At 41.1% G+C, this 144,179-nt stretch overlaps 2 protein-coding genes across 3 annotated transcripts in view; one reads left to right on the top strand and one right to left on the bottom strand.

Annotated features, from left to right (window-relative positions):
• LOC310935194 (single-minded homolog 1-like) overlaps positions 1 to 8,191 on the bottom strand; it is a gene marked incomplete at both ends in the record, with an annotated part of 8,897 nt that extends 706 nt beyond the window's left edge. Inside the window, 11 exons of the mRNA XM_083899046.1 lie at positions 1 to 37; positions 444 to 831; positions 925 to 1,093; positions 4,612 to 4,759; positions 4,933 to 5,039; positions 5,158 to 5,357; positions 5,640 to 5,725; positions 5,946 to 6,050; positions 6,174 to 6,267; positions 6,402 to 6,484; positions 8,017 to 8,191. The exon at positions 1 to 37 is cut by the window's left edge and continues 706 nt beyond it. Of these exons, the coding sequence (XP_083755172.1) occupies positions 1 to 37; positions 444 to 831; positions 925 to 1,093; positions 4,612 to 4,759; positions 4,933 to 5,039; positions 5,158 to 5,357; positions 5,640 to 5,725; positions 5,946 to 6,050; positions 6,174 to 6,267; positions 6,402 to 6,484; positions 8,017 to 8,191 (1,592 nt within the window). The remainder of the gene's footprint in view (positions 38 to 443; positions 832 to 924; positions 1,094 to 4,611; positions 4,760 to 4,932; positions 5,040 to 5,157; positions 5,358 to 5,639; positions 5,726 to 5,945; positions 6,051 to 6,173; positions 6,268 to 6,401; positions 6,485 to 8,016) is intronic.
• A 51,671-nt stretch (positions 8,192 to 59,862) lies between these two features.
• On the top strand, positions 59,863 to 131,223 carry LOC310934931 (glutamate receptor ionotropic, kainate 2-like; the record flags this gene model as incomplete). 2 transcript variants are annotated; one of them, XM_083898736.1, is made up of 16 exons in its annotated part: positions 59,863 to 59,986; positions 83,655 to 83,822; positions 84,975 to 85,232; positions 88,062 to 88,243; positions 89,678 to 89,731; positions 91,899 to 92,072; positions 109,422 to 109,565; positions 110,234 to 110,341; positions 111,456 to 111,569; positions 111,662 to 111,868; positions 112,857 to 113,080; positions 117,157 to 117,275; positions 119,191 to 119,408; positions 121,406 to 121,631; positions 125,853 to 126,103; positions 131,059 to 131,223. In XM_083898736.1, 16 exons carry the CDS (start codon positions 59,863 to 59,865, stop codon positions 131,221 to 131,223), a joined length of 2,736 nt encoding a protein of 911 aa, XP_083754862.1. The 2 variants fall into 2 exon arrangements, with proteins under 2 accessions (XP_083754862.1, XP_083754861.1); XM_083898735.1 differs by having other exon boundaries at positions 84,975 to 85,238.
• Positions 131,224 to 144,179: the final 12,956 nt, after the last annotated feature.

The raw sequence follows: 144,179 nt of genomic DNA, 5'->3' as shown, positions 1-144,179 counted from the left end.
GAACTCACTACACTGTCTTCATCCCAGTGGCTCCGACCTGTTGGAAGAGTTGAATTAGTCACACGTGTTAATCCCTTATGTCTGTATTTATAATGTGTACAAAAAATGTGCTGAGCAAGTTTGGTGAAAGCATGAATGTGTATAGCTGTGCACAGTCCAGCATTAAATGCATATAGTGTAGAATCATGGTCTATTACTCTGACTGTCTTGGCAGAAGCAGAGTGGGGGTTGGTTTCCCTGTTAGAGGATGTGAGATGTGAAATAACTTGGCTTTCAATTGCAGGCAATTTTTCAACAGATGGTAGCAATCGGCACCCTGGCAAGAGACGCCGTAAACAACTTAGCGTGTCCCATAATAACATTTGAAAAACAGCTACCAGGAGAAGCTAGGCCAGAGTTATTTTCAGAGACAGATGGTTGTGGTCTCAACCCTAACACCTCACCATGAATGGCTCCATGGTAGGATGTGATTTCGTAGCCTTCGCTGTTGTCCGCTGAGGGTTTCGGCAGCGAGAGAACGGAGCGCGTGGCGTCCCACCACACCTCTCTTCCCGACTGAGGGGTTCCTAGGAAATAGCGGCTGCTCTGGCACCGAACGCGGTCACAGGTGGTGGTGTGGGGATGTGCTTGGGCATGAGCGAGATCCTCTTCGGATAAACCGAGGCTGTAGCACAGGGGGCCTGAGTCTGGATACAGTCTGTAGGCACAAGATGCCTCTGTAGCCTCAACGGGATCCAACAGCTGAGGAGATGCGGAGTCTGTCACGGGGCTTCCTCCCCATTGGCTGTCTTGGTCTGACTCCGAACGCTCTGGATTGAAAGCAGAAAACTGCTGGAAGGAAACAAAGACAATCACAGTTGAAAGGGTTTGTGATCTGAGACACACGCTTAGACAATTAGCTCGGCAAAACAAGCTGTTTATTACCTGTGGGTAGGGCGACACTCTGGCTTTGCCCTTTGACCCAGGCCCTGCCTGGGTCAAACGTGACTTGGTGCTCTTTCTGTCCTCGGTGTGATTGTTCGCGTATGGGAAGGCAGGCTTGGTGGGGCTCATTTGGTCCAAGGACAGCTGCATTCCCTTATACTCCGTGTCCCTATTTACACAAACAAAATATATGTTGAAGACGGGAATATGACTTATGTTCATCCAAGTTGTTACTTTTTAAGTCAAGCCAGTGCCTAAAAACAGTTCATCAAAGAATGCAGAGTTTGTTTGTCCACCATGAAAGTGGGATGAACTATGGGATGAATTTCTATGAAACTCAGGACAGACTTTCATGGTCCCCAGAGCATGACGATTACCGACTTTGATGATCTTTTGGCATTCATGGTGTTTGAATAAAATATGTCATTGCCATGAAATTAGTCACAACCCGTATCGCGGTACATTGTTTTAATACCTCAGCTGAGCAAAATGTACACAGTGCAGCAAAAGTCTTTACTTTGCGTTTGTTTGTGCGCTTACATGGTCAACCAAGAGTAGTGGCGTCTATTACAGGCTACCTGCTAAAACACTGGTGCGATAATACTGCCGTCGGAATAAGTTCAAGAAAAAATGTGTCAAATCTGTGAGGAGTCTGAGTCCAAATCTCTCTGTATGAGCATGTGAATCTGACGTAGCATGAACCTGAATGTTGTAGTGATATAATGTCGCGAATGATGGATTAAAAAACAATCTAATACAAATTAAGAAAAACAGTCTTTGGCAATTAAAATTACAGGCCAAGTCCTTGTCTCCAATTTCCAAATGCAATCAGCACTAGAGTCCAAGTCCACTAGTCCAGTTCCTGGATTTGAGAACTACAACAGTGGGAAACAAATATAAGCGTTATATTCAACCTCAAAAGAGAACTGGCATTACTTGAGATCTTTGCATTTTCAAAACTTGGCTTTTGATCATCATCCTTGCTGAAGGACATTGAGGAGATGAGGCTCATGGGAATTGTTGGCTCCTTTTAAATCACTTCTTAAAACCCATTTTTCATAGATTGGCATTCTTGTGACTTTGTCTTGTTTGTTTAATGTGTATTTATTTACCTGAACCTGACAGTTTTTTTTAAACATATATATTTTATACCCTAAAACCTTTATTTGCTCTATTTATTTAAAAAAAATGTAATTGCATTAATATTGTACTTTTGTTAATAATCTGTCGTCTTGTTTTGGCTGATATTAACCTGGTCTGTGAAAGCACTTTGTAAACTCACTTTTTAAAAAGGTGCCATGTAAATAAAGTTCCTATTACTGTGAATATTGTTGAAAGAGGTCAAGGTGTTACTGATTCACCAGATCTTAAACTATGGTGAAGCTAACATTGTTCCCCCTTATACTACTGAGCACCTTCTTTCTGCCTTTAACAGTCCCTGGTGGATGTAGTAGTAGAGCAACAAGTGACCTCATCAGTAATCAGTCTGCAGCAGACGTCTTTACAAATGTTGAATAAAGATAACTGCACAAATCTTTTCTAAAGACTATGATGTCAGGGCAATGACAAGCAAGAGTATTGTTAAAGATATTCCAGAGATTAAGTCCTCACACCTCTGAGACAAGTGACGCATAACCTGGGGAAAGTTAATCATTCTTTTCTGATGCACAAACACAAAGTCAACGTGATCACTGACACCAATCCCCTCTGCAAGTGTCTTTTGATAAAAAAAAAATCCCATTTATTTTAAATACAGACACTCTTTTTACCCGAGTATGTGTGCGCCATCTTTTCCAACATTTTAACCCACTGTCCTGTGGCTGAACTCAATCCAAAGTGACACTGTCTGGGGAGTGAAAAGGCTCCCGTGTCAAGTGTTCAGCAAACATGAGCCTATTCTGAACTTATCACATCAACGGTATGTAATAGCAGCTGCCTGGCATTTTAAACCCTGTGGCCCATCGCTGACCCCACACAGCCATGCCTCTTTAATATGACTCTAAATATGACCCATTCTTTATGTACAACACCTCGGCAAAGGCTGTGTTTGGACAGCCAGTGCGCGGTGGTGTAAGTGTTATTTGCTCTTGCAGGTATAGTTGCGCGCTGGCTGGTTCTTGCGTTTCCTATCTGTGCCCCTGGCTGACTTCTGTCTGAGCCAATAATGTTGGGCCTTTGTGCAAACTCAGCTGTGTTGGCTGAATTCCACCTCGGGGTCAACGTCGGAGCACGCCATGCCTGAAACACGCCACCGAACATGATTTATTAATGGATTCTTGTTTGGCTAAAATGCTGTCAGGGCAAGGTGATTGAATTGCTGTACTTTTTGTTTATTTGCAGTTTTTTGGGGGGGGGGATTCACTGTCATTTTTAATGTAGTCAAGCTGTTTTCTTACTGCATTGAAGAAATCAATATTTGGAGTGTTGCCATATGCATGCAACACAAAATCACACCTCGCCTTACACACACACACACATTTGCACTGCTGTCCTTTTAAGGACTGACTTCCAATCATTTGGACCAAAGCTTAAACCATAACCAATAACCAAAAATTCAAATACCAGCCACAAACTTAACCATATCCTCAGAAATAAGGGTTCTAATCAGGTTTGGACCAGTGTTTATGCCAGAAAGGGTCCTAAAGAGGCGACAAATACAAGTACATATGCGCACACACACACATATTTGTGCTGCTATCCTCTTAAGGACTCGCATTGACTTACAATCATTTGGACCAAAGCCTAAACCATAACCAATAACCACACTTTCAAATATCAGCCCTAAACTTAACCATATCCTCATAAATAAGGGTTCTGACCTGGTTTGGACCAGTGTTTATGCCAGAAAAGGTCCTAAATAGGCGAGAAATACAAGTACACACACACATATTTGTGCTGCTATCCTCTTAAGGACTCGCATTGACTTCCAATCATTTGGACCAAAGCCTAAACCATAACCAATAACTCACAATTTCAAATATCAGCCCTAAACGTCACCATATCCTCAGAAATAAGGGTTCTAATCAGGTTTGGACCAGTGTTTGTGCCAGAAAAGGTCCTGAAGAGGCGACAAATACAAGCACACACACACACGCGCACACACAAATAGTGACATTCGGATCAACCAAACCTAACAAGGAAATTACAGCATGTGCTACATCTATGAGATAGCTATTGATTCCCAGTTCGCCATGTGATCGATTCAGCTTTCCTTGGCCTGCAGATCAATCGTGACAGTAGAGAATGTTTTTTTTTTTTTGATGGGGTTGAACCTTGGTGTTTGTCTTGCACTGTCTCAAAGGGGGCCTCTCAGTGTGCTTTGTGCTCTCATAACACACAACCGCCTGAGCCCTGCAGCCGCAGTATTTGGGCGGATTTGTACAGAGAGGGCTGCAGAGGGATAAAGGGAAAGGATTTCTCCTCCAATCCAAGAGACAAAGACCCAATCGTGTCGTGGAGTGAGCTTCGAGCGTGGATCACGAGAGTGTATATGATGTGATTCTGCCTAATCTAGTTAAATATTCAAGGGTGTTCCCCTCAGCAAACACATTAAAAATTCAGCTGCAGTCAGGCCACACAACATAAAGCCCCGTAAACCTCGCGTTATGCTTATTACGTGGTCGTAATTGTCGGGATTTCAGTGGATACAAACGCGTGGTATTATAGGAAACGTATAGTGAGACTCACGTGAGGACGTAGTTGACGCTGACGATGCAGTGAGGTCTCGAGGAGCGGCTGTTGTGGACGATGGTGGCGTAGCTCTGCACCCAGACCCAGCCGCCGTGCTTGGCCAGGAAACGATAATACTTAGTGGTGACTTGGCCTTTTACTAGCACTGGAGGAGATAAAAGGGAAACGGAGAGGGAAAACAGAGATTAGTGTCGTTAACGACGGCCATGTTTGAGTGATTGTCTGCACGTGGTGGCTGCAGCAGCAGCAGCAGCAGGGGGAGGTAAAAAAAGGGGATCTGTTGTAAAAGCATGATGGTGGAGAATGCTTGTTTCTCACAGAGGTGGTGAGCACAGCGGAGGTGGAAGATGTCACAGCCGTGGACGTGATGGTACAGAGTTTTCTCTATCAGGTCCTGGGGCTCGTAACCTGTCAGCTCTGCGACCCTGGAGAGAAATTAAATCGTGATGGGGGAGTGATTCAGGGATATTTTTGGTGTTTTGGAATCCAGAGAGAGATAATCTGATCATGTTTTGCATCCTTTCCTGGAGCTAAAGAGCATACCTGGAGTCCAAGAAGATGAGCTTCATGTCCAGACTGGCTCTGAACATGAACATGTTGCTGTGCAGCTTGATCTCGGTGACGGCGCTGGGGGGCAGAGAGTGGCCCACGGCGACCAGACCCACGTTCTGGAAGCAGCCCTCAAAGGGCGACATGTCCAAACTGTACTGACGGATCTTCAGGTAGCCACTGCAGTGGATCACCTGGGATTAATAGATTTTTAAAATATAAAAATACAGATGCAAAGTGTACAATATGTAAGCAACAGATGTGCATTTTTTTTTTTTAAAGAAAAATAAAATAAACACTATTGTGCTGCCTTTAATCCTCAGTGACATCACATTTTAAAAAAAATATAAAATACTTTTTTAAAAATCAATTATCAACAATTAATTGCATTAAATGACTTTTGTAATCAACAAAATAGTGAATTAATAACTAATATATGCAATGGCACAAAAAAGAGAGGCTAAACTCGCCCATACCTTGTATCCACCACTGGTGAGGCCTGCGTTTCTTTTCGCCAGCACACATTTCATCCGCAGAAAGAAAGAGCGCTCCACTTCATATTCTGCAGGAGGAGGAGGAGGAACGTTGAGTAGATATTATTAAGAAAATAAGAGACCAATCAGAAACATTCACGTGAAGAAAAGAAGGAATACATTCGCTGCGTAAAAAGGAAAATGATGGGTCAATTCCAGAATTAATTCATTATGAATTCCCCTTTATATCTTTTATTTTTTAGTCATTTTATATGTAGTTATTTTTATTTATTTATTATGTTCAATTACCTTGGACGAAGTGGGAGTGATAGGGCTGGTGTGGCGTGAGCACAGCCGTCATCTCGTCGTGGTCGGCGGGATGGACGTACTCGTAAATACTGTTCCCAGTCAACTCTACCTGTGGAGATGAACTCGGGTAATGAACGGACTGAGAAAGGGACTCTAAGACATCATCATCATCATCATCATCATCAAAAACAGAGAGATTTCACCACATGTGACTGTATCCACACACACGGACCTGAGATAGTCCTAAATGGACCGACGCCGTCTCGGAAATGTACATGATCTTCCCGTCCGGAGCCACGACGAAGATGAATCCGTCCAGCGTCTGTAAATAAATAAATAAATGAATGAACGACATGGTTGTTTTGGCTCAGTTATCTCCGGGAGAATAATTAATCCTCCTTCCCCACTGCCTGTGTAGATTATGACTAACGTGTTCATATATTACTGTATATGTACCTGCAGTAAATGAGATCCCAGCTCTCGTCCGATGTTCTCCAAAGATCTCGTTCGACTCGTGTGACCCCACGCTTCACCCAGACCTGCACACAGACGCAAACCATGACTCCTGCGCGTCCCATGTAATTACATGCGTTAATGCATCTATTATTATTATTATCATGCATGCAAAAAATGCGTATTTTTAAGCGCGTAAAATGGTCCAATCTTTGGATTTGTGGCCTCCGTTTTTGAGCAAAAGTGGAACAAAGCTCATTGAAATTCATGTTTCATTAGGAGTCTGTTGGAGTCTTGTTACCCCGTCATAGTTGTTCGTCTCCCCCCGGCTGTGAGTGGAAATAAAAATGGGCCTTTTGCTAAAGGGACACATTATCAACATGAACTATTTTTTTTTTATTTTAAAATATATGTATTTTTATATAAATAGAATACGTGTATTTTATTCAGTCTACTCTCCTCCTGTCTGTTTATTGTGATTTTTTATTCCTTATACACATCATTCTTTGTCAGATTGTGTGTGTCTGTGTGTGTCTGTGTGTGTGTGTTTGCCTCCTGCTTACATGGCCGTAGCTGATTAGAAGCCTTGCTGGGCCTTTTTTTTCGTTCTAATTGGTGCATCTTGTTCTCAGTCACGCAGCCACAGAAGCCTGCAGAGCCTTGTACATAAAAGATGGAGGCAGATCGTCTCCTTTTGGACACACGGAATTAAAATAATAATAATCTTAATAAGACTTCCTGTCGTTCAGTAGCATTCGTTGTATTTTTTTCCCATAGATTATTTGTATGTGGATTAACGTAAGTTTTAATATATTTGAGGCATGATTTTTTTTACTATACGGCAAAATTTGTACAAATTGGTAAAATTAATTGTTATTTTTTGAGCCTTTATTATAATAATTTTATTAGTGAATTGAACTATTATTTATTATTCGAGCATATAAGTGTGTTAAGTTGCTTACGCCCCAGATACACTGTTATTATTATTTATTCATATATTTTTTTTATTTAATAATAGTTTTTTTGTGTGTAGTTTGAATAATTATTAAACTTCGTTTCCATTTTGTTGACCAGTTAAGTTTGTATAGATAAACTATCACGTGACACGTGTTGTTCGTTACTGCAAGGAAACAAAATAATACTACTACTACTACTAATAATAATAATAATAATAATAATAAATAAACGTAATAATAAAAATAAATTATTGTGGATGAGGATGTGGAAGACTATTAGGGCCACAAATAAATGAGAGAAAGAAAATAAATCCCAGCAAGAATTCAGAGATTAAGTCATAATTCTGACCATAATCTCTGAGTTTAATCTCAGAATTCTGATATTTTTTCTCAGAATTATGAGATGGGAGGAAAATCAGAATTCAGATTCAGAGAAAATAAAACAGCATGGATTCTGAGAAATTCTGAGATTAAGGTCATAATCCTGACGTTAATCTCAGAATTCGTGCTGTTTTATTTATTTTTTCTTTCTTTCAATCATTTTTTTCCTTTACATGTGGCCCTAATACTCTTCCGTATGAGGATGATGATGATGAGGATGATGATGATGATGGTGCTTGTGATGATGCAGTGATGTGTTGACACGAGCTGCACGCGCTCACCCTGAGGGAAAACTATCCTCATCTTCAGGTAACTCGTCGTCAGTCTGATGATCGAAGCCTTGTCCAGTTGGGAGGTGATCGCCGACGGCAGAGGCAACATTTTAGCCAGTTCGTAAAATTCACTGTTCTCCTTTTCCCGTCTAGTCCTTGCGGCCGTCTTTGATTTCTCCTTCATTTCGCCTCCTTTCCTTCTCTCACTCTGTATATATATATATGTGTGTGTGTGTGTGTGTGTCCTCGTTCACTTCAGACGTCGCTGCTCGTTCACATCAGCTCGATTCCTCTGCGCTTTGCCTCGTTTTCATTGCGTTTTGTCGAGTGAATTTAAAGCCCTTCTCTCTTGTGCGTTATGTTGAAAAAACCAAAACAATGTGGACAGATGGATATTCCTGGTATAGGTAAACTCCTCCTGATGGACATGTGTGGTCAGTGATACTTCACGCTGCTTGACGTTAAACCTCCTCGGTGCAGCGGCTGTCGTTCATCCATGACCTGGAAACCACAGGTGGAAGAAAAAAAGGGGGAAATTATTGTTTGTAGAAAAAAAACATTGATGCATTTTGATCTAAACTGAGGCTGCAGCTTCACACCAAGCCCATGACCCTTGTGTTATTTATTTATGTATTTATTTATTTATTTATTAATCTATGCCTGGTGCAGGCCGCTGTGTCAAAACCTGACTTTAGAAAATGATTTATTCAATCAAAACGCAACAAAAACAACGATTAAAAACGACAAAAGCAGAAAAACAAAATGTGCAAATAGGAGACGATGCACATGTGATGCTATAGCACGTGTAATGTAATCGAACGAAAATATAATAATAATAATAATAATTATAATAATAATAATGCATTTAAACAGATTTTAGATCATAATACACCCTTAGATTTTTATTTATAACTGAAAAAAAGTCTCCGGTACTGGTATTATTTTTGGGGAAACTACAAACATGTACATTTTCTGTAATTTTAAACGTTTATATATAAATATTATTATTATTTTCTTTAAAGTCAGATTAAAAAATAGATGAAAAATTAAATTAATTAAAGTTCCCTGCAGCAAAGTGCTATACACCATATAATAACAATAATTATTATTAATAAATAATATTTAACATGTGTAGATATATACAAAGTGAACGCAAAATATATATATATATATAAAATAACTATTAATTATTATAAAGTGCAGGATTTAAATAAAATAAAATAAAATAAAACTATACACAGAAACCGACTGAGGCGTCGTATTTGTGATCAGTGCAGCAGCCGTTGGAGAAAAATGACATTTGATCCAACACAACACAGTCATTATACCCTTCTTTTCTTTGAAATAAATACACTAATAATAATAAAACTAAATAAAGATCCAGCACCAGTTGCCACGGCCTCGGTCACTTGTCCTACCCCGCGCTGCACAAACGAAACCGTAGCCTATTTCCCCGACATGTGGATCAATGGCGTGGCCTCGCGGGCAGCCTGCTGGGAATTTCACCTGTCCTGACGCGGGTTCACAATCACCAGTCCTCCCAGTTAAGTTCGGTCTCGGCTCCTCCTGGATTTCCACCTGGAAAGGCGAACGGGCCGTGCGCTGCATTCACCTCCCCAAATTATAAGGACGCGCGCAACGAGTGGCATTCGTGCCCAACAAGCCTCCTTCTCCTCCAACTATCTCAATGTCCCCTCTCAGGAGCAGCCGTGGGCCCGCCCACCCCGTGTGCCAGCCTCGCTCTGATTGGCCGGCGCCGGTGAAAGTCGCGCCGTGGTTGGACGCTCGCCGTGGGCGTCAATCAGGGGGGGGGTGTACGGCGAGGTATGCGCGGCACTTGGGGGCCGTGCGCGTATCGTGAGCGTGGATGTGATCTTATCGTGTTTTTGTCATTAACGTGGAGATCACAGATCAAACTGTGGAGACAAAAAAAACCAAAACATAGGAGAATTTATGTTTTGTAACCCAGAGTTATTTCAAGAAAATATCCAATAATAATACAAAAAACTATTATATTTAATTTTATGATAATAACACATCAGACTTTTCTTAATTTGTTAATGTAAATAAATAAAAAATGTGTTTTTTGAAGTAAAATAGTTTTTATTCCATTACATTATTATGGTTAAAGGTTGTATAACTGTCACTCTGACAGTGAAATATGATTGGCTGATGGTTAGCAACAATAAATAAATATTATGTCATTTACTATAGTGTTTTAGGCCTCGTCATGCTGCTGTGGTCATGGAAATGTTGTTTTTAAACAGGTTTCTGGTGAACTGCACCTTTTTATTTATTCGTTTTATTTTATTTTTTAAAAGGTTAGGGTTTCTGAATGTATTTGCATTTAATTGGTTTGTTTTTAAAGCACATATATAGCCTATAGAAGGCTTCGTTTACGTTTGAAATTGATCTTGAGGTCGAACATTTGTTGCTGCACGTGGGCTGATTACAAATTACCCTCGCGCTAAATTAATTGATCCCGTTTCCTTCCGTATTATATCAAAAGTGTTTATTTATTCCGTTCTATATTCCTTTTGATTCGTTTATCCATGCTTTCTTTCTGTCTTTAAAGCCAGATGCAGCTACATCTGCGCGCGCTCAGTCCGGGGCGCTCATGGCAGTAGTTTGGTGTCCATCAAACACGTTTATGCGAGGATTAATTTCCATGGTGTGAATCAAATGAGAGCGCCGCGGTGCATGTAGTTTTTTAATTAGATACCAGGCGCTCAGGTGGAGGAGGAGGAGAGGAGGGGTTTGGGAGGAGAGGAGAGGAGATGGGGAGGCGGGTGGTGGAGCAGCGGGCGCGGTGACGGGGGCGCGGACGCAGGATGGTGAGCTCATTGCGCACATAATTAGTGCTTAAATTGATGCTGCATCCTGCCATAATTGGAGATTCTCCTGCTGCCTGGGAACAGGTTTCGCTCTGTTTTCTCCCTTTGTGTGTGTGTGTGTGTGTGTGTGGGTATATATGTGTGTGTGTAAGAGAGAGAGAGGCACAGATATACCCCTCTCCCATTGGTTGAAAACCAGGTTTAATCCCGGGTATATACTGGGTTTTCACCACTTTGGAATATGTTTAATTGGTATTCACTGGGGTCAAATGCACCTCCAGTCGACATGCATGTAAGACCCAGGTGAAGATTTTTTGCTGGGTTTTTTTTTTTTTGCCAGAAAATCATACTAGCTGTTAGCATTCATGCTATTGTAGCACTCCTGTCTCAATTCAAACTGTTCTATCAAAAATAAACAATCAAGTTGAACAAAGACTGATGTAGAAGATGCAGATAACACCACCATCTCCCTCAACTGCACATAATAATGTCACAAAAATGTTTTTAATTCCTTTGTAAGTAGGTTTTTGACCATGTGGGAATGGGTTCAATGTATCACAACAACACAAGACCAATTTCTTCTTCATCTGCTTCATTTTAGGTGCAGTGATTAAAATCCCAGTGTCATTTCTGGCCATCAGCAGTCGCAAGTCATTAATGTTTTTTACTGAAACCTCTTTACAACTTGGAACAGCATGTTTTTTTGTGATTTGTGAGTTAGTAAAGTCACATTTTACACCTGCCAATTCCCGTGCTCTACAAAGGGCTTCTACTAGATAAAATTAAAATTAAGATATAAGGCTAAAACTTTAATTTCTTTCACTTTCTGAGAGCGATAACATCTGCAAAATGACAGTATGACCCCAGATGCTGACTGCGAAAAAAAAAAAAAAGGAGACACCATCCTTCACAGCTGATGTCTCTAGTAGACGCTTTTGAAGTGGAACACAGTCTTTCAGATCTAGCCCGACATCAGCTCCTGTGATGAATTTGACATCGCTTTGCTCTCACTTCCTTCCTGTTTTGTGCACGGGTCAAAGATCACCATGGTTTGTTTGGTCCCCTTTTCCACGAGGACAAACCGTGCTTTTATTTAAAGCATGCAGTTACACCTTTTTCTTGTCTCTTCTCACTGGGAAACAAAAATATTCCGTGAAATGAAATAATAATAATCTATAATGGATATTCATTAGCGACGGATCAGGCCTCCTCGCAGCGGGGGCCTCCTGTGCGGCGCCTGAGATTGGGAAATTCTCTGACAGCACGGATTCTGAGAAGCAGGTAGAAGATTTACCCTGCCAGACCTCCTGTTAACCACAGGCTACACAACAGGGGAGCTCGCTGTGGGGTCCTTTCCAACCTCTCCCTCCCTCTTTGTCTGAATCTCACCCGTCTTTCCATTTTTATGATGTTTATCCAAATCGCCCTTTCCCTGTTGGAGGCCTGCATGAAAAAAGGAGGCAAGGTTTCGTGAAGAGGAAGGGTGGTTACAGGACGACGGTTGACGCTGTCGGTGAGGGACGCGGTGCATCGAGACAATGACACGAGGCTCAGTCGCTTAAAGCTCTTGAATATTTTCTCACGCGGTATAGTTTTATAGTTTATAGTTTTTTAGAGACTCATATTGTCATCATAGCCGTTTCCTTACTATTATGTGGACTATGCAAATGCATAGGGCCTCCGAGCCACCAGGGGGCCCCAAATGCTGCATGTTCAGCCTCATCTGAGGAGAAATAAAATAACCTATTTTTATCTGTAGCCGTCTTAAATCCCTTTATAATATAATAAGCTGCGACGATGAGCTGTGGCTGGTGTTTTTGTGGCATTGTCGTCAAGAAAGACAAAACGATTTCTGACATTTTATCGACCAAACGGTTAATGGAGGAAATAATCGACAGATGAATCGATTATAAAAAGCCCTACTGTCCATGGGAATGATTGACGGCTACCCATCGTCACCCTTAGTGATGATATCAATGGGAAACAGCGTTATAGCATCAAAGACAAATTATCCTATAGGGCCCCCCCCCAAACAGCAGCTTGCATAGGGCCCCAACAAAGCTAGAAACGGCCCTGAAAAACAGCACAATAGAAGAGCTAATAACTAAACATAAGACAAAACAGCAGGCAATAAAATACACACTATGTCCATATGTCACTGCACTTAAATGCTACCTGATGATGAGTTCAGGGCTCTGTAGGCGTAGGAAAATAAGATAATCCTAACCTTGTTGTGTATATTATATAACCTAATAAATGAGCTCATTGATTTAGCATAAAATGTGCCAGTTGTAAACAGATTTGTAAACAGAGTACTCCATTACTCTGTCCTTTGCTTATAACTGTAGATATACAAACCCTGTATAATGCATTACATTCTCAAACCTGGACAATAAATGTATAGTAATTTAAAAAAAATCACACATCTGCAGCGACAAAAAGTAAACACACAATCATAGGTGTGCAAAAACCGTCCAATACTCTCCATAACTTCCACTTCCTCTTACACCCTCACCCCCCTCCTCTTCTATACTGTGACACATGACTTCATCACAGACTAATGCACAACCAGAGTCAACTTCGGGCTCTAACGGGGGAACGAGGATGAACGGTAACAAGATGTTAAAGAGAGGAGGAGAAGAGGAAGACGGCGGCGCCGCGATGGAAGAGAACCTGACACTCAATTTTAAACGTGTTAGCGGAAGATTTCACAACACAAGCGAAAGGCAATGAGAGTGAGGCACCATGTCGGGCCGCCACTCTGAGCTCTGAGATTGAAACGGTTGGGCATATGTAAACAGGCCGCATGTTTGACTAAGATTTGCCCGCTTGTGTTTCCTGTAAGCTATTACCGACTCTTTGTTTTCCCTAAAAGACTGAAATGATTTTTTTAGTACTCCCCGCCTTCTGTACCTGTTGTTTCTGAGCCAGCCTTTTTTTTATTTGAAGAGTAATTTTTTTGAGTTCCATGTACCCCCCCCCCCCCCTTAACAGCAACTCTTTCCCTTCAATGCTCAGTCCCTCTGTGTCTCTTCCTGCCAGACCCTTCACCGAGCCCATCTGCTGCTGTGTGCGAGCGTTAATTAACCGCACTGCCATTTCCTCTGCGCGCGCTGCATTTAAAGGTGCTCGGAGTCCACGGAGTCGGCCCCGCAAGTTCATCAAAATGCTAATTTAGCCCAAATTAAAGTTGTGATTAACATTACACAGTTTCCTGTGCAGACAAATTGATCCTTGCATGAGGCTTTCTGGGAAGATCGGGGAGACTTTCTCCTCCTGGGTCTCCTTGTCACGTAAAACAAAAACCGCCTAAAGACGAGGAGCTAACAAAATAATGTCGAAATGCTTAAAAATAAACATTATTATGTTGTTGTTTTTTTCCCCCCTCCCCTATATGAAATTCAAATGATTTTTCCCCCGTCCCTGTTTGTTCCTGTACGATGTTCACACTGTGCCTCCGCCTCGTCTCACAGTGTGTACATATGTGAGGGGACCAATAAGCTGTCGCGCTGATGCTGTGACACATTTCCAACTATATTTGCCCCTGCTCTCCAGCTGTCTCTGCACCTCCCGTCACTGGAAAGAAACCGGGGCCCTGAGGTTAAAGGAAGTCCTGCCAAAATAATCGTTTTTTTTTTTCTCCTTTACCCGAATCAAACTGCGTTTATTTTTCTATCTGCTTCTATTTGTTTTTTTCATATTTGACCTCAACCGCAGTGACTTTGTACCCATTTACGAAATATCTCGCTACATCGCTAAGCTGTAAAATGTTCAGCACGGAATAGATTTGTGATGCTCAAAGACAGATTATACAGGTTAGTTGCCCTAATTCATGAGAGCAAAAACCATGTGGGTGCATGTATGTTTTTGGGGCGTAGCATTCTCACTGGGTAAATAATAGAAGGGAATGGTACACACTGTACTCACACACACACACACACACACGGATAAACTTCCGGTGGTAATGAATGCCCTCGGCGTTCATCACTCCGTCTTAAGCAGTGGTTAGTGAGGCATTAAATATGTCTACACAGGGCTCAGTGAAAGGCTGCCAGATCAGTGTTCCTCCTCTGAGGGGGGTGCTCTGTTTGCATACAGACAGGTTGGGGGGGATTGGAGACGTGCGCCGAATGGAGGCTGGGAGTCGTAACTGGGTGCCCACCACTCTGATGTTAGTGCCATTATGGGATGTCACTGTGGGAGAACTGCGGCTCTTCAGCGGGATTACCGAGATTCTTGCTGAAATTGAACGGAATTGGAAATGTGGCTGACGGATTTTCTCCGGAGTAATGCGTGCACAATACTCTCTCTCACACACACACACACAGAGAGAGAGGGAGACACACACACTTGTTCTCATGCTAAAACACATGCAAATGCATATTTAGGGAAACATTTAGTCACAACAGGAACTCTAATGAGGTCGATGCTGTCAATTTGATCAACTCTAAAGTGTCACTTCTTCTTTCTTTTTTTGTTGTTGTTGTTTGTTTTGTTGGATTTCATCTCCCGGCATCGACAACAAAATGCAAAGCAGCTCTGGTGCAGCAGCCTCTACTGACTTTGAGGCATGTTTGCATCAACGTAGTGTTTTGTTGTGTTTTTAACAGAAATTTTGAATTAAAATAGTATGACCTTGTAGAACAAGTATGCTTACATAAGGTTGGGGGAAAAGCAAATGATTGTGTTAGTCCGACTAAAACCGTAAAATCCATATGTGTAAACGTGTTAGTCTGACTATTGCATTTATATTTAGAGTCGCACTCGAGTTGCCCTTAATGCTCTGCACATGCTCCGCAGTTCCCACCCCAGAAATTATAGTTTTTGGACTGACAAGGACACCAATTCCGTGTTCCCACCAAGTGGAATGGTTCGGTTCTGTGTGGTATGCATCAGCTTATTGGGACGACAGGAAATCACCACTCCCTTGTGACCCTGTCACATCGCGTTTGATGTCGTCGTTCAATGTCACGTGACGTATCTTACATCTGACGCGACCATCGGGCATAGCGCACACACCACGCCTACCGAGTGCTACTGTTCTCAGTCGACCACAGGTTTTTTACCCATCTAAAACATACCGTGTGGTACCAAACCCAACTGTGACATGATACAAACACAACTCAAATATACTGTATTCTTTATAATTATTGCAATGATATCGTATCATGATAATATCGTGATAAATATCGTGATTATGTCGTATTTTGGTGACTTTAATTATCGCAATACTATTATATTGTGGTGACTTAAATATCGTGATAATATCGAATCGGGGGGACTTAAATATTGTGATAATATGGTATTGTGATTTACGTATTGTGATATTGTATCATGGTGACTCAAATATCAGGATAATATTGTGTCGTGGTGACTTAAATATCATGATAAAATCGTTTTATGGTGACTTAAATATCGTGATAATATTGTACCAAGGTGACTGAAGTATCGTATCGTGGTGTCTTAAATATCGTGATAATATCGTATCATGGTGACTTAAATATCGCAATAATTTTTGTATAGTGGTGGCTTAAATATTGTGATAATATTGTATCATAGTGACTTAAATATCATGATAATATTGTATTGTGGTGACTTAAATATCGTGATAATATCATATCGTAGTGACTTAATATCAAAATAATATCGTATTGGGGTGACTTAAGAGTTTTCCTGTCTTTAAGAAAGCTTGTGACAATTGTCTTTAAGGGATTTCTTAAGCGATGAGTGTTCTTCAGTTTCTTCATTTACAAAGTAGGGTTTGTACAGTGTTAGCCTTGTATCTGACTTAGTTTTGTTTATCGAGGCATTATTCCATGGCGTTGAACAGTAGCCTGTAACAATTGAAAGTGACGGCATCAGGACAAACATGTCTCAGACATGTTAAAAGAGCCTTTACACCTCGGTAGCCTCCTTTCTAATGGGTTTTTGGGGGTCAGGGTGCGGAGGCCACACTCCCTTCTGAGGTCCCTTCTCTTGTGTCATAAAGTAAACACGCTGGGTGCGACCCCGGTGAGGGTGAACATTAACACCCCAGCCGCTGGCCCCGCGGGTCAGCCGGAGGTCAGCTGCCTGTGGTGGAGGGAAAGGACTGAGATTACTCTTCCACACTGACAGCAGCATCACCGCGGCATCGGGGGCAATTTACATACTCACAGAGTCTGTCAGTACACGTGGGGTCAAAGCGGTGTTTTTTGGCATCACGATAACCCTGAGCACATGCTGGCACTGAACATTTACATCGTTTGCAGACATTGGCTTGTTCATCCATCAGATCTGAATTAATTTGGAGACATTAATAATGCCAGTTGTTGACGGGACACACTCACACCGGCCAATTTATTAGGTACACAGGACACCTAATAAAGTGGCATGTGGTGTGGGTCTTCTCCTGCTGTAGCCCATCTGTTTCTCGGCTTGACCATGTCTACATGACTAAATGCTTTGAGTTGCCGCCATGCGATTGGCTAATTGGTTATTTGCATTCAAATAAGTTGGACCTAATAAAGTGGCTTTTCACGATGTTTTGGTCAAATCCTGGCAGAAAGATTAGATTCTCAGTAGCAACATCAATACAAAAGATGCTTTGGCTGTAAAACCAAAGCAATGAGCTGAAAGTAGGAATGGGACGATACTACATTTTTGATATCCGATACCGATAACACAAACTCGAGTATCTACTGATACCGATATTCATCCAATACATACATCTCAGACCATTTATGGTCATTTCAAAGACATAATTCTCCAACTATGTAACAAATATTGTTCTCCCAAATAAGAAGAAATATACAGCCATAACATGACTCGGCTAAAATTTTGACCAGTATCGGACCGATACCGATTCCAATCCTTAGCTGAAAGGAACTAAAATGATACATTGACCTGAGGAGAACTATCAAATAACTAATAAATTATTACTTGAATTTTTTATTTCATGCTTTGAAATGTGGAGAAAAAAATGTTGACGGATGTTTTCCAAGCCTCAAAGTGACAAAATCTCATACAAAAACACTCAAATAGATAAATATGATCTATATGGCGATATGTTCTGTAGCTAATAGTTAAACGCTGAAGTAGAGGCTGTCATTTCATTCAATGACGCTACACAAACAGTCATTTTAGCCGCTTTCAGCAACTGGAGCACGTAGTGCACATATTTCCTCCCGGAATAGCTTTTTGAGGTTTTTTTTTTTGGTTTTTTTTTCATGAATTGTTTGCAAGAACATCGCTGCTCCAGAAAACCAGAAGAGGCAGAGCAGACTGACATGTGCCTCCTCCAACAGTGCTGCCCTGGTGCATTATTCAGCCTGGCATTCACCCCAACTGTGGGGAGCCACAGATGTCAGATATGACTAACCAGCCAGTGTCGAAAGCGAGCACGGACTCCAGACCTGCCAAGACTGGTCAGACTTGATAGTGAACTACGTCCTCTATGCTGGCATTAAAAGAAAGAACGGCGCAGTGCAAAGCCAAGAAATGATTGACAGCGATCCAGTCAGAGGTCAGATACAAACTGAAAATAATTTGTTTGTATTTTTCTTTTTCTTTTTTGGGTCACATCATGTTCACATGTACGAAAGTAGCAATTTTCACATCTCGTGCGGCACTTTGATGACATAACAATTACAAAACAAAACACAAAGTAAGGATTTATAAGCAAAACTGCGAGCCGTATAGGATTTATACGACCTTTTAGCCTAGCCGCGGTGTGCTTATAAAACATCCCCCTGCAACAATTAGGTGGGGCATAGATCACATTCTTGCCTTTGCCGAGGCCAGATAACACCACGAGGCTTCGGGACATCTCATTCGCATTGGGAACGGTCTGGAAGACGCTTTACAAGATGGATTTATATGTGGCCTGCGCCGCTTCCCAGTGATTGAATGTCTGCGCGCATGTGTTGAGCCGACTCCGCGCGGCTCCGTCTGGGGACTCATAAGGCCCGGTTTGAATTAGGCATGAGATAGGAGGAAGGTGTGCGCGCGATTGTCTGTGTGCGCACATGTGAATTTGCAGTGCTTTATGGTGAGAAAGCGTGTAAGTAGTGACAGAGACAGATGTGGGGCTCATGCCTGGAAAAAAAAAAAAAGGGGGCCGTGGATAAAAAATTATTGGGACGAGACCCTGGGATCAGGGCACAGAGGGGGCATTTCCCCAAGTTCACACATTTTCAACATGTTGCATATGTAAAAGAGCTAAAATAGTATGTGAAGTGGACAAAAAAAACTCAAACACACACAGACACAGTTTCTTCGTCTTTGTGTCGGATGGAATTACCGGAATGAATCTGTGAAAAGTTAGCATTTAACGCTTTCATGTGTGTGTGTGTGTGTGGCTCTAAACGCCACAGAGTCCATAAAACATGAGCTGTCACGAAAGCAAGTTCTTTTAATACGATATCGTTTTACCCACCGCGTATTAAAACTTTCAGCCCCGACTGGAGCAGGAACTTTGGTGGCACAGGACAGTTTGTGTGTCCTAGTCTCCACGGTAGCACATAGCACAAAATATTTTTGAGGACGTGTTATTACAGCGCCTCGGTTCTGCGCCGATGTGCAATTATAACCATGCAGTCATGCACTTTTTTTGTTTGTTTATTTGTTTGTTTTTAGATCTGATGACAGGCAGGGATGGGGGAAGAGGGGAAAAAAGATTCCCTCTCAAACGTTTTTTTCGGTAATGCAATTAGAAACCGTTTAGCGAGAATCGCTGTCTGTTTTTTTGACCTCGCAACTGTGTTTTGACAGCAGGGATGAAATCAGGGAGAAATTGTACTAATTGACTGAATTGTCACTTGTGTGTTTTGCTTAAAAATGTTGAAATAAACAGCAGTGAATCGGCTGTTGGTTAAAATTAGCAAAAAATCCAACATTTTCCCACACTTATTAACATATTTTACCACTAACTATTAACTATTAGGCAATAAAGTGATATTTAATATGTATGTTATGTAATGTCAACAATTGTAATTTATAATGTCATAATGTATACAATTACAGCTATTTATATAAATTGCTACTCATAATTTGTTTATACACCAGCCTTTGCAAATGTTTGCCCATAGTAGGGAGTTAAGTAATTTACAAATGAATTAATAAACACTGTATGTTCTTAACTGAACACTTCACTTTTATTATAATGGAAACGACAACGTTTGCTTTCTCATGGACATTTTATAATATTTTATCATCAAATATGTTGTTCTGGCAAATTTGTAAAAGTGTTTTTTTGAAAGTTGCGAAGTGAAAATAATTTCTTTCTTAAGTTGTTTGGGCTAAAAATGTCCCATGGCGTTAAGACAGTAATTTAAATAATAATAAAAAAAAAATAGGTGCATTTATTTGGATGGTTCTTGTCATTCCAAACCTTATTTAACCACTTTAAAGAGAGTAAAGGTGAAGTAAGTCAGTAATTAGTAGAATACAGAAAATACGTGTGCCCCGAGAGTTTCTCAACTTGAATTTAATTAATTGGAGCACTTTGAAGCACTTGCTGGGAAATAACATGCGCAGGAAAGTGGAATATTTAAGTAAGGGGGTAAATTTAGGGGGAAGGGATATATCACTAAGAATGACCCAACTATTCCCAAAAATCTTGTAAGCAATTGTACGATTTGCCGTAAATTAAGTCTTATTTGCCAAATGCATGACAGCATATATTACGAATCATTTGAAAAGCAAATACCGTGAAAAGCAATTTTTTTTTTTTTTTTTACTGTGTTTTCAACAGTCTTTACTTAAACATGCAGGAAGTACTCTGCGATTCAAGAGCAAATATGGCTCCCATTTACATTTTAATTCCACCTACTGGTAAACGCTTCCATGTGAGAGCCCCGAATCTCTCAGAAAATCGGCGTTGTGCTCTTCATTGCAAACAAGCTACGCTTATTTGTTTACCAGCTTACACATACACACACGTATAGTTGTACAGTTTATTTATAGGCATCATCCAGGAAAAACAGCCTTTTCTATGTCTCATGCAAATGTTTGGAGAAACTCCCCTCTGTCATGCTTTGTTTTTCCTGTGGTAACATTTACATTTCATGAGCTCACTATCCTTTTGTGTGTGTGTGTGTGTGTGTGTGTGTGTGTCTGCATTGACTTGTCACTGCTCTGATTTACTGGAGCCGTCATTTCCATGAAGGCCGGCGACTGAAACGCTCTCTCTCGCTGCCGCCGATGAATATTTACATGGCAGTTAACAGGTGGCGAGTAGTTTAATGGCGGTAATTGCTCCGCGGCACGTGTGTGTGTGTAGCAGGAAAGAGGTGTAAAAGACTTTGTGTTGCAGCAGCAGCAGTAGGCGTCCTCGCTCCTGTCATGGTGCGTCCCTGGGGGGTGTGTGTGAGCATGTGGGAGCGTGTTGTTGCACCACATTTTCCGTATTCAAAGGTGACGCGGAGCCTATTTTTTGGGGCCGAATCATGAAAAGTAGCACTGTGCTGATGCAGTCGCATGTTTCCACAACATTAACATAAAAGTGTCTTTCCACTGAACATTTGTTTTTTTTGTGTGTGAAAACAGGGCCTGAAGACACTTTCAGTTCAAGATGATGGAGATATACTTCACATTTTGTTATTTCACGCCAGCTTCCATTTTTTATTTTTACCTCCACTTGCAGAGATTAGGTTTTATTGTCCGTCTGACAGCCATGCAAATGTTTAAAGTGCTGGAATGTTCCACAAACCGGAGCAGATGGACACGACGAGCCCCCCCTCACAACCATCCCTCTTACTCTCAAGGAACATGACATCACCACATATGGTCGTGGGGATTGATCTGTCGTTAGGCTAAAAGAGTGATGGCTGGCTGGGTTAGGGTGGAGGGAGGGAACGGGGATACGTGCACACAGGGGCAGAGCCAGAGTGTTGGCGTTATGTTTTCCATGGGGAAAGTCAGTACAGTGAAAAGCATGAACGTGTCAGTGGCCAGACTGTTTTTTTTTTTAATTGATAGCCTGTGGGGGTTTTGTCGTGTGCCTTGGCGAAAAAAAAAAAAAAAGACTTGCGTATGGAGGTCTGTTTTTCTATATTAAACCCCAATCGTGACTCAATTTTATTTTCAATTGTAACAATGTGCTCTCTGTGTTTTCGGTTAGAGAAATATTACATCACATCAAACGTGAAGGCAAGGCGAGTTTAATTGTATCCACAGTGCTTTAACCCTTAAGGTATGGACCAAGAAAAAAGCAAAGGGAAAAATATTTCTTTGCATTTTTTATTATTTTATTTTATTTACTTATGATAACAATAATGACAATAAATTTTTATTTTTTTATTTATTATTTTTAATTACACCATACAGTATTTTAGATACAGGCCTCTACCAAACGGTTGAGATGTCTGTTCATAATAAACCTGGTTTGCATAATTCATAAAGTGCACCATTCAGAACAAGTCACATTAATTAAGTGTTAGTGAGTTATCTTAAAGGGTTAAATAGGCATAGAAACACATAGCAAGACATTAAAATGACATTTAAATTAAAATCACAACAGATAAAAGTGTGATTTGCCAATGCAAAGTGCATTTAAAAGACAATAATTAATTTATAACTAACATGAAGTTAAGAAAAAACTGCAGTAAATAATCATAAAAGTTATAAGTATACATTAGAATACGTTTTTGGGGAAACGACCCCTACGATAAGTCATTGATTTATAATTAACCATGAACGGATTTCACCGCTAAATCATCGTTTTATAGCGCTGAAAGTAAATTAGCTGTTTAAATTGATCATATAGTTACAGTGATATATAGCCGGCACATTAGGGCCGCAAAACCAACGTGTTAATCATTATTTAGAAGTTTGGCGGCATGAAAAACGGGGGATTTATCACCGTTCAAAAAAGTCAGCGGTTGCTTCTCTGTGACCATATGAAGAAAAATAAAATAATAATAACAAAAAGAAAAAGGAAAAATGCAAAGGCTGAATCACTGAGTTAGCGAGAGATGCTGATCTTGGAGGAGCGAGAGAGAGAGAGGAAATGGGATGGATATGCAGCTCCAGACACCGAGCAGAAGCTGGGAGCTTGTCTTGTCCTGCTGTGTGTCTGGCAGATTGCTATGGAGCCTGTCATTGCAGCCAGCGGGGTGTCCAGCCACTACATGGCATACAGCAGGGTGCTGAATAAATCACTGGAACACACACACACACACAGTCCAGCTTAATATTTAGCCGACAAAGGCAAAGACTGCCCTCTAGTCTCACACCTATACATTGTGTATGGCTGTGGTATCAGCAAGTGCGGAAGTAGCTCTGATTATTCCAGTGATTTTAAGCAAAAGTGAGCGACAAATAATGGAGAAAAAATTAATAAATCTTCTGCAAACTTTAAACATTTTCGTGTAAATGTAAGAAATGGAAATGGTAGGTAACCCTAGGTTCTATGGTAGGTAACCCTAACCCATACGGACATATTATGTCCGTATGGATCGGATTAATGTAGACGTTGCAACTCTGATCTTTTTCAAAGGTTCTGGGTAAACTTAAGCAGAATACAATAACAAAAATACTAATATATTTTATTTGTATAGCACTTTTCTTACAAGGATTGCAGCTCACAGTGCTTCACAATAAAAGGAAAATAAAACTTAAAAAGCACAACAACACAGTGGAATAAACAGGGAAAAGTCAAAGAGTAAAAACCCTTCTTTTAAAAAATATCTAGTGAGCTGACTTCCCTGATATCTAAGGGTAGTGTGTTCCAAAGTTAAGGCTGCATCCACAATTTTCTTTAAATGGGATAATATGTAGATTTATGAGTAAAAATGTCATTATAAACGCTGGATGTTTCCACATCCACTATATAGCAGGATTAGCTTTGTGCACACTTCCAAAAAGAAGTCAAAATGTCTAATCATGATTGTGCGATGGTCACAAACACTGTGTGCGCGCGATTTACGAGAGCAACAAAGTCATTACCTGTGAAACGACTTTGTTCCAGCTCATAAAGAAAGAAACTGTCGTGCGGATCGAGTGTCGCTGACATCAACACTGCTGCTATACAGACTTATCTCCATGATATGGCTGTAAAAACCTATGACGCCAGTTGCTTAACAGTAGCCCAAAAAAAAACTATATTCAGTTTGAATTTTGTTCAAGTCTTTTTAGATGGTGTGGAGTTGCTCTTTATATGGAGATGGTTGTCAAAACAAGACAATTTAAACATTTTATTAAAGTCGTAATATCTTCAACAATTTCAGACAAACATAATTTAGTGATTATATTTGGACAAAGGATGACGAAGATGGAGCTGCTGCTGCTTTGCAGGAGGAAACGAGAGAGAATGAAAGGACAGCCCATGACCAAACGGAAAGGGAAGTCGGCTTGTGACCGGAGGGTTGCCAGTTGGACTCTCCACCAGGTCAAACCACCCATTGCTACCTGGTCGCTGCTCAATGAGGAAGAAGGTTCATGGATGTTGTGAGAATAGGACATGAGGACAGAACAGAAGAGGGCACAAGGAATAGGACAAGATGGAGGCAGATGATCCACTGTGGTGGTGACCCCTTAAGGGAGGTTTCTGGAGGTTCAGCCTGTTCAGAGACTTATAATCAAGGGCAAAATCCACATTTACATAGAGTCACATGCACAAAAAGAACATTCTTGTTGGAAGCTGGAAGTTGTGTGGTCCCCACGTTCACATGCTCCTTTTTCACAGACGGATTTAGAGGACACAGAGATGTCACCGTCACCTCGTTTTTTTTTTTCTACCAGAAACGCGACGAGCAAAAGACACACGAAAACCCTGCAATTGGAAACGAGAAAATAATAGACTGCTGCTCCTGGAAAGTCCAGCCTCATCGGTTTTGGATTGAGGAACGAAGATCGTGATGAGGATGAAGACAAGCATGTATTTACATGAGACACCCACACTGGCCTCCATAATCAATCTTCCAATCTCTCAGGGTGCAGACTCGGGGCCAAGAATCAGTGTGTGGGATGGAAGTCATGGTAAACAGCAGGAGTTCTCGCCAACAGCCCCATTTAAAACCTTTATTTATCCACCAAACTGCAAATCTTTTCCTGCAGTGTCACAGCAAACATGATGCTTATGCACATGTTGGCTGTTGTTGTACATGTGTGTGATCTGACTGAATGGATAACAAGATGTTCATATTCAGAGATGATGCGCTCGGCTTTGGCTTGTTTTTCCCTGCTATTGGATCACAAGGAAACACCCCCAAAAAAACAACAACTGTCAACTACAAAACTGCTTTATTATTCTCTTATTTAGACACATTCTTTACACGTTAACAGCACGGTAACTGTTCAAACCCTTCATCTGTCATTTTTAGAAAATATTACAATCAATTATACTGATCCTGGGTGAAATGTTGAACGATCAATATACGTTTAAAATATCAATCTCCCGTACACGGCGTCCAAGAAGGTATAATACAGGGTTTTTTGGGTCTATTCTGGAGCTGAAACAATTAATCGATTATTAACCGATTGCTAAATGAGTTGTCAACTATATTGCTTATTGATTTATCGATTAGAAGCTTTTTTTATGATTAAAACAAGATTTCTGATCGTTCTAGCTTCTTAAATTTGATTATTTTCTGGTTTCTTTGCTCCATTTAAACCTAGAATGAATTAAAAGTGAATAATTTTGGTTTGTGGACAAAAACAAGACATTTGAAAACTCTACACTTTCTTACATTTTATGGACCAAACGACTTGATCAAAGACTTGATAAATCGAGAAAATACTCTACAGATTCATCGATTATGAACCTATTCGTTAGCTGCAGCTCTAACATTTATGAATGGATGTCGTTATTTTATATTATATTCATATAAAAATGGAACAAAGTCAGATCATTTACCACAATTATACCAATAAGGCTGAATCATATCACGCTTTTTTATATTCTTAACACAAGGAAAAACCAGGAAAATCAGAAATGTAGAGATTACAATCCACAAATCATACAAATCAGTTGTGTTTGCTCCATAACTTTACCCCCAAAACTGACACACATCTATATTTTTTCTCACTTTGATAGCTTCAATCATAAATAATCCTCCTTAAATCACTCTCTTTCACTTAAAGACGCCATATGTAAGAATGTGGCCAAAAACGGTTACTACATTCAAATACAAAATACCGAGGTCTTTTAGGTTTCATTTTTTGACGTAACTGGCAACCCATGGTTGCTCGGCAGCTTAGACTATACTGACTGCAATGATTGGTAGATGGCGGTAGGTAGCGCCACATGCCAAAAATGCAAATATTTTGTCTGTACTGTTGTTGTTGGTGAGTTCAGTTTGTTATATGAATATTATTCCTGAGTCTCTGTGACATATTAGGAGGATTTTATGGCCAGTTGCTTTAGATTTTTTACATATTGCACCTTTAATTGAAAGTTTTCATTCACCACACAGAAAAAAAAAGATCTCTGGGGTTTTAGAATAACACAATGTCTAAAACGCTTCTGTGTCTTGTTTGTTACGTTGCAGACGAGAGCCAGATGTTATCGTGGCTGTTTGGGAATTTTCACACCGGTGCAAACGGGGGGCTTAAGCTACCGAACCGACGCCAGATTGCAATTTTCCATATACGTATACATTTTCACCCGGGAGATGAAGTTGAGAGCAGAGAACAACATTACTCCTCAGAGAAGGCAAGGATTAAAGGATGGAGGGGGGAGAAGGGGGGGGGGGATGTGTGTGTGTGTGTGAATCAGTGGTCATTTAAAATGACCAGTCATGAACACTTAAGGGTGAATGAGTTCTCTGTTACAATTACTGAGTCGATCCGAGTGTGACTCACCAGGGCTGCAATCATAGACAACATGAAGGAAGCATGAGAGTGTTCATGTGTGAAAAGTGAGTGTTGTTTTCCCCATTTATATAAGGGCAGAACGTGGAATAAGGACAGTTGTGACATCCACTAATCGCTTATTGCTTTGTTGTCTTTCTTTATTTCCAATTGCCCCCCCCCCCCCCCACCCCCACACACTAAACTTCAGCCAGCGGTGGCTCAGTCGACCAGAGTGAGTGCCGGTTTTTACATAATCTCAAAGCCTAAGCAACAGATCTACTGGTTGATTCAAGGAGGAGCCGCATACTGAATGGGGTTTCGAGCCAGATTTACGTCTTGGCACAATCAGCGTCGCTGGCAATCTTTTTTAACGCGTCGTCCAACCCGTCTTTTGCCTCTTACAGTCAGTTGGCCACATGGAATTGGCAAATAAACATATGCATGGTTTATTTTAGTCTGTAGGTGGCAGACAGTTTCCAGTGTTGTGTTGCCTCACTGAATTGAAATAACCCTGCACTTAAGTATGTAAAAAAGTATGACCGATATTGACATCATTCTTATTTGGTCATTCACAAACATCCAGTACATGTGGCGGCATAATACGCCGAGACAAATTGGGAACGACAATCCGAACGGTCCCAGCCAATTTTATTTTTGCGTTTTCACTTGGGTTTTGGGCTCTTACGAAACTCGAGGTACTAGAATAGCGCTGGACGTCGAAATGCGGGGTTCAAACCTTAGCGATGCTCATTTTAAAACACTTTGGGAGCAGCTTTCACAACACTCGAGGATAAATTCAGCCGTAAGAATTCAAGCAAGCAACAAAACAAAACACAATTGGGAAAGAGTATAGATGTCACATGGTCATATTCAATGATTAAATATGAATAACAAATAGCTTGACAGTCATTTTTGATGATTTTATTCTTAGTTTACTACTCATTTTGAGAAGAAAATGTCCTAAAAACTCCCAAATTGTCATTAAATTCTTAATTTACTGTCTTATTTCTGACATTTTGAAGGTTATTTAAACATATCCTGGTTCTTCTTCTTCGATCAGCCCTCCTGTCGTAGCTCCAGGTGGACGACCGCCAGCCGAGGAAAGGCGCTTTCGCTACAAAACCCAGCTGTGTAAATTGTTAATTTTACATCGGTAAACAAAAAACCCCCGAGTCGTCCGCTGAGGCAAATATGATAATTGTTTGCGGATTATGGAGATCTGGCTGGCAACTCGGGCGGAGGCTGTGAGTAAACGAGAAGAAAGCTCAGCTCAAACAAATGCAGTTACTCAGACAATGGAGCGGTAAGGCCGATGCACACACCGCTGCGATCCGTGGGGGAATATCTGGCCTGAAGCTCTGCCGGGGAAGGTCGCCTCCGTCATTAAGATACACATGAACGTTTTAGGAATAACTGGATTCGGTATTGACCCTTAAAGCTAAAAAACAATAGAAATCATTGGGAGAAAATGCACCCACATAACATAAAAGCCAGGTTATTGTTGCAGTGTACAGACTTTTGTTTAGGGTGCTTGCCCTGAAGTGCTGCACTTGACAGTTTTATCACACACTGTATAAGGACTGTTGACATTTGAATATTAATGATTTTAAAGACGTGTTGCAGCGATACGATAAACATGACATAAATCAGTACATGGTCTCCAAAATGTCAATTTTCACATGCTGGATTATTATAGTTTGACATAGCAGGTAAAATAAATAAGTTTGTTTGTCTATTTTAGCGACAGAATGTTAAAATTAATGAATTAACCCTTTAACACCTAAGCCTCAAAATGTGTGCTGGGACTTTTTTGCTTATTTTAACCATAAAAGGGCCAGAAAATGTGCTTTTGGCCATTTTCCAGAATAACTTTCAATATCTAGGAAATAATTTACAAGTAATTGCATGTTAAAATAGCATTTTAACAATTTAAAGTGAAGAAAAACTAAGGTTTTGTTGAGAAAAACACTGTAGTTGTTCACCAACACCATTGCAACAACATTTTTTTTGCGTGTGAAATTTTAACAGTATAGCACAAACTTATAACGACATGTTTTTGAGTTTTTGTCTCAGTGTCCAAAAACAGGCCAAGAAATGGAAAACTATGGCGTCTTATTACCGAAATAACCCCACATTGGTTTGACTTCTCAGCTTTCAGAAACTGTTGGAATTTTTCCGATAGCACAACTTGTTTCCTAAATATAATTTGTTGCTCATCGTTATTCAACAATTCCCAGTGACATCACTCTCCATAAAAAAGACAAAATATGCAAAATACCACATGGGAAACTGCACCAAACTATGACTAACATTTTCCAATACAGCATAAATAGCAAAATACAGAATAGCAATAATTCTGTTCTGTGAGTGAGACGGGTCTTAATCTCTCCGCCACAGAAAAACCTTCACATCAAAGACTCCTCAACACGGTGTCGCCTTTTCTAGCACAAAAAAACAAAATGCCCTTAAAGAGTGTGTGAACTGCCCCATTCTCAGAGAGACTTTAATGCCTTGAACAACGCCAGAGTAGAGTTCCTTGACACTCTTGGTCATTGATACGCAGTTGCCTTTGCCGTCTCCCCGCTCTCTCTGTGTGAGGCAATGGTCTTCAAGGATGGGTGGTCCGTCTGGGGCTGGAGTCGGACGTGTGTGTGTGTGTGTGTGAGGGTGTGTGAGGGTGTGTGAGCTCCCTTTGTGTCAGGGGAGAGGGGCCTTTGTTCTCTTAACCAGGGAGGTGGGACCAACAGATTAATCCTTTAGAAGTGCAACCGACCACCATGAGGGCACGCCACAAGGGAGAATGTGTTTGTGTGATGCCGTGTATATATATATATGTGTATATATATGTGGTGGTTATATGGGTCTGTACGTATGCAGTGGATTTTTTTGGGGGAAAAAAAACAAGTGAAAAGAGAGAAGTGGAGGGGAAAGAACACACAGAATGAGAGGGAAAAAGTCAAAGCAGGCATTTGTACCCATTTGCATGCGAATTAGCATGAGTTAGTGAGAATCTGATACAGGTCAGCAGGTCAATAGTTCTTATCCATCTGTCCTTCTGATGGCATGCCTCCCAGGTCAGCTTGATTCCTCTGTGAGGGAGCTAATCTCACCCCGGTGCTCAGTGAGCCTCTACAGTGTCCTCTGATCTGCTCCTTCAAACTCCCCTGCTCCCTACGCACACAACAAAATGGGCCTGAGCCGAGGGGAAGGAGAAGGGGGGGGGGGACTCACACTTACACACACACACACACACACACACACACACACACACACACACACACACACACACACACACACACACACACACACACACACACCTACAAACAGATGGATAGCTGCCTTAAAGCTGCACTGTGTAACTGTTGTTGTTGTTGATGTTGTTCTTCTGCCTGTGTTTGAGCTTTGTGAATAGAGACAATATTATAATATCAGTTGTATGCTGCGCACTTCATCCAATCCAATCTAACTTTATTTATAAAGCACAAATTAAACATACAAACGTGTGACCTAATATACCTAAGAACAAACAGTAAAACAATAAAATACCATAAAAATATAAAGACAACACAAATAAACAGGTGCTACTACCTGTTTGCAGCCGTCTCACTTTACTGCCACAGTGTTGCTGTTGCTCGTCTTGACCGTAAAATCTATCGCTTCCTTTGTGTGCGGCGTCCAGATGTCGCCCGGTGACACGGCATTTAAAACGCCAATATACTGTGAAATGCGGAGACAGTAGTTTGGGATGTTAAGATGCTAGTTTCTTCATTTGAAATGGATGAAACCTGTAACCTAATTATTAAAACCTAGTTATTGCATCCAAAAAAGGACTGTACAAACACTGCTGTCAGAGACGGAGGAGCATCCTTAACTTCTCAAACTTGTTGATCTTCACATTGATATTCTTTGTGGTGCATTTCTTCCTCTTCTTCTTTATTTTTTATTTTTTACAGTCTCATCGACTCGTTCTTGCATATGCTGAGAATTATTTTTAAATTCAGTTTGACCCATGTCTGCACAGAGCAAAGCTTTTGGGGATAAGAGAAGCGCTCACCATCTGTGATGTAGCCCTCCATCAGTCCCCTATCTCCTGAAACACCCCCCCCCCCCCCGACCTCCTCCTCTTCCCGTATTCTTATTCCCTGTCTCTCCATCTCGCTCTCCCTCACCAGTTGTCTTGTGTCCCAGTGTTCCTCCGTCTGTCATGGCGGACGTCTGAACAAACAAACACACACACAAGGGTCCGCGGCGAGCCAGACGGGCGTGATGTGGGACTTGTTTGCTTTGGTTGCTCTCGTGCGGGGAGAAAGTTTTCTTAAGGAGGCGCACACAGGGGTCTGGAGCTGAACACAGAGGCCACAATACAAATATTTACCCTCCAGCGCTTGAGCGCTCTCTCTCCCCTCCTCCTCTGATGATGAAGAATAAGAGGATGGACCCACTTTCGGTTCTGAAGTGCAGCCCCACAAACACAAAGAGGCAAAGGCTTGACTCCAAACTTATGGGGTCTGTAATAATTATTAACTTAGCTTTGACGTGATTCCATGGATCTGAAAAGTAAACAGATCTGTATTGCTTTTGATATTCCTCACCTACACTGTCCTACTGTCTTATTCTCTTCCACTCTCCCCTCTCTCTCTCTATCCATCTTCCTGGTTGCGATGAAACACAAATCAGCAGATATCACTGTCCCTCCAATGCGGCCATTAAGCTCAGCCTCTATCTGAATTTAAAGTGTCTCCCCTGCCAGTAAATATGCACATGTTTGACTCGCGAGGTCAGGGGAGGAAAGACAGGAACCCGGGGAAGAAATGCCTGCTTCCTGGAGGAGACGGTGAAGGCGGGAGGGGGGGAGCTCTAGCAATCATGCGTCAGCACAGGGACATTCTCGGATGCACGCCGTCACACATCTGAGATGAACAATAAAGCCGGGGGGGAGGTGGGTGAGAGGGCACTCGCAGGAAGTGCATGATTCCACTCGCTGAGGTGTGAGGCCTGTGATGGACGGACGGACGGACGTGCAGGGTTTAATATCCTGCAGAGAGGAAGTAGTTGAACGCTTCGCTGACCTCGAGGGTCGTCCTCGGTTTGCCTGCGGAAATCTTAATTCTTAACCGCAAAAGTATAAAACTGTACACCAAAAAATACTGCAGCAGTGTGAACTACTGTACGTTTAAATGCAGCGTACATTTACCGCATGTCCATTAAAAACACCTCTCTCTTTTTATGGCCTTCAAAATTGGACCACATGAGTCAGGGAACATGGCAAGATCATCAGTGGAACTGTAGCACCCTCTGGTGGTGCATATGACTCATCTTCATTTCTCTGAGAGCCAGATGGAAATAATCCATATTATACTAAATTGCAGACCTTTATTTTTTGTTAAATATACTCCTCGACCATTTTTTTAAAGATATGATTATTTTATGGTGCCTTTAATACTTAGTCTATTTATCTAGTATTTATTTGAACTGTGGAAGTACTTTGAATTAGTCAATTCAAACACATAAGACTTGACCTGTGTGCTCACATTTATTTGGCAGCTTGGTTTGTCACCTTTTTTCTTAACCTTGAACAACAACTTTTCTTTGTTGTGGAGATTTGAGATTTGAGACGCTAAGAAATCAAAGTACGAGACTGTACCTACAAAGGTACAGATGCTTTGTCGCTCCAGTTGTACCCTATCAGGACTGTACCTTTCAAATTTGTACCTCTAAAGAAACATTTCTGCACCCAGAGTGACAAAAATGTACCTGTACACACTGAGAAAGATACGGTGCTTGTACCCTGATGGGGTACAACTAGAGGGACAGCTCTTTCAGTCCATACTGAGTTGTTAGGGATGTAAGTTGCTAATTTAAAATTGTCTCGATTGGAACATTCTGCATTACATACCAACATTATACACAATATATACACTACATATATACATATATATATACTACTCACAAAAAGCTAGGGATATTCTACAAGAACATCCGTATGAAAAGTTCATGCTACAGTGATATTCTACCACTGAACTATTGGACATGTGCATTCAAAAGTTTAGAGAAGGTTAACTTAAGTTCACCTGTAAAGGTTAAAGTGCATTCTGAAATTGAATCCAAAAGCCAAACATCCCTAACTTTTTGTGAGTAGTGTACTTTGATAACACAAGAACAAGAATAAGGCTAGAAAAGAACTCGGAGAGCGCAGACCTCCGCCAAGGCAGCTCGGTGCCTACAAAATAGATATTAAATAGTGATAGTATCTATGGATCACACCCAAAATTGAATCACTTGTTCCTGGTCCCATTTCCTGGTAATTTCATCCAAATCCGTCTGTGACCTTTCGAGCTATGTTGCTAACAACCAGACAGACAAACAAACTCCAGTGAAAACATATACCTCCTTCAGAGGTCAATGATGTGTTGCGTAATATTATACAACATAGGAAAAGCCCTGCAGCATGAAGCCAGAGGTGTCAGGTTCTAAGTATTGTAAATCGTACAACAATGATGTGTTTACTCATCTTTTTTGTGTTGAGTTGAAAGTTAATTTCCATTCATTAAGTGGAAATAACCTGAGCTGAGGTCTGTCAGTGCTGGGTGGTTTTACTGGGGGGGGGGGGTTTGTTTCAGGTCACTTTATCCTCAAGCCCCGCGCTGATTTGTCCTTCGACAAGCTGCTGAATCTCTGCAGCTGCAGGTGGGCCTCTTCTGTAATTAATCCTGACCTATGCACAACCAGGAGACTGGGAAAACAACGGGAGAACATCCAGACGGGGATCGATAAAGAACCTCAAGGCTAAATAAAAAAAAAAAAAGGGGGGGGGCAGTATCTTGTAGCAGTAGTTGGTCAATATTCCCACCACTAGGTGTCAGCTCTGTTGTATTGTAAAGCTGCAGGAAAGAGTGGAGACAACTGCTGCTTTTATTAAACAGGCAGAGTGAAGACGCAAGATTTCCAATGCAATAAAACTGACATGAGTCAGACATTTTTATTATTCAGCTATTGCCTTTTTTTTTTCTTTTTTTTTTACCCACACCCCCGTCTGTCAGTCTTTGCATTTTCATCATCTACAATCGATACGTCTCATTAAAACCTAAACAAGATGAGCATCATCGAACGTAAACAATCTTTGTTTTAGGGAATAGAAATGTTCATTTTATCTGACGCGTGATGCCTACAGCAGTCGGGGCGAGATGAGACACAAAAGACGGAAAAGAAAAGAAATCCCTTCGTGTTTTGTTTTTTTGGATCGAGCTGCTTTGCCTGCGCTGTGAAATCTTCACTCAGCAGCCTGTGGTGTGAAGTCTGTGATAAGGGACATGTTATTCCTCGAGTAAAGCTTAAGTCAAAGGATAAAAGGGGCCTTTAGTTTTAGGCCCCCAATACTTACACATTCAAAAAAAAAAAAAGCTCACTATCTGTTATTAAATCACCTCTCGGCGGACGCTTTTACAGGAAAGCTCTTTTCATTTTTATCACTGTTTTGCCTTTTTCCCAGTGTTGGCTGTGATATGAAATGCATAAAAGTTACGTGCAGTATACTTTTTTTTTTCTCTGTAACTCATGTCTTTAACCCTTTAAGGTACTTCTCAACCATTTGGTAGACCACACTTTAAGTCAGAGATATAGTCACTAACACTAAATGAATGTGACTTGTTCTGAATGTTGCACTTTATGAATTATGTAAACCAAGTTTTATTACGAACAGACGTCTCAACCGTTTGGTAGAGGTAAATCATTTTTCCTTTGCTTTTTTTCTTGGTCCGTATCTTAAAGGGATATTTATATTACACACCCAGTCAATAACTTGATTTACAGTATGTTTAGAAGACGAGCAGTTTGAATTTCAATCGCTTCTCGTCACCGATCGCTTTCATTCCGTGGACGCGTAACGAGCACAGACGGCGCTTAATAAGTGTTGATTTACAACGCTGTCCATCAAACGGAGGTTCCCTCCCTCTTGTATTAATAATGAAGAAGAAAGTGGCAACGTAAACACTTTGCACATCTTATGAGTCGTAATAAGCATATGTCGTGTTCGAGACTTGAAGATAATGTAATGAACAATGACGTACGTTAAATCCACCTCTGATGGTGTTTTTTTAATCCTAGTTGTGTCACTTCTACGGTTTACAACTTGCACAATTCAACATAGCAGGTGTTAAAACACCCCCCCCCACCCCCCCGAGTCGTTTTCTCATTCAGTATTAAAGCAAAACAAAGCCCCGAATTCGCTGCATGTTCCCCAAGAAAACCCGGGTGTTCTGTCATCAGACGTCCCCCGTCCCCCACCTCGTCTTCCGGGGAGTCGGTGCTCGTCAGAGCGTTTTTTGGGGAAAGAGGCCACTAAGGAATGGCTGTCAGAGGAAATGGATGCTACCAGAGCTCATTAAAGACATGTCTGCGGCGCGCACGCGAGGCTCTGGGAGACGGGGGAGTCGGGGATAGAAACGCGACATCAAAAAGGAAAATTTCCATCCATCATGTTCCTCCGCGACATTAATATCTGTCGGAGAACTCTGACGATGCAATACTGCGTCCCCGGAGTGAGACGTCCTTCCATCATTGAGTTGCAATGAATCTCACCTGGGGTTGCTGTGTCCCCGTGTTTGCACGTACGTTTGTTTGCAGGAAAGAGGAGGAGGATTTATTGATGTCTTACTTCATCCGTCTTGTTCACATTATTAAACACCGACTGTGATATTGCAGTAAGTGTATGCACTTTCTTTTCTCTTCTCCCACCCCCAGTGGAATCGTTTCAACGCACAAACCACTTCAGGCTGTTGAACCAAGTCCTGAATTTGGATGATTACTGCGGGGGTTGTTTACAATGAAGTGATTCATAACATGCAATACTGAGGTTTTTAACTCCAGTAGCTTGTCTCTTCTTCACTGAGCTTCATGTGATGAAGCAGAAATTGTAGTGTAAATTCTTTCTCTCTCGCTCTCTCTCGCTGGCTGGTCTAAGATTCCCAGAGGAGCGATTACCTTCTGCATGACTTTCCAACGCTGCCTCTTCCCTGGCAGGGATTCTGTCTTGTTCAATGGTTCTCAAACTGAGGGACATTCTACCCTCAAGTAGAATCAGATATAAGGAGATTGTTGGTGTGGTGGTTTGCGCTCTTGCCTTTGTAGCAAGAAGCCCCGGGTTCCAGCTCTGGTTGGAACAAGGGCCTTTCTATGTGCGTGGGGTTTCTCCGGGGTTCTCCGGTTTCCTCCCACAGTCCAAAAACATGCAGATTTGGGGATTGGGTAAATTTGACTCTCTCAATTAACCATGTGAATGTGACTAGTTGTTTGTCTCTATGTGGCCCTGTGATGGACTGGCAACCTGTCCAGGGTGTTCTCTGCCTATCGTCCTATGTCAGCTGAGCTTTATCTTTTGCACAAGCACATGGATGGCAGTTGGATGAGCATGAATGTGGGAAGCATGAATTGGATGTTAGCATGTTTGCAAGGCATGTAAGGTAGAACAGAATGAATGTTGGATAGCTTTTTTGCACAAGCACGTGGATGGTAATTTGCACAGAAACCCAAATGTTTGGTGTATGTTTGTACTTTTTTGTGCTCTTTAATAACGCTTGTATGGTGTACATTTTTAACTGTTGTCATTGATGCAGTCACTTCCTGATACCCAAGACAGATTTCTCCCTGGGGAGACAAAATAAAGTGACTTTGACTTTGATTGGCACAGCGCCCCCCTGACGACCCTCATTTGGAGGATAAAGCGGTAGAAAATGGATGGATGGATTAAATTGATTGAACATTCTTCCTGTAAGCCAAGCTGTAACTTTATAGTTTCAATCCAGTTGGAAAAAAAAATGCATTCGTCCCTGGGAGGCAATTTCAATGAATCATACACCAGTTATAAAAACATTAAAATCCAGAAAGGAATAAACAAAACTACATCTAAATATAAGTTTGTGTGTGTGAAAACTTGTAAGAGTTATAGAAAATGTCTTCCTGCAGACACGGTAGCACAAAAACAACAACTACAACAACACATTTCAGAAATTTCCTCACCTTTTGGATATGAATTTCACATAAAAACACAACAAAAATATGCTTTTATATCACTGTTCAAGTATGCCCACCCTCCCTCTCTCCCTCCCTTCGTTTCTCCGTTTGGTCTCTTTTGTTTTGGCTCACGCGAACGATTATCAGCCAATAAAAGTGTGAACCAAAGCTGCAGTGGATTGTGGGTTTTCAATTGCACGCCGGTTTATGCCAAAACAAGAAGCTTTTCCGCGAGTTTTTTGTGTCCTCGTGTTGTTGATGCAAGTTTCATTTTTATGGGAATTATTTTCACGCTGGAGGGATTTTTTTTGTTTTTTGACATAAAGCGAACGAATGGCGACTTAGAAACTCAGCCTGTATAAGTTTGTTTCTTTCAAAGAACTTTTTAAGGATCAGCATTTCCTTCTCCTTCTGTTTCGCACTCTTCCACCCCCCCATAGCTGCGAAGATTGCTGCAGCATCACAGGGCTGAATGCCTCTGACAGGACTCTCCTTGGACCTCTCCTCCAAGCCATTTGTCAGCAGGCAAAGCCCCGCGCAGCAGCAGCAGAGTACAGATTGGCAGTTGGCTGTGACACGGATCAACGTCAACGAGCGGAGAAGCGCTGTCGGGGCTTTGAATGAGAAATAATACAGAGGCGAGCAGAATAAACATGATCCTCCAGCGTAATGACTCAGTTCATAGCATTTCCTTGACAACAGAAGCCTGTCGGGTGAAAAAAAAAACAACAAGAACACATGCATAAATATTCTCCCTGGTTAATATTTTATCAGTTACACATGACACATTGGAATGTGATGAGGCAGCATCCGTGTGACCACGTTGTTCCACATTTACTCTCTGAGAGAGACAGTGCAGCTTGTTTGCTATACTATCTCCTCTCTTCCATGGCGATTAATCATAATTTCAGACATAACACCAAAAGAAGCCACCTTAATTCTCCTGAGTGTTGTTTTGTTTACTGTTTCACACCCTTGAAACTCCTGCAGCAAAAAAAAAGAAAAAGGGATTTCATTAAACACCCATTTTCCAGTGCTGAGGAAAAAAGAAAATCAAACCTCACACAGCTGGTGTGAAAGCAGAGGTGAGGAGTGTTTTTAAAGTAGAATGGAGATATGTGCTTCTAATTAGACCACTGGCTATCTCTGCAGACCTCCTGTCACTGTCTGTGCCCAAACCCTCTCTTTAATTACTCACAGAGGAAAGAGGATGTCAAGTGAAAATAGCAAGTGGGCTCCATGTAAGACATGCTGCATGGTTTCTGCTGCACAGTAGTCCGGGTTTTATTAGCAGAGACTGTAGCACTGGGACAGATTATTAGACACACTATATATCACAGAGAGCACGGTTCAACTGGAAATTATAATTAGTCAAAAATACAGTTTAGTTTGTTCACTTATATTGTTGTAAATGATGTTGGTTGTTTGGTTAATTGGTCGGTTGGTCAGTTGGATGTTCTGTTTTATTGATTGATTGATTAGTTGGTTGCTTGATAGGTCAGTTCGTTGGTTGATCAGTTAAGTTGTTCGGTTGGTCAGTCAGTTAGTTGGATGTTCTGTTGGATGTTCTGTTTGGTTGGTTGGTCGGTTAATTGGATGTTATGTTAGGTTGGTCAGTTGGATGTTCTGTTTGGTTGGTTGGTTAGTCAGTTAGTCAGTTGGACGTTCTGTTTGATTGGTTGGTCGGTTAGTTGGATGTTCTGTTGGTCAGTTCAATGTTCTGTTTGGTTGGTTGGTTGACAGTTATTTGGATGTTCTGTTTGTTTGTTTGATTGGTTGGTTGGTCGGTCAGTCAGTTGGATGTTTTCTTTGGTCGGTTGTTCAGTTGGATGATCTCTTTGGTTGGTTGGTCAGTTAGTTGTTCTGTTTTGTTGGTTGGTCAGTTAGTTGGATGTTCTGTTTGGTTGGTTGGTCAGACAGTTGGATGTTCTGTTTGGTTAGTTGATCAGTTAGTTGTTCTGTTTTGTTGGTTGGTCAGTTAGTTGGATGTTCTGTTTGGTTGGTTGGTCAGTTAGTTGGATGTTCTGTTGGTTGGTTGGTCAGTTAGTTGTTCTGTTTGGTTGGTTGGTCAGTTAGTTGGATGTTCTGTTTGGTTGGTCAGTTAGTTGGATGTTCTGTTTGGTTGGTTTGTCAGTTAGTTGGATTTTCTGTTTGGTTGGTCGGTTGGTCAATTGGATAATCTCTTGGCAGCTTGCCCCACAATTTCTTGTATTTAAAAAGTATTTAAAACAGCTGTTGACTATTGATATCCATGATATGTTTGGATGTTGGTCGGTCGGTCGGTTGGTTGGTTGACTGTATGGTTGGTTGTTTAATTGATGTGATACTTGGTGCATTAATTAACGTCCCCTTGAGGATGAATCATAATTACTCACTTTTAATTAAGTGCCATCATTAGGCCGTTTTTATTATTATTATTTTCCCGCTTCCATTGTTAATTATCAAACTGGCAAAACTTTCCCAGGAGTCTTTGCTGTATAATTATTTTGTAATAATTAGCAAATGCTAACATGCAAAATGAAGATGGTAAACAGGCCCTTGCTCTCAGGCATCTTTCCTTTTTTTTTTTAATTACACCACAGAATACAATTGAAGTCATTTTAATGTTAAAATGCAGAGCCTGAAGCCTCCGTGGATAAATATTCCCCCCTGAGAAATGATGGGAGACACCTGACACATGAAGATTACCCACAAGTGAGTGGTACATGCAATCATCCACACAGACAAACAGAGAAAGATAGAAAACAGGAAGACAGATTTAGAAAAAAAAAAAGTTGATGTTTTCACAGGGGAGGGGGGGAAAATACAACACCGCTTTTCTCTGGCTTGTTGGTGGGTCGCACACCTCCACAGTTACCATGGTAACAGCCAGCCGTCCCTGTGGAGAAGAGTTCCGACTCGGTCCCTGAGGCCAGTCTTTGATTGAATGGTTGTCAGGTTGCAAGACGAATGATGACGTACGTATAAGAGCACGACTGACAGACACACCGCACACGGAGGCACTGTTATGTGCAATAAAAGGTTTGTGTACATGTGTGCGTGTGTGTGTATAGAGCGTGTAAGAACAGGTCACTGAGGGGTGGTGTGTGTGTGTGTGGGGGGGGGGAGTTTAGAAGAATTTTTGCTGGCCTGAAAAAAATATCAATGAGTCCTCACACTCTCATTCCTCATCCTGGAAATACACACATGCATATTTTATGGAACAAATTCTCTCCAAGTGAATGTATGCATCAACAAAATAACCCCCGCGCCGCCGTATGAATGCACAGGGTTTGGATCTTTACCGCACTTCCAATTTGCATGTGCAGTTAACACAATAGACCCTTTTAACAATGATGTGCAAAACCCACCATTCTCCAAATTGAGAAAAGATTTCAGTCATTTCTGGTAACACTTTGAATACACCCCGCTATTTCTTTCCAGGCATCTCGCTCGCTAATGAGCTATACCAAAAAAACACTAAATAGATAAATAAACAGGACCAATAAATAAGCATTTTGTGTGACCCCAAGATGTGCCAGACACAGGAAGCTGCATTTAAAAGGCTCATTATCTAATCTGTGTCTCATATAAGTGTTTTGCCTTTGTTGCCTTTGTGCAGTGTGAAGTTCATTTCCAGTGATAATTAAACCCTTAGCACATTTCCATCTTCCTACCTCTATTTTACATAATTATCCTCGAGCCACTTTCTGCAGCACGGTCTTTTTAACAGCTGGATAGTGAAGATGAAGCTTTTCTCTAAGGATATAATGTGTATACAAAAAAAAAAGCCTTGCATGACCAGATACGATGGGCAAGGCGACTCTCATGATTGCACTTTAATTTAGCGAGAAAATGAATGAGCTGATTATGACAATATTTAAACTATACGGCTAACACAACCCTGTGAATACAACAGCAGCAAACAAGTTTGGAGAAAAGCAAAACAGTCCAAAATCAACAGCCAATATTTCACATAGACCTTTTCGTACTGTCAGTAAGTGACCGCAGCGATGGTGCCAGCCAATTGCATAAGTGGTTTGTTAATGCTACGGTTAAGTTTATGACCTTGTAAACAGCCAGTTTCATTAGAGGTGAGTGTGTTGAGAATAGATAGATAATTTAAGCTGAGGAGGTTTTACAAATGGATTTGTTGTACCTTCCTACTGCTTTGAAGGCACGGTATGTTAAATAAGTATCCCTCACCTCACCCTTTAGTCTACCAAGTGTGATGTAGAACCTCTGTGTCCTTCAGTTAGCATCGAACAATGTCTACTTTGTCGATCGTGTGCTGTTGTAAAAACATGTTGGTTCAAAATGACGGCCTCCTAATATATAATAACCCTTAGTGCACCCAGTACTTACAGTTTTGTGAAAATTAACCGTCTGTATATACTGTGCGCTCTGTTTTCTAAGGGTTAAAGGCACTGTGCGAAATACAGGCGGGTCTTGGGGGGTTAGACCCCCCTGATTAACATTCAAGACCCCCTGAAAGCCTCAAATGCAAAATTTAAGGGTAGTCTAAACATGTTACAGTGTAATTGGAAAGCATGTTTTTTTCCTAAAGATTTTTGTCAATTTCAGTTTTACATATATGATCTACATACATAATACAGTTTGCATGTTTCCTTATCCTTTTTAATCAGACAAAATGTCCATTATTTTATTTCTAATTGTGTATTTTTAATGTTTTAATTATTTGCTTTCCAAATGGCGCTGTGGAAAAAGCCCACATCTGACAGGGAAGATAAGCCAATACTGCAGCGTGGCACCTGGGGTGGTGAAACAGTATTGTGCAACAAATGGATCATGTCCTGATTTTCAAAAATTCATTAAAACACCGACTATTATCATGGTAAATTTCAAGTCATTCGGAGATACTTTTTGTTTTTGAGAAGAAAGTCAGCTCACTGTCAAAGTGTATCAGGGCAAATGGATCATGTCCTGATTTTCAAAAATTCATTAAAATTATTCCTTAAGAGATATGCTAACATTTTCAACGGATCCATGTTCAGGGCGATACCGACTATTATCATGGTAAATTTCAAGTCATTCCGAGATACTTTTTGTTTTTGAGTCAGCTCACTGCCAAAGTGTATCATTTTCAACGGATCCGTGTTTAGGCAACAACACATGACAACATAACATCTCGCTATTTAAACATATACAAAGCTATGGTTTATATATCGTTGCACCATTCTAAATAGTGCTGTTTTCAGCAAAACATTCCAGATTAGCCATATTAGAATTTAGCAGCAACACAATTCCAACAGAAGTTGATGAGAGCTAAGCTAGCATAATAGAATAAAATGGCATTTAATATTGGACTCACTGTCTAATATTGATGTTTCCTGAACTGCTGGAACACGCGAGCGTTAACGTGAATTACACACAGTGTCGTTAACTGACATTTATTTGTTGTTGACTGCTGACAATGGAGATTATCAGGTGACATTCATCATCCTCTAGAGAGGATGTTTGCCACAAAGAGGATCACTCAGCGGAGTGTTACATCACACTGAAATGTCCCCAAACAAACCCGACCAAAACATTGTAACTCAAAACCATCATGGGTTTTTTCAAACGGCAAAAACCCTTGCACACTCACTCACTCACTCACTCAGTGAAGAACATCTAATACGACATTTTCATCCCGAAGACCTTCTTCAGCTTCATCAATTACCTAAAATGAGCTTCATCATTAGGATCAACGTGGAGATTGTTTATTTTCACTGCCCTTGAACAAATCACTGTTGACTGGCAGAGTGCACGCTCATTTATCACCTGACCGCCACACACTTACTGATCACAATGCACTCCGTCCAGCATTAATTGGGGCTGTGCATCAGAGTTGCATAATAATCGTCCCAGGCATATATATATATGCATCTCCTTCATTTTATACAATAAATGTAACTAAGAGAAAGATCTAAAACTAGAAAGGATGCACGTGTATGTGCAAGTGTTATCTTTGTGAGGACCAAAATGAATGAACCACAGGAAGTGAGGACATTTTGACTGATCCTCATATCCCTATAGGTTTTTTTTTAGAGGTAAGACCCTTTTTAGGGTTAGAATTGGGGTTAATGTTAGGTTAAGAGTTATTAGGTTGTGATGATAAATGTTATAGGGTAACAAGCTAGGATATTCATTATGTCAAATGCTCAGCTTCCTCTAATGCTAATACTAAACGTGCGCTAGAATACGATTAGAACGTGTCATTCGTCTTACGTGACTTTCGCATTTAAACCACTTCAGTCACCACATGATTGGACAAATGCGGCACAGTCATCCCTTCCAGTGAAGCGCGGCTTCCACTGCGGTGGGTTGGGGGCGGTGGGAGGAACCTGGGCTCCTGCATGGCGATTGGAGCAACTGTCTGAAAGGCGGGAACCAGTTTTTGATTGACAGCGTGGCAGAAACTGCCTCAGTCCTGCGCGGCGGTTTTGTCTATAGACAAATAACTGCTTGTTGTGGGTTATTTGCTTGCCGATACTTTCATTTTAGACATATACGCTGTAAATAAAAACATGATTACAGCATTGAGGTTTACATAATGTGGCGTCTCTTTGTCCGTTTGAAAAATGTATTTAAGAATTTAAGTATAACTAACTGTGACTGAAATGAGCTTCTCCTGTTTCAAAGACTAGCAACCACTTCTTCTATTAGTCCTCACTAAGAATGCTGTACAAGAATGTGTGTGTGTGTATTCCTCATGGAGACCAAAACCTGGTCCTAATGACACAGAATCTCATTTCTGAGGAGCCCGATACGTTTATGGCCAATATTTGAACTGTGGTTAGATGAAGGTTAGGAATAACACTTTGGTTTCACCTGTCCAAATCAATAAAAGTCAGTGCAGTGTCCAACAAAGACTAGCTGCACAAACCTGTGTGTGTGTGTGTCTGAGATGCCATCTAATGGCTCCCAGTGTCTGCATAAATGTAGATGATGGTCAACAGAAACCCCTGCAGTCAGCGCCTTCACTGCAGGAGGACGGAGACACAAATGATTTCCATGGAGACGGGGAATGAGGGAGAGACTGGGGGAGTTTGGGGTAACAGAGATAAGGGGGGAGGTGTGTGTGCGCGTTCATATGATAAATGAGTTTACACCATGCTGTCATTTGTACTTTGGCATCCAGTCCAAAGCACAATTTAGTGTAAAATATTGCTCCGGCCCCTCCATATGACAAAGTTTAATGCTGATGTATGAATAGACGGAGACCATCTCCAGCTGCTATTGAACAGAAGGAGGTGGCCATTCTTCTCAAAGGGCAATTAATTAGCGCACACACAAGCACTACAGAGGATGGACACTGAGAAAGAGGGCAGCGGGTACCGCGCTCTCGTTGTAGTTGTTTTTTAATGCCAGTCAACTTTCAGCGGAAAACAATTGCTCACATGTGAAGCATCTCTTGGTACTTTTGCCTTTCCAGTAATTGTGGCGGGAATGGTCTTCTACTTTAAAGCTCCCGTAAACCGGAAGTTCCAATTAACGTTTTGGTGTGCATCTGCACCATTACCTCGTTTATGAAGCCCTAAAGTTTCGAAAACAAACAGTTCAGCCACCCTGTGAACGCTGGGTTTTATTGTATTCTCGGGCTCTGCAAGTGGTCTGAAAAAGCCTGGAATCGTGACGCAAGGATTGCACCTCCTGAACAGCAGATCCTCCTTCTCGGGCACTAGTCCGGGCACATACACTGAACCGCAGAAGAAGAAGAACGTCCATTGTGGAGGTGTTTCACAGTGTCTTCTGACTTCTGTCAATGAGGGACTATGGCGGGGAGTCGTGACGAAGTCATTTAACAATGTTTTGATCGCCAATCACAAGACAGTTGAGAAAGATCTCGTTGGCTGGCCAATCGCAACACAGTTCCGTCTTCTGGGGGTGAGATTTCGGTCTGAAACAGTGCAGCTGACGAGAGCTTCAGTAAGGAGAGATTTTGATCGGCTCGTTTGCAGCAACTAGGAGGTTTTTGTATGTAAGTAGACCTGTATAACCCACATATGTGTGATAGGACCACTCTATGGGAGCTTTAAGGGGTGAGGTGATGTGTATTAATTTACAGCCTGCATATTGTTTCCGGTCAATTCTGGCAATGTCAGACCATTCTCAACCCAAGGTGTTCAATGCTCAGTTTCAACACCTTGACAGTGTCTACATGCACTGAGTTGTTGCCATGAGATAAGTTGATTACGAGGAGTTGAACCTCAAGAAGGGCTGTGTACATGTGGTGTCATGGCCAGAAATACAACCACCGATGAATCAATCTCACGACACTTACAATAAACACTATGTTATGTAAGAGACATAATATGTCTCTTACATAACACAGTGTATACTCACAGATCATTTCACCTTGATGAACTGCTTTCTGTTCTTTGTAAAGAGGGCAGACGGGTCTAAAGTTACGCAGACGAAAGGCCGTCGTCAATGTTTGAAAGTAGCACACAGGACAATGTAATGTAATGTAATAAAGGACAATGGTTTAGTTTACCATCTCAATGTGAATAAATCCGTACGTCGCTTTCCCATGAACATCAGGGTGTGCTCTGTTACTGTGAGATAAATTACCCACCGTACTGCACGCAAACGGTTTCTAAAATAGCAACCATATTAAGTCCAGGTGCAATGAATTCCTATCAGCCGCCTGCACTCAAATCAACCCCTTTTTAATTGCAGAGATAGCATGACGGATGCCTTTAACTGCCAGGAGGAAGCCAAATGTATGTCTGGATTATGGTGTTCACTGCAGCTGTGCACATCCAGCTCTCTGTAAATGACAGGACGGTAACTGCTTCAGTTGTACATGTTCATCATCGTCTGTCCATGTGTACTTATCTGCTATGGTGCTGTGGTCTATGACTAGTACATTTTTTTAGTTTCACAAAAGAAAAGGAAAAACTTGTATGTACCATGTATGAGCACATTTTCGGGGTTGAATCTTCCAGGTAAATGTGCCTCTGACCTATTTTGCCGATTTGGAACTAAGATCTGGTCAACAACATACATTTTATGGCATTTGAGACTTTCCGCTCTGCTGCAAAGGGAAATTTGAAGCAAGACATATTTCTTCAACCTATTGTGTTCCTACATGCTTGCGTTCCCTTGTATTTGTTTGTGTGAAGCATGAAAGGAAATGACAAATAACACGGCGGTAATGCTATAGCCGTTTTTGACTGGAAAATGGTGTCTTCGGGCGTGTCTGGTAACTAAATATCTTCCCGATTGTGCTCACATGCTATATAAGTGGGGAGACATCTTCATGAAGCCGAGCAGAATCACACGGTCGCCTGAGAAGCTCTGTGGGTGAGTACTATTATACTTTTTATTTATGAGATACCAAGGAATTCATAATTTTCAGCTTATGTTTTAATGAAATTGACTAAAGATTTGGATGTGTTAATTACAATCATGTTTGATTCACTTCTTCTGATACCGCTCAAACAATCTTATTTTTGCACCCTTGCTTTAGAGTTCCACTTTCATCTGCCGTCATCATGATCAAACTGGTAATATGACCTTTTGTAATATGCACTTTAAACGTCTACATTTTGACATTTCCTATGAATATAATGAACACTCAAGTATAGTTTCTCATATTCTATAAGATCAACATTTTATATGTTTTTTTTTCCCTTATAGCTGAGCCTTTCCATTGTTCTGGGACTGGTCGTTGGTAAGTTCATTGCGATCGCTGCTTTGATGATGACACTACCGTCTATCTGCTCTGTACACATTCCCAAAATAAACCTCTGCTTCGACTGTCATTTTCAGAAAGCAACCAGCAGGGCCCCCCACAGGGCCCCCCACAGCGCCCCCCGCGTCCCATTGGTAACAGATTTTTTATGAGCATTTGGAAATTGAGGAGATCAATGTGTACTTGGAGAGTTTACAATATTCCCTTCTTGCTTTAACTTCTCCCAAGGTTTCCCACAGTGCTGGACAGAGTGGTTTGATAGAGATAACCCTTCTGGAACTGGAGATTGGGAAACCCTCCTTTCTCTTCGTCGAAGCAACCCACGAAAGATCTGCCGATACCCAACAGCCATCGAGGCCGAAACTCTATCTGAGGAAAGTCCATCTGATACTGGGGATGTGATTTATAGGTAAATATAAATGCAATTAGAGGTTTTTCGAAAATGTAATGAAGTATTTGGGAAACATTTTCCTATGGTATTGGACACATGAAGATCCAGTGTTTAGGTGTTGCTGGATTTATTGGCAGAAATTTAAGTGTATATTTGCTTTAAAACCCTTTAATATATATGTAGTGCAGGCAAGGGCCTTGCTAGATGAAGGCCACCGCCATGTTTCTACAACAGCCGTAATGTGCTTTTTCCTTAAGAATCCTAAGAATTGCTCTTTGTTTTGCCAGACAAGACACAGTTGTAGGATTCGTCTGCAGGAACAGAGACCAAACGGAAAACAAGATGTGCAGTGATTATCGCGTTCGCTTCCGATGTCTCTTCTTTAGTCCCCCATTTATCTGCAAACCAGGTACAGTACTTTTACACTTTTAAGCTACTATTGCAAAGTGGACTCCATTTTTCTCTTTTGTTGATGTCCATAAGCAGTCACTAAGCACTAGTGAGGAATTACTTGAGTGTCAGCCTCTGCTTTTCTACAGTAGGCGGTGATACGTTTGGCAAGCGGTTTTAACGTTTGATAGGTAGACTACCGATTTCTGCAACGTCAAAACTGCAGTTAAAGATATATGATTTTTTTTGTTTTTAGTAGTCGTTTATGTGTATAGGGTTTGTCATTAGATATCTCTACCAAACATCTCCTTATATGGACATCCTGGTGGGGTGGTCACATAATTCAGTAATTCTGCTCAGGTGTGTTTATATAGTTGATGAAAATATATGTATTTTATCATATTGGCTTGGTTGTGCTGAGAAAAAGACACTCTATACTGCACATTCTTATAGCCTCTGTACGTTTTAAGGTAGTATGTAATTTTTAAAGGTTCGGTAACACTGAAATCATGCTGCTTCTATTTTAGCGCTTCCTTCAGTGTGTTGGACCAAGTGGTATGACCGGGACGATCCCAGTGGATTAGGGGACTGGGAGATCTTGGGTAGCCTGAGGTCAGAAAACCCAGGAGAGATCTGTGAAAAACCTCTGATGATTCAGGCCAGGCCCGTTGTGCCAGTCGCAGCCGGCAGCACAGAGCAAGACATTTAGTAAGTTTTCCTATAAGAGAAGAATATAAGAGCTTAAATGTTATTGTCACAACCCACCAATCATTCAATACTTATACAGCCTTCAAAGTTCCAACATTATCATGATAGAGCCTGGAGCACACAGTGAATGGGAACTTTGCAGATGCACATTTACATTAGGCTATATTCAATTTTAATGAGGCCTCTGAGGAAATTGGGTAATTTTCCAGATAAGTATTATTGTCTGAAACTTTTAAACAAAGGTTACTTTATTGTTCTTTACTGAGAACATAAGAATCTCTAATAACGTACTAAGGAATAAGAAAAAAATTAATACATCAATTTACTGATAATGCTTATTTATGATAATATTACATTGGACATTTGAACCTTTAACCCTTTAACACCTAAGACTTTTTTCGTTTTTGCTTATTTTAACCGTCTTGTGAATAAGTGTTTTTGCCCATTTTTCCAGAATAGCTTTCTGGAAGTTATTTACAATTTACTGCATGTTAAAATGGTGCATTAACTATTTAAAATGAAGAAAAACAAAAAAGGTTTTATTGAGAAAAAACATTGTAGTTGTACACAAACACCAGATTTTCTGTGTTAAAGGTGGAATTTGAACATTATATCGCATATTTATAATGACATTTGTTTGAGTTTTTGTCTCAATGTCCAAAGACAGGAAACAGACATTGTCTCATCATAAATTTTAGATAAATATAAGAAAAGATAAGCATAAACAAATTATTCAAATCACGATGTAGATGGTTTTTTGATTTATATTTTTCAAACATTTAAATCACAAAATTCATCAATGCATATTTTCATTTAACTGCGCAAATTTCTTTTTCAGCACCAATCGACATGTGGGATTGATTTGCCTCAATAAACTCCAGAAAGATCGCCGTTGCCTTGACTACGAAGTTCGCTTTAGATGCCTATGCTAATGTGGGTGCCACGGCAACAGATGACTCCAATTCCAGTGCATTTCATTTTAAATTTTGCCCGATTTTTTTTTGTATTATTGTTGTTACTATTTTGTCCTGAATGACGAACGGTCATCATTTTTTGTGTGTTTGTGTCGTAGAATAACGCCCACATTAAGTTGCATAAGTTGCTCTTTGTTATTATGTGTGAGTGATGTCAGGGTGACCGTGAGCCAGCATCCTGTGAGTCAGACACTTACGTTTATTATTTATAGAAATGCCTTTTCTACCCTGAAATGACAATGTTATCCTATGTGAATAAGTTTTATTTTTTATTTTGAGTGATTATAAAATGTTCATAAATAATCAGCAACATTAAAAACAAACAAAAAAAAATCAAATTTTCTTATTAAGTTTTTACAATGATAAAGCAGATGGTAGGGAATTTTTATACGAGACACAGACAGTAGGAGGTGCTGCATAGCCATGTCGCCTCTATGTGGGGAAAGTGTGAGTGAATCTTATTAGTGGATCTTTATTGTCACTGGAGAAACAACACAATTAGACCACATGAATATATGCCCACAGTTGCTGATAAAAAATGATAAAGATGATAAAAAAAAGTGTGGAAGTGTTGTAAATTTTCTATTGAAGTTAAAAATGATATCTGGTACAACACTAGTTGGTTTCATGGAAGTAATAATAGACACTCAAAGCAATACATACACAGTATAAATCACACTTAAAGAGGTATTTTATATTTGAGAGTAATAATGACTGTAATAGTTTGGTGTTCAAGGTTCTGCTGTCTGTTATATACTTTGCTGCTGCTTAGCTTCAAATTAGCATGCCCGCTCCTCCAGTAAGACAATGTTGAAGTGGGCAAACATATAAAGAGACAGAGAGGGAGTTAAACTGGATATGTTAAATGTTCCCGCTCTACTTTTTAATGATAAACCCAAAAGAGGAGTTGGTGCTGAAGTAAAAAATTAAATCGGCGTAAAACTGAAGTATAAACGAGAGGAACGTCAAAGCATTACGGCGGCGTCCACCATTCTCTTTCATTAATCTCCCAATATTCCATGGCTGTAAAGACCTATTTAAAGACCGGGGCCATGATTAAGTGGTGAAGCACAGAGCCACAAAGGGAACCAAGCTCATTTTCTTTCCCCCAGCCCTCTCTCTTCTTTACTCCTCCTCCTCTAACTCCTTTCTCTTTCACGCTGCCATTCCCGCTCTTCGTGTCTTTATTTTCACTCGCCGTCTTCGGACTCTGTCTCTCCCATATTTTACTTTAGTTTTCAGCGGAATTATGTAACTAAGGCGGAGTACAAGGATAAAGGCCACATTATACTTCTCCGAGTGCGTAATGCGTTATCCGACTGCGTAACCACGGAGACCACACTAGCCTTCATACTTCTCCGTCGTGGTGACGGATACGCACTGCAATTTCCCGCCCGATCAGTAGGCGTCGCCACGCAAGGTTGTTGTGCTTTTGGCTACAGTGAGCAATGGCGTCCGAGAGAGAAAGACTGTTGTTGTCGTTGCAGCTGAATAACATTGAAACGGTGGCCGTTTCTCACTTTTCTGTGTCACGGAACGCAGTTTTAAGATAATTTGAGGCGAGAAATTAGCCATTTAGAATCTAAACGTGTGCCGTGTGTATTAAGATATGACGTATTTATAGTTTGGCTGCGACGTTGTCGGCGGTGATCAGCTCCGCCTCTGTGGATGCTCGGTGCGCACAGTGGCCGGCACAGAGCAGCTTAGCTCGGCCTGTCCTGAGGACCGATCGCAGCTCTTGCCGTCTCCGTTGTCCCTTGACGGAGTGACAGACACTTAAAAAATATTTTGTGCACCCGGAGACGACGCAGAGACTCTCCAAGAGGCTCCATGCAGAGTGCTCTGCGTAACCTATGTAGAGCACTTTACGCAGGAGTATAAATTGGGCTAAAGGCTTTTCTTCTTCTTTTTTTCCCTAAGACAAAAGGGTTTATGGAAGTGCTCATTGGTCTCTTAGAAGCGGAGGATGAAGCTACGTGGATGGAGATTTAGGAGCGTTCCCTCCCCCGAGTCGTAAATAGCGAAGGCAAACGCTCGCAAAGATGCAACTTCCTCTTGACCGTTGCAAGGTGTCCTTGAGCGGAAGTAGAGAGCCGTACAGTGAGAAGGGTTGAGTTCATTTTCACGTGTAGTGTACGTGATTAATGGTGGAGAGGAGAGGAGAGGCCTCATTTCATCACCTACAGAATAGAGAGGGCATAAATGAGTTCACACTCGTCCTTAGGTCTCCACGCTGCTGGTCCAGATTCACATTTGTCTATTTGAGGCAACGTTTTTTTCCTGTAGAATACGTGGAAGTGAAACGACCGCCCAGAATGTACGTTCAGATTTAGATGCAGTATAGTTTCACATATCCATGTTGTTTGTGTTTCCATCAGTAACTCAGTTCCTTTGCATTCATGTAATAAACCCGAAGGTTGTATTTAAAATAACTAATATGTCACACCTTTTTTTTTTTCTGTTAATCTGTCGGTATATTTCGGTGCGACTGCAGTCTTGGCAGCCCATGAAAGAACAGTCCGCTTACCTTGTGTTATTTTTAATGAAAGCCATAACCGAGCGATTTGATCGTTCTCAAATCCACGTCTTGAAAGTCATTTCATCTAAAGACACATATTTATCACATTTATTATGGTATAAATATGATTAACGCCGAATGACTTGTAAACGAGCTCCGTCACTACACCGTCTGGGGCAGCGAAACGCTAACTTTAAATCCCCGTTACTGGAGCAATATAAGCCTGAAAAGCTATTAGACCGTGACCCCTGAGAGATAAACGAGACAAAAGCATTATTCCTGTACCTCTTTCCGGAAGGTGAGAACAACACCGGCCTATTTTCACTCTGAAGAGCCATATTAGTCATGCTAGCTTTCACCTGCCAGCAACTCCTGTGTGATGGCTGTCTGGGACATTTTGTTTCCAGTCACAGTAGCTGATCCCTTGATTGAAAACACTGAATGCTGAGAGGTTGCTATCCCTGTTTGGACTTTCTGATCCTGGAAGTCGAAGGCAAGTGCTGGGGCCCTTTCATCCCCAGCTGCTACAGTTGATCCCTAGATCTTTGTAGAAACAGACTGGATTGCATTAGTGGGATGGAGGCCGTAGAGTGGCAGGGATATCTGGCCGCTGTAACCCTTCCCTGAGAAGAACTTTGTCAGGTGTGGAACAGATTACCGAAAAGAAAGTTGAGGCATAGCTGACAAATTGTTCCTACGTTTTTGGGCTGTGAATTCATAGTGTTTGTATTTTAGGCGGAGGTGGAAAGAGTACTGAAATATTCACCTCAAGCAAAAGAACCACTATTTTTGATCACATTTTAAGTAAAAGTACTTTGTTTAATATGTTGCTTTTTGAACAAGGTCAGAAAAGGTCAAAGGTAACCAAACGCTTTAACTTTCTCACTCACTCAGGGACCTTGATTAGCACCGATTCACCTGTCCTCGTCATTCAACTGTCTTCATTCACCTGTCCTCATCATTCACCTGTCCTCGTCATTCACATGTCCTTGTCATTCACCTGTCCTCATCATTCACATGTCCTCATCATTCACCTGTCTTCATCATCATTCACCTGTCCACGTCATTCAAATGTCCTCATCATTCACCTGTCCTCATCATTCACATGTCCTCATCATCATTCACCTGCCCTTGTCATCATTCACATGTCCTCATCATCATTCACCTCTCCTCATCATTCACATCTCCTCATCAATCACCTGCCCTCGTCATTCACCTGTCCTCATCATTCACCTGTCCTCATCATTCACATGTCCTCATCATTCACGTCCTCATCATTCACCTGTCCTCATCATCATTCACCTGTCCTCATCATTATTCACATGTCCTCATCATCATTCACTTGTCCTCATCATTCACCTGTCCTCGTCATTCACCAATATTTTTTAGTAGTCAGGAACAGATGTGATTTAAAATGTAGCGAAGTACAGTCCTTCCAAAAAAAACATACTTAAGTAAATGTAAAAATGTACATAAGTACACAAAAAAACCTTCTCAATTACAGTAACGCGAGTAAATGTAATTCATTACTGTCCACCACTGATTTCAGGGCCGGATGAAGTGCCCTAAGTTGTGTGATGTACGGCGATAAAGCAGCACAGAAGTGTCGTAATGAACTCACAAGTGGTTTCTCTTTTTTTGTCAGTGCTTTGAAAAACTTTGAATTAAGACCAAGCACTTACAAGTTTGGTGTCCATCGTGTGTCCATCATGTCTCTCTGAAAAGCTCTCGAGCAAGTTTATTGGAAGCTTTCCCCGTAACAGTTTGAGTTCCATGTGAGCGCCTCTCACATTTGCCAGTTTCCTTTTTTTTTCTTCCCGTTCTGCAGCCAAGTTATTGACACAGACTATTCCAATGGGGAAAGTCACTTTTAGCAAGTATTGCCAAGATCTCTATTTGAGGGCCAAAATATGTAGGCAGACAGATGCAACTGATCTGTCCACATTCTGTCCCTACCTCATGTTCACATTCTCTCCAAGTCTCTCTCATACACACACACACAGAGGCAGCTGTTTCTTCATCATTCATCATTAACACTGAGAAATCCCCCTTTAAGGACATCCTTATCCGGCAAAACCAGACTCTGCTGGGTGTCGCTTTAATAACAACTCTAGCCGTCAACCATCCCATCAGCCCCATGTGTGACTTTGAGTGTTTCTGTGTTTGGTTCGAACAAAAGCCACAAAGCACAGAAATCATTTGTTTTGCAGACGAGGACAAAGAATAAACAACTCGCACACAAAAACTGAATTATGGAACGTGTATTCATGGATACTTGCATATCCCATGTAATAGATAGTATTAGAAAATCTCAGCATCGTGTTGTCTATATCTCATAAATAATGACATTTAATGCTCAGAAATGTAATTGCATTTTCAATGAGCGAATGCTTCGAGCATAATAAACAATATACTGGGGGAATGCTAATTATTCTAGAACTTTAGCTATGGAGATTTTAGGGCACTCTTTCTTAAATGTGTTGGATCCTTCAGACACTGGCATTAATTCTACATTTAAAGCCACTTTAATCACCTTTCTTCCTGAATTCTGATGCTTGTTTTTATCTTCAGCAGGTCGCCTCCATCGCGTCTTTGTGCCTTTTGGTGCATTGAGTTGCTGCCACCGCCCCGTGATTGGCTCACGAGATTCTAGCATCAAACGGGTCGTCAGACGCGCTGAATAAAGTGACCGTGAGTATGTTTTTTATTGTATTCAATTGGTGTGTAGGAGGGTCATCAATATTGATTTTTTTATGATAGCATCATGCACGTTAACCCTAGCCCTAGCAACGTGCATTAATGGGCTAACGTGCATGAATGTCCCTGAGCTTTACCACATTGAATATTCCCTTTTTATATAGAAGACACATTAATTTTACTAATGCAAAGAACAACACAGTTATGTATCTGCTTCTAATCTCCCTCTTCTGTCTCTTCCTCGCCTCTCCTCCATTTTTCCTTTCACCTCAACCGGCCTAGGCATATGGCTGCACATTTTTGAGTCTGGTTCTGTCAGAGAGAAGATTTCTTCCTTTCTTCTTTCTCTTCTCTCTCTAACCTCTCCCTACCTTACTGTACACAGTGCCTTGAGATAATGTATGTTATGATTTGGCGCCATACAAATAAAGTTGAATTGAATTGAACAGACGAATGCAAATGTGCTAAAAATGCTCCTATTGGCCAAAAATATTGCTTCTAGGGTAAATGCATTGTTTGTAAGTAATCTTTATTTAATATTCTGGGACCACTGTGAAGTTTAATAGTAGTATGACCTTCATTCCACTCAGCTTTATGTGGACTCAAACTTTGGCACTCTCAGTCAGGTCTGATAGTTTTGCTCGCAAAGGACACCACATACAAATAATGTTTTACCGTTTCTGTGCATGAAAGCCAAACACCTGCAGGATAGTTTATCTATAAATGCAGGGACAGTCATGTTCATCGCATAACTGTCCAAGTGGTTGCTTAACAGGCTTGTAAATTGCCGGGTAACTTACTGAGGTCACCAGTAAGTGCAGTGCCAACGTTGGATAACTAAAGCAAGAGATATCGGTAGAAATGCGACAGATATATTGCTAAAAGTGCATATATATGCACCCAAATTTATGCACTGCAGCTTTAAGATAAAAGTATATGATTGAATAAAGTTAATGTGAGGGGGCAGTGCATATGAAATCAGGAGATCAGTGTTTACCATACTCAAACATGACAGCACTATACTCACTGTATTAGTATCGCAGACCACGCTATAGACAGAAGTTGGAGATTGTTGTATCACATTACAGAGTCAGAGTGCATCACCAGAACTAACCCTGCCTGACTGCAGTTGCTGGAGGGGGGGGGGGGCTGAGGATGAGGCATTGTGGGGGCATTGTGGGGGCATTTAGGGGCAACCGTCAGCACTAATGAGAAGCGACAGTGTGCAGAGAGGTTGTAATTACTGTCTCACTCTCACTAATTGTCATCTCTGAAGAATGCAGTCCCGCTCAGATCCGAGAGATCTCACTGACGGGCAGTGCTCGTGTCACGAGGCGAGAGGTCGGATGCTGACTTCAGCGCGCTAGTGTGTATAAAGGCACTGTTGAGTCGTGACCAGAAGTCAGATATACTGTATATATAAGTGAGTTGACTGCCTCGATTAATACTGATATACTATAGTTGGATGAAGGGACTTGTTTACACTGTGTAAGTGTGAAAGGAGGAAGTGTCTGTCCTTGTGCAGGCCCTTCATTCCACTTCATCCTGACATAATAGGCAGATGAAGTAAAGACCATTGTTGGGCTTTCTGGAGCCAAGCGCGTTCAAATAAACTCGAAGCATTTGGTATAATGTGGTACAAATCAGCATTTAGTACGGAGAGGGGGGGGGGGGGAGACTGAAGAGAATGAATGTATTCTTTTTCAGGGTCTTACCATTCAAAGTGCATCAGCTTCTCGTTTCCATGGTTTCCTTCCCTGTGCCAATGCTATCTTTCCACCAGTCTGCCTGTGTGAAAGAGTGAGGGAGGGAGTAGAGAGAGAAAGAGGGGAGGGAATGACAGAAGGCTTTTAGCAGTGGTTATCTCTCCTTTGCATAAAGTCCCCTTTGCATTACCCGCCGCATGAAAGGCCTCTGAATAAACACACCAGTCAGCTCATATTGAAGCCTCCCTGGGTTACAAGTGAGTGGGTGTCAAACTCATCTAATTTTTGGTCTCTTTCAAAAAAAAAAAAAAAAAAGACTACACGGTGTGATTGTGGATGAAAAATCTCCCAAATGGCTCAGGGGTATTTTGCCCATTAATAACAATAAGCTGCAGCTCTTTGCTACTAAGACACAGCGTTATGTGCTGACTGGTTTACAAAACAATGGAGTATATATTCTTTCAAAGTGGCATTACAAACACTTTGTCCTTATTTACCCTCAACTATACAGAAAATCAGGTCGTTGAGCACCTGATGGCTTCTCACACCTAGTGCAATGCCGCAGTAGCGGGCCAGAGGGCGCTGTGTCTTCAAGGTGGGGGGGGGGGAAAAGCATGCCATTTGATGTCTTCTCCCCGAGCTCCATAAGTATTCCTTTCATGCTGCGTGTGGAGCTGTGCTGACTTATACGGAGACCCTGAATTTCTTCCATAATTATGCTAATGGTCCAGATGGTGGAATGATGAGTGCCATTCTCTTTGATATGCTCACACTGCAGTGGGCTGGTGCAGGGCCCCATGCAACACGGCTTCAAAGTCGACCTTTGCGCCAGCCGGCTTGATCCCACATCTATAAAACAACCATGTCTTTCTTTAAGTGATACAAGTGTCGTCCTTATACGCTAAGATTCATTTGCTTTTATTCTATTTTTGGAGGGGATTTGACAGATTCTGTGACGTGCAGGTGAGTGAAGTGTCCATAATTGGGCATACAGTATATTGTGTTGCTAATGTGGTTTATTCATTATGTACATATAGATTCAAGGTACGTCAAAGGACAGAATAGTTTACATTTAGTTCACAGTGCGCTGAAAATCATTAGAGATCTGGCACTATTTTTCCCCAAATTGACACACTAAATATGTCTAACCCTTATAAAGCCCCTTTGGTACTTGTATAGAGACAGCTGTGTTCAGTCCTTCGTCCTCTAGATGAAAAAAACAAAACACCACACACTAAAATAACTCATTGTGATGATGATAATCCATCACAGTATTGATCGTAACACTTGTGTGATGATTTTGGAAATAGTTGCTGATGTTTGTTACATATACGGTGTAGTTTGTTCAGTCACTGTGAGTAGTTTTGTCTATTTAAGTTGTTACGGTGTCTCTGTCCATGGTGCTGAAAAGGAAAGTTTCGGGAAAAACTCATGACTATGGGTTTTTATTTTATTTTTATTGTTCCTGTGTCCAACCACCACTTGTCTTTTTCTTTTTTTTGCAGTTGTACATATTAACCACTAGGTGGTACACTACAGTGTTTCAGTTTTAAAAGGTAAAAACTCAAAATCTAGGACAGATTAACGGTCTGCGAGTTATACAAAAGAACACAAAAGACCTATGTTACACATTCTATTCTTTGTCTGTTTGACTGTAATACTGTAGTACACTATATTACCACACACACACACAGTCCAGCCATTCACACTTGAGTTACAATGATCCAAAGGTTTTGGACGCGCTCAAACCACACACAAAAAAGAGCTCCCTTTCACATCTCCTGTGGGATTAAATGGTCCCTCTACCTCGAGCTGATGCCGCTGATGCCGCTGATGCAAGGGCCCATGAAGGTGGAGCCGAACTGATAAGACACATGTGCTGTTAAATCAATAGCATGTGGGCCCCCCCCCCCCCCCCCATCCCTTCCACCCACCCACCACAAGAGCTGCAGATATCCATCTTCTCGGTGCTCCGCGTCCTTTTAGGAAATACCCTCGTTTGCGGCTGCTTTAATCAGATGGAAACGCGACAATCTCGGGTGATAGGCCGTGGCGTGTCTCTGCCCGTGAAATGTAGTCGTGGAGCTTGTGTGTGTGTGTGTGTGTGTGTGTGTGTGTGTGTGTGTGTCTGTGCCACCTTCACATCCTCTGAGGATAGTTCTCTCGCTCGTGAATATAGTCTGTGTGCTGGAAGGCTTTCAAGTCTTAAGTGGAGTTATTTGCATAGGTTAAATATTCGTGCCTTTCAGCAGCTTATATATCGACGGAGCCTAACGGATTTGCTGTTCTGCCAATTTTAATTTCTTTTCATCTCACTCCTCCCTCATTTTAAGGAAATGATGGCTGGGATTGTTCAAAGACTGTGGCACGCAATCTCATCAGGAACCTTTAGGAACGGAAGTTATGAATGACAACAACAACAAAAACTCATGTGTACAGAGGAGAGTCATTAAAATCTATCCTCAGGCATTGTGTTGCTCCAACATGTGTGCAAACATTTGGTAGTTTGTGTAGTTACTCTGTGTAGTGTGTGCAATTGTTGGGTGTAGTTTGTGCAGTTACTCTGAAGTTTGTGCAGTTGCTGTTCATACTGTGTGTAGTTTGTGCAGTTACTGTGTAGTTTGTGTAGTTACTCTGTGTAGTTTGTGCCGTTGCTGTGTGTCCTTTGCAGTTACTGTGTAGTTTGTGTAGTTGCTGTGTGTAGTCGGTGTAGTTACTCTGTGTAGTTTGTGCAGGTGCTGTGTGTAGTTTGTGCCTTTACTGTGTGTAGTTTGTGCAGTTACTTGATGTAGTTTGCGCGTTTCCTGTGTGTAGTTTGTGCCTTTACTGTGTGTAGTTTGTGCGGTTGCTGTGTGTAGATTTGCTGTTATTGTGTGTAGTTTGTGCCTTTACTGTGTGTAGTTTGCGCAGTCGCTGTGTGTATATTTTGCGCAGTCGCTGTGTATAGTTTGTGCAGTTACTGCATGTAGTTTGTGCAGTTACTGGGCGTAGTTTGTGCAATTATTGCGTTTAGTTTGCGTAGATACTGCTTGTAGTTTGTGCAGTCACTTGGCGTAGTTTGTGCAGTTATTGCGTGTAGTTTGCGTAGATACTGCTTGTAGTTTGTGCAGTCACTTGGCGTAGTTTGTGCAGTTACTGCGTGCAGTTTGTGTAGATACTGCGTGTAGTTTGTGCAGTCACTGTGTGCAGCTTGTGCAGTCACTGTGTGCAGCTTGTGCAGTTATTGTTTGTAGTTTGTGCAGATACTGTCGTTTGCTCGTGTAGTTTTGTCTCTTTGGAAATAAGTATGTTTGTGTCTCTGTCCGTGGTGCTGAAAAAGAAAGATTCGGGGAAAACAGTCAGTGGTCGCTCTCATGGAGTTAGAGGTTGACCTCTGTCTCACACGGTGATCAGTAAGTATAAGTGAGCAAAGGGATTCCTCCTGTAAGTTAAAAGCAGTTTCTGTGCGGACTTGAAAAGGCTTCTTATTTACCGACGTGTGCATTTTCAAACCCATGCATGATCTTAGTGCCGGAAGAATAGAAAAAAAGAAAGGGAATAAAACGCATCCTGAGTCTCTTGCTCCCCATTCATTCCTCCATTCATCGCTTTCTTCATTACCTCGTTTTCACCTCTTCTTCTCTCTCTATCTGTACCCTCCTCCTCCTCCTCTTCTCTGTCTCTCTCTCTCTCTCTTTCTCTCTCTGGTGCGCGTTCACAACACTAACCTTGGCTCGACGTCAGAGCTTGTGCAGCAGTGCAGTATAATGGGAGCGCAAGCAACCCAGAGCGCCTCATAGGGGGCTGCATATCGCTGCTGTATCCTCTGCTTGGCGCTCTCTAGCTCCTCGCCACCCCTCTCCAGCACATCACCTATAGCCCATGCTCGGGCTCCCCCCCCTCCCCACCGGATCCGTACCCTTCAACATGGATGTCCCGCCGTCCCTCGACCCAGTGGATTGTTGTTTCTTGGCGCAGTGAAGGCGGAGAAGGAGACGGGGAACGCAATCATGCCGGGACTGCTAATGGATACGGGGAAAGCGCAAGTGACCATGCCGTGATCTTGCGCATCCAGGGCCGCCGTCACCCTGCCTTGCCAAAGCGACCGTTGAAAGAATTCCGTGGGAATCGAACCCGCGCACCAGGAGGGGGGGAGGGGGGGATAAACCCGCTGTGTATTTTTTAAAAAACAACATGAAGATTACCTCCCACCATCTGATGATAAGCAGTCTCGTTTTCAGATCCAACCTCAGGCTGATCCCGCTTCTGCTGCTGTTTCTCGGTTACACTCGCGGGATGCAACACGTTCTGAGATTCGGTAAGATATTGCACTTGTTTTTAAACGCGCCGTTGTGTGAATGTGATGTGTGATCACAGTCGCTGCCTCTCTCTGTGTGAGATGACACTAATGCAGCGGGACGATTTGTTTTTTGTTGCCACACTTTTGTTCACCCTTGTGTTGCAATTAACACCGTGGAGGCATAAAACTGCACTCCAGTGTTGTGTTGATTGACTTTTTATTATCACAGTTGGAGCAGCTGTTTCACACAGTTGATGGGATGCTTCCCACAAAACCTTTAGAGTAACTAACTTCTGTAAGAAAATCAACTATAATAGAATGGGGGGGCTAGACTCCTACGCAACAGTTCAGGCGTTTGCAACCACCACTCGCGTGTATCCTTCACTGAGTCCCGTATCTCCATGGCCTTTTAAACTGCTGACACATGTCCTCTGCAGTAAATGTTTACATGCAAACGTAGTGCGGATCAATAGCTGTGATCCAATCCAATCAATACGCGAGACTTTCTATCCTTAATTCCACTTAGGGAATCCCATATACCTCATTTATATCCCTCTATATTATGTTTTTTTTAATGCCGTTATTGGCTTTAAACGTATATGGTTCCAGTTTCCTGTTTGGTTGAGTCAAAAAATAATGACTCATTTTTTGGGGGGGGCTCAGTAAAAAGTTGGATCACTCGGCTGCGCATGGATGATGTAAATAGCCTGGTGTTGATTATTAGAGTATAGTTCCTCAACAGCTGCTGCTAAAACAACAACAACAACAACAACTGCACCGCTGCTGATTCATAGCTTCAAGACAAACAGAGCAATTAAACAAACAAACAAATAAAGCCCTGTTTCTCTCTTGCAACATCACAAAACCGCGGCCTCTTGTGGTTTCATCTGTTGCTTTAACTCGAACACCTTCTCGCGATGGCTGCGTGCGCTTCTTCTTCTTCTCCTTCTTTATTGTCGCGCTCCGTGGACACGAGCAGGGAACATCTTTGGAGTGACAGCGGATGTCGTCAAGTGCTGACAACACGTCCTTACAATCCCCGATTCTCTCTCCCCCCCAGAGGAGCCCTGTTTAAGAGTCAGCCTGCGTCCGCAACATCCGCCGCTATGGCAACGGGGATGTGCTTTTCTCTCTCTCTGCCTCTCTCTCTCTCTCTCTCTCTCTCTCTCTCTCTCTCTGCTGCATCCTCAACCACCACGCGATGAGCGAGTTCCCGTCTCACACGTTGGCTGACAGACGCATGGCGTCTATTCACAGGGATCCTCTCGGGGGGTTTGGACGGCAACGTCCCTGCATGCTTAATAGTATTTGACTCCAAAGTTTCCAAGCCCGTAAGTAGGCTAATGACTCAAGTCCTGGGAGAGAGAGAGAGAGGAAACGGAAGCGTAATTGATAAAATAGTTTTCCTGTTCTGACACTGTGGAGTATAACACACACACACATACACACACAGAGAGAGAGAGACTACTGTGACATGACGTGACATCTGCAGGGCATCAGCACGGGTTATATCTGTGCGAGATCTGGAGGCTCTTTGACTCGCCTTATTCAGCACCATGGACAGCGACCCGGCTCATTAACAGCATAAACCCTGTGTTTATTTTGAAAAAACGTGCAGAAAGGTGTTTGTTGGAGAAACTTTTGGGTTTTTTGTGCAGTTCCTTGTCAGTTACACGTCCACTTATTGTCATCTTACCGCTGTGTCATTTCCGATAGGAACGTATACTTTTATACAAAGATGCCTTCAAAAAGAGTTTGAAATATTACACATTTAAATATCAACTCTAAAATGTAGCACTTGCACTTGAATCAATCTCGCCCTTCCCTTCCAAATGTGTTGGAGAACCCATATTTTGCCTTCATGTGTCCAGTGTGGGCTATACTATAAAAAACACAGTGATCCAAAATGGCTGCCTCTGTAGAGTTGATATAAATATGAATAGATCATAATGGGGTAATGAAAAAAACAGTTTATACCATCACCTCGAAAAACAACAAAACAAGTATGACATTTTATCCTCAATAACTGATGAATTAAAAATTATTTCCACCTATAGATTTTGAACACTGGTCCTTTGACATTCCTGCACTGCTGCACATAGGAAGTGTGTATGTAAATACCGACAAATACGAAGAAGCGCTGATGAAAAAGTGAATAATGTTGCTCAAAAACCCTGGTTATTTAGCAGTTTGGTGGGATAAACGCTCAAACCCCTGCTCTGCCGCAAATGCGCCCTCAGTTCGGTCTGATAGTATTGCTTGACAGAGCCTGTTTTCAGATGTAGGACTCTTAAATAATAGTAGCTTTAAGTCTTAAATTACTGTCCACAATAGAGAGTGGAATCCCCCAAATAGTGGACGACAAGGTGCTTTAACATCGGTGGAACAAGTGCGCTGAGCTGAAAACAATGTGACGACAGAAATGTGTGTGTGTGTGTATGACAGGGATTTTTCTTTTTCTTTTTTTTTTCCTGTGTAATTTTGACGTATAGTTTTGTCAGCGAGATGAAAGAAAAAGAAAATGCAGAATCGCCTCGAGACACATTTTTCCGGTGCATTTCCTGTCCTGCAGAGGATATGCCCAATCAGCAGATAAAGCCCCAGCTGCTTCTGCAAGAGTCTGGCCATATGAGGAGGTCAGCTCCCCCGTGGCTTTGTCTGCTCCCTCCTACCTCCTAAGTCCCGTTCTGCCCAGACAGGCAGCTCACATTGTACTACCACTGTTCTCCTGTCAGACTGAGACCTTTTACACCAGAGCACAGTCAGCCCTTTTGTATTCACAGCGAGGGTTTCAACATGTAGAGAGCGACAAGTGTCGCGCAGAGAGAGAGAGCGAGAGAGGGGAGGAAAAAGAAAGCGTTCAGGCCACCAGCTGCAAGCGAAGTCGTCGAGCTCATTTGCAGACATCAAGAATTCAATTACAGTGTTTAGTCTTCCTCGTTTATGAATCGCACAGGTAATTCTTTTACTTAGATGCCGGGGGAATGGACCCAGTGCAGCCCTTACACGCTGTAATAAAACATGCTTGAGAGAAGATTCAGGTTTTAGTTCACACGTCGCGTTGAATGAGAGTTTGTAGCTAGAAGGATCTCGTGCAGAAGTTGTCGTTTTTTGTGTGCAATTGTAGGCTGGAGAGAAAGCAGTAAACGTGTCAACTTCACACATATAAAATCAAACCTAACAGCCTTGTTCACATTGTTTTTAGGACAGGCTGTTCTTGCTAAAAAATCTTAAAAAGGAGCTCCTTTTTTCATATGTCCACCGTTCCCCCGTGAACACACGTTCAGTGTAGCGGTGACTCATCGCATCTGCCGTGTCCTCGGAGCTAATTTACTTTAGCAAACATGTCTTATTCATGACGACACATGTCGAGCAGCGGCAGCGACACTGAGGAGGAGGAGGAGGACTGGTGTCCTTCGTGGGTCTGTGTGGCGCTAACATTATCAGCACCATCTTCAGACAAACATTTGGCAGATTCAGCCGTGTCCCCGGGCCGTCGACTGCCTGCTGAAAGCCGTGTTGACTCAGAGATGTTTGTTTGTTCCCCCCGCTTATGTTTATGTTTTCCCAGCTCAGCCCATGTCTGGGAATATTTACGACTAAAACAGAAAGAAAGTCAAGTCGTTTTTTTTTTGTTTTTTTTTTCCTTTTCCCCCAGTCTTCTGGCAAACGACACCATCCCCTCTGGTGGAAGTTTATCTTCTGCAGCTCCAGTAGATATATACATATATATATATATATAATAAAGCCGTCTTTTGCATTTATAATATTTAACACTCCTCTTATCCCCTAAACTGCGGGTGAAATTACAAGCTTGTCAAGAGCAAGCAAAAGGGTTAGAGGGAGCAAATTCAAGAGGAAGTTTGTCGTTAATTTACTTTTTTATTTGCTTTTTCGCCCGAGTTTAGTTTAGGGTTGCGGGGGGGGGGGGGGGGAATAATGGATAACACCCCCATGCCCTGGCCCACTGCCAACATTTAAATCGGCACAAAGCTGCTTAGAAAATATCCACGTGTCACTTGGCCGCACCATGGCTTATAGAAAAAAAACATGAAACTATCTCTTCCTCTCGCGCTGGCAAATGATTTCCTACGGTTTAAAAATATACCCACTGTGGATTTTCAAGAACAAAGGACGGAGATGTGTCGTGCATTAGCATGCGGCGCGGGCACCGGGGGTTTAAGAAGATGGATTTCTAAAAACACATTTACAGTCCTGACTGAGTCTTTGAAGGTCTCGCTGTCACGCTTCACTTACAGAAAGGCTCAATGTTGATTAATTAAGGGGGCGCAGATTTTGTTGGCATTTTTTTGAAATGGGAAAATATCTGTGAGGTATGAAATGAGTTTACTTTTATAAATATATATATGTGTTCACCGGGCTACATTTGAAAAGAAGGCTCTAGATCAGGGGTGTCAAACTCATCGGCATAATGGTTACCATCAAAGTGCCAGATGTAACTGTCATAGAGAATAAATGGAACTAAATGTAACAAGATATAATGTCAAATAAAGGTAACTACTCCGTAAGGTAGTTGCTAAATAACCATGTGCATTTATTACTTATTCAAGTTACAAATATGATGCATTTTAGATGTAACCCGGTCCGCCATGGTGATGACGTCACTTTGCGGGTAACGCAATCGCCATGCATTGTGGGTAATGTAGTTTATGGCATAGACCTATTTTAACACAGATTTTCAAGACCGATTAATCACTTGCGGTAAGGGCTGGGCGATATATCGAAAATGTATCGTTATCGAAATTCACGACGATAATCGACTTCATTTTGCCGTTATCGATACATGCGATAATTCAAAAGAGAAGATAAAAAGAAACCAAAAAAAAGTTGTTTTTGGCTGTGTGTGCATGTTCATGTCAATTATGCAAATTAGGCGATGACATCATTGAGCAACTTCAAACTTATCGTTCATTTGTCGTTATCGAGGTGAGCTGCTCAATATATCGTGATATTGTTTTGACGCCGTATCGCCCAGCCCTAACTTGCGGGGCCACATAAAATGACGTGGCGGGCCACATCTGGGCCCCGGGCCTTCTGTTTGACACGTGTGCTGCAGATGATTGACTTTGTTTGTCAGTTCTCGCACGACTTCCTCTCTCTCTCTCTCGGTTCTTTTTTCCTAAATTTCTCCCACTCTGGGTTTCATTTATTCACAGCGTATCACCTCTTGTCATTGTCACTCAGGGGTTTCCCTGGGCATCAGAAGGGGTTAGAGGTTACATGTGCAATTGTTCTTTGAAAGCGTCCCCTGAGAAGAGCATCTGCAGCATGTCTCGCTGCCTGGTTGTCTGGCTCTGAGTCTGACTGAAGGTCAGAGCTGAAGATTTTTTTCTTCTTCTTCTTCTTTTTCTTCTTCTTTGCATCTTTTAACCACAGCCAACCCGCCTCACGATTCCACCAAGGGAGACGGAGGGAAAAAATCTGAAGTCACACACACACACACACAGAGAGAGAGAGAGAGAGAGAGGTGTAAGAAAAACAAGAGTGTTTGTCAAATGAGATCGAGGGAGTGAAGTGTGAGCGAGAAGAAAACAAAAAATCAGCGAGTGTTGAGGCCCGCAGCTACGGAGAGTAAAGATAGATTAGTTTGCCTCGGAGCCGTCCGCTCTCTCAACCCACTCTCAGCTGTGCTCTTTTTTATTACCGTTTTTTTGCGATGGCTTCTGTGAAGAGAGCGGCGCGAACGGACAGTCAAGTGTTGTTGTGGAAATGCAGTGGGAGTCGTGCACCGCGGCGCCGAGTAAATGTCAGCGGGCGAGCCATTAGCCAGTTGAAAAATTTGACTGAGACGACACAGATATCTGTGAAATCACCTGCTTGGAGGGAATCAAAATGCTAAAAACACTGACCGCACAAAAAAATATCATCCAAATGTGTGGGGGTTTTTTTACCCTTTAATGAATTTGTCTTTTACGTCTCATTACATATTTTGGCCGTCTCCACGTTCCTGTAAGACTGTAAGATGGTTGCGAATCAATGAAAATCAATGTGTTTGTATAGCAGGAAGAGGAATTGTGAGGAAACTGGCAGTGCGGCGAGTTATCGGTGCCAAGTGCCAGATGCCATTTTCTGTGTGAGTCTATCCCAGGTTTGAGAACGCAAACATATATATACATATATAGTGTATATATATTATATATACACTGTATTAGGTGAGAAGAATACGAGGGAGTGGATTATTAATGTTGCTGACTAATTCATGACAAATGCAGGCTGCAGCCACTTTGTGATCATAGCTCCTGTGTGTTGTTGTTTTTTTTGTCGCTTTTGTGAAGTCACTCTGTTGCACTTATCACTTTGATAAGTGGCCTTGCTTTAGGTAGTTTGAAAAATCGACCTTCCACTTGCTGCAGTGTGGCTCTGTGTTATATAGTGTGTGTGTGTGTGTGTGGGAGGGAGAGAGACACGTGACGGCCTTTTAACTACGTAGGAGCTCAATAGCGGCAGTCAACTATTAAGCGACGGCTCCGAGGCAAACAAACCAAGTAAAACCAGTGGTTTTATTAAGTAAGCCAGTGCTGATTGGCAGCCGCAGTTAGATGCTTCGTGTGTGTGTGTGTGTGTGTGTGTGTGTGTGTGTGGAAACATCACAAGGTCACCGTTGTTGCTGAAGTGTTTGCATGTAAATATGCAATCACAGTATGATCTGTAGGTGTTTTGTCTGTGAATTAGCTGAAATCAGATCATCAGGCTGACACTTGGAGGATTGTGTTGAGTAAGAAAAGCAGGAAGCGGATCACAGACTCCATTTAACCCTTAGAACTCTAAGAATGTACAATATAGAGTGGCTTATATCCTTTTTTTTTCCAGCACTATATAAACGCACCTGTGCAAAAAGTACTCAAAATGTTTAAAATTGGATTGAATTTGCGAAATATGTGAAATCTGGAAATACGTCACCGTTCAAAGTTCACGTTTCGCTCGTTTTTACGAACGAAAAAATAAAAGAAAAACGCTCTATTTTGTGACTTCTGCACAATTGCTGCTACTAAGAATGCAATTTAAAATGAATCACAACTTTGACTCAGCAACGCATACGTTTTTTTAAGTTTTAATTTAGTTTTAAAGCCTGAATTGGTGACCTATAAACACACAAGCCACACAGTAATTTACCATGGGTGCACCTGAGCACTAAGGGGTAATTTCATATACACGAATTGCAAGAAAACGCACAAAAAAACAGCAGTCGGAGACACGTGAAGCTCTGAAACACAGTAAAAATACACAGATAAGGGAGCTGCTACAGCACAATACATAGGAGATGCAAAATTCATGTACCTGTTTCCACAGCACAAAGAGAAGAGAAAATGTCGGCGACACACCCTTATACACAGAGAGGCACGCACAAAAACTGCCAGTACCACTGAAAACAGTCTGGCAGGTAAAATAACGGACAGAAAAATAAATTTTAATACATTTTACTTAGTATTTGATAGTTTTTTCCATTGCTGTGACTTGGATCTGATATTTTCAGGGTTGGGTAAACACAGAAATCTGAATTCCTGTTTAAAGTCAGATTTATGTCCCTTCGGTTATCTGCCAGATCTACACGGTAAAATGAGCAAGAATGTTCATATAAGATTCAATTTTCACCTGTATGTGTGTGTGTGAGCAAAATCCCACCCACCAATTCGCTGTGATCGCTTCTCTTTGTGATCAATAATGGTACAATCTTATCTTCCATTATCCACCCCACTGTAAATATCAAGTGATCTCACAAACCCTGGCGTTCTCTGTGGTTGATGACTCACATAAAAAGGTATTTGTGGGCAGTTATCTGATCTGCACCGAGTCAGATTTGAATAACCGCAACGCCAGTAATCTGGGACGTCGTCTCACCGCCGCGAACTCGCTCGACGTGTGTCCTCCAGCACAGAAGGCTGAGGTTTTCGTCATGTGGATGCTGAGCACACATGGACCCCGAGAAAAACATTCCTTCAGGGCACATAAATGAAAGCAATCGACGTCCAAACTAACACAGGATTCAGGAGTCCATCGATCAAAGAAAGCCCCCCCGGCTGTGTTTGGATTTGATGTGAGGCACCGATCGGGTTAGGATGCAGCGATTCACCTGCGTATCAGCCTGGCTGAATAGGAAAGTAAGAGGAGGAGGGAAGCGGCTGGCTGAAGATGACAGTCGGATGTACATTTCTGTGTCTGAATCGAGGACACGTGGGGAAACGGGCTCAGGGGGAGGGTGTTTTTGAGGCAATTTTGCTTAAAAATCATGTTCTTTGAATCAGCGTGGCACTCTGATTATCCTCGAATCACCGGGGCAATGCAGAAACACGCGATGTCAGATTTCATTTTCTGTCCCTTTGCCTTCACTGTTCTCTAATCTCTAATGGGAGGTGCAAAAGGGAAAGTGAGAATTCAGCGTTTAGAGGGAAAATGAGTCGCGTTAGAGGAGGAAAATTAGAAATTAAAAGTCATTTTAAAGAGTTACCGCTTCGAACTATGTCGCCCGTTCATTTACGCTCATAATGAAAAGCACAACCAAAGCGTTGCAGTGGACTGAAAAAAAGACTTGGATTGATTTTCCCGCCGTCTCGCACAATCCGTTTTAAGGAGTTTTGAGGAGGCATAATGAAGCTAATCGCTTCTGTTTCCTCCGCGCGCACACACGCGGACGATGAGCTATGCCCACGCCCGCGGCCGCTGCTCTCTCTAAACATGACGAAAGACTGTGAGTTTCCCCACTCAACAGGGTGTGAATGAATGTGAGGAATGGTGAAATAAGCAAGACGCCTGCAGGTCAGGGGGAAAGATTAGAGCAGGTCTCCTGACGACAATTTCACCTCTTAAGTCTTTTTTTTAAAATGAATATACATTCTCCTGTTATTTACTTTTTCACTTATATTCTTAATTATAACTTATTCCATCACCAAAAACATGTTGTGTGATATTGCAACCATAGACCATTTACTCTATGAAAAATGATTTAGTCTGGTTGTTAGTCCTTCGGTTGTAAACTTAAAGGTGCCATATGTAAGAATGTGGCCAAAAACGGTTACTACATTCAAATTCAAAATACCGAGGTCTTTTAGGTTTGGCTTTCAGACGTAACTGGCAACCCGTGGATGCTCGGCAGCTGAGGCTCTACTGACTGCAATGATCGGTAGACGGCGGTAGGTGGCGCCACATGCCAAAAACATGATTTCAAAACATAAACATGATTTGCAGTCAGCAAAAGATTTTTTTCAATGCGAATATTTTGGCTGTACTGTTGTTGTTGGTGAGTTGTGAGTGGCGTCCATTTTGGCAATTTGCGAATCTATGCACATTCCTACAAATCTATGCAGGATCAATGTTAGCAAAGTTGTCGAAAGGTTTCGCAGATTCAAAACAGCGTGAGCATGGCAACCCTTGACGAAATTCGTCCATTTGCCACATTCCAGGAAGTGCCCTATAGCTTGGGCATAGATTGAGTTCCACCTAATTTCTCCGAAACTTGGCAGGAAGACCATGGCCTCAATTCAACAGGAAGTAGGCCTTTTTTAATTTTGGTGGCCATTTTGGCGATTTGCACCCTAAAACAAAAAACGTTGTCGACGTTTCCCCCCCACTTTTTGTTCTCTAGGCTGGCCCCCTATTGACCATACTAGACATTTGACACCCCTGATTTAAAGTGTCCAATTTACATCAATTTATCCCCATATTGCATGTTTTTAGACTGTGGGAGGAAGCCGGAGCACAAATGTTGTTTTCCGACCAGGTCACAAACCCGGGTCTTCCTGCTCCATAGACTTCATTTCAAATGGAATTCTTGTTGGAACCAGTGGAGTCCGCCGTCGTCGTCGCCGCCCTGGTGGCTATTTAATACACTGTCACTTCCCGATCGAACTCACCCTCCACTTAACAGGAAGCCCGTGTCGTTCCGCGGCCCGTTTTAATACGCAGTCAGATCGTGATGCATCCATTATCTCTCGTTAGTGTCGCGATGCTGCAGGACATTTTCCTCGCCTCTCTTTCATAACTGTTGGGTCGATCGAGCGAGAATAATGTACCCGTGTACCACGTACACACACACCTTTGGAGCACAAGTTTTGAGCGTATTGACTCTGTACCTGTGGCTCTGATGATGTGCTAGTTTGTGTACAGCTGCCGCTAATGGGAGGCTGATGAACCCAAAGCAGAAGCTGACATTTTCTTGCCCTGAGGGTGAGGGAGGGAGGGGGGAGGATGCAGGTGTCTGTTCAGGTCTAATGGGCCATCCATTCAGACGTTTAATTGAGTGTCTTTTATCTGCCTCCAGTGACCTCTTTTATTCTCCATTTCTCCCTCTCTTCGTTTCCCTCACTCATTTATTTTTTTTTTTAACGCCCCGCCTCCTCCTCCTCCTCTCTCCTTCCTCCCTCCTCCTCTCTTTTTTTCCTGTCAGCACACCCATCTGCTGTCTGTGTGTAATACTAACAGCTCACGGACGCCGTGCCCATCACCTGTTGTTTTCTAAACACATCTGAGGGGCCGCGAGGAAACAGCGTGGCAGCGCGGCGTCCACTCTCGGCATTTCAAAATCAATACGGAATCCAGAAAATGGAATTTTCTGCCCATTTTCTCTCCCCACCTCCTCCCTCCCACTCCTATTTCTTCCCCCGTTGTCCTCTGCAGCGTCCTTGTCTCCCTTTGGCTCCCATCTTGTCTCCTGCACTCTCTCACTGTCATCCAGCCTGTCTTCCCCTTGTCCCCCCCCCCCCCCCCCCCATCGTCTCCGGCGTCCTTGCACGTACAATTTCACCATCTGACATACATAATAAAAGTGCTTTTATCGCCGTGACTTACTTCACAGTGTACGTAACATGTAACAGGACACGATAGGCGCCTGTTTTTTTTTATTGTCGTTTATCAGGGGAATTAAAACCTCTGTGTCCTCTGTAGCTGAGTGTTTAATGCCTTAAAAAAATGACTCGGCTAATTATTGTGATTAAACTGTCGTGTGTCACAACATGATTGTCCTATCCAATATTCATATTTTTAACACATTTAAATCAGGGTTTATCAGCTTCCTCTTTGCAAGAATCTCTAAATTCAGGGAGATTAAGACGATTACCTCAGTCTAGTAAAATATCTCAGTCCGTCTCGTTTTCTTTTTTTTTTGTTACCCCAGCTGTGAGCTTTAAAGAGCCGCCTCCTGAATTAATTCTTGACCTTTCGCGTCTGACAGGAGATAACATCTGCCCTTTGACAAGAAAGAAAGACTAATTTTACAGCCATTTTGTCCAAAATGACAATAGAGGAGTGTGTAATACAGGGCCATTTAGACGAGAACAGTGTGAATTAGGACGAGAGCAGAGAGGCGAGTAAAGGCTGACGACTCAGTGTCCTGTAATTTGCTGTGACCTAATTGCAAACCGTGTAAATTACACATCTTTAATTTAGCTTTTCGCCAAGGTCACGCGCATACGATATAGTAGAGTAGACCTTTTCTATAAGAACTTGAAGTTTAGTTTTTATGAGCCCTGTGTGTTGTCATTTAGAAGGAGCAAAGAAATCGGATAAATATCACATTTAAAATCCCAATTACTTTAGTAACGGATAAACCCTTAAACACCTAAGCTTCAAAATGTCTGCCTGAACTTTTAGACTTATTTGACCCATTAAAGGGGCCAAAAAAATTTATTTTTAGGAATTTTTTATTTTTGCGCATTTTACCAGTATAACTTTCAATATCTGGCAGTTATTTACAATTTATTGCATGCCAAAATAGTGCATTAACAATTTAAAATGAAGAATAACACAGTAGTCGTACACAAACACCATATTTTGAATGTTAAATTTGAAATATGCACACTTTATGCAACATTTAGAGTAACACGTTTACAGTACAGTTTTTTCAACTCTGGTCTAATCTGGTGACAAAGCTAATTTGCCAACTTCCTGCAACAGCGTGAGTAAAGTTACCGTAATAACCACACGTGCACAATGGAACTTCCGCCTAGCAACCGTGGCTGCTGGTACTCTGGGCTTACTTATATAGCGGTACAACTTTTAAAACTTTGCGGACAAGGACGTGTAAAACTCAGATGTCCTTGTCCCGCCGTACCCTCACCATCCAATCGATTCGCACAGACACATCCAGCGGAAACCTATGAAAGTTTATCGTACTATTGTACCGAGACGAATTTGTACAAAGGGGTACACAACAATGTAGGGCTGACTTTCTGACTTTTTGATACGATAACAGTCTCTCTTGTAATCCGAAATCCGCTCGTTTTTACGAATAAAATTGACTCTACGACTTAGCACTTCGCTAACGTCTCCGGAAAATCACAACGACAACACGACCTACCGGAAGCAGCCCAGCGTACCAGCAGCCACGGTTGCTAGGCGGAAGTTCCATTGTGCACGTAGCCTGCTGCAGTAATGTGCATTATCTTGCAGTAGGTCCCTTTAATCTGCCCATGATGATACGTTATATGTTACATGTTATTTGGTGTTGTCTATTTGTGTATGTGTTTGAATGTGTGGATCTTCCCGGCTGCAAATCAATTTTCCCTGTTGGGACAAATAAAGACACTTTGACACTTTGACTTTGACTTTTGTGTCGTCTGCGATTTTAAACGGTTAAAATCGATGATTTGTCGCAGCCTGATAATTTTTTTTGTTGTTCTGCTCTCACCTTCTTTTCACATCACATGGTTCCATGCCTAAAGTGTAAATATTCAGAGATGGCACGGCAGAGTGAGAGAGTCTTAGCAACCCAGTTTTTGGCAAGCAAGATGAGAGACAGTTTGGAAATCCCACTGCTTAACTTATCAGAGAGTTTGTTTTAAGACTTGAAGATTACTGTTCAACGGGTTCTCATCTATATTTATTTTGGTGAGGGAGAACAGCCTGAGGGCACCCAGTCAATCACACCCAGTCAATCCTGCTTCACACTTCTCTCCTGCACCAGCAGCATTAAAGGTTAAACAGTTTGCGGGGTTTTTTTTTTTTATCGCAAAGAGGAAGACTCGCGCGCATGTACAGGCCCAGTTATGATGCTGGACTTCCGTCTCTTCAGAGCCGTGCGGTGGATAATTAGCATCTCTCACAAGTGCTTAGGCTTGATTAAAACTCGGTTTGCAGTGAGCAGCGCTGTGAGGTCGCCATCTGTCACCTGCTGAGGCCACGACGAGATGTGCTCTATAGTCACAGGGATTGAGGACCATGATTGTGTGTGTGTGTGTGTGTGTGTGTGTGTGTGTGTGTGTGTGTGTGTGTGTGTGTGTGTGTGTGTGTGTGTGTGTGTGTGTGTGTGTGTGTGTGTGTGTGTGTGTGTGTGTGTGTGTGTGTGTGTGTGTGTGTGGCACTTTGATAAAGGCAAGAAAATATGGGCATAGAAAGAGAAATTGCAGAGATGTGTGAGGCATAAAGCATTAGGAGGCATTCTCTTCAGTAAGCGGTCGTTCAGCTCACTCCCAATGCCTTGGATATCGGAGCTAAATCATCTATTTTCTGTGCTGGCAGGAAAAAAAAATATCGATTTTTTTTTTTACCACAGGCCCATAAATCATGTATAAAATGTGTATCATCCTTAACATCCAAACATGATATATGCACATTAGCATATGCAAATTAGCATGTTTTCCCCTAATTTTAATAAATCACATACCTTCGTCTCAAACTTGCGGCCCTCCGCTCGATTTCCTGTGGCCCCACTACTTAATATGAAGTCAAAATTAGTTATTTTAAGACAAAGATTCATTTTATATCATATATATACACCATATTTTTGAGTTCCATATCACTGCAGAAGAATCGTTGTCGTTTAGAAATGAGATCATATATAGTTGTGTATCCAGATCGCAATTTTTTTTAAACAATTTATCGTGCAGCACTACGCCCCCACCTTTACTGAAGAGTAGCTTTTCCCCACTTTTTCACTTGACCTCCTGACCAGACTCAATGCTCAGTGACCCCCAGGTCATTTGAGTCTAGAGCTGCAACTAACGATTGTTTTCGTAAGCGTTTATTCTGTCGATTTTTTTCTGGATGAATCGATTGGTCCATAAAACGTCCGCAAACGTCAAAAAAAACGTTGATCGGTGTTTGTCAAACTTGGATATGACGATGTTCTCGAAACGTCTTGTTTTGTCCACAAACAGAAATGACTCAGTTTTAATGATTTCTTTGTTATGTGGAGCAAAGAAACAAAGAAAATATTCACATTTAAGAAGCTAAAACGATCAGAAATCTCATTTTAATCATGGAAAAAGCTTCAAACCGATTATCAAAATAGTTGACGATTAATTTAGTAATCGTTTAATAATCGATTATTTGTTTCAGCTCTCTTTTAAATGTTCAGTATTACCCATCACACCGTTGAATATCATCCTCACTATTCTCATCTTTTCTAACTGACAGTTAAAGTAAAAAAAAAAAGGTGTTTTCAAAGTGACCCTCTGAGAACCAACATAAAGACAATTGAAAACTCTTTGCTTGCAAACCTGGAAGGGGGGAGATTTATCGAAGCTCGCCAGCTCCTGCAAAGGCATCGCTCAGCAGCGGCTGAAGAAGAGCTGCACACACGTTTGCCGCCTTCTCTGTTATATTACAGCCACTATAATAGCTCTCTTCTGCTGATTTGTGCACATCGGGGAAGCTTCAATAAATGCGTCTCGCAAGAAGCGAGGAGCTTATATACGTTTGTTTATGCCGCTGCTTTGTACCTTTGAGGAAGTCGTTGACGGTGTGATCGTCAAATGTGCTGCATGTTTTTTTTTACACAAAATAAAATGCTAAATGTTTGTTTTATGGTTTGGGTCGCTGTCTGTGTTTCTTATAAAGCAAAGAGATGATGGATCCGACCGAGCAAAAAATAGCTGAGCGAATATCCGTCGGCTGCAGCCCCTAATAGAATTATTTGTGTTCTATGAATTATTGATTGATCAATTTCAGGTAGTGAAATCCTCTGTGTACATATCATTTTAGAGGGTTTGTGTGTGTGTGGACCTGTCTTTGTGAGGACAGTTTGACCTTGTCAGGACATTTTGGCTGTTTTTTTGAGGGTTAAGACCTGGTTTTAGGGTTAGGTTTAGGCGTGTTGTGATAGTTAAGGTGTTAGGGAATGCATTAGAGCTGCAAATAACGAATTATTTTCGTAATTGATTAATCTGTCGATTATTTTCTCGATTAATCGATTAATCGTTTGGTCCATAAAATGTCAGAACATGTTAAAAAAAACGTTGATCAGTGTTTGTCAAACCTGGAAATGATGGTGTTCTCGAACGTCTTGTTTTGTTCACAAACCAAAATTATTCAGTTTTAATGATTTCTTTGTTACGTGGAGCAAAGAAACCAAGAAAATATCACATTTAAGAAGCTAAAACAATCAAACAAAATTTTGTTTTAATCATGAAAAAAGCTTCAAACCGATTATCGATTATCAAAATAGTTGCCGATTAATTCAGTAATCAATTAATGATCGATTCATCGTTTCAGCTCTAGAATGCATTATGTCTACAGTACAAAGATATGTGTCTTTTATAAGAGAAAGTAGGAATTTATACTTTCTATAATGATGATGAGGTCGGTTCTCGGGCTCCGTCTCATTGTGTTTGTCTAATCTGCTGCATCACAATTTACTCATCATCTGCACCGACGTGTGTTTTTTCCAGAAAGCAGGTGCATATTTCTGTGAAATTAGCACGCAGGCAAGCACATGAATTTACTGCTTTTATATCCTGTACCCACCTCCCCCCCCCCCTTCAGTCGTCGGTATTTCTTTTCAGCTGCATTCACCGCACGAGAGCAAGCGGAGAGGCTGGAAAAAAATCTGCGAAGCCCGACGACCGAGCGAAAGCCATTAGAGAATTCAGCGATTCCAGGCCTCGTGGAAGTGTACTCACACTTTGGCACAATTAGAGGCAAAAAGGGGTCCCTGCTTGACAAATTAGCACACAAAATGTCAGCCCGGCAGTTTAGCACATCCACAATGAGCCCCTTGCAAATTAGCACATATTTTTGAGGAGGGAGCAGCACATTATTATGAATAGAGAGAGCCTGGCAAATTAGCACATCTGTTGCCAGTGCTTAGAATTAATTCATGTTATATGATCACTGGTTTCCCACTTGGAGCTGGCTCACGGATGAGTCGCACACATTTCTAATTGAAGCTTCTCTGTGTGTGTGTGTGTGTGTGTGTGTGTGTGTGTGTGTTTACATGTCTGTGTGAGGACATTTTGACCTTGTGAGGCTCATCCTCGCAACTTTTAAACAACCCTTTTCAGGGTTAAGACTTGAGGGTTATGCATCTGGGATGGTTTAAGGTTAGGGTAAATCAATGTGTGTGTGTGTGTGTGTGTTTGTAAGTGTGCTCATTATCAGAGATTGATCTTTTGGCAATGCTAAAGCTAATTATTACCCAAAGTGCAACTGAAATAGAGGTGTCTTTGAACGCTGCAGGCGCGGGCTTTAAATTCTCACATCAGTCACATTTCCCCCCCCCCCACACACACACACACACACACACACACATTCGGTTGATTCTCACCTGACAGGTTTGTTTAGGCTCAATCTGTGCCAGTGCGTTAATGTGTGTGTGTGTGGGGGTGTGTGATGAGTCAGCCTGAGGATTAACGTCCAGCGGTGGCAGGTGACAGTCTAGTCCAGCGTCAGGAGGCTTTAAGGTGACAAGAATGATTCCACGACGGTAGAAAAATAACACCGATCACAATCACTGAACTATTATTCTTCAACAAAAGCCTCTTTCTACTTCTTTCCCTCGCTTGCAGCTTCCACAACACAGCGTGGACAGCTATGGATTTATTACTGAGTCACTGGATATATCGATTCATTTATTTATTTTTTTCCCATTAATATGAAGTGTGTTTTCAACTGTTTTTTTCTCCGCTCACGGATGTTCAATTACTCGCTCTTCCGTGTCGTAGAGCGGATGAATTCCTGTTGAGAAATTTCTATTAGAGCTGAGGCAATATGACCAAAAAGGTCATGAATGTCAAATCAGAACTGGTAGTTTTTGTGGTAAGAGGAAGATACATAACCCTTTAACACCTAAGCCTCAAAATATCCATCTCACCTTCTTTTTTTTGCTTATTTTAACCATAAAAAAACAAAATAAAAATAAACAATTCAATTAGAAAAGCTGCGGTTAGCATTAGCTTAGCTGACAGTACCCACTGTCAAGGTTACAAAGTTTTTGTTTCTAATTCATTAGCTCAGGTTGGAAATAATAAAGAATGCAAATTCCATTTGCTAAGCCTCCGTTAGCATTAGCTTAGCTTGTTTTCAGGTCAAAATACTTCTAGTGTTCACTGTTACAAAGTGAACTAAAATGACTGTAATGACTTAACAGTGAGTCTCTATCTCAATGTGCAAAAACAGGCCCAAAAAAATGGAAACTATGTTAAAATAGGGTATTAACAATTTAAAATGAAGAAAAACAAAAGGTTTTATTGAGAAAAAAACACCGCTGTTGTACACAAACACCATATTTAGCGTGTTCAATTTGAAATTTGAACAGTATAACACAACACTCAAAATGGAAACTACGTATTTATATGCGTTATTCCAAATCTCGTCCTCTCTGGCGACAACGATGTTGATTCGCCGGCTTCCTCCAACAACAGCGCGAGTGAAATTACCGTAATAACCACACATTTCTTTGCCGTGCAAATTCTCAGCTTTTAAAAACCGTTGGAAGTTTTCCAATAGCACAAACTGTCACGTAATTACAGCGATGCAAAAAGCACTTCTATTATAGCTTTTTCTATTCTATTATGATCGTTTTTTGTAAAAATCTTGTACTTTTTTTTAACTCAACCTAAACAGAAATAATTCAGTAAGATGCTGTCTCTGAGCTGAGACCTGGAGAAACGTGACTGTATGAGCGACGAGAGCATAACCAGCGGAGTCACACAGTTGATCTCTCACCATAGATCTGTAGCGACTACACTGATGATGAGTCTTATTTGATGTGCGATATCTGGTCCTGTCGATGCATGCATGAGCTGCACAGCTCGTGTGTCCTGTTGCCCTGTTCTTCAGGGACAGAGAGAGAGAGAGAGAGAGAGAAAGAGGGAGATATTGGCCCTTGTGCAGCATGGGAAGGTCAATCTACTGCAAGGGGAGCGTCAGATTAATGACCAGCGGTGGCAAAGTCTCAGCAGGCCTTCATGCATCATGTCCCAGTCACTGCCAAACGTGTCATGGGAGCGCTCCCGCTGAGAATTTTCTGGGATATTTACGGAGCGTTTTCCATCACTCCTCCTCCTCCTGCTGCTGAAAGACGGGGGGGAGGGAGACCGAAGCGGGTCAGGGTGTGGTGGGTGGAGTGAGTCCACGCGTGCATACCTGAGCTGTGCTCGCCCTAGCGACGAGTTTGTCCTGCCGGTTGCCGTGACAACCGTCCCGGGCAAATGGCCCGCTGCCGTCCTGCAGCTCCACTGCAAGTCATTAGTCACAGAGACAGGCCGTCCGCACCACCACCACCACAACAACACTCTCCCTCCACCAATCACTCGTTTCTGATTCCAGAAAACCGCCCGATGCCTTTCAGCCATAGCGTTAGACGAGTCGCCATGGCAACCCCCGTCTCCCATTGTGCAAGAGCATCCTTGAGCAGAGAGGGACGACTACAAGTCGATCCATTCATAGTTCTCCTCCTCCTCCTCCTCCTTCTCCTTCTTCTTCATGTGTGTGTTACACTTTTAAATGAGACGTTTTCCCGTGTTTCCGTGGAACTGATTTCACGTTAACTTAATCACAAGTCACGTGTTTTTACGTTTTTAGAAGACTCACACCCTCCCACACATGTCACACTCTCTGGTTTTAACTCTCTATCTCTCTCTCACACACACACACTGTGACCAGCTTTCTTCGTCAGGGTGATTATCTCCCCTCATAACTCACTTAGAGCTTTCATTCGCACCATAATTCACACCAGTCCCAAAGATGGCAGCTCCATAATTCACACACACACACACAGACACTGATTATCTCAGCTGTAACTCACGCACCTGCGATCGGACGATCGGCGACTTTACGTTACATCCGATAATAATGGGTGCATGTGTGTTTTTTCCCCCCAGTCCAGTTTCAGTGGCACAAAAATGCCAAAGTCATTGTTCAGCGATCACGTTGTCAGCCGTGTTTATTTGAAATGGAGACTTTTTTTCAGGATAAAAGTCTGTTTGGTATCACTTTATAATAAGTACACACTATTAGTGTTAATTAAGCATTAATAAATATTTAATTCATCATTTATTACACGCTCTTTAGACGCTTTAATAGAACACCTCAGGACACGAGTAAAACAGTGTTTACTACTAATATTTTTTTTATTATTATTAATATATATATGTTTTTTTTATTATTATATATATATATATATATATATATATAAAAAAGATGAATTCAATATTTCTTAATGCTCAACTAATGCTAACAGTGTTTACTTATTATAAAGTGTTTTCCGTGTGTTTTACAAATCCACGTGATAAACTGTGTGAATGGAAAGAAATATAATATAATTATTATTCATCTGTGTCCTCCTGGCTAACAAAGGAATAATAATAATAACAACAGTGCACCAGCGTCTGTTGCCAACTCCGGTTAAACACGGGGCTATATCGGCCTTATTATATGACACACGGCGGTAATTTGATGTCTCAAATCTCCTTTGAACCACTTCATGTTATAACGTCTCTGCTCCTCGGAGACGTACAATTCCTTCTTTTTTTTTTAAGAAAAAAGGCTGCATGTCCGAGCCAAATAAATCCAATGAACTTAACTTAATATTCTCATGCTCCCTCCTCCTCCCTCCCTCTCTTTTCAGAGTGGTTGAACAGGGCCAGTGGAGCAGTGTCTGCTCCCTCAGGGTATAGCAATAGCACAATAATGATTTATCGGGCCAGACTGACATGATTCTTATCATCTTTTAACGCCGATTCTTCAGGTGTTCATCGCTGGGTTAATGTAGCACTTCTGTTGTGCGTAACTCCCACTGAAACCTTTTTTTTTTATATTTAACTTTCACCTGTGTAAGAATTAAAGTAAATAAAGTTAAGACAACATATAACTGTTATACAGTATATAACTGCATCATCGTGACAGTGATAAAGCTCACACCGCCCCTCCTCACTTAATGACATCTTCTTTGCCCTCCTGCACTTATTCCTCTGTCATTCCCTGCTGCTATTTATAGCTGCCAAGTCTATTACTGCAAAGCCATCCTTCTCTTTCTCTTCTCGGTCTCACTTTTTCCCCTTGCTTTGCTGTAATTGAATCAATAAACAGGCTTTACTTTAACTTTTCTTTTTTCTTCTTCTTCTTCCTTCTCACTTTTGGACTTTCAAACCCAACTCCGTGTCCTCGGAGGACGGATGGATAGGAGAGCCGTGCGCGGACTCGTGAACTCGTCTCGTCAGAGTTTTCAGCTCTGACAGCTCTCTTTCATCTCTTTCCCCCGCCTTTCCTCCCTTCATCCAGCGCTCTTTTAAGTTTGATTTTCGGCAAAGCTTTCTCAGGATTTCGGGGTCCATCCTCAGAGGTGCTGTCCAAACACAGCGGCGTTAAAGTTTACGGCTGTTTGTATCAAGGTTATTATAGTTTTGACATTTTCCTTAGTTTTTATTTTTGTTTAGTTTTCGTTAATTCAACAACTGATTAAGAAGTTTTCCTCTAGTTTTTATTTTGAGGAATTGACTAGTTTCAGTTTCGTCTTAATTTAGTCTTAGGCCCCGTCCCATTTCTACCCCTTATAATTTCCACTTGCCTTGGAGTGCCTCAACCGTAAATTCCCCTCCTATGGAATTGGGACAACACTATATGCAAATTAGCGTAGCGAACGTGCTAACCTACGTCACATGTTGACTATTCCACCAGTGGAGCCTGCTACTATTTTCATTCAGGAAAAATGCCGGCGGATCCAGCTGTTGTGTTGCCTGTTGCGTTCTCTCTCTCTCGAAGCACTCGGCAAATAGCCGCTAGCTAGCTAGTTAGCTAATTAGCTAGCTGCTTTCATAAATCGTCAGTTATTTTCTGACATTAGTGTTCAAAGCTCAACGGTCGTCTGGATGTATATCAAACCAACATATTCCAACACATTTCGAAATGTTCGGTCAAAGTCAAAGCCAAATATGACAGGGCACTATTAGTTTTATTGAAACCGGCTATTTCAGTGAACAGTTGGAAAATCAAGTGAATAAATAATAAACAGGTTTCTTCACCTGGTTCATGAATAAATCCTCAGCTGTTCATATAATGAAATGTAAACTGTATAACAGGAGTGCCTTTTTTGAAATCAAAGCTCCTTAAGGAACTATATCCATATATGTGATATGGTCTAATTCCATATAGCTCTACACCAAATATGGATTATCGAATTGAATCAAATCCTTTAATTTAATTCTTTAACAGGTGAATGAAAGGTAAAACTTCAAATGGTCTGTATTTAGTTTTGGTTAGCTAAATGATTTTTTTTCACTGCTAGTTTTAGTTTTAGACTTAGTTTTCCGTTACCTATAATAACCCTGGTTTGTATATGCTTCCACTTCCATTACGTGGCACAGACTCTGACAGACTGTGTGTGGCCCACAGCTTAATGCAATTCTAATGATGGATGTGTAAAAACGCTTTGTCATCGCTGTCCTCATTTCCTCTCTAAAATAGGATATGTCCTGGGAGACCGCCTTGTAAATGAGATGAAACAAAAAATGCATTTACTTTGTGACACATAAAAAAAAAAAAAAAAAGCAGAGCATGTGACTTTGAATGAAACTGCAATATGTCCACATTAGTCTGCAATTAAATTTACTCATGTGTCCTTCTGGAGGGAGATTATCAGATCTGAGTCAATTTTTGACACCATCATCTTGAGCATTTGTAGTCGGTCAAATTGAACGTCGGCGTTCTTCCCTTTTGATTAGGATTCCGAGCCACACCGAGAGGACCATCTGGAGCTTTTAAACGTTTTTATTTGTCTCAGACTAAATGACAAGTCTAAAGGGAGCCATTTTAAGTTGACACCGTCTTACTTTGCAGTGGTAATTATATTGTCTGGCTCTGGCGGCGGCGGCGGCGGCGCAACAGAGTATGTATTTGTTTTGTTTTTTTGTTTTTGTGTGTTGAGGCTTTTAAAATTAATGAGCACTGCGAGGCGTTTGCACGGAGCAATAACAACGACGGTGAACTATGATGCAGAAATGGTAATCAGGCCTTCTTTAAGAGTGACTTTGCTATGGATGAGCTTAACGTTTTACCGTAGTTGTTAATACACTATTTTAACACTCACGCTGTTGCAGGAAGCCAACAAATCAGCCATCTTTGTTACCAGGAGGTGGGAGAAGTGGGGAATATGCCTGCACATAGCTCTTTCTTTCTTTCTTTCTTTCTTTCTTTCTTTCTTTCTTTCTTTCTTTCTTTCTTTCTTTCTTTTTTGTCCTGTTTTTGGACATTTTGACAAATGTAAAGAAAATCTGGTGTCTGTGTACAGTGTTTTTCTTCATTGTAAATTGTTAATACGCTGTTTTAACATGCCCTAAAGTGTAAATAACTGCCAGATATGAAAAGTTATTCTGGAAAAATGGGCTCTTTTATGGTTAAATAAACCAAAAAAAAAAGGGGTTAGGTATTAATGGGATATATTCTTGACTATTACACAGTTTGTATGTTTCACTCTGCTGAAGAATGAAATAGAGAACTTCTGCCGGCTGACAAGGTTTTATTTTCGTTGCAAGGAAAAGGTCAATCTTCACAGGAGTGATCCACTTGAAAGTGTACACTCCACATTTATACCTGAGCAACTTCCCTTTTGCATTCCTCCAATAGACAAAGACTCTACCTTTTCAGACAGTGGTTTCACACCTTTTTGTTTACTGTAGGCATCGGGGGGCCGACTCCCTGCGGGTGTTGCAGGAAGGTGCACGTTCAGGCTAGACACTATACACAATACACAGTACACAAAGGACCTGGTATTCTGTACTGCGCAGGTATCGGTGATGGGAAGTTTTAGCTCCGAAATTGAATTTACCATTACGGACCGTAATTTACAAAAATGGACACCATGATGTACAGACGAAGACCTGAAACTATTGACTGAGACAATAAACACCTCACAAAATGAAGTAATGTTATAAATCAATCAGTGGAGGTGGCCCAAGATTGTTATTCAAGAGAATACAAATATCAGGCAATTCCGTCTTGTTCCAATTTCGCTTTTCCGATTCGATTGGATCCCCTTTCTCCTTTTCTACCCGTTTTTTTTGCGTGTTTGGTGCCCTAATAGCTTTGTTCCCCGTGCTCCTGTTTGAGAATCGCTAAAATCAATTGGGCAAAATTGAAGAGTTGAACCTTTTCTGTCAAGGCTGAGTGAGGGAGTCAAAGAAGGGCAGCCACCCCTGCACTCGCCTCCCCACGCAACTAATTGCCCATAATTACACAGGCGACTGCCAACGGAATGCAAATCAGCTCGCGTCTAAAACGCCCTGAGATCTGTTTCATGTCGACGCGTGACTGAGCTCTGTGTAGAAGTACAAATAACCGCAGAGTTGGAGACGATAGCACCGAGCGAGCTTCAATTACCTGCATCGTATCAATCATTTTACGTGAATGCCACTCGTGTTAACAAATCTATTTCAATTACAGGGAGGCGGAAATGGCTAAGCTGTTTGGTTTTTGTTCTCTGCTGATATTTTTCTCACTCTCTCTCTCTCGACTTTCACAGGAGGAATATTTGAATCCATTGAGAGTGGACCTTCTGGAGCGGAGGAACTCGCCTTTAAGTTTGCCTTGAACACAATCAACAGGAACCGCACCTTGCTCCCCAACACGACGCTGACCTATGACATACAGAGAATAAACATCTTTGACAGCTTTGAGGCGTCCAGGAAAGGTGAGGCAACACGTGTGGAAGGAAATGACATGCTGGTCATCAGTCACAGCTGATTAAGAATAAGGAAAACTGTCTAAATCTCTAAAAAAGCTTTGTGATATCATTGCCCATGTATTGATATGAATGGGACGATACCACTTTACTGATATCACAAACTCTACGAAACAGTCCGATACAGTCATTTTAGACCATTTATGAACCATTATGACTCAGCTAAAATGCTTTTGCTGATGTTTATTTACATTTTTACAGCCTTTGCATTTTGGAGTTTGTCAGATTTTACATTTTAAGCTACTGACCGATACCGATTCCCATCTCTAGTGTTTGACATTATGTATCAAGTTTAAGGACAAATTAAGAAATGTATTCATAAGTGCCTGTCCCTTTATTAAAATTTGTGAGATACACAATACACAATTCAGAAATATCACATTGACATAAGTATTCACATTATTTTCTATGGTATTTTCACTTGAGTTCAGTTTCATCCCATTTCTTTTAATGGTGTTTGAGAAGTTCCTACACCTTCACTGGAGTTTACCTGTGGTGAAGGATTTTCTCCGGTTTCCTCCCACAGTCCAAAAACATGCAGATTAGGCAAATTGGACGCTCTAAATTGACCGTGAGAGTGGATGGTTGTTACCCCGCTTTTTGCCCTATTTCAACCCTCATGTGGAGGATAAAGTAGTATAAGATGGATGAATGAATGATTTGGAAAAGGCACAGATCTGTTGATAGCAAGCCTTGAGGTTGATGGAAGTGTAGATGTAGTGACAGGATCGTGTCGCCACACACGGATCTGAGGTGGGGGGAAAACAAGAAGATTCTTTTCACTTTTAAGGTTCTCAAGAGAAAAGTGGCCTCTTTGATTCTTACATGTAAGAAGAAGTGTGGAACAATTGGTCTGGTCCAAACTAGAAACTAGAGCCCCCCGCAATCATGGGAGAAGGACCTTGGTAAGAGAGGAGACCAAGAAAATGACGGTCCATCTGAGTGAGCTTCAGAATCACTGTGTGGTGGTGATAGACTGACATTTCAGTACGAAACACATTTAGTACAGGTGGACGTGAGGAAGAGAAAATAGAGGAACATGAGCCAAACCACTATATATAAAGTTATATCTATAACCTGTCTCTCTTGCTTCTTTCCCAGCATGTGATCAGCTTTCCCTCGGAGTGGCGGCCATCTTTGGCCCCTCGCACAGCTCGTCGGCAAATGCGGTCCAGTCCATCTGCAACGCTCTGGGGGTCCCCCACGTCCAGACCAAGTGGAAACACCAAGTGTCGGACAACCGGGACTCGTACTATGTCAGCCTGTACCCGGACTTCTCCTCCCTCAGCCGAGCCATCCTCGACCTGGTGCACTTCTTCAAGTGGAGGACGGTCACTGTCGTTTACGACGACAGCACAGGTACAGGTACAGATGGTGTCTGTCTTTATCTTTCGGTCACGCGTGCGTGTGCATGTGTTTCTTCTTTTTTTGCGATGATGAATGTGATGCTGTCGATACACCCCCAAAACTGTCCAGAAAAAAAAAAAGATACCAGGTGAGCTCCGAAAAAGTAGCTGCTGCTGCCCAGAGTTCACTGAGTGCTTTGTAACCTGCCAAGTTAATTCAGAAATCAATAGCTTACTGTCCCTCGCAGTCCTCGCAGGTGCTGCCCGTGTCAGTCTTCCAGGAGAGTGAGCAACAGCACAGGAACAAAAAAAACAAAATTTAAAAAAAAAACACATTACCCAGAGTGACCCAGTGTCTCTTCAGATTAATGCCATGCAGAATTGTCATATGTGGGCGCTGACAACAGCCATTAATAACACAGAGACACTTGATCTCCGAGGGTGGGCTATCAAATCTGTCTGTTTGTCCCGTGACTTTGCAGAGTGGCTCCTAATATGCATTTTAAAAAGACACGTCGTATTTTAACCGAGCGCGCGGTGTGTAAATATTCAAATTAGTGCTGGGCAAGGTGCCAACGTTAGCACACTGAGCGTTTCCATGACGAGTGACTGGAAAAAGTGTGTTGTTCCCCGGGTCCTATGTTCCCCGTTTTTCCCAAAAAAAAGGTCAGATATTCCCCGGTTTGTTCCTCGACTAGCAACAGTGGGGAACATAGGACCTTTTTTAAAACAAGGGTCCTATGACAAATCGGGGAACATAGTTACGGTCCCCCGGAGTCCAGGCACGTTTAGCATTTAGCTCCATTAGCTGCATTAGCTCTTTTAGCGCCGTTAGCGCACCTACAGTGGAACTGGAGCAGTCTGTTTATTAAACGAAAAGAGCAGCGCTACAAATAACCAGCGTACCTGTGTTCCTGCGTATGTCTGCCTCAGTTTAGCGTTACTTTAGCACGTCTTTTTCCGGTCACTAATTCAAATGCGTTCTCGAAATTTTTATGAGCGATTTGGCTTTGACGCTGTCGACAACTTAATGTCAGTAAATTAGACCGAGTCCAGAGAGAAGGTTTAAAATGAGAAAATGTACATTGTCTTGTTGACGTCCTAAAATGTGCTCCTAAATGGATATTTTCGCCCACTGTTTTTAGCAATTTACTGTTGAAAATATTAGTTTTTACTACTTTCCTCCCCCTCATGTGTCTACTTTTACAGCTGTTGCATGCATTCCAGTAAACAGCCAGTCCTTGCAGCACGCTAGCATTAACCTTGGATGATATCGCCATGACTCGTCCCACTTGCCACATTATTCTGACTCATCTCCTTGATCTCTCCTCACTTCATGCCTTGGAGCTCGGTATGTTAACACCCTCATTCTCCTAAACAAACCGCCCCGGCGAGATTGCCAAAAGGTGACCTCTTGCCTATCTCTCTGTCAGATAGAGGCAGCTCGGGCCTCCTCTGTGGAGCGTTTTTTTCTGCTCGCAACACACCTGACGCCCCCTGGAAAGTGTGACAGCTGCATAGCCACACTTCCTCCCTCCTTCACCACCACCACCGCCGCTGCCACCCAGTCCCAGGCTGTAATCACACAGCTTCATGCTCCAGGGCTCCGCGCAGCTGATTGGAGCCTATCTGACGGCTGGCAGGAAAAACTATCGGAGGGGATAAAATATTCACACACAGCCGTTAGACGATCCAGGGGGAAAGTCTAAAGGCATTAGCCAGAGTCCACAAACATCTACTCTGACAATCTTACCCAAACGTTGAGCTCCCTTGACAGCTCCCTTTTTTCTTTTTGCTTAACACACACCCCCCCCCCACCCCCCAAAGTGTCAGCATGCACGTTCAAAAACAGGAAGCTGCAGACATGACCCAGAGTATAGGGATCTATCGGGATTACCTGAGAAAAGCTGGAGGAGGTTTCGGCAGTCCATCTAACAATAGTGCTTTTCACAACAAGGCCTGCATGTTCCTATTTCACACCAATCTCTCTACAGGCCTCAGGGAGACCCAACCCCGCCACAGTAACGCCATTAAACCGCTCACACAGCACTTCATTTCAAAAATAAAAAATAGGCTGAGCCACCTTAAAGTGGTTCCATCAATGAAAAAAAAAAAAAAAAAAAAAAAATCTTCTCTCCACTTCTCTCTCAAACTATTCTCGCCCCGCTCCAGCCATTTTTATAGCCATGACAAGTAATCATCTCTCCCATCAATCCAGCCTCTTTCATCCCTGAACTCTGGAGTTCTTTACCGAGGCAGAGAAACTCATTGTAATCTCATCGCCGGCATCTCGCCGGAGAGCTTTGTACCTGAGCGTGTGGTCGAGAAAATGAAAGGTGAAGATTGTAGCTCGGTATGCGACGGCGGTGGCGGCGGCTTTCGCACTCCCCCGGGGGGGTGGAGAGTGAATCTGAAGAGTGTGTGAGAGACAGGAGACACTGGATTGACCACGGCATTCCATCAGGGTTAAATTTAACCTATTCAGTGCTGCTGGATGTGAGATTTTGAGAGTATAGATGGTGTAAATGTAGTTTTCTTTCCTGTTTTGTGATGCAAAGTGCCGCCATGGTGTGAAACTCTCTTGAAAGGTCTGTGGCAGTCTGTTTTCTTGCCAGGAATGAGTGGGAAGATCAATACACGGTGGATTAGGATGGCATGCACATGAGCCCTTTTTCTGCTGAGGGAAAAAAAAATGTTGTTTGTTTTTTTGTGGCCTCTTCAGCAAAACCATGAGTTACCTCAAAATGGCTGAAGATCAAACACAGCACGTTGCTCCGTCTTTAAAAATTCAGGGGTTTCTATACAGTGTGTGTGTGTGTGTGTGTGTCCGCTTTGTCCGCAGGTCTCATCCGACTGCAGGAGCTGATCAAGGCGCCGTCGCGATACAACATCCGTTTGAAGATTCGACAGCTGTCCACGGAGACCAAGGACGCCAAGCCGCTTCTGAAGGAGATGAAGAAGGCGAAGGAGTTCCACATCATCTTTGACTGTGGACATGAGATGGCCGCCTGGATCCTAAAGCAGGTACACATTCATTTATGAGCATCAATAGATGGAGTTAATCAGTTTGGAGATTTTTTAGATTATTTGACTGATTCTTTGTTTGTTTTTTGGCTTGTGCACAAAGAAAACATTATAAATAGAAGTGTCTTCATTCTATCCTTGAATTTTCACAGCGATCAATCATACAAAATCATGAATTTATTAACGGTATACATCTTTGTCAACAAGGTGAATATTGCCTATCAATGTACATAAGATAAAATGGGGCATATATAATACTACTATTTATTATGATGATTATTATTATTAATAGTTGCAGCCATTTTCAACACTCTTTAGCCTTAAGTTCAATACTTAATGTGGAGAAGTTGACGGAACATTACGCTACATCAGTGAACAATAATTGCAATTTTGTGAATTCGATTAAAAATGAATTCACTGCCGTTCCCAGAATTAACATAAATCCCCCTAATAGAATCATAGACTCGGTCCATAGGCTCACACTTCATCCATTATGCATACGTGCTAAAACAATAAGCTTATATGTGTTCCCTTTATTGCTCTCTCTCTCTCTTTAAGCAATGATCCGAATGATTCAGATACCTAGTTTCTGCTCAGCGCGTGCGTCTTTAATCTCGCGGCGGAATATTAGATCTCTACTACTGACCCATCATAATAAATGCACTCCATTGCGCAATAAAGGTTTTGTTTTTTTTTTAATTAGAAAGTCTAATTCTGTTCACGGGCATGTTAAATTCATTTATTTATGAGAACTGTGGGGGTTCTTATTGAATGGAAGTCTCCTCACGAGTATTGCCGCACCGTCTCTCTGTGCAGCTGTACGTCTACGGCAGAAACAAGAATGATTATTTATTGATGATGAATACTTGGTTGGCACCACAACAATAACAACAACAATAAAAAATATGGCGTGTCAACTGCACAAGTCGCAGGCAGCATCCGCTGATAAAATCCTGGCCGAAAATTGCAGCGTGTGATATATTTCCGACATTTTCTTTTCTCGCTGTGACCGCGCGCGCATTCTTAACTATAAAAAGCCCCGACTGAGACAATAACAAGTTTCTTTGAAGATTTATATGGTGTTTTTTTTTTTTATCTTTTTTATCACTTTGAGAAAGAGATGTGAAATAAACAGAATTATATCAGTATAAACAACACATAATATTTGTGAAAAGTATCTATTTTAAAACTCCCCCGTTTTTAAGAACAGGTATTAAAAAAAAAACTTTCTCCTTTAGGGATTGGAGGAGAAGTTTTATATAACTCCTCATGTATTTTATATATAATCTCTGTATGCCTTCCCCAACCAGGGACGTAACAGCAGAGCGACTAAATTAAATAAAAGTTAAATGAAGAATTAAAATGAACGAGTACACGATCGTTAAGCTACTAATCTTCGATTTACAGCTGCCCACTGTTCTTTCCTCCCCATAGGCGCTCGCCATGGGTATGATGACGGAGTACTACCATTACATTTTTACTACCCTGGTAAGTAGAAGTTGGTGATTATAGTGTTATTTCCACTGCTCTGTTAGCTTGAAAACAAATGTACTGTACGTGGTTTAACCAGTTTTCAAAGTTTGTTCTTGTACAAACCTGTTTTTTCCCTCATCCATCTACCCCGAGTGTCTGATAGCAGTGTTTTCCTCTCTGGGAAGAAAATTAAATATAACTCAGCCAAGAGGCAGCCAAAGAAAGTCATTATTTTCCTGAGCTACAGAACCAAACTTGAAAAGCTTCCTCGCTGTCATGTAGTTGATAATAAATAACACCATTTGCATTTCAAGTACGCGTTTGTGTGGTGGGAAGTTTGACATCTGCTTATTTTCAAACCAACCTTTGCTCCCCCTCGCCGGTGCTATCCACATCTCTGAGTGTAGGAAACAAAAGCAGTTGGACATATTTTATTCTGACTCTTGCAGCGATTGAAGTTCTCCAAAAAAGTTCTTTGATCTAGCCACTACAAAGATTGCCACGCTCCGGCAGGAAAAGCAGCACATCTTCGCCGAGCACAGAAAATAGGAGACTTGAGAGCTCAGATAATAGCCCCCCGAGCAGATGAGACTGTCACTCATTTGGTCCATTATAGTTCTAACAAACAAATGGCACGGCTGTGTTGTTTGGCGCACAATTGCAAAAAAGGCTGAAGGGTGGGGAGAAAAGTGACCTGAAAAAGACATTCACCTGTGCTCAAGACGTGCCGCCATATCCTGAGTGCATTCACGTAAGAACCGGATGAAAGGGGAGTCGGTGACAGCAGGCATGTCATTGGGAAAGGAAAGAGAACAGTGATGATGGCTGCTGCTGTTGCTGCTTTTCGAGGTGGAAACGTGCCTACTTTAAGATCGGCCAGGGTTTGGCAGGTCGGAGGCCACTGCGCTGGCCAAAAAAACTGCTCTATACTGGTACCAAGCCATCCGTGCCCAATCATTGACCATGGAAGGCAGCTCCCCCCTCCCCCGCCCCATTCTGTGTCCATCAGATGCTGTTGCTCCATCAACTGTGTTGTTGTGTCCAGAGACATCTGCCAGACGCGATGTATGCAAGACAATTGGGTCGTCCTTTTTCGCTTCTGCGTGATAGATGGCAGTCCACCAAAAAGCACCGCCAGTAACCTTGAAAGCCTCGCCTTGATCGGCGCTACTGCCTCAGCGTGCGATAATAAAATAACCCCTGAAATTCCTTCAACTGCAATTATTTTTTAAAAAACGGGTAATGGACAACTTTTGCGTCGTCAGCCGTTGCCGGGTGATTTTAGGCGGTTTTATGAGTTGTAAAATATGAAACAAGATGGCATTAGAAGATAATTGATTTGGACAATATCTAAACTCCAAATCTGTGCCTTTCTTTAACTGACCAGGAGACCAAATTCATGCTCTGCCTGCAAAAATGATTAAATATAGACACGGAATGGCTCTCAATGCTTGGTGCCAACTGATCGCCAGCTTAAGTTGTTTTGGTCGGTGAGGCACCAGGTCTACTGTACCGTAAAATGCCTAATACTACAGTAATACCTTGAAATTGGGCATATCACCACCTAGTGTAATGGAGTGGGAAACGCATGTTTTGGCTGGTTCTGTTTTGTACCCGTCTAAATGAGGGAGGCAGTGTGGACACCCTTCTGAGGCTCACTCATGTTCTTTCATTCTTCATCTGCTTCTGTTACGTCGTGATTGAGATTTCGTGGATAATTTCTCTTGTGAAGTTGAGTTGTTTTTGTTGGATTATCCACTTGGTTTGGCCACAGTTTGGGTAACGGAGTGAAAAGTGTTTGCCGAGATGTTGAAAGCAAAGTTTCCAGGGGATTGTGGCTTTTTATTGTGTTTTTTCCAGTGCCATCAATGCTAATAACAAGTTTATGCCAAAAAAGCTGTCGATTTCAGGATGAGCTAGCATTGCTAGCATTGGGAATTAGGGTAAGCTAAGTTAATCTAGTTGAACTCGAAATTTTGAGAAGAACGTTGAGGTATAACGTTGAGATTATCTCAACAATGGCAAGATAATCTCGACGTGATTTTCCAACTTTATTCTCGAAATTTGGAGTTTAATCTCGACAAGTTGAGGTTTAATCTCGTGGCCCTTATACATCATTCATACATATCGTCGTATACATCGCAACTCAAACACATCTCAACTTTCATCTTCACGCTTCCAGGATCTTTTTGCCGTGGACGTCGAGCCGTATCGTTTCAGCGGAGTCAACATGACCGGGTTCCGCATCCTCAACACGGAAAACTCTCAGGTGACGTCAATCATTGAGAAGTGGTCGATGGAGCGGCTACAAGCTCCGCCTAAACCGGACTCGGGCCTGCTGGACGGTTTCATGACGGTAGGCGTACCTATGTTTTCTCTTACGATGCACATCAAGGCAGTTCACATCGATTTTCATGATTTCATGGTGTTATACTTGTTTTTGTGAAGCCGATGGTGGCGCTAAGCGTCAGTTGTCAATCACACGTCCACGTGATGCAGAGCTCCTGGTGCGGGCGCGGCCGGCAGCACGAGCGCTCTCCGCGTGGAGTCTTTGCTTTGCCGCTCTCGGGTCTAAATGCTCAGTAATGAGGCGGTGTGAATGGTAATAGCCGTTTATCTGCCCTCCTGCCTCTCCCAGCTCTCCACTGGGAGCGTGGCCAAAATATGACAATCTGTCAGTGTTCACGCAGAGCGAGGGAGCAAATTGGATGGAAATTATGGCCTCGGTTTTTTTTTTTTTTTTCTGGACAGCATCCCAAAAAAAAAAGAGAGAAGAAGTGGGATAAGGTGATTTGAAAGTGAAAACAGGAATGAAGCTTGTCATGGACGTTCAAGGTCCCTCTCGGTGTAAACAGTCAATTTGCCCCTCCCTTTCCTCACATCACCTTCCTTGCAGACAAACACCTCTCTTTTTTTCACTCCCTCTCTCTCTCTGTGCTTTTTTCGGCCTTGTTTTTCTTTTGTCTTGGCAGATTTAAGATCGGCGATCAGATATCTAATGAAAAATGTGTCCTCGCGTCAAAGACTTAAAGACAAGCCCTCAGATTAGTCACGGCGGGAGCGACGTCGCCTCATCTATCAGTCACGCCCTTCTTTGCTTTTCCACAAACAAATCTTGTCGGGGGGAAATAAATGTGTTTTAACTTCACTTCCTGGATAAATATATATTATTTTAACATCTAAATGTACCACAGTTTTCTGTAATATTTTACCACAAATATGTATTAAACACATAGAGGTTAAATAGCTTGATTTTCCCTTCTCCTCCTCCACTGGAAATTAATAGATGTTAGTGGAGACTGCGGAATTGATTAATAAGCATCGCATGAATCATTTTGTCAGATCCTATGCTATATATTGACATAATCCTACTGGACTAGAACTACCGTTAAATAATAAATAATACGTCGAGCGAGCTTGATAAAGTGCTTCATTAGAGAGCTCTATTTACAAATCTGGGTTTCCGATATATATATATATATTCTTCACAGCGCGCAGGCTCCTAAGAGGATTTGTTCCACAGAGGAACAAACAGATAGCAGTGTGAGTATTTATGTATCGTGGAAGTGTTTATTTAATTGCATAATAAAGGAAATAATCAAGGAACATTTATGTGGATGTGTGCATCGGTTAAAATAAGATAAAACCTGCATGTCTTTTAATTCATATGTAGATTTGGCCTGACATCTATGCGACACCACTCTGGCCAGAGAAGCCCGGAAAAGGTATCAAATAAATTAAAATGTGTGAGGGCTAAAGTAGCCAGTGTGTGACCTTCCACCCCCACAACCCCTCCACCCTCCACCCAGCCTTTTATTTCCTCTCTCTTACCTTTTCATTCTCTGCAACACGGGAGCCTTGCTGGGGCTGTGCTCTGGGTTTCTTTCTTTTTTCGGTGCGTTCGGTGACCAGGCAACAGTTGTGTAGCGATGGTTACCAGGACGACGCCGTCCGTGTCACCTTGTGATTTCATGAAGGATTGATTGACTGAGATGGGAGGTGGAGGAGGAGGAGGAGGAAGGTAGGGGTTTGACGATGAGTTCCGACAGGAATGATGGGGGTGGGGATGTCATGACTGCCGAGAGATGCGAGATGTGACGTTTTTTTTTGTTTTTTTTCTTCTCAGCACCACTAGCCTCGCAATAATTTGGGGCCTAGTGTATAATCGCGGTGACACTCGGTGCCTTGGGTGAGGCCGAGTGTTGTCTCAGGGAAGGGTGTATAATGAGCGCTATACCTTTGCGGCGAGCTCGCAGACACAAACACTCAGCCTCTGAACTCTTTTTTTGTCAGAGGAATTTCTGACAGGCAGACGATGCAGAACAAGAGTGGCCATGCTAATTAGTCCAGTTCATGTGTGTGGACATAGCTTCCACTTCATCTCTAACCATTTTCCCCAGAGTATTTTTCCAACTCAAACAGTTATAGCTCGACTTGTTTTAACTGTGCGTCATTAACAAGCAGTTAGAGACTAACAACCTGTGTCAATATATAGATACTGTTTGCATGTAATCTGATCATCTGTGTGTAATTATATGCCTGCAGCTATGGCCTTATTTGGTTTTATGCTTTGTTGTAATTTGCATTCTTTTAAATCCCCACTCACGGAGTAAAACATCTCCCAGTCGTGTCTACGTTTCCCGCATCTGCATCCTTTCATTTATGTCCATTATCGCCGAGCTACTGTGTAATGACGACAGAGGACTGGATGTTCTCAGCTGAATATTGACCTATAATGGTTCATAATAACGACTCGGTTATTAATAGAGAGCAGATGTTTGGGTAATGTGTATAACAGCCGTGCCAATGTGAAAGCAGAGCACATTTTCACAGGATACTGGGAAATAACTGCTAATGACGATGATTCAAACACCATTTTTCCCCTCTCACAGACTGTAAATTGACTTTTCTCTTTCTACTGAAAAGCCCTAGAATAATTGAAGAATTGTGAATTGTGGTTGGCAAAGCAGTGATATCAGCTTTTTTCTACAATGTTTTGGATTCTAGCCAGGTTTGGAAACTGTGGTGCATGCACAGGACGTTGACAATTTTGGTCCGACTGAAGTTATACAGGCAGTAGTAGCTTGAGCCTATGTATATAATGTAAATTCATATCATTTAAATGCACTGATAGAGAGAAATAATGCACTTAATCTTTCCACTGAATTCATTGGAAAAGGAAGCTTGGGAAAATCTGACGTTATTGTCCCTTTAATACAATTTCCAAAAAGTCCCAGAGAAATACATGTAATTAAAGAAAACTAATGATAAGTATGAATTGTAATGAGTATACAGATGTTTATGCATTTTGCCATTTGATTTAGCGACACTGTGAGCAGGAGAAATTGAAGAATGGAAGGGGGAAGAAAAGGGGAGGATGCAGGTTTTACTGAGTAATACTCGAGGGAAGTGTAAGGGAAGGAGAGAGGAGACACCTTGCTGCATTAACAAGGCCTGTTGGGAGGAGAGAGTGGGATCCGCCTCCACACAGCGAGAACAAGATGGAGGAACCTGTTGTAGGTGGCGGGGGGAGCGTGATTTACAATGCGTGTTTACATAGAAGCGTGTGTTTGTATTGTCCTGTATGTGACTGTGAAACACGCTGAGCGCACAGTGTGAGGTGTCTGATTTAGCGGCTCCTCCGAAGCGAAGTGGGGGGGGTGGGTGCTTCTTCGGCTCTCAATAGTGGATTTGTTGTATAGAACGCTGCTCATAGAGATCTCTGTCTCTGCGAAGCTGATCTCATACCTCACTTAGACGGCACGTTGAGCCAAGTTTGGTGCTCGCCAGTCGATATGATATTGAGGAGAGGACGTTTACTGTAACTTTTCCTGACATTAATCACTTTAGTGGATATTAGATTCTGCATTTCGGGGGGTCCTTTAATTTGTTTGGGATTGACTTCAGCCTCATCACAACAGCAATTTAGATAAGTTCAGTGCATTGGATTTGGTCACATTCAATATCAATGCATGGCGGAGTGCAGCAGATTCTGTTTGGTTCATATAACAATACATTCATTATTAATTACCGTGATTATTGTCCACTTATTTTGGGCCACTTTTAGCTCAGTGATATATTAGTATTGACAACAAAACTGAGTTAGAGAAACTCCTGCAAAAGTTTAGTGTTGTCATAGTTTCTGAAACACACACGTTTAGTTTTTAAGAGCCTCTCATACAGAATTGTTCATTTGTCACATGCACATGAGCCTATTTTACTCATAATCCACCTCGTTTCAATGCTTAATTTGAGACTAAGCTAACAGAATAAGCCCCACACAGACTCACGGGTTGGTTGTGTCCATTACGGCAATGTGATCTCACTCCGTCACATCCCAGTTGGCAGAGGAAAGAGCCTTTTAAAGACAGCGACTGTGGAGAGCAGACACTCGATGCCCTGTGCCGGGCACCACCAGCTGGGCTTGGCACAGCATCAACATTATTAGCACCAGTGCTCCCCTCGGTCCATAGAAGCCTTTTGTGGGTGAGAGAACAGGCAGAGGGGAGATGAGGTATTTAAAAGGACACATATATTATCTTTTGTTTGATTTTCGCTTCCGCTAACACATTATACTTTAATGTGGCTTTTGTTTATTCTCTTCTCATGTTGATAAACTAAACTGCGATGGAGATGAAAGGGAATTACAAATAGATTAAAAATGAAAAACAGATCGCCCCCCCCCCCCCTGAGAGTTACACACTGTATCACACATGCATGTACATGACATTCATCATCAGTATAACGCAAGCGGGCTCCAGCGCTAGAGTTATATAGGACAATAAAAGCCTGAGCAATCAGAGACTACAGCCATCACCAGATGTCTATCATACAATCAGGCCATGGAAAATGGTGCTGGCAGCGGGGACTGGGAGTGTCATGGTCATACAAGTGCTCAGAGATATTGGGTGGCCTTGGGATCTTTAGACAAGCTGTCAACCATTGAGAAGCTGGTCCTCCCAACTACTGTATACACAGACATGTATAATATACACTGCACAGTATAGAGGGGAAAAAGCTGCACATGCTTATGTTTTCCTCTGTATTTGTGCAGTTACTGATTAGTCACAAATTGCCCGGGTTGTCAATGGAAATCCAATTCAATAGTTAGTAATTCTATTTTGATTATTTTATTCACCTTGAAATGACGATTGTGTTTATTGTGTCCTCAAAATGAGCTCCAGGTGCTCTTTCTTGGAGGCCATCATATTTTGTACAGTAGCCCAAAATGGACTATTCAAAAATGTACTCTAGGGAAGGATTGTTTTGTGCTACATGGAGGTCATCATATGGCTTGTTTTCCATCATGGTCCAGTTTCCAACAACGAATGCGACATAACAGACAACAAAGGAGGACATCCAGCAGCTTTTTGCCTGCTTGGTTTGGAGCTGCTTGTCAAGCTAGGCTACGGGTATTAAAGAAACACTGGTCGTAAATAAGTAGGGTTTTTCTGTGGACTAATCGGCTGACTTTCGTTGGTCTAGCTCCACCCATACCTACTCAAGGGAAGGGTACCAAAAAAATGGAATGGTTGGAAAAGTTATTTCAGTACTATTCCTAATGGAAACGCAAAGAAAATACCATACCTTACCGACACGTTCCCCTCAGTGGAAAAGCAGCTATAAAGAGTGAGGCAAAAGGGTACTCAGTTGTTTGCCATATGCAAGTTCACCCCTAGATACCACTGGTCCTTAAATTCCTGCTTGCATACTCATACCCCCAAAAGAAATCACTCCTATAGCTCTACATGCAAAAAGCACCATAACACCATAACAAGCTGGTACATGCCGCCATGAAATAAACAAAACCTGTTCCTGCACATTTGTTTTAAAGTGTTAGCATCATTCTACGTGGACATTCTGGAGAGGCCTCTCTCCAAAAATGCCCCCTGTTCAGGAGCAGCCCAGATGTAATTAGCGCTGCTTGTGTTGTTTACACTGTAAATCAAATGTGGACTCCCTCCATACTCTCTGCATCCTCACAACCAGATGGTGGCAAAATGTGAACGACTGTTTGGCCCTTCAACAACTCCTCCACGCCATAGAGTCCGGATCTTACTGATGGTCGCTGTCGATGGCGCCCCCCCCCTCTCTGAAGTGACTCCCCGGTTTCCCGTGTCCTATTTTTGTTATTGTGGAAACGGCTGACACCGTAAATAACGCACTAAAAGGGCGGGGGAAACCCGCGGAGAGGGTACCCACTTGTCTCTGTAGGTAAGCCTGGCTGGAGGCTGATTAAATACGAGGAAAGGCCTTTCATGTTAAACAGGCACTTAATCAGATGTAGGTTTGAGGCAGCGTGGTGCTAATTAGGGCAGAGTCTGAAGTGGACAGTGCTGCCAACAGCATGCTGTTGCCTGAAGGCTCTAGTGGGACGCCACTGCTCTGAGGATTCACAGACTCTGGTTTGGCACAAGTCATATTGATTGCTCCTCACGCGCGGTCACTCACATTAACAACCTGTGACATCTTTAGCTACACTAGTAGCATGTGGCTCAGGGACGGCGGTGTCAGTTGGTTAGCCCTTTTTGGACACTTTGCTATGAGCTTTTTGTAGACATTCATGACTCTAACGACCTCCAGTGTCACCTTGAGGTTGGTGGATTTGTGGAATAGCGTGAAATGCATCAACTTTTATTTTGATGCATACTAGATGCAACAAGTAAGATTTTGTTTTTCCAGTAGTTTACTATGTGCCCAAATACCTACACGTCTAATTTTAGCTTGGATCCTGGGAAACATGCGATGAACGCAGTTTCACAAGCACTATGCAGCCGGTACTTCTCGGCGACACTAACTTTTTGGGATATTTGTTCAATTGACAACGTGATGATGAAAACGACATGAAGTTACCCTACCGGTCCAGTAGGAAACAGAGCCACCATGTCATCACTTTGCAGGCCTTTCTGGGCTTCCAGTTGTCGCCACCGTTCAAACGCAGCACCGATGTTCACTCTGGTCTTGGATCGCTCTGCTTCAGCCTTTGTCTCGGCGGTAGCTTTTCCCCCAAAAAATGTCTTTTGTTTGCGACCAACATCTGTTGTTGGCAAATTTTCTGCCATAACGTTGCTGCAACTGTATTGTTGGATTTAGCAAGCTAGCATAAGCTCTGGCGCTGTCTTCTGAGCATGTACGAAGAGGGGTACGCACATATGGGGGGGAGTGCAGGGTCAGATTGATGCATCACGATCCAATTTTTGTGACAATGCATTCATTAATTGGGTTGTGAAGAGGATTTTAAGCAATACAGTAAACAAAATGCTCCAGCAAATGATCTCCCACCCTTCCTTTAACACAGCGCCATCAACTCACAGCCACCAGCATATAATCTTTTAATGTTGTGTACTTAAAGCTTGTTACGTTCCGATTCACCCATTGTCGGGCCCTTTTGGAAAACCTGATTTGCAATTATTGTTTTTTTTTTTTCGGTCCCTAGCAGCAGCACTAGAGGTTTGTTCAGGACAAACAGAAAAAAAAAATGAACTTGTCAGTATGAACAGCCTGTGCATGTTTAAACTACTTTACCCACTTGGGTATAAACAAACACACTGTGATGACCCTGTTTTTCAAGATCGAATCAAAAGCATCATGCTGCATCTGTCAGTATTTGATGAGATAAATACCTCCAACATGATATCAATACTGGATAATGCATGTACACACACATCAGAGATGTGCTGATGCTGTCACTCCCATGGGAACCCTCTATTTTAAAGTCTCTGCAGTGCTGTTCTTTATCCGTCTTTAAAGTGCACTTAAATAGCCATAAATGTGCTTCCACATACAGCCATAAATCAATGGATTTCGTTACCCAGGGGTTCTCATTGGAGAAAGCCTGTCTCACTTCCTCGTGACAAAAAAAAAATGTTCCGTTGCCTCAGCATGTGGGAATGCAACGTGAGAAAGAGATTAAACCTCCGCCACCGACACACAAAAGAAAGAGGAATGAACGACAGTGATGACATTGGCAAAGTCTTCCCGTATAATATATCCACACTCTGAGCAACATCCACACACGGCTCAGAACATCCAGAGGAAGGAAGAGGAGGAGGAGGAGGAGGAGGAGGAGAGAGGGAATAAAGAATGAATGGAGAGACAGAAATGGACGAAGGAGAGACCAAAGGAGACATGGAGAAGAAGTTACAGTCAGAAAGAGAGATGACACTGTGCAGAGTCTCAGTCACCTGAGGGACCCCCCCCCCTCCACCAAAGTGATGCGACATGGCCACCTCTCCAGAAACAGACATAATATAGTTCATAAATCACATGTGTCACATTTCACTGTTTCTCATCTCTTTTTTTTTTTATTTTACTTTGGTAGTTGAGTGAAACTTTTCTGACACATTACAAAGCATGTATGTGACACCCGGTCAGACCATGGACAAGTGGAAAGAGAACTTGTAACTCGAGGGTTGCTGGTTGGAGTCCAACCAGGTCACTGCTGCTAATTCTAGGAACGTTTCTAGTAGAGGATTGGGTTATAATGCAGAGAAGGAATTTCCCTAAGGGGATTAAATTAAGTACGAAAACAAAAAGCACGCAAAAGATGCCAGAAATACATGGTGTCATCCTACATACATTGCAGTTATAGTAGTGATAGTAGCAACATATTCTTGTTTTGCAGAATTTATAGAGGCAGAGGATGAAACTAATCCAAAAAAACAGAAAATAAACAAAAGTAGAACAATGCTGAGAACAAAAAAATTATATTAGAGATCAACTGATGTCGGTTTTTCTATGGCCAATTTAGCAAATTTTTACAAATGCAATGCAATGCAGCCAACGGCCGATATTTGATGCCAGTTAATTTTGCTGATATTTTTGGCCATTCTTATCAATCAATAGGGGAATTTAGTAAGTTTCTGAGAACTGTGTAAAATAATATAATAACTAACAATTAGTCATTTGAATAAATCATAATCAAACAGTGTAAACAGTGTGTATTTGAATACAAACAACTGGTACATAGTTGTATCTTGGAATATGGACTGGAAACTGAAAAAAAAGAAAAACGTAAATGTTATCTTCCCTTATTTAAGCTGTAAAGGTAAAATTCTTCAGACACTTAACTTGCACTAAACTGTAAAACTACAATGTGTTTTTTCTCCTTGAATAGACAGAAATAAACTTGTATTGCTCGTTTCATCTAATACTAAAAAAAACTAGACGGGCATCATGTGGAGGTGGTTGTTTTTGATGAAGTTAAAATCCATCACTAATTATATCCAGACATGTCCCACCAGTGTCCAGGCCCTTTTTTTGTTTAAGTATTATTATTTTAGTCAGAACAATAAGCCACTGACTGAGAGTTGAGTCCTGATTAAAGGAATGATCATGTAATGGGGCATTTTTCTTACATAAGCCTCAGTTTGACTGAAACTCAGAAATCCAAAAAAGCTTAGTCTGACAGCACAGTTTGTGACGGTGACAGTCTGTGGCACCGGCTGCGCAGCGAAGCAGCACAGATACATATAAACTACGGCATGAAACGAATAATTACCTCCTTCCTCTATCAAATCATCAAACCCCGCGGGCCTGTCTGTGATCTGAGGGCAGACTGACTTCAAGCTCAGAGAAAACAATGAGCTTCTCTCTCTCTCTCTTTCCCACTGACATAGTGACTCTGATGCTGCTGGCAATGCTGCATGTGTGTGTCTCTGTGTGTGTCTGTCTCTGTATGTGTGTGTGTGTGTTGTTGACGCCCGGCAGCTGCAAGCCAGCGATGCATGGTGAATAACAGGTCAGTGTTAATCTTATTAGGGCTAATAAGATGTATGTGATATGTATAAACAGTTGCAGTGTGCACATGCAGCCGCAGCACACATACATCTACAGGCGGTAGTGTGTGTAGGTGTGTGTGTGTGTGTGTGTGTGGTAAGAGGAATGCTGGGTAGTGACTGAGTGATTTCGAGGGGGGGTAAAAAGAAAAGGAGAGATGTCATTTTTCAGGGGTGCTACGTTATCAGAGGAATTATAGAATTATGCGCAGGTGGCGAGTCGATATGAATACTGATGTCGTGAAAATGAATATATTTGTGTACACACACACGAACACACGCGCGCACGCACAGCAGAGGAGCTATAGCTCGGTTCGCAGTCGCACCTGCTCTAAATGAGGAAACCGTACGCAACCACGACAAATGAGGCATGCCTCTGGGAAGCCCTGCGAGTCGAGGGGTTGTCATCGCGTCTGACTGTGTGTGTGTGTGTCTGTGTTTTTCCTGTGGATGTGGCACGCATGCTACATCTTCCTAATTGGTGCCCGCATCTGTGCTAATGTTTGTATGTTCTTCACGTTTCCTGTTTGGTAAAAGAGGGAGGAGGCAGAAAAAGTTAGTAACCCGGCTACTGCCATGTAGTAGTTTAATTGATCAAACTGGTCAGGGCTAAATAGGAAATAATAGAAGAAGCTAGTATGGTTGCCAAACATTCTGTAAAATACAAATTTGTTCAAGAAGACCTGGCGTCATCACCTGGTCGGACCAAGGACCTTTCTATACAATATGGGGATTAGGTAAATTTGACACTCTAAAGGCCACACTATGCTTCTTCGACTGTGTAATGCGTTATCCGACTGCGTAACCACGGAAACCCCTCGAGCCTTCATAGTTCTCCGTCGTGGTGACGGATACGCACTGCAATTTCCCGCCCCATCAGTAGGGGTCGCTATGCAAGGTTATTGTGCGTTTGGCTACAGTGAGCAATGGCGTCCGAGAGAGAAAGACTGTTGTTGTTGTTGTTGCAGCGGAATAAAATTGAAACAGTGGCCGTTTCTCACCTGAAATAAAAAAATTCTGTGTCCCGGAACGCAGTTTAAAGATCATTTGTGGCGAGAAATTAGCTATTTAGAGTGTAAACAATTGGTTTGTGTATTAAGATATGACGTATTTATAGTTTGGTAGCGACGTTGTCGGCGGTGATCAGCTCCGCCTCTGTGGACAGCAGCGTTATCTCGGCCTGTCCTGAGGACCAATCGCAGCCCTTGTAGCCGTCTCCGTTGTCCCTTGACGGAGTGACGGACACTTAAAAAATATTTTGTGCAGCCGGAGACTACGTAGAAGGGTCTCCAGCGACGTAGAAGGGTCTCCGTAACCTATGTAGAGCACTTTACGCAGGAGTATACGTTGGGCTTAAATTGACCATAGGAGAGAGAGTGTACCTGTGATGGACTGGCTGAGATTGGCACAGCACCCCTCCACAAGCCCTTATGTGGAGGATACAGCGGTAGAAAATGGATGGATGGATGGAAGTCAGTGCACAAACCATGACAGAAAAATGACAGATTGGTCCACTCATGAGAGATTGCACGATTCGTATAAGGGGGAAAATACAGACGTGAATGGCAAATTGCAGCCGTCGTGTTTTCTCTGTCGGGCACGGCGGAGTCTGTGTGATCTCGAACAGCAACTACACGAGCAACGAGAGGCTCTCAAAGTTCCTCCTCATTATTCGTGTTTTGCACCGTTTGAAGTGAAGTTTGCTCAGAGAAGATTATTAGTTATTAAAACTGTTTGAACTGCTGAAAAAATGTGGTTTTATGTTGTTGGTTTCCAGCAGTTTATTAAGTGTAATACCAGCCTGTACATAATCTGTAAGAACAGAGAAGTTTGGCGCTGTGAGAAAAGAATGACGTCATGGAGTTACTTATTGTTGACACAAAATCCATGCAGAACTTCTTTCTTGTGTTCCCTGTGACGACTTCTCAAGGGTTCTGCACTTGAGTTTCTCATCAAGTATGAAATGTCCAGGCCAGAACTAAATTTGCTTTTTGCCACCTCAAGAAAAAGGACAAATATCGAGTTTTGTAGAAGCCAGTGCTCGGAAGAATGAGATAACAGGTATATATATATAAAATGTTGTAAAAGTATAGAGTAAGAGTATACCCTCCGTTCTCCCAAAGAAATTGATATTTTTAGGTTGATGGATGGTAGGAATGAATGTCAACATGCCACAAGCTAAGCTGAAATGTGCCACATTTACCCGGGATAGTAAAGTTGAGCTTCCATAGCTGGATTTACTGCACACCGAAACCTACATGGCTTAAAGACAGGGTTATCTCGGCCAGTGTTTCCCAATCCCGATCCTCGGAAAAACCCACTGCCCTTCATGTTTTAGATGTTTCCCTTCACCAGGACTGAGACACGCTGATCTCACACAATCCACTGAAGTAATAGATTGTGTGATTTCAGTGGAAGGAGACAAAGATTAGGATTTGGAGATCCGTCAGACTTTCCCAGGAGTCTCAGGATCATGTTCCATGTTTAGGTCTCCAAACACCCCCACAAGGCCGATGCTTGTCTCTGAGACAAAGACCATAAAGATCACTCTTAAGATTTGTTCTTTAAATTGAATGCAAGAGCTGTGAGTTTTCATTTTATAACACCCTGACCCCCCTCCCTCCGCTCTTGATCTCTCTCCAAATCCATCCTTCCTTCCATCTCATGCCAAACTCTCTTTTTGTTTCCATCACAGAGAGAGATTTTCAGGAACTGCTCCAGCATCAAATGCAACTGGAGGGGAGAAAAAAAGGGGATGGAGCCAGGCAATATTTAATATATCACAGCGAGCGGAAAGTTAAAAGATGAGGGGAGAACTTCCAGGAAGTCAGAGAGGGAATGAAAGGATGATATTAATCATTTAAGGGAAGGGATTCATGGAGTGTTTTGGCCTGTCCAACATCTAATAAACTGTATCTACCACTTGTATCTTGAGTTATGATAAACAAATCATTCTGTCTTAACCCTGTAAAGCCCAAACCATTAAATAGTTGACAGAAAATTCCACTTCTTTGAAACTGGAGCCTTGATTGGTCCTTCTGAACAAACAATTTTTTTTTTTTTTTTTTTTTTCAATATCAATTTCCATATAGGAGTTTTAATTTGTATCATATTTGCTTTTTTTTCTTGAACAAAAAATACACAAACAAATCCAATTATTCCAACAAAAACAATGCAGCAATGGAACTGGCAGGATGGTCGTCTGGAAAAGATTTTAGTTTTTTTTTTTTTTGCGAAAAAATTGTCACATTGCTCATGTAGAGGGCTCAAAAACTCATGTATCACATATGATACGCTTACCTTTATAGGGTTAAGCAGCATATACAGCTTTTTTCAATCTTCCCCTTGAAACTGGATACGTCATAATGTACATGAAGCCTCTCGGGGTATATTAATTTTAGCATATCTAATGCTTTGCTTATCATTTATGCACCTTTGAGGGCATTTTGTTGTTGTTGTTGTTCAATGTAACCGTTATAACAGTTTAAATTAAATCTCACAGTTATTCATAAGATCTTTCTCTTCCTCAAGTGCAGCCCTGGCCTGTGACTATACCTTTAAAACAACAACGTATGGAAAAAAAACAAATGAAACTGTTGTGTTTCACCTCTGGCTGCTTTGTGTGTTTGCGTTGTGATGCACGACGACACAAAACAGTTTGATCTGGAGACTCTGTGCCGCAGAGAGTATATAAGAGAGAGAGAGAGAGAGGAAAACAAAGCAGCTCCATCGCCTGTTGTTCCTCGAAGTCAAGGATAGGAGATAACATCTGGTGAGCTTTTGTAATCTGAGTCATCAGTGTCCTGTCTCACAACCAAAAAAAACAAAAAAATCTGAACTGGATTTTCTATTAGAGTGTAATTCACTGTGAAAAGAAAAAAAAAGGGGGGGGGCGATTTAGGACTGTGTCTTGTTTTTAAGTAAACACTTGTGTTTTTCACAGAATATATTTATAGCTGTAATGATTTATTGGAAAAGGCAGTGTGCATAATGCAGTGACACCAAACTGAATAACAACTTAATAGCGTTGGGAAATAGAAATGGGATAATTGAACTCGGATGAAAAAAAGAAAAGAAAAGGAGGGCAGTGTTGTTGTTTTTGTTGGAGGAGGAAAAATCACAAGCAACACTCGAGTGAAGGTGTATTTATTATTCTAAAGGCATTAAAATAAAAGGTGACACTTCAAGTAACATACTAGCCCTTTATTAGTAAATATTTAACCCCTATATAGGAAAAATCTTAATTCATGTCATAATAGAGGTAGAATAAGGTGTTTTATGATGTGCTTAATGATCACTAATAAAGGGCTAGTATGCGACTTATACTAAGCACCTAGTTAATGGTGAATATGTGCTTCCTCATCTAAAGTGTTACTAAATAAAAATATAATGAATGAGTTTAAAAAAAAAATGTATTGTGTACTTTTGGAATGGAAAACAGTGGTGAACGTACGCTGAATGTGATTGTAGGGATGTGAATCTTTGGGGTGGCTCACGATTCGATTACGATTCTTAGAGTCACGATTTGATTCAAAATCAATTCAACCAATTCGATTCAAACAATTCTCGATTCAAAAATGGATACAATGCATAGTGTGTTAAGGCAAATTATGGCATCAAAACAATACAGTTTGTATAAGATAATGTGATAATGTGATCACACAAAGGCAAACTGAAGACAAAAGTTAACATTTATTCATTCAAAACAAATAAAAACTTACTTACTGTACAAAAAAATAACTTGCATAAACAAAAGCTAAGACTAGCTGCATTTTTCTTCCAGAAGGTACAATAATAAAGTGTACACAAATAACACAAACTGGTGTTTTGTGTGGTTTTTCAAAAAATTGTTTTTTGAGTTTTTAAGTTTATGAATCAATTCAGAATCGTGGATGTTTACAATCGGGATTCCTATGTGAATCGACCCCCCCCCCCTCACGCCTATGTTGTTAGAACTTTTGTGAATTCACTATGAGAGAGGGAGGGTGCAGGTAGTGGTGGTGGGTGTTTGAAAATGCATGTGGAAGAAAACGCTGGATTCACTCCAACAATAAGTCTTTGTAACATAGCTGGCAACACAATAATTGGATGATTGAACATGATGCACTTTCCCGCTCAGTGGGGAGAATAGTGTTCGGGGTTTTGGATGGTTCAAAAAAAAAAAAAAGAGAAGAAATTCCTCCTCTCTATTAAAAAAAAAATGTATTAGTGAAATGGCAGACTGGTTTTTTTTTTTCCCTAATCAGCGTTAACCGCAAACACCACACACACACACACATAGACTCTGGGAGAGCAGATACGGCCACATAGCTCTTCCATTTCCCAGCAAAGTAGTGGAGATGAAAGAGTGCAGAGATTGCTCTCCCATCCTCTGATCTGCTGCTGCTGCTGCTGCTGCTGCTGCTGCTGCTGCTGCTGCTGCTGCTGCCTTTGACATCATCAGCCACCATCTCCAAACACACAGGGGAGAACGAGCTAAAACTGACAATCTGCCTACAACCGCAACCACACATGAACTCCTTTTACCCCCTCCTCCTTCCCCTGTCTTGAACGTCCTCCCCTCTCTCCGCGCGGCGCCGACTGCAGGATGTATTTCTCTAATCGGCCTGCCACCGTAAATAAGGTTTGAACGTATTTTACATGAATCACTCTCTTTCGCCCCTCCCAGACCTTTCATGTACCTTCTCTCCCTCTCCTCCATGTGGATGTCATGGATGCTTTACTGCACCTATGGAGATGAACGTAGGGAAGTGAATGGAGCTAAGCAGCGTCTCCGTGAGCCCTCCCTTGCTTTGTGCTCGGCTGTACTCGAGCACGGATCATTCTCTCTGACAGCCGGCACATTCACAAAGACCCCTATAGCTACGGCCACTTTGTGTTCTCAAAGATGTTTTTTTTTTTTCTCATACTCCCTCCCTCGCAGGTTTGGTCATCCAGGACTTGTCACATAAGATCATCGCCGCAGTGTGTTTCCGTTGTGTGTGGGACTGTGGAGAAGAGGATCTGAGCTGAGCTGTAATGTGTGGATCTGAGCAAAAACTGAGTGCACGGGGCTGAAAGAGAGAGAGAGGGGGGTGGGATTCATAGTATATGCCAAGGTGGAGTGGTAAAGAGTGTGTGAGAGATATTTCAGCGTGAGCGTTTTACTCCTTTTGATGACTCATTACTGGCTGTACAGTACACGGAGAGTGTGTGTGTGTGTGTGTGTGTGTGTGTGTGTGTGTGTGTGTATTTATCACGTTAAGAGACCAGTCAGAGTTGTGCATTGGCAAGAATGTGGCGATACTTTAGTGTCGGACACTGGAGAAACACTATAAGACTGTCATATTGTTTATGCGTTACTCTACACTCGTCCTGTAATTCTAATTGTAAAATATCGTTCTATCTTATTTCACTATTTTAATATCCATTCTATGTCCGTTTTGTATTTGGATTGCCATATTCATTCTGGCTTATCTTCCTTTTGTCATTCTCTTTGCTTATTCTATATATACTTCAGACCTCTGTCCCTTGCGGTGCCGTAACAGGAGAATCTTCCCACTGTGAGGTCAATAAAGTGGAATCTAATCTAATCTTACTCTACTGCAGTTTATCTCAACACGGAGGTGATGACATGATTGTGATTCCACAAGCAAGACCATATATTGTGATTTATTGACCCACAAAAAAGTATTTTTTTTTTTTTTAACTGATAGTATAGATAGTAATGACACAATTTGCAGTTTTCTTTATGTAGTGAGACGAGTGGAAACATAATTTATAAGTTGATACCAATCTATTGAAGAAGACCCAAAACTAGCGATTGACGACATCAACCTTTTAACACCTAAGCCTCAAAAGTTACGTCATTTCGTTTCTGTTCATTTGTTTTGCTTGTTTTAACCGTAAAAGGGGCCAGAAAATGTCCTGTGAGTGCTTTTGTCCAGAATAACTGTCAATATATGCAGTTTACGGCATGTCAAAGTAGTGTATTAACAGTTTAAAATGAAGACAATACACTCGAGTTGTACATGAACGACCGATTTTGCGTGTTTAATTTGAAATTTCAACACTGTAAAACATGTTTAAAATAACATTTGTGTTTGAGTCTTTGTCTCAATTTTCGAATACATGACAGAACATGGAAACTTATAGTATGTACAGGCGTTTTTTTCCAACTCTCTCCTCTCTGGTGACAAAGACGCTGATTCGCCAGAGTGAAATTACCTTAATAACCACACGTTGGTTTTGGCTTGCAACTTCTCAGCTTTTCAGAAGCAGTTGGAATTTTTCCGATAGCACAAACCGTTGCGCGGTGTTAAAGGGTTAACTAACTCTAGAAATGAGAAATAGGCTAATTTCCCTCATAGACTTCTATTTCAGATGAGTTCTTGTTGTTACCTCTGTCCTTCCACTGAGGCTTCACTCGTCAAACAAAAATGCTCCGTCCAGTTATTATATACAGTGAGGTAAAGATCGTGTGTGCTATTTGAGCCACTATGGTGTGCATTATATAAAGCATTCTTCTTCTTCATCCATCCCAGCTCTGCTTTGTGTACATCCAGCACAATAAAGCGTAAAGTGTTCCAGTGAGAGTGGTCCTGTCTGCACTGGTGCCTGTTTTTGAGTTGCCTCTCTCTGGAGGGAAACAGTCACACCCATCAGGAACCATTAGTCTTCACACTGACACACTGGGCCTTCCACTCCCTGACAGAGCTTTCTCAGCGGCCCAGACAGTGGTCGGGTAGCTTTTCTTTTTTTTTTACACTTTAACAGACTGTGCCATTTGTGGGGGGGGGGCATTTACTGCAGGTATTAATCCTAATTTATGTTATGTTATGTTATGTTATGTTGTGCCGTCTATAAGGAGTAAAAGCGAGTCACCCGAGACTCCAAAGGTCACGTTGTTCAAATGTCTAAAGATTATCTTCCGCCTTCCTCTTTTGCAGACGGACGCGGCGCTGATGTACGACGCCGTGCACGTGGTGGCCGTGGCCGTGCAGCAGTCGCAGCAGATCACCGTCAGCTCGCTGCAGTGCAATCGCCACAAGCCGTGGCGCTTCGGCGGACGCTTCATCGGCCTCATCAAAGAGGTACGAGCCCAACGCGGCCGCGCTGACTCGTCTCGACCTCTGACCTCTGTGGTTGATTACAGTGCTTTTACTGTGTTTTTCAGCATTTCTTCCCAAAAGTCTCTAAATAACCACTGCATTATCCACAATAACTACTTCTTTTTTTTTGGAGCTTTCATCTTCTTTCTCCCTTGCGTATCTCCACCTGTTTTTATATCAAAGTCACTCCTGTGTCTCCTCAACGCGAGTCAGGGTCAGCCATTTTGCTTTGTTCTGCAAAGTACACCGGATGCTATCATTGTAGATAATTTTCAGGATTGAAGCGGCTGCCGCTTCTTCCACCGTTACACCCACCCCAAACCCCCCCCTCCTCCTCCTGCGTCTGCCGTCGCTCTCCATGCCCGTCTTTTTCCTCCGATGGCTTTGAAGTGAGACTTCAAGCACAATGAACCACATGCATAATGAAGTCTTACCTGTCAAACTTTCTTCTATTCTTTTCTTGTTATGTTGTTGAAGAGGAGAGAGAGCGAGAGCTTGAATTCATAATTAAGGAAGGGGGGGGGGGGGAAACTTTCATGGTTAGAGGTTAGATTGATATTTTTTGAGAGAGAGAGACGACTTTAAGGTGAAGGAGATGATGATGATGTACTGAAGAGTTTTCATCACGCTGTATTTCATCGTTCACACAGGCTCACTGGGACGGCCTGACGGGACGCGTTCTCTTCAACAAGACAAACGGACTGAGAACAGATTTCGACCTGGATGTGATCAGTCTGAAGGAGGAGGGGCTGGAAAAGGTGCTTCTTCTTCACACTGCATTAAAAATGCATCAGAATTGTGTCTCCTGTGACTACATATGATTGGATGTCTGTTTTCTAAAGAGTCTGTCTGGACAGATGTGTCTGCTGTCAGCGTGTTTGTGAGACAGAGAGAGAGAGAGAGAGAGTGTGAGCCAATCAAAGCTTCTCCTGTGATATGAAAACAACGTTCTAAAGCACCACCATAAAAGAAATCATGTGAAGATCAGAGGCGAGGATTGTGCCGGAGGCTGCAAATGAAATTAACAGTACGGGCCCTGATTAGGGTAAAATAGTGTGTGTAACCGCCGCAGATCAGAGGAACGCCAGCTGTGGAGGCGGGCTCTAATCTGGGCTGAGAGCAGGTTTGTGTGAGTGTGGACGCGCGCGCGTCCTCAAACCACCTCTGCGCGTGGATTTTGTGGACACTTGAAGGACGGCATTTATTTTTGTAAATGCTTAGTTTTAGTTGTTTTTATCCGTTTTAGTGTTCGATTTGTGTATATTTGCCAGGTGCAAGAACCAAAAAGGTCATATAATAAGTATTGTGTCATAAAAACACAGCAAAAGATGCCATTTTAAAAATGTATGAGGACACATACAAGAAAGTAGCCTGAAGTGCAAAATTACAAACATTACAAACTGCTGAGGTTGGATGCAGTTAGTGTGCCAGGTTAAAATCAAATAGCCAACCGACTAAAGACATACGTGAAAATAACAACATAAATAATAGTAAATTACCCTCACGATGTTCTTGAACGTCTTGTTTTGTCCACAAACCAAAATAATTCACTTTCATTGATTTCTTTGTTATGAGGATCAAAGAAACGAAGAAAATATTCACATTTAAGAAGCTAAAACGGTCAGAAATCTTGTTTCAATAATGGAAAAAAAGCATCAAAATAGTTGATGATTAATTTAGTTATCGATTAATAATCGATGAATCGTTTCAGCTCTACTCATGAGACACAGGGAGTTCAACCTGAGGAAAAATATTAGTTAAAAAAAAAAAGGTTTCATATAATAATAATAATAACCGGGGTCTGAAATGTCAAACTCTTGGTCTGGAACGTTAAAGTGGTTTATTTTCATCCATACTTTCTTGCTTCATCAGATTGGAACGTGGGATCCTAACAGCGGACTCAATATGACAGAAACTCACAAAAGCAAGACGTCCAACGTCACCGATTCTCTGGCGAACAAATCCCTGCGTGTGTCCACCATACTGGTAAATGCAGCCCATTTAAAACTCAAACATGATACACTGTGGGGAAAAAAAATACAAATAAATGACACCTAGTGTCTATTTCTCTGTTACAGGAGGAGCCATATGTGATGTTCAAGAAGTCCGACAAGCCTCTGTATGGGAACGACCGCTTCGAGGGTTACTGCATCGACCTGCTGAGGGAGCTCTCCACCATCCTGGGGTTCCGCTACGAGGTGCGGCTAGTGGAAGACGGGAAGTACGGCATGCAGGACGATAGCGCGGGCCAGTGGAACGGCATGGTGCGAGAGCTGATGGACCACGTGAGTCATGGAGCGACGCCTCGCACAGCTTAGAAATAAGGGTTCCAAAAGGCTGAGGTTCTACCTGGAACCATTTTGCTTCTGAAAAACCCTTTCCCGAAGAAAGGGTTTTTCAAGGGTTCTTGGTAACACTAATGGTTCCAGTAAGAACCATTTTGATCCAGAGAACCCTTTAAAAACCCTTTCCCGAATAAAGGGTTTTAAAAGGGTTCTTGGTGGAACCCTCCAAAAGGGTTCTCCTATGAGGACAAGCCGAAGAATCTTATGTGGTTCTACTTAGCACTTTTATTTCTAAGAGTGTAGAACTCGGATATGGGATATTTTAAACTTTTGGGAACGTTTCCCCGTACAGCGTTGATTTGTCAAATTGGTTCCAAAGACAGATTAATGGTTTCATGTGTTTTCCAAAAGCTCGTTCCATATTTATTTCTTCATGCCAACTCACAAAATGACTTTTTTGGAACCATGTGTTTATGGGAATGATATCTTTTTTACAAATTCTTGAGAGCTAACAAACATGAGCCTGTTTATTTGGTGCCATCGTTTTTTTGAAGACAGACGAGTTCATACAAGGATAAATAAATGATAATATACACCTTCCTTCTTATGAATTATTGCTGAAACGATCTTAACACTACATGGTTTCTCGTCGGTAAAGACACTGATATAACACCAAGTAAGTTTGTGTCTGAGCAGGCACTGTGCACGTCGAGGAGTGGCTGATCTCACAGAAGGTGAAGTTGTCGCTGATTAAAATAATCTGTAGATTGGAGCCTCGGTGACTCACCTTTGACACCAACCGCAGAAGAAGAAAGATCGAACAAATAACATGTAATTTCCTGGAGAAAAAAAAAACTCAGCCACCTCCCTGGCAATCCAACTGAACTAATGACCCTGGCTATTTTCTCTCGTTTGTTGTTGTGGCAGTGTTGTGTTTGTTCGTTTTTGCATAATTTCAACTCTTTTTTTTGTTGTTTTCTCGCCGCAGAAAGCCGACCTGGCAGTGGCTCCTCTGACCATCACCTATGCAAGAGAGAAGGTCATCGACTTTTCGAAGCCCTACATGACGCTGGGGATAAGTATCCTGTACCGCAAGCCCAACGGCACCAACCCGGGCGTGTTCTCCTTTCTCAACCCCCTCTCGCCTGATATCTGGATGTATATTCTGCTGGCTTGCTTGGGTGTCAGTTGTGTGCTGTTTGTCATCGCCAGGTAACGTGTCAACGCTGCCCTTTACCCTTCACTCTAAAATCCTTATTTTCTTCCTTGTTTGCGTGTTTTTACTAACATAGTTTTTGATTTTCACTGAAAATCATTCAGCTGTGACTGTTCTACGGCTTCAATCAATATCACATTAATATATGACCATAAAGTGCCATGTCAGTGTTTTTTTTTTTTACATTTGCTTTGAATTTACACTAATATTTACAAAGCTTTTTATGTAGAAAAATTATTATCATGATTTAAAATGCCTTTACGTGCCTTGAATGCCTTTAAGACTTTCACATACGATGCAATTTGATCTCAAGTGGGCCGGACCAGTCAAATAATACCCTATATTTTTCCCTTTGTTTTACATTTTAATGAAGTAACTTTTTACAAAATATTATGAACAACCGGAACTTTCCTGAGAAAAATAAGTGCGATTTCAACAATGTTGACCATTTATGGATCAATATGGATTTAGAATCACAGGTGTCTGGAACCGACAAATATAGTTTAGTATTAACTTTAACAAATTCATCCCACGGGTCGGATTGGACCCTCAGGTGGGCCGGCTCTGTCCCGCGGGCCGTATGTTTGACACCCCTGCTTTAAGAGATGGTTGCCAAACAGATTTTTTGATCTTCCCAACATGTTTTTTTTTTTTTGCTCAATTTCCATTCCATGCGATAATAAAGTAATTATTTAGTAAATATAGCAGTTTTTTTTCTGAAAACAAAAAATTTGAAAATGAGGGACTATGTTTAATGATGTTCCTTTTCCTGCTTTAGGAAAAGCAGTTGGGAAAAACACTGGTATGAGTCTACATCATTTGATTTCTTGCACTATTCCTGCTATCACCAACTGTAAAAACCAGTAACCCATGTGATTAACCAGCTGTAAGAAATTCTCTTACAATATCGTTATGAACCCAACTGATGCATGTTACGACGTAAAAAAGACGCGTGCATCACGCCTCCTCTTCGCTGTGCTCTGACCGGGCTTTTAACGCATGTTTCATCAAATGTTACAATGGCAAAAAAAAAATGATCACACGAGGAGGTAAAAGCAGCAACTGTCACCTAAGTTAGCTCAGAATATGCAAATTATACCCAGTTTCCAGTTCGTCACAGTGGGGTAAGTGATTAGCATGCAATTATATTGATATTCTTCTGGATGGGATGAAAATAGCCTTGTTTAATGTGTCAAATTATAAAGCTTTTTTTTTTTTTTTTTTTTTTTTCTTTCCAGCAAAGTTCTGCCAAGTGTAAAAACTGAAGTACAGTGTTCTTTACAGGTCACCGAGCTCTCTCATAATTGCGGTATTGATTTGCACAGCGCGAGGATTGATCGTTGAATCCACCCAAATGCCGAGTATATTATTTACTTTAATCCCCTGCAAATGGAGTAAGTGGCGTAGTTTTTATGAAGTCCTGGCTTAGCGCAATAAAAACACCTCACAGTCTCACATGGGGATTCACAACAGTTTTGAGCCACATATCGCACTTTTTTGTGTGTATGATTTCACGTTCCAGAGGTAGAACATTCTACTGAGTGGTTCACTTTCATCTCTGTTTGTAACTAATGGTATATTCTTTCTAGCGATGGGTACGTTAATGGCGTCAACGTTAACGCATGTCATGTTTACGCGCCAGAGTCCAGGCACCGTTTACCAGTTAGCTCCGTTAGCTGTGTTAGCTCCTTTAGCGCCTACAGTCGAACTAACCAGCGTACCTGTGTGCTGCGTATGTGTGACTCTGTGTTTAAGTTTAGCGTTACTTTAGAGACTAATTTTAACAATCGTTTAAACTTGACGTCACAAAAACGCACGTTAAACGCGTGACGAGTTTCCATGATGACTGACTGGAAAAAGACACGCATGTTTACGCGCCACGGCACCGGAGTCCAGGCACCGTTTACCAGTTAGCTCTGTTAGCTGCGTTAGCGCCGTAAGCGTGCCTACAGACGAACTGGAGTCAGGTCTGTTTATTAAACGAAAAAAGCAGCGCTACAAATAACCAGTGTACCTGTGTGTTGCGTATGTTTAGCGTTACTTTAGAGACTCATTTTAACAATCGGGAGTCACGTAAACATGATGTCACACGAGTCTTTTTCCGGTCAGTCGTCACGTTAACGTGTCATGCGTAAACGTGGGTTAATGTTGACGCCGTTAACCGATATTAACGTACCCAGCGATAATTCTTTCTGATTGCATCAACCTTTTCTCAGGTAGAAAATCTCGATTGCCTGATTCACAACTGTAACATGTTTACTGCAACATGCTGCAGTTTTGTTACGCGTGTGTGATTTCAAAACCTTCAAACGCGGCCTCTTTACTCGGCCTGAGCGAAGAAAGGCAACAGATCTATAAAGTCAGCCAGAGTAATTGAATCCAACTGACAGTTAATGGAGGAAGCGTTTTGTGTTATTGTGACAGAGAACGTGCGAAGAGGGAATAGGAACAGGAGCAGGAGAGCTGTGGGGGGGGGGGGGGGGTAGAGAGGGATCTTTTTAGAATTCCGTGTGCAATTCGACATGTCCCCTGTGCTCGGTGTGAGGAGGTGACCTTACCCCCCCTCCTCTTCCCGGTGATCGGTGTGCAGAACACGGCCCGCAGGAATACGGTCCAGCTCCAGGCAAAGGTCATACGGAAGAATCATAGAGCTCGGTGCATGCAGAGCACACATGTGGATAGAAACAGCACATGTTATTATCTGATGGCACCCGCGGTTTAGCCTGAGGCTTTAGCTGAACATTATATGGAAAAATAAAAAAAAACATAAATAAATCAGCAGATTTTGAGAATAACTTGATTTAACCGATGGAGATCTGCACTCCCACACATGGAATTCTACATGGCTCTTCAAGGCCAATGAGCCGTTTCAGTTGCTTCCAAGGAGACGGAGCTCATTGACATTCCTGTAAATCAGGCGTCCTGATGGGGGTTGACGGGGGAAGAATTACCGCGTGTCGTCGCAGCCATGACCACGTAGATGATTCTCAAGAGGACGCTGCGGGAAAATAGGTGTAAAAGCAAAAAATAAAAATCAAGACCGTTAATTATGCTGCTACGGCAACAAAGAGGCGACCGAAGGACAGATCCACTGCAGTGCAGCCTCTACGTGAAGCGCCGCTCTTTATCTTATAAATAATACGCCGTGTACACATGTTTATGTGAAATACACCGTAATATGACACATTTATGGAGCCTCGAGCGCACACGCCGCGAGGCTGATTAGCATGCGACCGTGCTAAGAGGAGCAAAAGCTCCCAAACAGCATTACCTGATGAGCACCCCCCCCCCTCAACCCCCCGCATTAGCGATGTTCCCTCCATAACCACTTCAGCACAAACTCAATCAGTTCCTGATGCTTAACGCAAACCCAATCACCCCCGCGCTAATGCCGTGCCACTTTTGCTTAGGATAATAAATGAGAAATGTCCACAGCTGACCTGAAGATGCTGACAACCAGTGCTGAAGCAAGCAAGGGAGTGTTGGAGAGAGGGGAGGGGGGAGGGGGGGCGCGTCGCTGCGGTGGGGATGGGTTGAGATTAAAGGTGCGATGGCAACGTGAGTGAAAACAACGAGAGAGGGAGGAAAGAAGAGCACAGTTCCCATTTTGGTGGTTTCAGGAGGACGTGGTGTCTAAAATGTGGTTATTGCAGTTGCTGGGGGGGATGGGGGGGGGGGGGTGGGGGTTCTCCTGACTCAGTTGAATCCCAATGAGCTCCCAAAGATCATCACGTAGCAGGACATTATCACCAGTGACAGTGTTATTCCAGCCTATCGATCGGTTCTCACAATAAACTGATGGCATTTGAATATGCCAATACGTTGATCTCGGCAAAAGCCTGAATGATTTCGCTTTTAGCCTCTGCAGAAACGGACCCTCGGGGTGGTGGTGGTGGTGGTGGTGGTGGTGGTGTTGTGGGGGGGGCATCGCAACACAGCATTCCTGCACATTAACATTCTCTCTGCTCCTGCGTCTTTAAGATGTATGTTTTTAATTTTGAACACGCTGTGCTCCTTTTTTTGCTCTGCACTGACATGTCTGTCTCTCTCTCTCTTCTTCCCCTTTTTGTAGGTTTAGCCCGTACGAGTGGTACAACCCGCATCCGTGCAACCCCGACTCAGACGTAGTGGAAAACAATTTTACTCTGCTCAATAGTTTCTGGTTTGGAGTCGGGGCTCTCATGCAGCAAGGTAGTTGCCTCAGGCCTGTGGCTGCTGGTGCTCTGTGGAGCTCAGGCTCTCTATATCCCACTGTCTCTGAGGGGTTGGGGTTTTTTTTTTTTCTGACACCAGTGGCAAGAGAGAGGCCTCCAGGGTTCTGCACAGAATTTAGATTAATTGTGCATGTAATGTTTTTTTTTAATTAGATCAACTTAGCTCATATAGGAATCGCGGGTACATGTGGATATGAGGGATTTAAATTTATCACCACTTGAGTCGAAATCAAATTACCTGAATTAAAAAAAAAAAAAAATGCAGATTTTAAAACCTTTTATAAATATAATTACATTTATATTATCAGCCTATCAGCTCCGCACAACTCTCTCTGTCTGACTCCGTATGGGCGATGTTTAGATCTCGTGTTGCTTAGCAACGTTCCCCGCACTGTTGTTTTATGTCGAGACAGACAACGGCAACATTGCCGCAAATGTTTGCAGTGTGACTGAAAACACACACAGAAAAAAAACAAATTATGTTTTATTTACATGTTATACTGTTCAAATGTCAAATTTAACAGGCAAAATCTGGCATTCATGTACAACTACAGTGTTTTTCTTCATTTTAAATTGTTATTACACCATTTTAACATGCAGTACACTGTAAATAACTGCTAGATATTTACGTTTTTCAGGAAATAAGCAAAAAATAAAAAGTCCAGATGAACATTTTGAGGCTTAGGTGTTAAAGAGTTAAATACTTCTTTTTAACAGGCTTTTATTTAGACAAGGGTTTTTTTTGTTTTATTCTTATTGTTGCGTTTTCCCATATTTTTTAATTATTATCAGGGTTCGAACATGACTGTGCAAGAAACCTATTGAAACTGAAGCAGTTATTATATCTTTAGTATTATTATTATTACTATTTTTCCGCCAAATTTCCGAATCGCATTTTTGAGGCTTTTCCCATGCCCCAAAACTCACCGATTTTTGCGACCGAATGTACGTAAAAAATTGGATGTGGGAGGGGCCAATAAGCGTCCAAATTCACCCTGAACACCACGATTATCGTACACGCACGAGAATCGGTACACGTGTGTAGAAGAAACGGGACGAAGAAAGAAATTACATTATCACCGGCCATCTTTATTGAATTATTTTTTCCTAGTATTGCGTTGTGAAGCACTTTGTGATTCCATATCTGTAAATAAAATGTACTTACTTACTAAAACAATAACAAATATCAAGAAAAGTTACACACTGCAGCTTTAAGATAACGGCAGGATAAAAAAAAAGAAATCCGTCCCTGTATCCGCTCAGATGGCCTATAAATCTGCTCTTGATCACGGCGCTGACAGCACCCATCATCCTCTCCTCTTGCCCTTGGTCCATCAGCGCTCAGAGATCAGTGGGGTTTAGAGTCAGGATGTGAGGTTACCTTGAGTACATGACATCTCTGGCACAAACTGCTTGTCACTCCTTCACACTTTTATGACGGTTCAATATTGAATGTGCTTTATTTGATTTGACTGATTTATGCATCCCCACCCCTTTCTTTCTTCCTAAATAGCACCTCTCTCTCTCTCTCTCTCTGTATCTCCTGCATTATTTAAAGCAGCCGCTTGCGACCGAGACAAGATAATTTCTCTTGTTTGAAACCCAACAATCATCTTGTTTTCAGAGCTCTCTCTCTCTCTCTCTCTCGTTAAAGTGATCACACCTTGACGCGTGAGGTGAAAATGCCACAGGCCCAAAACTTTAGAGAGAGTTCTTGAGACAAGTTTTTATTTAAATAATAATAATAATCTGGTCTTGTTTTGCACACAAACACACACTCACACTCACAATCGCAGTTAACAAGTAAACGCGAGATGAGAATCGTAATGAAGAGGGAGCGGCTGAGATGAATGCACTGTAACATTTCCTCCCTACCGCCTTCCACGCACCAGGCTCCGAGCTCATGCCCAAGGCGCTTTCGACTCGAATAGTGGGAGGCATTTGGTGGTTCTTCACCCTCATCATCATCTCCTCCTACACCGCTAACCTGGCTGCCTTCCTCACCGTGGAGAGGATGGAGTCACCCATAGACTCCGCCGACGACCTGGCCAAGCAGACTAAGATCCTGTATGGCGTGGTGGAGGATGGAGCCACTATGACCTTCTTCAAGGTAGCCGATACTGCTCTTTTTTATGACAAATCTATTAAAGTTACAGCATATTGCCTGCTGTTTATTTCACATCACACAACTGTGGTTACATGTGACATTTTTCTTTTTCTTTTTACCACTGCAGCAAATGCTGCTTGAGCAGGTTTACTATCGCTATTAATACGACACAAGAGAGGCTCGTATTTTGCGGCGCAGTCAGACAAAGTCGTGTTGTTTTTAATCAAGGAATCAGTCAATAATTATTGCAATTGCAGTCTGATTTCATTCTGCACGCGGCGCACGAGTTGTTTTTCCCCGCTCAAAGGCGTCCCGCTGTGGCTTTGGAGTCGGTAACCTTGCTGAGAAGCTGGGGCTGTGCGTATCGTCTGATTCCTCATCTCAGCGTTGTTGCTGCTGCCTCTGATTCCGAGTGATGCACTGTCAGGGAGACAACTTGTTTCACAGATGCACCTCAGGAATTGCATTTATTTATTTAAGCCTAACCTTTGTTTTTGGCAGTTGAACACTTAAAGTATTGAAGCAGCAGTGTGATCTGCTTGTGTTGTGTTAGGATAAACAATTATGGCATGTTTGCATGTTTCCACTAGCGCCGCCTCGGCACGGCAGGGTTGTTTTGCTTTTCCATTAGCGATAGTACCTGGTACCTGGTACTTTTTTTTAGTACCCACTCTGGTGAGGTTTCAAGCCGAGACTTATCGGTCACAAGAATCAAAGTGAACAATTCCGAACAGTAGATCTCCAACGTTTAGCAAGGAAATGTCTAAAATCTCATCATTTAACAGAGGAGTCTGGTGTATTTAGCGATAGCACTGCTGAAAGCCGCCGATCGCTAACAGCTAGCCGCATCCCAAACCCCTGCCACTGTACTTTAGGCTCCAGTCATGCAGGAAGTACTGAACTAATCTTTTTAATGAACTGATTCTAATGATTCAGTCACATCGAACAGAACTGCTTTACAAGTCACTAGTCACTTGTTTGTGTGCGTCGCGTTTAAAATGAGGTCACGGCAGTTTCATGCAGCGGAGCAGTACTATATTGTAATGACAAACCAACCAAACCACGTAGAGCTGAGGCGAGGCGAGACAAGCTGGCACCATGTAGTGGTAACACGACATTAGTTGTAAAGTAATTACCCATTAATGAGGAAATCCTTCAAGATAAAGGCATGAAACCAACTATATTATGGAGATGCTATTCAGAGAATGTTAATACACTGAACTGCTGACCACACTGAGCCTCAAAAACTAACTGTGATTTTATTAAACTCCACTCCTTTAGTCCATTAGCATTCCCCTTGCTCCTCCCTATGTCAGCTCATGAATGCATTCGGTGAGGCAGAGACAGAAAGGACCGCCTCTTTGTGCGTTCCTGGCTCCTGATTGGATTAAAGTGTGCCTCAGTTTGGACCAAATACTCTATTTAGATTATTTCCTCTAACACACTAGGCCAGAACCTATAAATGGGTTGTGAGAGATTTCGTTTAGGTACCAAAATATGTTTTTTGTAGAAATGTTTCCAGCTCTTTACTTAAATAAAAGATGCATAAAATGAATCACTGTTTATATGCAAAAAAAATATATAAGGTGTTACTGAAACAGCAGGAAAAATAGTCATTAAAAAAACATAGTTTTATGCATAAATGTGCCTATGTTTTGTGGTGGAAGTTTGCCATCTTTAAAAAGTGGCGCCCTAATATAAAAAGTTAGAATATAGATATTAAACTTTATTTTGCAAAGAGGTAATACATTCCAAAACACACTGAGTCAGTAGATTTTCTTGAATATGTTTCACCTCATCATCCAAGAGGCTTTTTCAGTTCTGTGTTCATATAATTTGTATTATTCGTGTTAATATACATCCCTTTATTTCTCAAAAAAAAAAAAAATGGCCTTCAAAATAAAGGAAAATACTACAACGTCACAGTTTAGACTTAACCACTTGTTTATTGTTGTTTATTCTGCGCTCACTTTGCTCCTTTTATCTGGCGGCGCCTGCAGAAAACCAAAATCTCCACCTATGACAAGATGTGGGAGTTCATGAACAGCCGGCGTCAGTCGGTGATGGTGAAGAACGTGGAGGAGGGCATCCAGCGCGTCCTCACCTCGGACTACGCCTTCCTCATGGAGTCCACCACCATCGAGTTTGTCACGCAGCGCAACTGCAACCTGACGCAGGTCGGAGACCTCATCGACTCCAAGGCCTACGGAGTGGGAACGCCTATGGGTAAATACTCTAGATAAATCTGTGGGGGGGGGGTTTTTGCTGCACGTTTTACCTGCTGTGCTGTAAATCGTTTCACAGAGACAGCGTGGATACTGTGTGAGTGTGAGACAGGTAGCATATGATGGATAAGCTCTGAGAATGGGAAGATTGACCTTTATTGATGGGGTCACAGTTCTAATGATTCTTGGGAGCGAGGTGTAAAAGGTTTAGCTTAATGAAAAGTGAACGGCTGAATTTATGGATAAGGTTAAAATGTGCCTAAGGAAAAAAAAAAAAAAAAAGAACAGATGCCATTCAAGCTCTACCTCAGTAAGTGTTTTTTAGCTGTAATGATTTTTTTTTTTTTTTTATTCCACAGAATTATTTACAGAAGCAAACGTGGGTTGAAAACACTCTCAAATACCTTTATTTGGCGTGTTTTGATCCGACACTGAGCTCAAGTGTGAGACGGTGTCACAATCACAGAAATAACATCCAGAATGTCAGTTTAATGCATTTCTGCTGCAGTCGTTCTCCCAGTTAAGCACAAACAAGACAACACCTCCATAACAGGTGTTTTGTTAATGTTTTTTGATGAAATTATATAATGTGCCTTTAACCCTTTTACATTTAAGCCTGAAAATGTCTCTTTTTTGGCTTATTTTAACCCTAAAAGTGCCAGAAAACGTCCCGTTAGTAAGTGCTTTTGTCCATTTTTCCAGTTATTTACAATTTACTGCATGTTAAAATAGTGTATTAACAATTTAAAATGAAGAAAAAAACACTGTAGTTGGGCATAAACTCCAAATTTTGCGTGTTAAATTTGAAATTTGAACAGAACAAAACACATGTAAAATAAAACATTTTGAATGTTTGTATTAAAAACTATGCACAGGCGTTTTTCCCACTTTTTCCCTCTCTGCCAAAAAAGAAGCCAATTCGTCGGCTTCTACACAACAACACACGTGTTGCAAAATTTGCACTGTCACAGCAGCAAAGACGGTAAAGATAAAGGAAATAAATAATAGACATGCATTTCCACATATGTTACAGTACAATATTATCGAAAAATATTAAATTTTCACCGAATTATGTCTCAAGTTTCTTGGATCCCCTGGTGCTCTCAGAGACTTGAGGCTGAAAAGCTGGTGATGATTCTGATACTGGTGTCGCTGAGGGTGAGAGTAGTCATGATGACGAGGCCACGGGGGGGTGGGGGGGTTGCCGTAATGGCCACATCCATCACCGAGTGATACGAAGCCCCATCGAAAATATAGAGGATTAATTCTGGTCCATCCACATCTGGACGCGGCAGCGGCTGATGAGTATGAGGCAGTTATAGATCTGCAGAGATGCCGGTGATTGCCGCGGCCGTAACAAAGCTGGGGGTGACGCCGTGAAATATGGTCCCACTGTGGCTCCATAAGTGCGCGCATACTTACACCGGTGCCCTTGAAATGGACTTCATAGCATGTGTCACTCCCCTCTTTCTCTTCAGTCGTGTCGCAGCACCGACCGCGTAAATTTAGCCCAAAATCATTTTCGATTCAGCGATAAGTGGTTTGATATTTAAATGCACGAAGGACGTAATGATATAAAATGCCCGCTTTCAAGATATTACGGCACCGCTAACTCAGTATTTCAGAAATAAAGCTGATTACAGCTTGTGAAAAGTGTCTCTTACACTCTAATGAGTGCATTATTTCAAAGTCACAAGTTCTCTTCCAAGAGAAGGGAATCCTTTCTTTCTTCTCCTCATCGTCATCGTCCTCCTCTTAAAACCTTATGAAGACCTCAGTGTGGACGTCAACCTTTAGGCAATAACTCCCCCCCCCCCCCCCCCCCCAGCTGAGCACTGTTAAGCAGCTCGTTCCCTGCAGGGCTGTTACAGCAATAAAGCAGAGCAGGCCGTAAAAATAAGTCTTCGCCGTTTAGCGCTCGTCTGTTTCCACACGTTCTGCTCGCCCGGAACGCAAACGCGCTCGATTTAAGCTGTGATCACGCGAAACGCTCGGAGACCTGACGGTTGCAGCGAGTGATGGACGTCCTGTGGTGTTGAACATCTGTCAGGTACATAGAGTGTTGTTGTGCACGCACGGTGCGTGGAGCGCGGGGATCTTCCGTTTTCGCCCGGGCCTCGCGCTCAATATCCAACGTCCTCTCGAAGGAGCCGTTCCTATTAGCATTTATCCAAGGCCTCCTTTGTTAGGCCATCATTAATCATCCCAACTATGAGGGGAGTCTGAATCAGGGGAGTCGGATATTTAATCTCTCGTCTTCAAATGAGGCGAGCATATGCTTTTTTTCCCTCATGTAGACCATGTATTTAGAGCGCTACACGTCCACTGCGCGTGCACAGAATGCAATATCACACTTTTAAGTGTGATATTTTTACAAAGTTGATGAGCAGAAACAGCTAAAAGTAGCCGTTGCCAGATTCTGTGTCCCATTTTGAGAGGCTACGTTCTGCTCATTTAGCTTTATGTCCTTGCCGTTCGTAGGAAAAGTTATAAAACACCTTATTTTCTACGGAAACTGATTGTATTTTAGTTTATTATTAGCAGGAATACAACACCTTCTCTTGTAAATATTATGTACCTCTGTCCCATCCCATGTATCATATCATTTTGGTTTAAAGGCCCTAGTATACTTGCGAGTATGCGTGGCATTTGTGCGCGTAGCCTGGTACACTCACGCGCCAGGGTCCTGTAGTATCTGACTTCACCATCGGGTGGCGGTACAAGTCTGGACGCTGGGAATAGAGCGCATTCCTACCAAAGGAGAAGAAGTTTACATCTAGTTTGAGCGTTTGCGGCGTGCACGCGCACTTAACGCGATCTTTGCACGGGTCCAAAATCTGTGGTGCACGCGCAGCCTACGCATTTTGATTCACGCGTGCTGTGCCTTTAAGGAGCATAAGAAAATGCCCGTTACCCATACTTGTAAAATCGCAGTATACAAATTGAATCAGTAAAGATTCAGTCAAATCATGACAAAAGCATTAGCCGCCGCATTTGTGTGTTGTGTTGTCACACGTTTTTGTTGTTCAAAAATCAGCAGCATCTCATGTATTTTTCAGTTTTATGAAGTATTAAGTTTCCTTTCTGTCAGTCTAAATACACACACACAGAGAGAGTCTGGAATGAAAGAACAACGGCTGACGATGAATAAATGATTTATGAGAAGGAATCAACTGGAGCGGCTGACGGGCAAAACTGACCCAGTGGAGCAGACAAAAGTGATGATACCTGCAACCTGAGGCCAGCTTCACTTCACTCCAGCGAAAGACTGAGCACGAAATGTTCCCGTGTTTGTGATGAAAATATCCCCAAAAACAACTTTGTCACATCTTTTTAATTTTTTTTTAAAGCCGCTCTGAATAAGCATAACGAGCACAGAAAAATGACTTAAATGGAAATGGAAATGTGCAACCAGGCTTCATTACGTCTAATTTCAGTTATCGCATAAATACGCTAACAAGCTTTTTAAAGCGGTGATATAAATGAAACATGAATGCTCACAGTAAGTATTAATCTCTTCTGGCCTGGTTTTCGAGCGCAGTGCGCGTGTGTGCTCGCGCTTTGATGGGATGGCGTGCGCGCTGTGACACACTCACCGTACGCGGAAAGGGAAAACGAAACTCGACCCCACTCGGGTTTCTGCGGCGATTACTCCTCCTTTGATCCGGGCGGCACCTGCGGCGTTCTAATGCCTTGTCGCCTGAATTCTGGCACTATGGATTTGGGTTCTTTTTTTTATTACGGGACATGACACAAACATGCACAAAAACAGAGAGATAGAGAAAAACCTCTATCGCTGATACATATAATCCACACACACACACACATGCACCCGTGTAATGCACACCCCGCTGGGCTGCCCCTGTTTTTTTAGCCCGCGCTCATGAAAGTGAGCAAACGGCAGCTAATTCGTCAGAGTCAACAGCAGCAGCAGCTCGGCTGCACAAAGCCACGTCTCTGTTGCCAACTCCCCGTGTGTTATAATTCAGACACAGCGCAGAGGAGAGGACTGAGAGAATTTGACAATCACTCTGTGAATGTAGGGATTAGAGGGATTTGAAGGAGGACTTACACACACACAAAAAAAAACTCCCTCTAAGCAGCCAGCAATAACACAACATGATATGTCTCATATCCTCACATATGTATATACAGTGCATATATAATAATTCTTCTTTTTTTTTTATCTCTGCTAAGTCTAACGCCCCCTTGTCCACCGCAGGCTCTCCATACAGAGACAAGATCACCATAGCCATTCTGCAGCTGCAGGAGGAAGGGAAGCTGCACATGATGAAGGAGAAGTGGTGGCGAGGGAACGGCTGTCCCGAAGAGGAGAGCAAAGAGGCCAGCGCGCTCGGCGTGCAGAACATCGGCGGCATCTTCATCGTGCTGGCCGCAGGACTGGTGCTGTCGGTGTTCGTGGCCGTCGGGGAGGTTCTGTACAAGTCCAAGCAGAACGCGCAGCTGGAGAAGGTACTGGAGCCATTCTTATTGGTGCATTAAGAAAAAAAAAAACACTGACGCTTTCAACAAAGAAATATACAGGTTTTTACTCTTTTTTTTCAACAACAGGAAGTTGAGATTTAAAAAATAAAAGCCCTTCACTGAGTTTCTGTAAATTATAACGAGTGACAATCGTCTTTTTCTGACGTTATTTATTTTGAGGCGGGAAAAAACACAAACACAATTTGTATGACATTAAATTACGAGATAAGAAGGGTTTGAGTTCATTATGATTCCAATTTCAAGGTACAGTGTGTAAAACATTTATTGATGAAGTTACAGTGCTTAATTTAAGTGTATTAGTCCTAAATTGCCCTAAATTAACAGCAGTTGTAATTATCTAAATTTATTCAGACCAGCCTAGCCTACATGACTATTATGTACCTCAGCCATTTTTTTTATCTTAACTTCTGTCTGATTCATTTATTTTTTTATATATATATATGATGTGAAGTGACCTTGAGTGTTTCTGAAAGGCACTTACAATTAAAATTATTATTATTAACATAATTTTGTATGTTTCGGTAATGGTTAAGACACTATAGATTCTATTTTTCATGCTAAAATTTAATCATTATTGTTATCCATGAATTTCCAAATTTACTGTTTTACCAAAAAACAGAAGAAAAAATAGTGAAGCACGTAATTTCTACATCGAATTATAGGTATTTACTTGGATTCCTGAGCAGAAACATTGTGATTTGCTAAATAAATAACAATAACATTTTTAAATTCTTAAAATATTCACGTTTTCTCATGTTTTAATGACAGGTGGTCTAATACAATTTTGTGAAACACTGTCTTTGTTGCAAATTTCTCTCACATCACCCAATATGTATGTGTTAGGGAACCAACACTATGTAGCTTTCAATTAGCGTTAGCAAACCCAAAAGATGTTTACTTTTTTGTCCCCTGTGGGCTACCGTAAAAACATGATGGTGCAAAATAGTAGGTCCAATTCGAGTTGACCCAGCTCCTCATGTAAATGTAAAAGTCTCATACAATCAGGTGTTAAACGTCACTTTTGAATATCCGTCCATTCTTGTAGAATCTCTCATTGTTCCTCCTCCTGCTCTCACCGGCCTTGTTTTACGCCTCGCTTCACTTTCTGAAACATTGGTTCAAACTTAAAAGCCCGGAACTTGCGGTCGATGAGCGCCGAAAACCTCGTCTTTTAACATCTGCTGAACTTTACGTTCTTCATGACCGGGCAGAAAAATGACAGTTTCCCATAAAAAACGTGCAAACAAATCCTTTCAATCATCAGATAACATGTGGTGCAGCTCCTGTTCTCCTACACACTGAGCGTTCTAGTGCGTTCTAACCTGATGATGATGATGATGATGATGATGTTTCCAGGTAATTGTAGGACTGTGTTTGATGGCATATTTTAATTATTTACGTCTACAAAATTACAGCTCGCCGGCATGTTACTTTATCACCCGCCATAATTAATTTCTGGCTCGTTTTTTTTTTTTACGGTGGCGGCATATGTTTCGGGGCACATCATAGATATCATTAATCAAGAGCCACGGGACTGGGTCACAACATTCCGATAATTTGCAAATGCCACTGTCTCTAGGCGACGGAGGTGCTGCTCATTTACATACTCTGACAACAAGGCTCTCCTCTGTTTTCTTGCCCTGCGATCTTTCTCCAAACCGAGCTTATTTTAACCCTTCAACCCCCGTTGTTTGCCATCAGTCTAACCCATTTCTTTTGTTGTTTTTAACCAAATTCTACTGGAGCTGCAAGTAAGGATTATTTTCTCAACATAAAATGTCAGAAAATGATTAAAAAAACGTCGATCAGTGTTTGTCAAACATGGAAATGACGATGTTCTCGAACGTCTTGTTTTGTCCGGAAACCAAAATGATTCAGTTTTAATGATTTAATGAGTTATGTGGAGCAAAACAATCAGCTAAAGCTAAAATGATCCGAAATCGTGTTTTAATCATGAACAAAAAGCTTCAAACCGATTAATCGATTATCAAAATAGTTGACGATTAATTTAGTAATTAACTGTTTCAGCTCTAGCCTCAACACTCTTAGAAATAAGGGGTTCCAAAAGGGTTCTTCTACAAGGGCTGAGGTTCTACCTGGAACCATTTGCCCCCCTTAAAGGGTTATTGGTAACCATTTTGATTCAGAGAACCCTTTAAAACCCCTTTCCTGAATAAAGTGTTTCAAAGGGGTTCTTGGTGGAACCCTCCAAAAGGGTTCTTCTATGAGGACAAGCCTAAGAACCTTATATGGTTCTGCATAGCACTTTTATTTCTAAGAGTGTACTGTGTTCAACATAAATGAAAACTCTCTAAACAAAATATATGTACACTCTTAGAAATAAGGGTTCCAAAAGGGTTCTTCTACAAGGGCTGAGGTTCTACCTGGAACAGTTTGCTTCTGAAAAACGCTTTCCCGAAGAAAGAGTTTTTCGAGGGTTCTTGGTAACACTAATGGTTCCAGTAAGAACCATTTTGATCCAGAGAACCCTTTCCTGAATAAAGGGTTTTAAAAGGGTTCTCTTTATGAAAAGGTTCTACCTGGAGGACAAGCCCGAAGAACCTTATATGGTTCTACTTGGCACTTTTATTTCTCAGAGTGTACTTCATTATCACTCGTAATAAATGTCCCATTCATACACCGCACAAATATATTTAAATATAAACAAAAACACCTGCTCATAACCCGCCCACAGATATCCATTTGACACACCTACACAAAGGGAAAAATAACAGCTTCATACTTTAATGCTCTCTCTCCTCCTTTCTATCTCCTCTCCTCCTCCTCCTCCTACAAGCTCTTCTGAATTTGAATTAGATTTTGCATAATCAGTAAGTGAATGCATGGGAATTGGTTCTTGGCAAACACTGTTGCACAAGCATATTGGCATTTGATGGGGTTTCACAGCGTATATACATAATGCAGCGGCGACAGAAGAGCGGCTCGGAGTTATGCAAGCCGTGTCAGTTTGAGTGGGTGATTGATGTTTTATAAGAAGGTAACCAATATTTTTTTGGGGGGATGTTTTGTTCTTTGTTTGGTGTCGTTTTTGCATTTTCCTCTTTTCGAGCGACATCAAAAAAGAAAAGACTGCTTTGATTGGGATTTATTTCTTGGCAGGATTCAGGAAACAGTTGCCGTCGTGCGGCAACTGAAGCTGAAAAGAGAGGATTCTGGGGCATCATCAGATTTCCCTGCATTTCAAAATAAAAAATGTATAATTCTGGTCATTTTAATAGGTTTGACCTCACAGGTGTGTGTCGTTGTATTTTACTCTGGCTGATTAGAAAGGGGCGGGGCCTTTGGCGGGAATTTATGATGTCACAAATCTCTATAACGACCAATAACAATCCGCCCCGCCCACACAGGTGCTACAGAATTACCCAGAGAGAGGAGCTGTCAATCAAAACCCGGGTCTTCACGCCCACAAAATCCAGAGAAGATGTGTAATGTGAAAACACCTGTGTGGGCGGACATTTTCTTTCTTTTCTCACAGCAGACTGAGGCTTTAATTAGATTTGATTTAGAGCTGAAACAATCACTCGATCATCGGATTATTAACTAAGGGAGGTTCTTTGCTCCAGTGAATCATTTTGGTTTGACAAACACTGATCGTTAAATTTGAAAATTTTCTTACATTTTATGGACCAAGCGATAACTCGATTAATAGTGAAAATAACTGATAGATTCATCAATTATGAAAATAATCTTTAGTTGCAGCTCTAATTAATCTCTTCCTACTGTGACTGTGACATGAAAAGGGTCCATACGTGTACACAGGATTTAACTCAGACTTGCCGTATAAGGCAATATTAATGGGATATTTCAGCAATTTTGCACATGTGAATAGACTTTCTCATCCCAAGGAGGGAAAACATAGCCTTTAAAACAGTTATATGGTGTCTTTTTTTATTATTTTAAAGGGCCTTTAAAGAGTTTTAATGCCATTTTCTTTACAAAAACGGTGCATTAGCGGTTTTAAAGACCAAACAGGCAAATGGCCTTATTAGCTTTTAGCCTTATCAAGCAACAATAAACAAACACAAGAACAAAAGTGTTTTTTAAGCATTAATGCCACTAATTAGTGTTAATAATACTAGTGCAGTGCTCTTAGGAAGTATGTATTCCTATCGTGGGAGCTGAAGAGTTACGGTAATGCATGATAAGGAACGTGTCGTAAGGCTAACATAATACGAACACTGTGCAACCTCATTCGGGCACAACGTAAATCAAATATACGCCACGTAAAGAGATTCCAGAGTGACTGACGGACTCACAAAACAGCCAGCTACGCTAATGCTAATCGTAGCCGCGCTAGCTTACCTTTGGAAACAAGTGAGCCTGCAAAATAGTAGCACGCTAATGCTAATTAAATATGGTGAATGGACAACGACTTCCTCGTTTCAGTATAACGCCGTGTTCTGCGTTGAAACCGTGTGAAATGAGCCGCTCCCTACCCGCTGTTGACGGCAGCGCGATAAATCAGCGAAATTGAAAATCAAGGATGCACACCATCAGGCCATGCTCAACCCATGTCCAAAATTTTAGGGCGATCTGACTAACGGTCAGCGAGATACGCCCGTCGCAGACACACAGACGGACACAGCTTGCCTTATAGATGGATGCATATAACCTCTGTTTATCATGACATGAGGAGCGTATGCTGTATAAAATACAATTATTTTGCCCATGATATATTGGGCATTACAAAAACGATTATAAGCAATGTACGCACTTTTTACCCTAATGGCAACGTCTCTAATGTTTTGCTAATATTCTGTACTAACCATTTTTTACACTGTCTGTCTAAAAAGTGCCAATATCTGCTGTGAGGTTGCACAGGTCTGAGTGATGTGGCAGCGATTACGGCACCAGCAATAACTTCCTCTCTCTCTCTCTCTCTCGCCATTTCCCCTCCGCAGCGCTCGTTCTGCAGCGCCATGATGGACGAGCTGCGCGTCTCTCTGAAGTGCCAGCGCCGCCTCAAACAGAAGCCTCAGCCCCCCGTCATCGTCAAGACCGAGGAGGTCATTAACATGCACACGTTCAACGACAGGAGACTCCCGGGGAAGGAAACCATGGCATGAGCACCCCCCGTAACCCCCACCCACCCCCACCACCACCCCCCCCAAAAAAACAAAAAAAAACAACCCTCAACAACGAAAGAAAAACAAACCGAGGGGGGGGAGACTTAAACGCTGACTCAAACACTAACTGAAGTTGGCCGTTCCAAACAGGATTCCTTTTCTTAATGTAGACGGATGTTTCCTGTGGAAATATATAAATACTTGGAGCAGGGTCACCTCACTGTGACGACCACGCTTTTTGAAAGGAAGGCAGAATTGTTGACTTTGGTCGGGTTTGTGGTTTGTCGCTGATGTGTAAATTGAAACGATCTGTGTTTTTTTTCCCCCAGAGTCTGGTCCACACTAGATTCAAAACACACACATATAACACATGTACGCGCACATGTTCAGACAAGGAAAATCTATTGTGACAGTAACACCAGATGTAGTATTTTTTTTTTCTGTTGATGTCAACGCACCCTTTTGTCTTACCTCCGTGTGTGAGTGGCTTGAGTTTCTTTCAAATGATTTGATTAAAAAAAAAAAAAAAAAACCCTAATCTCACACCAACAAAAGGGGAAAGCGGCAGACTCGATCCAAGTGGTTTTCCTGTATGAACTGACGATGTATGTAAAGTGATATTTTAGTTTTCTGCGGCGACCTTGTCGGACACTTTTCCCCCATCGTTTTCTTCTGTAACGCCTTTTTCCTCGTGCCAAAGTTCTGCCATTTGTATAAGAACTTCCTGTCCCGTCCTGTCACGTCACGCCTCTTTCCGTTCAAAGCACCTCTAACAGTTTTACCGTCCTCGTCCACGTCTGCGGTTTTCACTCTGTATCGAAGTTGTTGTTTAAAAATGCAGTATTTCTACAAAAATGTTTGTTTTTTGTACAAGAACAAGAAGTTTTGTAGTACTTTGTATCATGGTAGCCCGCCCCTCGCCCTCCGACCCGCCTGTGGATAAAAAATATGTAGCAGAAACCAACTCAAGCCCTCAAACGCTCAACACCTGGTGGCTGTAACGTGGGATTCAGACTCTGCTGTTTAGGGTTCGTCACTTTTTTCTCATCGTGCAAAAAAAACAAAAACAAAGAAAAGTATTAATTTTTTTTTCTGTGGGGTCTGCTGTACATAATGTCTGGAGACAATGTGGTGGATTTTGGTATGTGCAAAAACAAAAAAAAAAGTAGCGGTGGTGAGTCATTACAGGAATCACGACCCGGCAGCAAAGTCCTTCTGACATGTGTGCTTTGCCAACACTCGCTGCGATGAGTCACCTTCGACTAAGACGTAATAAAATATTGCCTGGATTCAACTCGTATACCAGGCAACGACGCTGTTGCTTCTCATTTGGCTCAGTTTTTTTTTTTTTTACTAATTATACTGTATAGTGCAATATAACCTTCGCAGTATGTCGATATATATCTGTTATAAAGTCATTTTTGGAAGGAATCTAGAAATTGCGTTGTAATTTTTTCCCATTTAATACAGTTTTTTTTACAGCTAAACAGACCTTTTGACGACTATTATTTTTAAATCAAACGCATCAGATTTTCAGGGTCAGGGTCTGGAGGGCGAGGAGTCGACGGGCGGGAACGGATCACTTTATCCACTGATTGTCTCCAAACATGTCTTCTCTCCACCTGTTGTCTGTTAAACTCTTGTTCCATGTTGTGAAATGACAAGCAGACTTGGTACAGGCCTCTACGTCTCTACTGCTCCCCCCCTCTCCCCGTTTGCCCATTTAATCATTTCCTCTAAGGGGGAGGGGATTTTAAAGACTAATTAAAGTAAAAACACACCCACTCATTGGTCAAAAGTGATGACATCTCTGCCGTTTATGAATTCGATCGAGCTAATGACTCCTTCGCCGCGACCACTTATTCTACGCGTTATGAAAACCGACGGGGACGATGTTTTACGACAGGAACTCGTTGGCTTTCTACCAGCATTTGCTTGTCATTTTCCACCCACTGGCCTGAGCTGAACTGATGGAATAATTGCAAACATTAAGTAGAAGCGACTACAAAGGCTTTGCTGTCCTGTCGAGAACAAAAAAATAAATAAAAAAAATAAATAATGACCTGATGGGATTTGACATTGATGCAAGGTTTTACAAATAATGTCATTAAAAAAAGTCATAATTGTAGTTTTGCCTTATGTTTTTGCTTTACACACAATTGCCTTATTATTCAGTTGTTGTTGTTGTTGTTTTTTAAAATAGAAAGAGCAGGAGGAAGAAGACCGGATGTCTCCTGGTATCTCATTTAAGAGTGCATCAATACCATCAGGCATAATGACCAGCATTACGTCCTGCGGTGTTTTGAAAATGTCAAGCTCCTCCTATTGATTTAATGCCCCAAGACTGGTTTTGTATTATCTAAATGAATACATTAGGTAATTGCTGAATTGTTAATCAAATAAGGATCGTAAGCATGTTTCAGCAATCGTTTTTTTGTTTTGTTTTTTTTCCGCTCGCTGGCCGTTGGCGCAATAATCGCTGGGCCGCGTACCATTTTTTCCCTTAACCATCGCTCTCTGAGATCACAGAACACGAGATGACGTAAGGTGAATTCACAATAATTCACAGGAGACCGCACACAGCCTGACAAAGGAAACAAATGAGAGTGTTCTTGTCCCTTCTGACGCGCGGATATTTCGTTATTTCCCCTCCCACAGGCCGCTTTGGGCTGTCAGACGGCGCCGTTTCTGACAAGGTCTTTTTCTTCCTCCGCTTCCTGAGAGTCTGAGAGTAATGATGAAAGCGGTTTGTGCAGGCCGACCTCTGCCGCCACAACATAAATGGCCAACCTGTCTGCCCTCCAGATTGACAGGGAATGTCAGAGCATGTGTCGGCGTGTTCTACCGGGGACAGTTTAGTCTGTCACACTTATTTCCATCATATTAAGTCGTCTTCCTCCTTTCTCCGAATTGGTCGCTGGAAAGGTATCCTTGGATAACACCTTGTTCATTGGGCAATCAATGGCTGGCAATGCGTTTTGGACAGAAAATTGCTCCCTGAATGTGACTTTGGTTTGTCAGACAGATTTGATTGGCTAATAGAAGCTGCCAAGGAAGGTTTTGTGAAGGAGGAAATGTATTCCACTGCTCATTTCCCAATGAGTTTAATAATTCAGGACGCCAGAGTAAGAATCATGGAAGCCCATTTTGAATTTCCTTCATGGTACAAGCATTTGCACTTGTAAAATTATTACATACAGTGTGATTGGGCAGTGTAATGATTTAACTTACAGATTACATCTCATAAAACCTAGTGGTGTTTAAATATTTGCAGTTTTCATATTAACCCTTTAACACCTAAGCCTTAAAATGTACGACTGGCCTTTTTTTTTTTAGAGAGAGAGTTTAAAGTCAAGGAATTTCATTGTAGCACCTTTATTTAGATAAAAACACTGTAGTTGCACATGAAGAGAGATTTTGAACAGTATAAAACATATTTCCAATAAAAAAAAAATTGCAAAAACAGTCCAACAAAATGGAAACTATGTACAGTAACTCGGCAGTGATTTTATCACCCGAAAGGACCGTCTTACATTCAGTGTGTGGAGCGGGGAGGTGACAAAGGCACTGATATGTCGGCACTCTGCATCGGCGTCAGTGAAAATAACGTGATAACATGGTGGCTTTGAAGTGCAAGTTCTCAGGGATCAGAAATCATCAATATGTTTCCGACACCACAAACCGTTGCATAATTACGACAATGTAACATAGAAGTGACATAGCATGACAACATGGTATAGTAGGACGTTTTTTTATCCCATTTTGGACGACATAGTATAGTATGACGTTTTTGTCAAGTTTTGGACCAAAAAAACGTTTTTGAAAAGAATGGGCAGATTTTGGACGACATAGTATAGTATGTCGTTTTTGTCAAATTTTGGACCAATTTTTTTTTTTCAAAAAATGGTCACATTATGGATGACATAATATAGTAGGACGTACTACATAGTATAGTATGACGTTTTTGTCAAGTTTTGGACCAAAAAAACGTTTTTGAAAAGAATGGGCAGATTTTGGACGACATAGTATAGTATGTCGTTTTTGTCAAATTTTGGACCAGTTTTTTTTTTTCGAAAAATGGTCACATTAGGACGTACTACATAGTATAGTATGACCTTTTTGTCAAGTTTTGGACCAAAAAACTTTTTCAAAAAATGTGTCAGATTTTGGACGACATAGTATATACTATGTCGTTTTTGTCAAATTTTGGACCAATTTTTTTTTTTCAAAAAATGGTCACATTATGGATGACATAATATAGTAGGACGTACTACATAGTATAGTATGACGTTTTTGTCAGGTTTTGGACCAAAAAAATAGTTTTTCAATAAAATGGTCAGATTTTGGACGACATAGTATAGTATGTTGTTTTTGTCAGATTTTGGACCAATTTTTTTTTTCAAAAAATTGTCACATTATGGACGACATAGTATAGTAGGACGTACTACATAGTATAGTATGACGTATTTGTCAAGTTTTGGACCAAAAAAACGTTTTTCAAAAGAATGGTCAGATTTTGGACGACATAGTATAGTATGTTGTTTTTGTCAAATTTTGGACCAATTTTTTTTTCAAAAAATGGTCACATTATGGACGACATAGTATAGTAGGACGTACTACATAGTATAGTATGACGTTTTTGTCAAGTTTTGGACCAAAAAAACGTTTTTCAAAAAATTATTCAGATTTTGGACGAAATAGTATAGTATGTCGTTTTTGTCAAATTTTGGACCAATTTTTTTTTTTCAAAAAATGGTCACATTATGGATGACATAATATAGTAGGACGTACTACATAGTATAGTATGACGTTTTTGTCAGGTTTTGGACCAAAAAAATAGTTTTTCAATAAAATGGTCAGATTTTGGACGACATAGTATAGTATGTCGTTTTTGTCAAATTTAGGACCAAGTTTGTTTTTTTCAAAAAATGGTCACATTATGGACGACATAGTATAGTAGGACGTACTACATAGTATAGTATGACGTTTTTGTCAAGTTTTGGACCAAAAAAACGTTTTTCAAAAAATGATTCAGATTTTGGACGACATAGTATAGTATGTCGTTTTTGTCAAATTCTGGACCAATTTTTTTTTCCAAAAAATGGTCACATTATGGACGACATAGTATAGTAGGACGTACTACATAGTATAGTATGACATTTTTGTCAAGTTTTGGACCAAAAAACGTTTTTCAAAAAATTATTCAGATTTTGGACGACATAGTATAGTATGTCGTTTTTGTCAAATTCTGGACCAATTTTTTTTTCAAAAAATGGTCACATTATGGACGACATAGTATAGTAGGACGTACTACATAGTATAGTATAACGTTTTTGTCAAGTTTTGGACCAATTTCTTTTTCAAAAAATGGTCACATTATGGATGACATAGTATAGTAGGACATACTACATAGTATAGTATGACCTTTTTGTCAAGTTTTGGACCAAAAAACGTTTTTCAAAAAATTTGTCAGATTTTGGACGACATAGTATAGTATGTCGTTTTTGTGAAATTCTGGACCAATTTTCTTTTTTCAAAAAATGGTCACATTATGCACAACATAGTATAGTAGGACGTACTACATAGTATAGTATGATCTTTTTGTCAAGTTGTGGACCAAAAAACGTTTTTCAAAAAATTTGTCAGATTTTGGACGACATAGTATAGTATGTTGTTTTTGTCAAATTCTGGACCAATTTTTTTTTTTAAAAATAGTCACATTATGGACGACATAGTATAGAAGGACGTACTACATAGTATAGTATGACGTTTTTGTCAAGTTTTGGACCAAAAAAACGTTTTTCAAAAATTTATTCAGATTTTGGACGACATAGTATAGTATGTCGTTTTTGTCAAATTTAGGACCAATTTTTTTTTTTCAAAAAATGGTCACATTATGGACGACATAGTATAGTAGGACGTACTACATAGTATAGTATGACGTTTTTCTCAAGTTTTGGACCAAAAAACGTTTTTCAAAAAATTTGTCAGATTTTGGACGACATAGTATAGTATGTCGTTTTTGTCAAATTCTGGACCAATTTTTTTTTCAAAAAATGGTCACATTATGGACGACATAGTATAGTAGGACGTACTACATAGTATAGTATAACGTTTTTGTCAAGTTTTGGACAAAAAAATCGTTTTTCAAAAAATTATTCAGATTTTGGACGACATAGTATAGTATGTCGTTTTTGTCCAATTTTGGACCAATTTTTTTTTTTCAAAAAATGGTCACATTATGGATGACATAGTATAGTAGGACATACTACATAGTATAGTATGACCTTTTCGTCAAGTTTTGGACTAAAAAACGTTTTTCAAAAAATTTGTCAGATTTTGGACGACATAGTGTAGTATGTCGTTTTTGTCAAATTCTGGACTAATTTTTTTTTCCAAAAAATGGTCACATTATGGACGACATAGTATAGTAGGACGTACTACATAGTATAGTATGACGTTTTTGTCAAGTTTTGGACCAAAAAAACGTTTTTCGAAAAATTATTCAGATTTTGGACGACATAGTATAGTATGTCGTTTTTGTCAAATTTAGGACCAATTTTTTTTTCCAAAAAATGGTCACATTATGGACGACATACATAGTATAGTAGGACGTACTACATAGTATAGTATGACGTATTTGTCAAGTTTTGGACCAAAAAAAGTTTTTCAAAAGAATGGTCAGATTTTGGACGACATAGTATAGTATGTCGTTTTTGTCAAATTTTGGACCACTTTTTTTTTTCAAAAAATGGTCACATTATGGACGACATAGTATAGTAGGACGTACTACATAGTATAGTATGACGTTTTTGTCAAGTTTTGGACCAAAAAAACGTTTTTCAAAAAATTATTCAGATTTTGGACGACATAGTATAGTATGTCGTTTTTGTCAAATTTAGGACCAATTTTTTTTTCCAAAAAATGGTCACATTATAGACGACATAGTATAGTAGGACGTACTACATAGTATAGTATGACGTATTTGTCAAGTTTTGGACCAAAAAAGGTTTTTCAAAAGAATGGTCAGATTTTGGACGACATAGTATAGTATGTCGTTTTTGTCAAATTTTGGACCAATTTTTTTTTCAAGAAATGGTCACATTATGGACGACATAGTATAGTAGGACGTACTACATAGTATGGTATGACGTTTTTGTCAAGTTTTGGACCAAAAAACGTTTTTCAAAAAATTTGTCAGATTTTGGACGACATAGTATAGTATGTCGTTTTTGTCAAATTTTGGACCAATTTCTTTTTTCCAAAAAATGGTCACATTATGGATGACATAGTATAGTAGGACGTACTACATAGTAAAGTATGACCTTTTTGTCAAGTTTTGGACCAAAAAAACGTTTTTCAAAAAAATTGTCAGATTTTGGACAATATAGTATAGTATGTCATTTTTGTCAAATTCTGGACCAATTTTTTTTTCAAAAAATTGTCACATTATGGAGGACATACTATAGTAGGACGTACTACATAGTATAGTATGACGTTTTTGTCAAGTTTTGGACCAAAAAAACGTTTTTCAAAAAATTATTCAGATTTTGGACGACATAGTATAGTATGTCGTTTTTGTCAAATTTTGGACCAATTTCTTTTTTTTCAAAAAATGGTCACATTATGGATGACATAGTATAGTAGGACGTACTACATAGTATAGTATGACCTTTTTGTCAAGTTTTGGACCAAAAAAGTTTTTCAAAAATGTGTCAGATTTTGGACGACATAGTATAGTATGTCGTTTTTGTCAAATTTAGGACCAATTTTTTTTTCAAAAAAAATGGTCACATTATGGACGACATAGTATAGTAGGACGTACTACATAGTATAGTATGACCTTTTTGTCAAGTTTTGGACCAAAAAACGTTTTTCAAAAAGATATTCAGATTTTGGACGACATAGTATGGTGTCGTTTTTGTCAAATTTAGGACCAATTTTCTTTTTTTCTAAAAATGGTCACATTATGGACGACATAGTATAGTAGGACGTACTACATAGTATAGTATGACGTTTTTGTCAAGTTTTGGACCAAAAAAACGTTTTTCGAAAAATTATTCAGATTTTGGACGACATAGTATAGTATGTCGTTTTTGTCAAATTTTGGACCACTTTTTTTTTTCAAAAAATGGTCACATTATGGACGACATAGTATAGTAGGACGTACTACATAGTATAGTATGACGTTTTTGTCAAGTTTTGGACCAAAAAAACGTTTTTCAAAAAATTATTCAGATTTTGGACGACATAGTATAGTATGTCGTTTTTGTCAAATTTAGGACCAATTTTTTTTTCCAAAAAATGGTCACATTATGGACGACATAGTATAGTAGGACGTACTACATAGTATAGTATGACGTATTTGTCAAGTTTTGGACCAAAAAAGGTTTTTCAAAAGAATGGTCAGATTTTGGACGACATAGTATAGTATGTCGTTTTTGTCAAATTTTGGACCAATTTTTTTTTCAAGAAATGGTCACATTATGGACGACATAGTATAGTAGGACGTACTACATAGTATGGTATGACGTTTTTGTCAAGTTTTGGACCAAAAAACGTTTTTCAAAAAATTTGTCAGATTTTGGACGACATAGTATAGTATGTCGTTTTTGTCAAATTCTGGACCAATTCTTTTTTTCAAAAAATGGTCACATTATGGACGATATAGTATAGTAGCACGTACTACATAGTATAGTGTGACATTTTTGTCAAGTTTTGGACCAAAAAAACGTTTTTCAAAAAATTATTCAGATTTTGGACGACATAGTATAGTATGTCGTCTTTGACAAATTTTGGACCAATTTTTTTTTTTCAAAAAATAGTCACATTATGGACGACATAGTATAGTAGGACGTACTACATAGTATAGTATGACCTTTTTGTCAAGTTTTGGACCAAAAAACGTTTTTCAAAAAATGTGTCAGATTTTGGACGACATAGTATAGTATGTCGTTTTTGTCAAATTTTGGACCAATTTTTTTTTTCAAAAAATGGTCACATTATGGACGACATAGTATAGTAGGACGTACTACATAGTATAGTATGACGTTTTGTCAAGTTTTGGACCAAAAAAACGTTTTTCAAAAAATTATTCAGATTTTGGACGACATAGTATAGTATGTCGTTTTTGTCAAATTTAGGACCAATTTTTTTTTTTCAAAAAATGGTCACATTATGGACGACATAGTATAGTAGGACGTACTAAATAGTAAAGTATGACCTTTTTGTCAAGTTTTGGACCAAAAATCGTTTTTCAAAAAATGTGTCAGATTTTGGACGACATAGTATAGTATGTCATTTTTGTCAAATTCTGGACCAATTCTTTTTTTCAAAAAATGGTCACATTATGGACGATATAGTATAGTAGCACGTACTGCATAGTATAGTATGACATTTTTGTCAAGTTTTGGACCAAAAAAACGTTTTTCAAAAAATTATTCAGATTTTGGACGACATAGTATAGTATGTCGTCTTTGACAAATTTTGGACCAATTTTTTTTTTTCAAAAAATAGTCACATTATGGACGACATAGTATAGTAGGACGTACTACATAGTATAGTATGACCTTTTTGTCAAGTTTTGGACCAAAAAACGTTTTTCAAAAAATGTGTCAGATTTTGGAAGACATAGTATAGTATGTCATTTTTGTCAAATTTTGGACCAATTTTTTTTTTCAAAAAATGGTCACATTATGGACGACATAGTATAGTAGGACGTACTACATAGTATAGTATGACGTTTTGTCAAGTTTTGGACCAAAAAAACGTTTTTCAAAAAATTATTCAGATTTTGGACGACATAGTATAGTATGTCGTTTTTGTCAAATTTAGGACCAATTTTTTTTTTTCAAAAAATGGTCACATTATGGACGACATAGTATAGTAGGACGTACTAAATAGTAAAGTATGACCTTTTTGTCAAGTTTTGGACCAAAAATCGTTTTTCAAAAAATGTGTCAGATTTTGGACGACATAGTATAGTATGTCATTTTTGTCAAATTCTGGACCAATTCTTTTTTTCAAAAAATGGTCACATTATGGACGATATAGTATAGTAGCACGTACTGCATAGTATAGTATGACATTTTTGTCAAGTTTTGGACCAAAAAAACGTTTTTCAAAAAATTATTCAGATTTTGGACGACATAGTATAGTATGTCGTCTTTGACAAATTTTGGACCAATTTTTTTTTTTCAAAAAATAGTCACATTATGGACGACATAGTATAGTAGGACGTACTACATAGTATAGTATGACCTTTTTGTCAAGTTTTGGACCAAAAAACGTTTTTCAAAAAATGTGTCAGATTTTGGAAGACATAGTATAGTATGTCATTTTTGTCAAATTTTGGACCAATTTTTTTTTTCAAAAAATGGTCACATTATGGACGACATAGTATAGTAGGACGTACTACATAGTATAGTATGACGTTTTGTCAAGTTTTGGACCAAAAAAACGTTTTTCAAAAAATTATTCAGATTTTGGACGACATAGTATAGTATGTCGTTTTTGTCAAATTTAGGACCAATTTTTTTTTCAAAAAAAATGGTCACATTATGGACGACATAGTATAGTAGGACGTACTACATAGTATAGTATGACCTTTTTGTCAAGTTTTGGACCAAAAAACGTTTTTCAAAAAGATATTCAGATTTTGGACGACATAGTATGGTGTCGTTTTTGTCAAATTTAGGACCAATTTTCTTTTTTTCTAAAAATGGTCACATTATGGACGACATAGTATAGTAGGACGTACTACATAGTATAGTATGACCTTTTTGTCAAGTTTTGGACCAAAAAACGTTTTTCAAAAAATTTGTCAGATTTTGGACGACATAGTATAGTATGTCGTTTTTGTCAAATTCTGGACTAATTTTTTTTTCCAAAAAATGGTCACATTATGGACGACATAGTATAGTAGGACGTACTACATAGTATAGTATGACGTTTTTGTCAAGTTTTGGACCAAAAAAACGTTTTTCGAAAAATTATTCAGATTTTGGACGACATAGTATAGTATGTCGTTTTTGTCAAATTTAGGACCAATTTTTTTTTCCAAAAAATGGTCACATTATGGACGACATACATAGTATAGTAGGACGTACTACATAGTATAGTATGACGTATTTGTCAAGTTTTGGACCAAAAAAAGTTTTTCAAAAGAATGGTCAGATTTTGGACGACATAGTATAGTATGTCGTTTTTGTCAAATTTTGGACCACTTTTTTTTTTCAAAAAATGGTCACATTATGGACGACATAGTATAGTAGGACGTACTACATAGTATAGTATGACGTTTTTGTCAAGTTTTGGACCAAAAAAACGTTTTTCAAAAAATTATTCAGATTTTGGACGACATAGTATAGTATGTCGTTTTTGTCAAATTTAGGACCAATTTTTTTTTCCAAAAAATGGTCACATTATGGACGACATAGTATAGTAGGACGTACTACATAGTATAGTATGACGTATTTGTCAAGTTTTGGACCAAAAAAGGTTTTTCAAAAGAATGGTCAGATTTTGGACGACATAGTATAGTATGTCGTTTTTGTCAAATTTTGGACCAATTTTTTTTTCAAGAAATGGTCACATTATGGACGACATAGTATAGTAGGACGTACTACATAGTATGGTATGACGTTTTTGTCAAGTTTTGGACCAAAAAACGTTTTTCAAAAAATTTGTCAGATTTTGGACGACATAGTATAGTATGTCGTTTTTGTCAAATTCTGGACCAATTCTTTTTTTCAAAAAATGGTCACATTATGGACGATATAGTATAGTAGCACGTACTACATAGTATAGTGTGACATTTTTGTCAAGTTTTGGACCAAAAAAACGTTTTTCAAAAAATTATTCAGATTTTGGACGACATAGTATAGTATGTCGTCTTTGACAAATTTTGGACCAATTTTTTTTTTTCAAAAAATAGTCACATTATGGACGACATAGTATAGTAGGACGTACTACATAGTATAGTATGACCTTTTTGTCAAGTTTTGGACCAAAAAACGTTTTTCAAAAAATGTGTCAGATTTTGGACGACATAGTATAGTATGTCGTTTTTGTCAAATTTTGGACCAATTTTTTTTTTCAAAAAATGGTCACATTATGGACGACATAGTATAGTAGGACGTACTACATAGTATAGTATGACGTTTTGTCAAGTTTTGGACCAAAAAAACGTTTTTCAAAAAATTATTCAGATTTTGGACGACATAGTATAGTATGTCGTTTTTGTCAAATTTAGGACCAATTTTTTTTTTTCAAAAAATGGTCACATTATGGACGACATAGTATAGTAGGACGTACTAAATAGTAAAGTATGACCTTTTTGTCAAGTTTTGGACCAAAAATCGTTTTTCAAAAAATTTGTCAGATTTTGGACGACATAGTATAGTATGTCATTTTTGTCAAATTCTGGACCAATTCTTTTTTTCAAAAAATGGTCACATTATGGACGATATAGTATAGTAGCACGTACTGCATAGTATAGTATGACATTTTTGTCAAGTTTTGGACCAAAAAAACGTTTTTCAAAAAATTATTCAGATTTTGGACGACATAGTATAGTATGTCGTCTTTGACAAATTTTGGACCAATTTTTTTTTTTCAAAAAATAGTCACATTATGGACGACATAGTATAGTAGGACGTACTACATAGTATAGTATGACCTTTTTGTCAAGTTTTGGACCAAAAAACGTTTTTCAAAAAATGTGTCAGATTTTGGACGACATAGTATAGTATGTCATTTTTGTCAAATTTTGGACCAATTTTTTTTTTCAAAAAATGGTCACATTATGGACGACATAGTATAGTAGGACGTACTACATAGTATAGTATGACGTTTTGTCAAGTTTTGGACCAAAAAAACGTTTTTCAAAAAATTATTCAGATTTTGGACGACATAGTATAGTATGTCGTTTTTGTCAAATTTAGGACCAATTTTTT

The sequence above is a fragment of the Microchirus variegatus genome (genome assembly GCF_963457635.1).
Source record: "Microchirus variegatus genome assembly, chromosome: 12".
Taxonomy (NCBI): Eukaryota; Metazoa; Chordata; class Actinopteri; order Pleuronectiformes; family Soleidae; genus Microchirus; species Microchirus variegatus.
The sequence above is the reverse complement of the archived record's forward strand: the minus strand, read 5'-3'. Positions and strand labels throughout refer to the sequence as shown.